The sequence below is a fragment of the Xyrauchen texanus genome, chromosome 36, assembly GCF_025860055.1.
Source record: "Xyrauchen texanus isolate HMW12.3.18 chromosome 36, RBS_HiC_50CHRs, whole genome shotgun sequence".
Lineage (NCBI taxonomy): Eukaryota > Metazoa > Chordata > Actinopteri > Cypriniformes > Catostomidae > Xyrauchen > Xyrauchen texanus.
The window spans coordinates 10,571,854-10,716,032 of NC_068311.1; the positions used below are offsets into that span (position 1 = coordinate 10,571,854).

At 37.7% G+C, this 144,179-nt stretch overlaps 3 protein-coding genes across 5 annotated transcripts in view; all 3 read right to left on the reverse strand.

Annotated features, from left to right (window-relative positions):
• Positions 1-297: 297 nt before the first annotated feature.
• brca2 (BRCA2 DNA repair associated) lies at positions 298-20,842 on the reverse strand. Its single transcript, XM_052106688.1, has 27 exons — positions 20,776-20,842; positions 20,456-20,543; positions 20,150-20,374; positions 18,702-18,774; positions 18,567-18,604; positions 18,392-18,420; positions 18,177-18,288; positions 18,036-18,091; positions 17,491-17,578; positions 16,636-17,373; positions 11,933-15,682; positions 11,507-11,608; positions 10,635-10,704; positions 10,153-10,547; positions 9,772-9,962; positions 9,488-9,675; positions 9,072-9,242; positions 7,270-7,612; positions 6,800-6,955; positions 6,382-6,529; positions 6,169-6,278; positions 4,644-4,848; positions 4,392-4,558; positions 2,610-2,748; positions 2,231-2,484; positions 2,001-2,132; positions 298-948 (listed from the first exon to the last, which is right to left on the reverse strand). The coding sequence occupies exons 2-27, from the start codon at positions 20,487-20,489 to the stop codon at positions 574-576; spliced, it is 8,289 nt and encodes a 2,762-aa protein (XP_051962648.1). The 5' UTR covers positions 20,490-20,543; positions 20,776-20,842; the 3' UTR covers positions 298-573.
• Positions 20,843-21,315: 473 nt separating this feature from the next.
• On the reverse strand, positions 21,316-109,822 carry frya (furry homolog a (Drosophila)). 2 transcript variants are annotated; one of them, XM_052106685.1, is made up of 63 exons: positions 109,458-109,822; positions 91,064-91,254; positions 86,853-86,906; positions 83,608-83,747; positions 82,821-82,911; positions 82,359-82,438; positions 82,187-82,267; positions 80,258-80,426; positions 79,962-80,054; positions 79,737-79,835; positions 79,541-79,642; positions 79,344-79,447; positions 77,624-77,732; positions 77,229-77,315; positions 76,977-77,148; positions 73,579-73,711; positions 73,240-73,347; positions 71,670-71,925; positions 71,403-71,576; positions 71,212-71,298; positions 70,148-70,407; positions 69,501-69,690; positions 69,253-69,377; positions 67,377-67,434; positions 66,885-66,976; positions 66,614-66,786; positions 63,351-63,511; positions 60,884-60,994; positions 56,572-56,726; positions 55,901-56,000; positions 55,619-55,790; positions 55,213-55,463; positions 54,976-55,122; positions 52,291-52,459; positions 51,930-52,020; positions 51,416-51,498; positions 50,648-50,798; positions 47,920-48,023; positions 47,125-47,310; positions 45,224-45,425; positions 44,883-44,945; positions 44,434-44,555; positions 43,483-43,670; positions 43,300-43,391; positions 42,588-43,174; positions 41,098-41,195; positions 40,816-40,986; positions 40,181-40,321; positions 39,144-39,323; positions 37,868-38,038; positions 37,313-37,387; positions 37,057-37,227; positions 35,576-35,779; positions 34,903-35,046; positions 34,324-34,490; positions 33,913-34,153; positions 33,350-33,499; positions 33,061-33,159; positions 32,282-32,365; positions 31,302-31,319; positions 30,909-31,019; positions 27,967-28,172; positions 21,316-23,040 (listed from the first exon to the last, which is right to left on the reverse strand). In XM_052106685.1, exons 1-63 carry the CDS (start codon positions 109,636-109,638, stop codon positions 22,782-22,784), a joined length of 9,234 nt encoding a protein of 3,077 aa, XP_051962645.1. In that variant the 5' UTR covers positions 109,639-109,822; the 3' UTR covers positions 21,316-22,781. The 2 variants fall into 2 exon arrangements, with proteins under 2 accessions (XP_051962645.1, XP_051962646.1); XM_052106686.1 differs by lacking the exons at positions 31,302-31,319; positions 44,883-44,945 and having other exon boundaries at positions 71,403-71,585; positions 109,458-109,820.
• Positions 109,823-126,898: 17,076 nt separating this feature from the next.
• Positions 126,899-144,179, reverse strand: part of rxfp2b (relaxin family peptide receptor 2b) — a 38,209-nt gene continuing 20,928 nt past the window's right edge. For both annotated transcript variants that reach the window (XM_052107448.1, XM_052107449.1), the window contains 11 exons: positions 142,487-142,558; positions 142,121-142,195; positions 139,698-139,769; positions 138,714-138,785; positions 138,550-138,621; positions 136,212-136,283; positions 135,764-135,835; positions 135,258-135,487; positions 130,931-131,341; positions 127,799-128,017; positions 126,899-127,547 (listed from right to left, as the gene is read on the reverse strand). In XM_052107448.1, the coding sequence (XP_051963408.1) occupies positions 127,318-127,547; positions 127,799-128,017; positions 130,931-131,341; positions 135,258-135,487; positions 135,764-135,835; positions 136,212-136,283; positions 138,550-138,621; positions 138,714-138,785; positions 139,698-139,769; positions 142,121-142,195; positions 142,487-142,558 (1,597 nt within the window). In that variant the 3' untranslated portion in view covers positions 126,899-127,317. The remainder of the gene's footprint in view (positions 127,548-127,798; positions 128,018-130,930; positions 131,342-135,257; positions 135,488-135,763; positions 135,836-136,211; positions 136,284-138,549; positions 138,622-138,713; positions 138,786-139,697; positions 139,770-142,120; positions 142,196-142,486; positions 142,559-144,179) is intronic.

Here is a 144,179-nt window from a genome sequence, read left to right on the forward strand (position 1 = left end):
CACCAATGCAGTTTCTGTGTTATAATACTCAATTTCTCAAATTCAACAAGGAACATAAAAAGGTTTGTTGTTAAAAACACTGGGACATTGTTAAATAGAAGAACTTCTTAAAACAATGGCTTGCACTGTCCATTTTAAACAAGACTTTTACATTTTCTCATGGCCCTAGATGTGGCTCAGGTCCCTCCTTCCGTTTTATCATCTGCCAAGAGTAAACAGGAATGTACCAAACAACTCGAAGTATTAATAAAATGTAAATATTTATTATATATAATAAACAGTATATCTATAGATTTTTTTACATCAATTTCTGAACTGTACTTATTTTACAGAAACTACAGCAGTACAATTAAGTACAAGTTTAAAATTATTGCCACAGTTAAAATTAAACCACTAGTATGTCATAGTATTTGTCATAAGAGAATCATTGTAAAGGTAACCACAGGGTAAGCACCATATGCTTACCATATTAACACAATCTGAACTTTTCATGAACCAATCTGTATGTATGATTCTCAATACCTTGAATGTTATTCATTCTCTTGTCTATGCTAGTGTTTCACAAAGTGGGCCTCACTTTTCCAACCAGCCTTCTCTTTGGCCATCCAGTAATGCCTGGGTGTCAATCATCACTAGCTCTTCATCAGGTACCCACTGTTCCTCTGCCGATGGGTGATGTGAGGCATGGGCTAGCTCCTTCCCTTTCTGATGAGGTATGGGAGTCACACATCTCCGTGGGGGATTGAAGGTCCTGTTAATGCATGGAGATGCTTTTGTTTTCAAAGGGGTGAGTGGTGGAGGGGAGGGGATGTGTGACAGGTAGTCCAGACATCGTTTTCTTTTCAAGCTTGTGAGATCTTTGCTTTCACTGTTGCTTGCAGATACATGTGGTCTCTTGTTTACTGGAGTGAAAGGTGAGAAAATACTGCCTTTCTGCTGAGGGGTTACCTGATAATTTCAACACAGTGCATGAAAAAGTTATGTTGTATGTAGTGAACATACAAAAGAGGTGTTAACATTTGCTAATAGACCATTAAGGTTAAAATAACTTGTATATAAAATACTATCATAAGCCCTATTCGGAAGGCAATTATTTTACATGGGGACATGAAGTAATTCAAGCATTTACAGGGGAAAGTCATTGATTTTTATTGCCATCCGAATCCGAAATGTCTGTGTTTTTTCCCACCTCACGTGAATTCCCGGCCAAATTACCTACTGTTTTTGACAGACACCAAGGTCATGTGTTAATTTAATTACCGTCCGAATCCACATCTCTGAGTTTATATTCCAAAAGGCATTTTGGAAATCCTTTTTGACCATGCTAAGTGCCGTACGTTTGCGCTGCACATGGCAACAGCTCTGGCGGTAATGGACAGTTATGAAATTTGGAGGATTATGCAACAGAAATGTTTTAAATCCACAATAATATGAATAACAGGCTATATGCAAGTTAGTAAATGTTAACAATAGTTACATAATAATAAAGGTTAAATTAAGTGCTTTGTGTGGACATCTGCATACAATAAAAGATTAAAACACTACACTTAGGGTTAGCATTTTCTGAAGAAAATGCGAGTGGTGCTTGCCCATACAAACTCGCCACCCATATGATAGTGTTGGGTTGGTTATTTGCTTTGCGGTTGACTGCTTAAGTGTTTCTAGGGCTTTGCAGGGGGCCAAAGTCAAAAGAAGTCTCTATGATATTCTGGTCCCAATATATGGCTTGGATTGCTCCTTCAATGCATGAATTTTTTCACCAGTTTTATTGTCTGCCTGGTGAAAATCACAGGACCTAAATATTTTAGAAAAATAAAAACCCACATCTCATTAACAGGCTGCATGATTTAATGTATCATTCATATCTGTAGCACAAACATTGTGGGACGACATACGTGCCGAAGTTTAATACTTAGGGTTAGGGATTTGAACAAACTTTAAACCAAAGTATGAACAATAAAATAAAACCATATTGTATAGCATAAAAAAGGAAAACTCACATTAACTCTGCAGTTCATTTTTGGAGTAGACTGTGCACATGGAGTTCTTGGAGACTGAAAAGGGCCCAAAACACCTGAAGGAACTAGATCGAAGACCTTCTCCTCTGCAATGCTGAAAAACTGCTCACAGGTCTATGTCCAAAACAACAACAAAAGACATCAGGAATCACTTACTCTGATATTACATGTGTATGTAAAAACAAAAGTTCAAGTCACTGCTAATTAATTACCAGTACAAAAGTCTTCAGATGGGCTATAGCTTCTTTTAGATGCAATTCCTTGGGGTTTATGGAGAAGAGTGCTTGTTCTCCTGCATAAAGACTTGGCACAAGCCCAGAGAATGGCCTCAACTGAAGGTTACTAAGAGCAACCAGGGCTCTAGGTTTTACCAGCTCTTCTACAGCTAACTGTTCCAAATTGCTGGAGGTTCTCACAGAGACCAGATCAAACTTCTCATCCACAAGGTACAGTACTGGAGAGCTCCCTGAGACGACATTCAAGCAGTCATAAATGGTTTACAACATTTAACTAAATTATCAAATCAGTAGTAGAAATATCTTTTACATATGATAACAGACATCTTATTTTAAATGAATGAATGAAACCAACCTTGTCTGTCCACTATGGAGACAATATATCCCACAATATCCACTTCTCCACAGGGCGAGCTAATTTGTGGATTTTGAAGTTCTCTGAAGCTGATGCATTCTCTTGCATGGAAATGCAGACCTAACCATTCTGGAGACACCTGGGCCAATCACATGTTTTATATATGAATATTTAATATGCTTGTAAGGAAAAAAGTAACAGTTATCCGCTTGTGGTGGACTAATTTAAATGGTCATATCATGAAAAAAAAAAAAAACTAATATTTAGGGATGCACCAAAATTAAAATTCTGGGCCGAAACCGAAAATCCAGGATGCACTTGGCCGAAAACCAAAACTTACTTTTTTTTTTACCTATTTAAGAAATAAAAAATATATTTTTTGTGTATAATTGTATTAAAATTATACTTTTTCATTAATTTCATGAATTTAATGAATCTGAATTGAAAAACTACAAACCAATAAAATAAATCACACTTTTATTGAAAGTAACACACCAATATTGGACAAAAAATATATTAAAACTATATTAAATATTATTCTTCATTCAGTTATGTAAAAATCTAATTTTACAGATTTTATTAACAATTATCCAAATAATGTAAAGTTTTAGAAAACTATTATATGCAAAACAACAGTCAAGTAATGAACTTAGCTAAAATCTTTCAAAAAGTTTAAATATGCAACAGTAATTTTAATTAAAACAAAAGGCAGAACACAGAATGGCAGAGGGCCTCTATTCCACTGATCTATATATAACTATAATATAAAATTATATATATAGATCAGTGCTCTATTCTGTTTATGTAAACGTATGTCTACTTTAAGTGAAAATTATTGTGCAAAACAGCAGTAATTGAACTAAATCCAACCTCAACTGTAAACGACAGATGTATCCTCAAGTGAAGAACAAGTGTAAAGTAATTGCTATACACATCAAATTGGACCGCTTTCTATTTAAGTACAAGTGACAGGTTTCTCTTCAAGAACAAAAGTTGCTAAACTTTCTGACAGTCTCTCCTGTCAGAAAGCTCATCAAGAACATGAGATGCTTCACTGAACAGTCTCTCACTCGCTGTGCTGGTGCTTGGGCAGATAAATACCTGTGCGCAATCCGCGCAAGCAAAGGAAAGCGGTCTTTGTTTATGCACCAGTAGTCAAGGGGATTGTCGCTTCTGGCGTAGTTCAGCTAGATACGTCTCAAGTTGTGTTGTAGCAGCGCTAGTTGTGGCACTGCTGTGGATCGGGGCGCTTTCCTGTAGAATCTCTTGCTGTACTCTGTATATATATATCTTGAAAGTTCTGCTGAACAAACACTGCAGATCGCAAATGTGATGTCCTTATCAGAAACTTTGAAGAATTTCCACACCGCTGACATGATCGGCCTTTGTTTGGTAGCGCCATGATAAGGGCTAGATCGATCCAGAGTGAAATCTGAGCACTGAGGGGCGGGGCGAGGAGGTATATATTTTCGGCCTTTTTTCTCTTTCGGCCGAAAACCGAAAGTGCCATTTTCGGCCGAAATTTCGGTGCATCCCTACTAATATTTATTGATAATTTGAAATAAGAGTTTGATGAACTAAGAAAACATACTTTATCTTGCTGAACTCAAAACTTCCAAAACATTTCAATCCTAAAAACTAGAACTAGCAATAGGAGATGAGAGAAAATTGAAATTATGCCGCAAAAAATTATAAGAGAACCTCAGGAAGAAAAAAATAAATAAAGTGATTTGATACGGACCCATTTAAAAGTTAACCCAAAGTTCCAAAACACTTGTTTACCTCAATGTCCTGGAAGAGTGTTTTCTTGGTGGCAGTGAGCTGAATGTGAGCAATGCCTGAGCGTTTCTTGCCCTCTGATGTGGCAAGATGATACGCCCTGTACCTGCGTCCCTCTCTAAGTAGACTATACAACTCTGCTGACGGCCGCCAGATATTCAGTGTGTAAACTAGGAAATGAAAAAATCATAGCTGGTTAAATATATATTTTTAAACATCTTACCAAAGAGTACAGATGATATCCAATCAGCTCACCATAGTCACTTTGCAGGTCCTCCTTGGCATCTGTAATGCTGAGCTTCCAAACAGGAGTGACGTCTCGATCTCGGCACCCTCCTTCAGTTTCCTGTGTCTCTGTCATGGACTTACGCACACGCTCCTGCAGTTCTTCCTGTCTCTTCTCCCCCAGACTCTGCCTGTACTTGCTCACAGCCTCCATCTGCCTCTTACTTAGATGAGTCTACTCAAACAGTGCAGGTGTGAAAAATTCATGTATTATTAACTCTTTCCCCGCCAAACACGGAATTTTCCGTGTTTTATGAAAAAACGCTTCCCCGCCAAACACGGAATTTTCCGGGTTTCCGTGTTTTAGGTGTTATACGGTAAGGAAGACCCCTGCGCATGTTTTGAAAGAGTACACAACTCTTTCATCAAAGAAACAGACTGCGATCGTCTCAAACATGAAGAGGTGGAGTATGAGAAGCTCAAAATATCAGACATAAACATGCCTTTTTCTCAGCTTTTTGTCTGAAATGTTGTTTTTTGACAAAACCTACCTCTGTTCAAGTCGCAATAAAAAAAGAACAAATGAAGATAAAATAAAATCGTTTTTTTTTGCCTAAATTCAGAGGCCCAGATCTTTATTTTGATATATAGCATCTTCATATATTCATGGAAGAAAATATTCTGCGGGCCATTAATTTTAGCGAAAATCGTCAAAAACCCTGGCGGTGGCTGGCAACTTTTTTTTTAAAACGCTGGCGGGGAAAGGGTTAATAGGAGCTAATTACAGTGGTACATACTGCGCTGAGCCAAGTTAGACAAAAAACAAACCATTTAAATGCTGTTTCCTGTTATGTCTTAAAGGGATAGTTCACCCACAAATTTTAGTTCTCTAATAATTTACTCACCCTCATGAAATCTCAGATGTATATGACTTTCTTCTGCTGAACAGAAACAAAGATTTTTAGAAAAATCTCTCTCTGTAGGTCTATACAATGCAAGTGAATGGTAAAAGTATCTATAAGGTCCAAAAAGCATATAAAGGCAGCATAAAACTAATCCAGACTCGAGTGGATAAATCCATATCTTCTACAGCACTATTATAGGTGTGGGTAAGAAACAGATCAATATTTAATTTCTTTTTTACTATAAATCTCCACTTTCAATTTCACATTCTTCTTTTGTTTTTGGCAATTTGCATTCGTTCTGCATATCGCCACCTACTGGTCGAATTTATAGTAAAACAGGACTGAAATAATGATCTGTTCTCACCCACATCCCTATCATATGGCTTCTGAAGACCACCGGAGTTGTGTGGACTACTTTTATGCTGCCTTATGTGCTTTTTGGAACTTCAAAGTTCTGGCCACCATTCACGTGCACTGTATGAGCCTACAGAGCTGAGTGAGATATTCTTCTAAAAACGTTATGTTCAGCAGAAGAAAGTCATACACACCTGGGATGGTACAAGGGTGAGTAAATGATGAGGGGATTTTTATTTTTGGGTGAAATATCGATTTAAATTATACAAAAATGTAAAAAATCCTAAAAGCTTCACCTCAACAGCTGGGTCACACTCCATTGCTTCATTCAGATCTTCCCCATCATGCAGAGCTTCAATATCATGTCGATTAAATGTCCTCCTTCTGCCTTGGCTTTTTTTCTTACCTTATATAAGGAAGAGGAGCACTCATCATATCCAAGCATCTAATGCAGTTTTAACTAAATATAATTTTTTTTTTTAATTATGAAGAAAATAATGAAATCATACCTTCCATCTCTTTATCAAACTGGGCCTGTATTTTGGAAATGATAAGCTCCATGGTTTTCTGCTTTGAGTTGCTGTGTTTTCTGGCCTCTCGATCTTCTGCACGATCATTGCGAAATATAAAGATGCCATTGGGCTTCTTCTCCATCCACTGTTTGATAAGAATGTTAGTCTAAGTTTGGCCAGGTAGCAAATTATGCACTTAGCTTTTACAGGTCAGTAGCTTTTATTGTTTGTGTGCAATTCTACTAATATGTTTGTGTTGTAATCAAAAAGCGACCACTTTCTAACAAAGCAAGACATACGCATAAACAATGTCAAATTAAAAGCAATAATTCTGCAGAATAAAAAAACTTGTGAATTGCTTTCTCACAATTCAGAAATGTGCAGATATAATCAAAGCGTATTAGATGTTGCAGACCTGAGTGGGGTAACTTCTCAACACCACAATGTCCACACAGCTCACTACACCTCCAGCAGCATACAGGGAGGAGAGCGGGAGCCTAAAAGGTCGAGGGTCACGACAGTACCCCAGCTTAGTGTCCCACCGAGCTCGTCTTGTACTGTTAGCTGAAATCTGAAATTTATAAATTATATTTCAACTTGATTGAAATTGTGAATGATCTCTTTGCATTATGGAGTGATGTAGCCTCATGGTTTAAACCACTTGTGGTTAAAAGGTTAAAGGATTTGACCACTACATTAAGTTGGTTAAATGACTAAATGTAGTGGTTAAACATCTGTATCAGTAAGCAAAATGTTGCAGATGTGAACTTAAGGGTCAACCTGTGAGCTATTACCATTGTGGCCTTGAGCAAAACACTTAACTTAAGGTTGGGTACAGAGGGATGGTCCCCGATGAGGCCTTTGTCCCAACATTAATAATCTCACCTTTAGCATCAGAAAATCGGGAGCTTCCAGAGGTGGACAGGCTTCTTGGGAACCAGTTAGCTCAGCTCCATTGATCCTGATCTTATCACCGATTCTGAGACGACCCTTTTGCAGCATTGCAGAAAGCGGAGGGTCCAACAGGCCTTTGATGGAGTACCAGCCATCCGTGAGCCAGATCACAGTAGACTCCACCTTTGCATCAGTGCTCTTGTCCTCAGCTTTTGCTAGACTAGTGTTAGCAATACCACATACACAGAGCACTATTGTCTTAGCTGGAGTGTCATCCCTCTCCATGATCCTCCTGAGAGCAGATCTCCTACTGTGGTCCACCTCCACATCATATCTGATTGCAAGTACCAAAAGAAACAGATGTGAATAAAACATTTATATAATAGGATCAGCTGCCTTAGAGCGAGAATGAGTGACGGTCATATATTTGGTCGTTTTCTAATTTAGGATCAGTTTTAACTGTGAAAGCTGCAGTGATCGAAAAGCATCCTGTAAGAGCTCTATGAGAAGGTGCTACTGTATAAATTATTGTGTCATCAGCATACAAATTTATATTTTTTTTCCCATGGAATTTATTCCATGACCCAAGTTATTTCTAAAAATAGAAAATAAGATGCGGGACACCTTTGTTTCCTGTAAGTGAGGCTGAAGAACAGTTTTCTACTGAAACACACTGAATACTTTCGGATAGATAATTCTTAAATTCAGAGCCATTTCACTAATGCCTATACAGCTAAGCCTCTGTAACACTTTGTGATCTACAGTCAAACGCTTCAGACAAATAAACAAATAGAGCTGCACATTGCTGTTTACTGTTTAAAGATTTGATGATATCATTAGTAAGTAGCATAATCTCTGCTATAGTACTATGGCCAGATCTAAAGCCTGACTGAAATAGTATGAATATTATTATCATCAGATAAAAAGTGTTTTAATTGGTCACTTACAAAAGATTCAACTACTTAGCCATAACAAACAGTCTAGAAATGGGACGGTAATTATTCACGTCAGCGGGGTCTCCACCCTTTAGTGAGTGAGAACCATAGCTGATTTCCAGATACTGGGTATGACGTTAGAGGAGAAGCTCAGATTAAAAACAGAAGCAATAGGCTCTGCAATAATATCTGCAACATTTTCTGAGAAATGTTTACAGTCTTGGCTCAATAGAGCTTTGTGAACTTGTGTGGTTAAGATAAGATAAAAGTGAACAGTTGAGTAGGGCAACATGGGACAGGCTCAAAGTTTCCTTTTGCAACATGTTCCCCTAAATTACTGGGATCAAAGATTGAACCAGCAGAAATAAAATGACTATTGAAGGTATCTGCAATTTTAGTTTTACCCTTGATTACACTCTGATTCACTGTTAGAAGATCAGGAAGACTGGTTGGCATAATTACACCAGAGAATGATTTGGCTTATTTCCAGAATTTAGTAAGATCAATCAAATATTAATTTATCATGGTAAAAATAGAAGTCACATTTTGAAATGTTTTATCAATTTTGTACATTCAATTCATAATATTCTAGAGTCCAATCCAAAGGGTTATTTGTTTTCTTTGCTTTGACCCAGGCCTTTATCTAATAAAAGAGGAAACAGAATCAATAAACCAATGGTTGTCTTTACCACTTATCCTAAATCTTCTAAAAGGGGCGTGTTTATCACATATAGCCGAGAAAATAGATTTAAAATAATCCCAAGCTACATCAACATCAGCCATTTGTGAAACAATGTCACCGTTATAAAAGTTGTGCAAAAAGACATGAGCTGTACAAAGTTGCTATAGGATCAATACCTGAATTTCAGCTGCAGAAGTACTTGCTCTGGAGTCATACACAGGCTACCCATCACATCTGGAAAAGCTCTTTCCATGGATGCCTGTTTCCACACAATCCATCGATAGTGGTTAAACACCCAGGCATCAGTGATCAGTTTGGGATCAACACCAGGGGTATCACACAACGCTCTACCAAAAAAAGAGGTACTTTATATTACAAAGACATTTTCAAAATAAATAATATCTTTATAAGGTGATCTATATATTAACAACAACCGTGGCAACTTAAGTCCATAGAACATTTAGCACGTTTACATAGAAAAATAATAATAATTATAATAATAATAATAAAGAAAAAGGAAAAAACAGTGCAGATGGATGCAAAATCAATGTTTGGTGTTTACGGACCCTAAACTCTCATACAGAATGTTTACCTGTAGAACTCATCTTTCCCCACAGTACCCTTACAGTCTGGAACCAAACAGCCTCCATCAGCCAGCTGGACAAAACCAGACTCCATAAAGACCTCACGGTTGAGGAACTGATTACAGTCAAATCTGAATGATTCAGCATTTTCACTGGTAATCTGAGCGACTTCATAATGAACACCATGTTGATACAGCTAACAAGGAGAAGTGAGAAAAAACAAGATTACCCATAGCATTGATAAAAGATAAATAATTACAGAAAGGTATAAAAAAAAAAAAAAAACTTTTACCTCCTCCAAAGTGTATTGACCTGGACATTTGTGTCCAACAGCATTTCTCAGACCTATTCTGGAGACACCAGAGGTCTTAGCAAGGTAAAGGCTGCCAGGCAGAGGACGAATATTCTGTCTTTTCTTCTTTTGAAGCCTCATGTCTTGCATATTCCTGGCTAGCTGCATGGTCTCCTGCCATGCCTCAGTGTCTATAAACATCCCAACACAAGAAAACAGGTCTCATTTTTGCAGTCATAGGCTCATTCACAACAATACTTACACTATATCTGTTGCCTTGTAAATAGTATATGCTCTTGACCCCGCCCCCCCAAAAACAAAAATATGAGGCAATATGTATACAAAGTTAACAAAATTAGAAGACAAATGTAAAATGGCTACCTCTTTCTTTAGAATCAAGGTTTTCCAAAGGTATGTTTTCCACCGAAATGGCTGCTTCAGGCTTAGAAACAACACTTAGGCTCTTCTCAGCACAATGCAGAGAAACGCTGTGGGCATTTGGGGTAGGTGTACTCAATCTTTTATCCAATGCTGTACTCTGGCCAAATGGAGTTTTAGATTCACATGCATGTTTGAGCAGGCTATTGCTATGACCAATATTGTCTTTGAATTCCTTTTTGAATGGTGGAATAAAATCAGTGAACGCTACAGAGACATCTTGACTTTTTGGTCTCTCAGTCTTCATAGTCTTTCTAATGGGGGTCACAAACACCCTTTCCTCAGGGTCTGACTGTCCAATGTTGTCAAGGTCATTCAACTTCTGGACCATATAATCCCTACAGATAGAAGATAATTTGTGAGAAATAAAAACCTCTTGTGAGAAGAGTTAACTGTAAGACAATGAAACACAATGTACCACCCACCGGTTTGGACAGGTGACATTAGGCTGGAGATGGACATTGTATTTGAAAATGCGCCTGTCTCTTAGAGTTCCTACAACAGATAATTTCAGGATATGTTTATAGTATTGTATAATCAAACTACGAAGCAAGTTTTGTCCATGGTTTATCACTTTTTCTGTCTTGATTTCTCATGTTCACAACTTAATTTTATCAAAATCAAAACATAAAAGTTCTTCTTGTGATCATGAATTTACTCGCAGACATTGTTTTTGTTTCTTAACAGAACAGTGACTTCTTAACTCATATGTGAAGCTTTTGAGCCTTCAATTGGTTAATGATTTATTTATAAACACTTTAACAAAAGATGAAAATGACCTAATAGTATTAACAATAAATTGTATTGCTTCAATATGTTGTTAGCCGCAGAGGCTTATTTGTTGCGCTTAATTTTTTTGAAAACCAGATGGCAGTAAGTTGAACCGTGTGCAGAAGCTTTGAGTAACAAACTCAGTTTCAATATGTTTGTAATGAAAGCCAAATTGCTTCAGAAAGCTTCATTCTCCCATCACTACTCCGTGGATAGCAGATGATGACAGGGAGATGCAGGTCTTGTGATTCACTAGATAAATCTGAGATAAAATCCATCAGCTTGACCTAGAGAAGCCTACTGTTGCGATAAACTGAAGATGAAGATGCTATGCCTGTGACATTATGAGGTGTGAAAAGATGTTTTCTCACGAGAATTGTAAGTCGAAATCACAAGACCACAAGAGAAATTAAGTCGTAATCACGAGAAAACAAGACAGAGAAGAAAGTAAATAAAGCAAGGACAAAACAAGCTTCCATATCAAACAGATGAACAGTGGATGTAGAATATTTATATGAGCTCTAACCATTAGGACAGCTTTTCATTGGGGAGAGACTCAAGGATTTTGCATATGAAGTCTGGTCAAACTCTGAGATAAGCTGTTGTTTAAAAGGAGGTTGACCTGAATCTAAACAGAAAAGAGCATAAAAACAATAGAAAATGTCTTGGTTGATACAGTTGCCCCATACAAATTATTAATTTATTTATAATTTGATGCCATATCAGCAGCAATATCTATATTCATGGACAAAATAACAGTATTTCAATTTAAACATTGTTTAAATAATTTCACAATTTTGTCTTAAAAACAATCAATATACAAAAATATACATATATAACAATAGTAATAATAACAATTTAATAGAATCCGTTTATCATATAATAGAAATTCTCAAAATATTACCCACACAATGAAAAACAGAACAATATTTTTTTAAACTTTAGACCGTACCTGCTATACTGTCGGCATCTAGCTGACATTTCCTCTTGTTATGGTCGAGAGACCCCAGTGTCCGTAGACCATGAAAAGATGAACTTTTTTTGCAGTAAGTGCCTTCTGAAGTCACCAACCCAGTTGGTTCATTCAAGTCATCATCTTCTATTAAAGCTTTAGTGCAAGCCATAGCCTCCTGCTCAAAATACTTCTGCTGAGTGACTGTGCAACTGCTAAAATCCAAAGAGTGCAAGTCTAATTGTGCAGGTATATCCTGAGGTGCTTTTGAAGGGTGACATTTTGAGGAATTAGTTTGATGTGGCTGGTTATCAGTGCCAGTAACTTGAGTATTACAATCTCTGAATATGTTAGAAGCTTCCTCAAGGGCAACCAGTGATACAGAAACAACTTTACCACTGGCTGTGCTGAAACCATAATTTTTCACATTTAGTTGATCACATTTTTGGTTTTCATCCCCAATGTTCTCACTCCTTGCAAAAGATCTCCCAGGTTCAGATGGGACTTTCTCTGATAAAAGTTCCTCAGATGCAAAACCCACATCTTCACAATCTGTAAAGAGACATCTTGCCCTTTGCAGTGCAGTAGCAGAGACGGCTACCTTCTTCCCACCTGCAGTACAGAAACCTTTGTGTTCACCTGATGAACTCGAAGATTTAGATGGGACCTTCTCTGACACTGGGCAACTCTTTCCATAGGAGCTTTCATGTTGTACACTTTGTAAATCTGAGCACATTTTAGGCTCATCACTGAAGGAGGTTTTATCATAACCTGCAACAGCAGTGCTGAAGCCTTTACAACTTTGGGGTTGAAGATCCTCAGACGCTAAACTGTCATCTTCACAATCTTTAAAGAGACTCCTTGCCCTTTGCAGAGCAGTAGCAGAGATGACAACCTTCTTCTCACCCGCTGTAGAGAATCCAACGCATTTTCCTGAGGAACTGGTATCTGTTTGGAAGTCCACATTCTGCTTTGTCTTTCTAGAACCATTGTTTTTTGTGAAACCATCAACTGACTCTGACAGAACATCCTTAGCTCTCTGGAGTGCTTCAGCTGAGACAGATACATTTTTACCACTAGCTGTACTGAAACCACAGTTGACATTAAGAGGAAGCAAAGAGGAGAATTCACTTTGAAAGTCTTTTTTACATTCTTTTACTTTCTGCTCACATCCTTCTTCCTGAGTGTGTTTCTTGTCCAAGGAAGGTTTTTCGCAGTCATAAACCAGGTTATCCTGACATGTTTTCATGCTGTAATAATTGCTTTCATTTACTATGTCACCATTTGCATGCAATGAGAAATCAGTAACACCATCATAGTCTTTGAAAACAGCATTTGCATCATTGATCACCTCTGCTGCAAATGTCACACTTCTACCACTTGGGGTCGTAAATCCATTTGTTATTTTGACATTTTCAATGTCCATTTTGGCATTACTCTCCCCCATTTTTGATGATTTCAAGTAGTCAATATTTTCATCACAGTCTTTGAATATGGCCTTTGCGTTTTTAAGTGCTTTGGCTGAAATGGAAACTCCCTTCCCACTGGCTGTCTGAAAGCCATGGCCATGCACTGACTGAGGCATATAACTTGTTGAGGGACAAATGTTTGTGAACACTCCTTTAGTGTCATTGTCAGATTTCTGTTCTTTAATGTTGTAGGAAGAAACATAGGGTAATTTGGGTGAGCCGGACAGTTTTTTTTCTATAGATGTTTCACTCAAAGAAACAGCTTTTGTTTTCTGAAGGCTTGATGTTGAAAAAGAGTTGTCATGCTTTCCAGAAGTGTGGAAAGCAAGTTCCAGAGTTTCTGGCTCCGCTAAGCTGTCAACATCAATAAAAAGTTTTCTTGCTTGCAGAAGGGCCTTTTCAGACACATTCAGCTTCTCTCCCTTAGCTGTACTAAAGCCAAAATTGCTATTTGAGTTAACACGGACAGCTGCTTTTCTATCCAAACTATTTCCTGTCACTAGGTTATTTATTTCAAAGTCTTTAAAAGCTGCATTCACATCTCCACAGCTGAAATTTTCATCTTGTCTTCCCTGAAGGTGGGTTTTATTTTCCTTGTCCATACTGTCAGAAGTACTGGCTAAAGGCTCCATTTCAGAATGCCCTCTGGATTGTTCTGGATTTAGCACCTCTGTATCTGCCTTGTTGTCTTTTCTGTTCACATCTATATCGTCCTCTTCAAAAAAGTGCCTTGCTTTGTTTAAACTCGTTTCAGAAATTATTATAGTGTTCCCTTTAGCGGTTTTAAAACCAAAACCATTTGTTTTTTCACTGAAACTGCACAATTCTACCAATGCATGTTTTAGGCCCTCACCCACATTGTCCTTAGCCGTTAACGAATGCACCATTTCATCTTGTGTTTCCATTGATATGGTACCTAATTTATCACCATCTAAAGTTTTTACTGGAGCATGTTCATGTTCATTGTTAGTATGAACAGAATTGTTTATCGAAGAAGCATCTGTATTGAATTGGTGCTTTCCTTTCCCAGCATCAGAGTTAAAACTATCATCAAAGTCAATACCATTAAGGAGATCAGAATCCCAATCTCTTTCAGAGTTGTGGTGGTTGTCTGAACCAAACTTTTTTAATTTTAACTGAGTGAATTCATACTGGCTATCCCCATCCTCCAAAAGATTGCACAATTCTGTAACATCAGCCTTTTGTGAAGCCGTCAAAGGGCAGTTCTCAACATCATCACGGCTGGATTCCGCTGTGTTGGGTTTGTGCTTGATGTTAATGTCTAACACAATCTGTCTTTCAGCACCTCTTTGGGATTCCAGTTTTTGATTAGTCCACTTCAATGAATCAGAGTCTCTCTCCAATTTCTCTTTCAAAAGAGTCCCAGCTTTCTGAAGGTCAACATCTGAAACTGTAATATTCCTCTCTGAACCAATTTTATCATCACATTCATTTGACTGTGGTGAAAAGCAGATTGAAATATTCTGTTTAATGCCCTTTGAACATAAGAGTCCTGGACTGGGCAGAACATTGCTATCACAAGTTCTTGATGCATGTTTAGGAAGGATGGACTGTCCTAAGGGTGAACTTGTTGTATTAGTGCTGTCTGAAATTGATTTGGAAACGGTTTCTTTTGTGTGGTTATGTTTTGGAGTGGTTTCATTTAAGGTGTTGAACAAACGGTCCCCTATATCCTCATCTAATGATGGTTTGGCACTCTTTATAGCCTCATGAGGAACAGTTATGATCTTGTTGTTTGCGCTTTTAAATTCAGAAAATATGTCCATGGTGCCTGTGCAAGATGCAGTCATCCCATCAAAACCTGAAAATGTGGTGGGACAACCACTGTCATGACTGATTTCAAAAGTTGTGAGTGCAACGGTTGACTTGTTTGGGGAGCTGACAGATACATCTGCAACCGCAGAGCTGTCATCGGGATTATCTTGAGAGTCCTGCTGGTAAATACCATCTTTATTCTTCTGGTCTAACTCAAACTCAGACTGACCTTGGCAGATTCTGAATGTGGATGAAATGGGGCCATTTTGGTCAGTTTGTACATGTGTGTCAGGCGGTCCCCCTCCAGACATTATTTCTTGTGTGAAATCCTCTGCAAACGCCTTGGAAAGTTGTGTCATATTCAGTCCTTGATCAATTTCGTGAGGATCTGCCGTGATCTGTTGAACAGCAGTGATTTGTCGCCATGTCTGATGATTGACCGTCTCTTCAGTGATTAATCTGGACTCATTAAGGCCACTGGATTTCTTGTCTTCAGGGGGTTTTCCTGATACAAATGAAAAACAAAACTCTGCTCAATTCAGAAATATACACACACATACATACATACATACATACAGTACAAACACACACGCATCCTGTACGGTGTGGATCCAAAGGCTGAGTCCATGTTGAAAATTTGGGAAAACCTCATTTTAATCTGGAAATAATATTATTATTTTAGCAAATAAATATTATAACGTAAAATTAATACGAAATATTCAAGATTCTGGATTATTTATAGTTTACTAATAATAGAACAAAATGTGTTACATTGACCATCCTTAGTTTGTACAAATGTTTACACTTATTTGCTACAATTTAGATATGCAAGATGCTCTTTGGAATTTTCATATCATGCTGGGATAACATGGACAATCAGGTTTTGCACAAACTTGTAGAGTCCATGCCACCTCAAGTGCAAGCTGTCACTAATACAAAGGGGAGACTTACCAAATACAAAGAAATCCTGAAAATGTATATTACTTTGTTTTGCAATTTAAAACAGTCTTAAAGTCAAGTCATGTTTATTGTGCTTTTCACAACACACGTCGTTTCAAAGTAGCTTTACAGAAAATCATGCATTAACGGAAAATTAAACTGTAATATCTATAAAGTCTTCGAGATTGTGTAATTTGATTATATATTATTGTAAACTGTGTATAAAAATAACTAACTAAATAATACTTGTATTTAGAACCCCAGTGAACAAGCTAAAGGCAATTTGCTTCAGAAGACATTAATTGATCGACTAGAGTGCTTATAAAAATCTTCGCTTTGGTTCTGCTGAAGAAATAAAGTCATACACATCTGGAATGGCTTAAAGGTAAGCCATCCCAGTTGGGTGAACTAACCCTTTAAATGAAGAGGAATGCAAAATATAAGCATTTTCACATGACTTTTGAATCCCATTGTGTATATACTGTATGTAGGAATAAGAATTTATTACAAGACTCTTACCTGTCAGTGTGTGCTCCAATTTGTTGTTAATTGTTGTAAATGTTTTCAACAATTCTGACCTCTGCACTTGATACACAAATCTCCTGGGTTTTCTAGCAAGCGTGAAAGCAGGCGATTTATCAAATAAAGACTTCTGACACAGAGATCCTTCTGCATGGGCATTTGGAAAAGACTTGACTCTTTCAACACTACTTGAAAAAATGTGGCTATTTTGTGAGGCGAAGTCTTTGAGAATATGCTGGTCCAAAAAAGTGCCACCATTCGTTTCATTGGATGCAACAGTTTTGTGATTGTTTATTAAAGGCAAGCCAGAGGAAAACCCTTCATTAAGGCTGGAGTCTGACAAACTTAGTGGGGTCCACTGCATGACATCTTTGTTTTCGATGGAGCTTTTTGCTTCTAAATCATCTGTATGAGTTTTATCTCCATTTAACATCTCTCCTGGCTCTGAAATTGGAACAGTTGATTTGAAATCTTTTGAAGAATCGTTTATTCTCCTTCTGTTCCTATCTTTGGATTTGACTCTCCGCAGAGCTGAAGTGCTATTGCTGAAGAAAATAGACAACACATCCTCAGCACCATCAAGAACATTCTGCACTGTGCTGCAGATATCCCCATCCTCTATAGCATTAGGCACAGACTGCTTCCATAGACCATTGATATCAGACGATGAATCTGGGGAGCAAATAGGCTTTCCTCCCTGGCCATCAGCCTGGACAGTCTCACTTGTGGATCTCACTGAAGAGAAAAGTAGAGAATTATCACTTTATTTTCTCATGGGGATTAAAGATGAGTGCATGCATTTAAAATTAACTATCAAATCACTGTGTTTCAAATATATATTGGCACACTTACCATCCTGTTTTACTGAAGATGCTCTCTCACATAACGTCCCACTACTTTCAGAGCCTTTTGAGAGGGATGGAAAAAGTTTCCGCACAAACTAGTGTACAAGAAAAGAGTGAAACAAGCCATGAGGCATCAGGCAATTTGGTAAAAAGAGACTCCGTAAGAGACTCTCATATTAAATGGATAGTTCACCCAAAAATGTAAATTTGGTCATCATTTACCCTTGTGTTGTTCCAAACCTGTATAACATTCTTTTGTCAGTGGAACACATAGGAAATGTTCGGAAGAACCTTTTACTTCCATTGTAGGGATAAAAGATGCAATTAAAGTGAATACTGACTGAGGCTAACATTCTGCCTAACTTCTCCTTTGTGATTAACTGAAGTAATATTTGTTTGGAACAACATGAATTAGAGAGTAAATTATTTCCAAAGCTTTATTTTTGGGTAAACTCTCCATTTAAGAATAAAAGTCCAAAGAGAAGCGGAATGAATAACATGTAGAATGCAAATGAACCTATATTATGTACAAAGCGTATGGTTTGTACTTACAATTGCTTCTTTGTCTTTAAGGCAACTTGCAGATGGAGCATGATCCTCTGTTTTAGCTAGGGGGATGAAAGAAAAGGGTATAAATCATACGAGCACTGAGTTTAAAGAGGCATGACATATCTACATTCATACAGTACATACGCAACATCACAGTGGGAGTCAAAGATGATGGTGTGTTAAAGGAACTGCTCCAGGATAGGTCCGGGTTCATCTGTGCCCCAAGGCTCTCAGATATTTGCTTTGCAGAACGTGCCTGCAAAAGGTCTGTTTATGTTTCATGTCTAAAATGGCATTTCAAATTAGGATTTGCAATAATATTCAGGTTAATTGTTCTTCAAAAGCACAGGCTGTCTTACCAAAGATGTTTTTGGTGTATCCAGAAGTCCTGTTATGTCACACATGGAAGTGGTTAAAGTTAAATACAATAAATTAAAAACACATTGAACATCAGGATATAATAACCATAATGCCGTAATTTTAAAAACAATTTTAAGAGAAAGACAAATTAAAGACAGCCTAAAATGTCCTTACCAAAGCAATCACCAGGTTGTCTACAGGATCTATCAAACCTTTGACATCAAAGGAAGGTGGAGACAGTAGCATTAAACTTGTGTTAGACTTTCAAGTAATGATCACTGTATATATGATCAGTTCAAACACACTTACCTGTCTTTGGCTGAACCAAACAGACAAGGGCTTGAATCTGTCCAGGGACAAGCTGATGAGACTCCATTAGTCACTTGGTGGGTGAAAAAAAACAAATATATATAACAGCAATAAAAAAAAAAATTAAAAAAAAGATTAAAAGTATCACTCCACTCATGCAATATTTTCTTCTAAAGCCATGTGATCACTTTGTGTAAAGAACAGACCTAAATTTACCTCATTATTTACTCTCAAGTCAAATCAAATCAGCAACAACTCATGTAAACATTGCCCAAATCAAATATGGTGACACATCAAGAACACCAAAACCTCATTGATTCTGGAATGTCTTGTGACCAAATGTCATGACAGAAGTGAACCGTTCCTTTAAATTGAAGGTTGTTTCTTACGAAAATGTATCATGAGTCCTTAACCCTCAATAAAAAAAAAAGTTAATCAGAGGTCCTTTGAGGACAAAAATGTCCACATCACAAAATAATAATATTATATATTAATATTATCTTCCACATTCAATTAGTTATATTTTTTTAACCAACACCAGTCCTGATCATAACTAACATCATTCTAAGGAAGTCATTCATTTTCAGGATTTTAACCCTTTAAATGCTAGTTTGTTTACATAATGCCACTGTTGTATTTTTACACACACACAAATTTCTCAATACACATACAAAACACACTCTGACATCACTACCAACACACCCACACAATTTTAGCTGCATCATTTATTCAATTGGCCTGCAGTGCTCTATAATACAGCAAACAGAATATAGGGGGGGAAAAGGATGTATTTGCTCCATATGCTAAACATGAGTAAAATTTTGCCATCTAGTGAAAAATATTAAGAATTTAAATTTTGAAGCCAGGGCTCTGGAACGAAAGTATAATATGATATAATTCATGATTTTATGCTTTAATGGCACTGGGATTAGATATTGCCATTTAAATGGGTTTCAATTGGGACATTTTTGTCCTGAAGGTCCTGAGTGTAACTATTTTGTTTACACTGTGTATATATATATATATATATATATATATATATATATATATATATATATATATATATATATATATATATATATTAAAGGAACTGAGGTTGAAATATCAAAATTCCCCCAAAAAATAAACACCTTTGGCAAAAGTTATGCTTTTGGCATTAACACAGCCAAAATGATCGAAAAAAACGAAAATGAAAAAGACAAAAATGTGGTCGCACAAGGGTTAAAGTCTTTTATAACACTTCTGGGTCATTTTTTAAGCATTAAAGTGAGTCACTATCAGCTGCCTTTGTATTGAAACCAGCAACGGGACATCCTTTAAAAACCCTTTCGTGTTCCACATTAAAAAGAAAGTCAAACTGGTTTGGAACAACGTGAAAGTGAATTTTAAAGGATGACAGAATTTTCATTTTTGGATGAACTATTCCTTTAAGACAAACACTTTACTACCTTGATAAGGGGAATCTTCATTATATATGGAATCAGGAGACTGTAGATGACGTTGCTTGAATATTTTTGGTGTAGAAAACAGTTGACTGGCCAGGGCAGATGTCTCTGGTCCTTTTGCAGTGTATTCCTCCTCATCTTCCTCTTTTGAAATGTCAAGACCTCCTTCATCTCTAGAAGCTTGTGCAGTCAACTCTTCAAACCAGTCTGGATAAAGTGGTCCAAGTTCTTCAACCACAAAGAGCCTTATTAGTTTCAATTATCGAAATACAGTCAGTCTATAACTTTTTATCAATCATGAGTGTCTACCTTTTTCAATCTGATCAAAGAAATCTTCAAACATATTGCCATGAGTGGTGTGAGTGTTAAACCTGAATCAGCCACTCAACCACTGGACCTACAGTACAGGTAAACAAAAAGAAGTCAGTATGACAATATCGTTTAAACTAAGCGTTACATCGCGCAATATGAAGTATAAGGTCTCTGACTTATATTATGAAGTTATAAAGTAAAAGTTCGTCTTAAATCTGGGTTTCGCTGAAAGTTGTATGTCAAAATATGAACTATTTTCTCTGCTATCATGACTAGCTAAAGCAGAAAAGCAAATCACATCAGACAAACTTGGTTACCGTAAATGAACGCGTCGTCACAGCTTAGGACCATATTTATCTTTTAAGAGGTCGATATTAATTGGAAAATTCTTCATTATATCAGTGTAAAGACATTGTATTCGCTTAATTATTCCACATCTGAGGTGATTCGCTTCTTCTACGCATGGCTGAAGCTGGTTACACATCCCGCCATCAGCGTTGTGTCGACTCGGAACAGCAGCGGTCTAGACCAATCAAAATGCATGCGTCTGTCCAGGGGGCGGGATTACGCGTGCGTAACAAAATAGCATAACTATTTATTATTAATTAACATAATTGAATTGTTTATTTGATAACACCGATTATATTTCAGAATAAATATATTTTTTTAAAGTTTTAATTCAAGCTGAGAACATGGGACAAGTATGAATATAATTTTTCTAATTTTAGAGTGCAAATGAATGTAATATTTTTTAAAGGACACAATATCATACTTCAGAAATCAATAGGAACAATGAGTTAGACTTTTTCAAAGTTTTTTAGTTTTTTATTATATCAAATTTAAGATGGAAATGGGTGTTCATATTGTTTGGACCATCATTTTTATTAAGTTTACATTGGTTTTTATATACAGCAATAATTTACAATTTGGGTAAAATTTATTTTGATCAATCACTGTTAATGCACATACTTTGTTATTATAGCTTTATACTATTAATGCTAACTATTATTTTACTTACAGGGTATACACATTTCATTATCAACATGCATCGTTTGTATGTTGCTGCTGTCTTTCCTTTGAAGTAACACCAGAGGGCGCACTAAAACACATCATGTATTCCTTGATAGCTCCACCTGATTCATTGTCAATTCAGGTTTCTTTTCGAGGAATGTGTTAATGTGGTCCACCAATAAATAAACAAACTAACATATACATTCTAAAACTATGTACACTCTGTCATTCTCAACACAGATCTGCAGAGGTCAAATGGTAGACTTATCCTACACATAGGTGAGCATTTATAAAAACAACACACAGTAACAACTATGCAGATATGTTTTATTAATATTAAGTATCAATTTATTGCATGCACACTTTCATACAGCAGACAGCAAAATAAACCATAAAAATAAAATCTTACAAGCATGGGCTACACTCCCACTACTATGTACAAATGTTTCTTTTAGATAAAATAATTTCTTAATCCATAAATATCTCTATTGCCACTTATGGTGCATACGTTTGCATCCTTGGCCATTTCAAGAGACAGAAAATTCCATCCTATAAAACTAAACCATTTAAAGCATGATCTTTCTTTTGAGAATATAAATCAATATTCTCTGAGCAACTAAACAGTAGAAAGGCATTAGTAAATTAAACAATCCTCATAAATAAGTGCTGGATGACCCATTCATGAATCCAGGTCTCTCTGACAGTAGCATTGCATCATGTTAGAGACATTCTGTGTGTACAGGTAAAAGCTGAGGCAAGGATGTGCTTTGTGAATGGTCTTATCTTTTTTTAACAATTAAAATACCTACTTAAATGAATGCTTTCAGCTGAGCCATAACAAAAAAAAATAAAAAATATTCTGTATAATTTTTCTGTTCAAGTAGCTGAGACCACTGAAATTTCAAAACATTCTCTTCAAAGAAGAAAAGTTTCACTTTGTGTTGGGCATTGCACATTTTCCCATAACATTAATAATGGTAGACATGGGCAGGAGGAGCCATTCATGGAGCTTTGGTTTATCTTTGATGCCTGCAGCAGTAGGGGCCTCCAATTCAGAGGCAGAGGGTGGCCCATACATGCACAGTAGTGCAAAAAAGCCAAGGCGTCTTTGTTTCAGCTAAACATCCTAAAATGTTTCATCCGTCTCCTGTTGTACTGCTCTAAGGGATTCGAGTAACATTCTGTAACCTCTTATGGAGAGCATAGGCAGGGAAGTAATGTGTGTGATGGGGAGAACGATGAAAGCTGCAGCATCTTCAGACAGGAGTGCTGGAAAGAAGGTCAGTGCCAGTGTGATCCCTCAAAGTTCAACTCAAAGGCTGATGCCAGTCACGCTGGAGTCCGGAAGAAAGGCTGTGATGGCTCGGTAGCCCTGCGCTTGACGTATCATGTCTCGGATCTCACAGTTGAGCTCAGTGAGTCGACTGCAGATCTCAGACATGTCTTGTTTAGAACCAACCAGGGCAAATGTGCCGGTCTGACCTAGAGTTTGGTGCCGGAAGTAGATGTTGAGAAGACTGTGGATCTCGTTCTCCGAGCTGCTGCCGAAGATGTCACTTGGCCACATTTTTCTGAAAAATTGGGATTAAGTGAAATGATTATCAATATTTAACATAATTAAAACACAAAGTTTGGCATACCTGCACTCACTGTCTATACCTTTGTAGGTTTGTACACCTAACATTGAAGTGCTTTTTAATAAAACAATAGGGTTTGAAGTGTATTATATTTTTTAATCTTTTAAGAAATACACAAGCATAAAGTTGAAAAAAACTTTAAGAAAAGGGCCAGGGCAAAAAGATAATTGGGGTTTGTGCAAAGTATTTTCCAATAAGTGAAAATATAATTTGATTATCAAATCAGCAAAAGAAAGAAAAAAAAAGAAAATATTTAAAATAAACAATTTATATATCAGGGTTAGAACTTAAGCGGGGCTAAGGACATAAATGCCACCAAAAGTGACAAAAATACCCCTGAAATTCAAAATGTGGGTGAAAAAAATGCCCCTGTGATTAATCTTTCTGTTTTTTTATTTATAACATCTGATAAATGTCTTTAAATTATATTATTAGACTAGTTATACACATTCTCACAAAAATATAATTAGATGTTGATTTAATATAGTATATTAAGGTAATATATTCTTAATCTAAATATTCAGATTAAGAATTTATGTTAATGAATTGATTAAATTGAAGTATTTGAATAAAAGTATAGCACAGTAAATGTTTATTTGTTTAGAAAAAAATGCCCTCATAAATGTAAAACTGCCCCTGAAAATCAAATCCATAGCAAAATTATATCAATGATTAAGTGCAATTAACTATAAAAAAAATCATGTGATTAATCACGATTACATTTTTTAATCGACTGAAAGCATTAACACATATATATTTATATATGTACTGCAGATACATATATATACACTCACCTAACGGATTATTAGGAACACCTGTTCAATTTCTCATTAATGCAATTATCTAATCAACCAATCACATGGCAGTTGCTTCAATGCATTTAGGGGTGTGGTCCTGGTCAAGACAATCTCCTGAACTCCAAACTGAATGTCAGAATGGGAAAGAAAGGTGATTTAAGCAATTTTGAGCGTGGCATGGTTGTTGGTGCCAGACGGGCCGGTCTGAGTATTTCACAATCTGCTCAGTTACTGGGATTTTCACGCACAACCATTTCTAGGGTTTACAAAGAATGGTGTGAAAAGGGAAAAACATCCAGTATGCGGCAGTCCTGTGGGCGAAAATGCCTTGTTGATGCTAGAGGTCAGAGGAGAATGGGCCGACTGATTCAAGCTGATAGAAGAGCAACTTTGCCTGAAATAACCACTCGTTACAACCGGGTATGCAGCAAAGCATTTGTGAAGCCACAACATGCACAACCTTGAGGCGGATGGGCTACAACAGCAGAAGACCCCACCGGGTACCACTCATCTCCACTACAAATAGGAAAAAGAGGCTACAATTTGCAAGAGCTCACCAAAATTGGACAGTTGAAGACTGGAAAAATGTTGCCTGGTCTGATGAGTCTCGATTTCTGTTGAGACATTCAGATGGTAGAGTCAGAATTTGGCGTAAACAGAATGAGAACATGGATCCATCATGCCTTGTTACCACTGTGCAGGCTGGTGGTGGTGGTGTAATGGTGTGGGGGATGTTTTCTTGGCACACTTTAGGCCCCTTAGTGCCAATTGGGCATCGTTTAAATGCCACGGCCTACCTGAGCATTGTTTCTGACCATGTCCATCCCTTTATGGCCACCATGTACCCATCCTCTGATGGCTACTTCCAGCAGGATAATGCACCATGTCACAAAGCTCGAATCATTTCAAATTGGTTTCTTGAACATGACAATGAGTTCACTGTACTAAAATGGCCCCCACAGTCACCAGATCTCAACCCAATAGAGCATCTTTGGGATGTGGTGGAACGGGAGCTTCGTGCCCTGGATGTGCATCCCAAAAATCTCCATCAACTGCAAGATGCTATCCTATCAATATGGGCCAACATTTCTAAAGAATGCTTTCAGCACCTTGTTGAATCAATGCCACGTAGAATTAAGGCAGTTCTGAAGGCGAAAGGGGGTCAAACACAGTATTATTATAGTGTTCCTAATAATCCTTTAGGTGAGTGTATATATATATATATATATATATATATATATATATATATCAGTACAAAGAATTACAAAGGTCTTAGTCACATCTTAAGATGGTTATTTATATAATCAGCTTTAATGTGTCAATAGGAAATATACATTTTAGACTCCCAAATATTACTTTTGCAAATAGAAAAGATTAGAACAGAAGAACAGGGAGCCCTGCAACAGATGTCATGGCCCCCACAAAGCCCTCCACTAAACATCAAGTCAGTCTGAGATTACATGAAGAGATGGAAGGAATTGAGACAGCCTAAATAGATAGAAGAACTGTGGCGAATTCTCCATGAAGCTTGGAGCATCGTTTCTGCCAACCACCCAATAAACTGTGTCCAGGTGTACCTAGGAGAATTGGTGTTGTTTTAAAGGCAAAGGTGGTCACACTGAATATTGATTTAGCTTTTTTATATTTACTGGACTTTGTATGACATTAATTGATAAATGAAAACTATTTATGGCATTATTTTTGAAGACATCATCGCTATGCAACATTTTTCACAAGTGCCAAAAACTTTTGCACAGTAATGTATATGTGTGTGTGTGTGTGTGTGTGTGTGTGTGTGTGTATGTGTGAGCGTGTATTTATCACTTTGTGGGGACCAAATGTCCCCATAAGGATAGTAAAACCCGAAATTTTTGACCTTGTGGGGACATTTTGTCGGTCCCCATGAGGAAAACAGCTTATAAATCATACAAAATTATGTTTTTTGAAAATGTAAAAATGCAGAATGTTTTCTGTGAGGGTTAGGTTTAGGGGTTGGGTTAGGTTTAGGGGATAGAATATAAAGTTTGTACAGTATAAAAACCATTATGTCTATGGAAAGTCCCCATAAAACATGGAAACACAACATGTGTGTGTGTGTGTGTGTGTGTGTGTGTGTGTTAGAGCTGTCAAAATGAACAAGCTAAAGCATCCGATTAATTAAACAAGTTGAACCCGGAATCATTACACTGATGCGCGCACACACAACAAACAGACACAACAGTGATTCAGTGTCAGTGATAAAGTATTTAATAATTACCACAGAAGCAAGCCATGTCTTATCTATCACCAAACCGCAGAATGAGATGTTTTTCTCTGTAAGCGTTTCTCAAGTGGAGTTAAAATCGGTGCTTGACTCTGGCGCTGACGCCTGATGTGAATCATAAACACAGCTTCACGACTGCTGTAAGTAAGTGGATAGCCACAGTCTGCTGGCTGATTAATATTGTGGAGGATGAGTTTAAGAGATTTAATGCCCATTGCAATGAATATGCAAACTATGTGGGGACTAGTTCTTTCAATTAGTCAAACTTCCACTTCGACTTTGGGAAACGTTTAATGTGACTTGAATTGGTGATATTTTAGTGTATTTCTATCTTTATACTGTGAAAAACTTTGTTTGGAAAATGTTAATAAATCATTTTATTGTTACATGTTGTTTTGTTTTCTTCCCTAAAAAGGAGATAAATGGATTTTGGAAGGAAAAGAGGTTTATTTAGAGTCAAATTTCAGCACTTTCAAAATCTGAGATTAATAGCAATAACCAACGAAAAATTATGTGATTAATCTCAATTAATATATATATATATTTATTTATTTATTTATTTATACACTGGCGGCCAAACGTTTGGAATAATGTACAGATTTAGCTGTTTCTGAAGGAAATTGGCACTTTAATTCATCAAAGTGTCATTCAACTGTTCACAAAGTATAGTCAGGACATTACTGATGTAAAAAACAGCACCATCACTATTTGAAAAAATCATTTTTGATCAAATCTAGATAGGCCCCATTTCCAGCAGCCATCACTCCAACAACTTTTCCTTGAGTTATCATAATAAATCACTATTTAACAAACACAGTTGAAAGCTATTTGCTTCATTAAATGAAGCTTAACATTGTCTTTGTGTTTGTTTCTGAGTTGCCACAGTATGCAATAGACTGGCATGTCTTAAGGTCAATATTAAGTCTAAAATGGCAAAAAAGAAACCGCTTTCTCTAGAAACTCGTCAGTCAATCATTGTTTTGAGGAATGAAGGCTATACAATGCTTGAAACTGCCCCCCAAAAACCGAAGATTTCATACAAAGGTCTTCAGTCTTCAAAGACAAAGGACAACTGGCTCTAACAAGGACAGAAAGAGATGTGGAAGGGCCAGATGTACAATTAAACAAGAGGATAAGTACATCAGAGTCTATAGTTTGAGAAACAGACGCCTTGCATGTCCTCAGCTGACAGCTTCATTGAATTCAACCAACTCAACACCAGTTTCATGTCCAACAGTAAAGAGAAGACTCAGGGGTGCACGCCTTATGGGAAGAATTGGGAAGAGAAAGCCACTTTTGAAACAGAAAATTAAAAAGAAAAGGTTAGAGTGGGCAAAGAAACGCAGACATTAGACTACAGGTAATTGGAAAAGAGTGTTATGGATCTATGAGGTTTTGTGGGATCAGCTAGACGGTAAGGTGCGTGAGAAGTTCCCGACAAGACACATCTATGGCAAGTGCTACAGGAAGTGTGGGGTAAAATGTCACCTGAGTATCTGGACAAACTGAGAGCTAGAATGCCAAGGATCTGCAAAGCTGTCATTGATGCACACGGAGGATTTTTTGATGAGAACTCTTTGAAGTAGTTTAAGAAGTTCTGAATTTTTTTTCAAATTGTAATAGTAATTGTTCATGTTATTAATGTCCTGACTATAAATTGTAATCAGTTGAATGTCACTTTGGTGAATAAAAGTACCAATTTCTTTTCATAAGAGCAAAATCTGTACATTATTCCAAACTTTTGGCCACCAGTATATATATATATATATATATATATATATTCCCTTGAGAAAATCTTACCTGCATTCCTGTATATAACAGATGGCTCTGGAGAACTCATTGTTTTTCAGGCTCTCTAGAATGGCCTGTACAGCAGCCTCAGAGGAGCAATAAGTGGATTCAGCTTTGGGATCTCTTCGCTCGGCTGGTAGCTCACTGGCCACTGAGGCTGCTGCTGCCCGCAGGTTACTCCTCAGCTCACTCAGCTCACTGGACATGTTCTGCAGCTGAAGAGCAAAACGTTAAATGTACCCATGGTACAGTGATAGCATCAGATGGTAATACCATGGTACTTTCATACAGTATATACATAATATTGAAAGATGACAATTTGTTTCACAGCATTAACATGGTACTACTGTAACATGTAGGTGCTGGACAGAATGACCCAGGAGCAGAGCTAACAGTTCCAAAAATATTTCCTAATAAAGCCAGTAATGCGCCACCATGCAGAGTAGTGAGTAGTGGAGTTTGTGCGAATCCTCCATAGAAGCTTGCCGATAAGAGAGATGTCTAGCGGACAATGTGAGCAACAGCAGAAGTGTAGATACCTGGCACACGGGCATAGAGCGGAATACTTTGTGGATTGCCAGGTTGAACTCAGCAAAGACTGGAAGGGAAAATACAACCCAAACAATGTGGGCAAACCAACAGAATGACAAGACAAGACCAGCTAGACAAGGAGAGCGAGGTTAGTACTCAACTTAGCATAATAATCTGGCAAAGAAATAGAGAAACATGAGGGCATATGAAGGGATTGCAATCAGGCTGGAACAGGTGTTGTTCGAAAAGCAATCAGTGGCATGATATGCGCCGCCCTGAGAACAATGAATGTTCCCATGGAAGCGCTGATGATGCAAGTCGAGCGCGCCAGTGAAACACGAGGGAGAGAAAATGACAAAACAAACCTGCGGGCTTGCCAGAACCATGACAGTAGCCCTTAGGGATGCCTCCTGGTGTTACCTTGCCAGAGGTTAAACTCATCTATGAGGGCGCAGTCCAGGATGTCCAGAGGTCCAACACCTCTCCTCAGGTCCATAGCCCTCCCATTCCACCAGGTACTTGAACCCTCTGCCCCTCCGCCTAACATCGATCAGTCTCCTGATCATGTGCCATCAATAAGACAGGGAGGAGGAGGGACGGGAGTGGCAGGATGTAACACAGAACGTAAAAGGGTTTGATTTTAGAAATGTGAAAAACCGGATGGATACGCTTGAGGTGAGGAAGTAGTTTGAGACGAACTGCCATCGGGTTAATGACCTTGGCAATGGGAAATGGTCCGATAAATCTTGGACCCAGGGGAGTCGGAGAGGGATGTCCTTAGAGGACAACCAAACCTTCTGCCCACACACATAAGTTGAGGCCTTAACCTTGTGTCGGTCCGCAGAACTCTTAACGTGACTGCCATTCCAAATGAGGGCTATTCTGGCAGCTTTCCAGGTGTGTCGGCACCTCTGCAAAAAGCGTGAACTGAAAGAACCTGGAAGTCGGGTTCTTGTGTGGGGAACAGAGGGGGCTGGTTACCGAGGCTGCACTGGAAGGGCAACAACCCCGTAGACGACAAGTGCAAGGAGTTATGGGCGGACTCGACCCAGAATAAATGATTGCTCCAAGAAGAATAATTATGGGAGGCCACACAATGCAAAGATCTCTCCAGCTCCTGATTTGCCCACTTGTTTGGGGATGAAACCCAGAGGACAAACTCACTGTAGCCCCCAGCTGTCGGCAGAACTCTGCCCAAAAACATGACACAAATTGGGGGTCTCTGTCAGAAACCTCACTGACCGGGAGGCCATGAATGTGGAAGACGTGACCCTTTAACCAGTGATGCCACTTGCCCAAGGCCAACCGGACAGCCAATAATTCTCTGTTGCTGATGCTGTAATTCCATTCAGCTGGGGTTAAGCGATACAAAAAAAGGCACACGGATGCATCTTTCCATCTGAGGGGGAGTGCTGGGACAGGACTGCTCCAACACCAACCTCACGATCTGATTTGCAGGATCAGGAGTAATTAGAATAGGTGCAGTAGAAAACCACTTTAATTTGGAAAAAGCATCCTCGGCTACCTAAGACCAATAAAAATCAGTGAGTGTGGAGGTGAGATCCATCAAAGGTGCGACAGAGCTAACTGTAATTCCTGATAAGCATCTGATAAAAATGTACGAACCCCAGAAACCTCTGCAAGGCCTTGCGAGAATCTGGGGTTGGCCAATCGGAAACAGCCTTTACCTTAGTCGGGTCCATGAGCACTCCCTCAGATGAAAAAATTAACACCAGAAACTGAACCGACTCTACATGAAAAGCACACTTCTCTGCCCTGACAAAAAGCAGAATCTCTAACAGTCACTGAAGCACCTGCCTGACGTGCTGCACATGGTCCTGGATATTCTGGGAGAACATTAGTATATCATCTAGATAAACAAACATTCTCTCTCTCTCTCGAACTGTTGTCACTGGCTGCCTTTATCCACCCTCCACCCCCAATCAGACTGATTGGGGACCGGGCATGCATTGTTCCAGCCTGGCCTGGCCCCGCCCTCATCCGCTCTACACCAAACAATGTGGGGAAACCAACAAATGACAAGACAGGACCAGCTAGACAAGGAGAGTGAGGTTTGTACTCAATTTAGAATAATAATCTGGCAAAGAAACAGAGAAACACAAGGGCATATGTAGGAAGTGCAATCAGGCTGGAACAGGCATTGCTAGACAAGCAATCAGTGGCATCATCTACACCACCCTGAGAACAATGAACGTTCCCATGGAAATGCCGGTCATGCCAATCGAGTGCGCCTGCGAAACACGAGGGAGAGAAAATGAAAAAACAAAACAAAACAAACCTGCAGGCTTTCCAGAACTGTGACAACTACAACATACTTCAAAGAATACCATGTTACTCACATGGTACTTTTTTGTTAGTGAATAATTTAAAACAACTTAATGAAACTGGTACCAACATACCTCTGGGACAACACTTATAGCATGAACCTGGCCAATCAGCTTACAGTAAGACTGAAAAAGCAGTAGAAGTTGAAAGTGGAGTTTGTAGAGTTTTTGACAAAGCTCCAATTGCTGTGAATAAACAAAAATACATAAAATGCATATCAAAGCCTCTGTTAAAAGATCTCTTAAGCATATTTCTTAGGACCATATGAAGTATTGCACTTGAATAATTACAACAGATATATCATGGTAACCAAAATCTGTTTAAAAATAATAAACATGGATACAAGCATTCAGATTTATCTTTCAAAAATGTGAGGTCTATGGAAAAAAAAAATCTAATTTGAGTATTTCATTTGAGTAACAAGGGAAAAGGAGGAGATGACGTTAAAAAGACTGTATTAAACTTACTGCAAGAGATTCCATTTGCTATAAAGCAGGCATTGTAAGACAAAAGGTGAGAAGTGAGAAGGAAGAGAAGTAATTTTGAATACAGTGTGGAAACATGCAGCTTAGTGGCACAGGCAAAATAATGCATGGCCAAAAAATGGCTCCATCTTTTTTTGGCATGCATGAGCAGAAAAAGTGAATGGACAACCAGAGAAAGAAAATTATCTCTGCCAAGCAACAGATCACAACATCACCTTCTTATTTTTATATTTGTACAAGGACTCTGCTGGATGACAATATATTAATTATGTGTGCAGCAAACCTTAACTGGGATTAAGACCTGTCTTCTTTGTGACATCAGGCATCTTAAAGACAAACCTGATTGATTTTAATTGTCAGTACCTTTTTCTATCGTGGTGTGCTTCTCCAGTCATAAATGACTGACAAAAAAGTGGTATGACAACATAATTAGATTTGTTATGTTGGAACCATAGCTGCCACTCATTCTGTCCCAATTTCATAATCGGGAGGAGACAAGGAAATTGATTTTGAAGGGTTGAAAGGATTTTGAAAGGAAAGTTTTCAGGGTTTCTTCAAAATTCTTTACTGCCCAGTAGAATAAAACCACCTCGTCAAACATAAGAATAGGAGGTGTTGTTGTGAAGAAATAGCTTGCTTTTGAAAAAGGCGGAGAGCAGAACGATAGGAAAGAGAATGTCACTCACAGAGCTATCACAGAACAATCGAGATGCAGAAAATATAAGAGATAGATTGAAATGGAATCTGAAACTAACTACGGTCAACTAATCTTACTGAGAACCTTATTAAATCATCACAAGGCAGAATGGTCATTACAGTGGCACTGATAATTAGACATTACAACCACACTTAAACTTTCAGACAATATCTATTATACTGTATAAGATAGTGACACGTGCAGTTTATGCATTTAGAATTTGGGTTACATCAATGTGCTATTGAAAAGGCCGAGGGTGTCATACCTTGTCCTCCGTTTCAGCAGGCTGGTAGGTGATCACTCCATCTCCAGCACATTTGGGGAAGCTGGCCTTGCAGTTACTCAGCCACTGGAAGAGGCATAAAATCACGAGTATTACTAAAAGTTCAACACTAATTAGAACTAGTCTAGACTAGACTAGTCTAATGTAACTTGACATATTCTTCTAAAAACCTTACAAAAGTCATACACATCTGGTATGGCATAAGAGTGAGTGTAAAGCAGTCAATGGAAAGGAGGAGGCGAGAACCGGCTTTTCAATATAAATAATAGTTTAATATAAAACTTAAACAGAAGACACAAACACACATGACGGACATGTCCATAAACTATCTCTCTCTCTATTTGGCTTCAATTTCTGTGGTTCCACGAGACTATTTAAGTTCAAATAGCTGCACTGTGTGTGGCAGGTACTACTGTATTTACACCTGAAGCAAATAGTCACTATAGTTTGTATAATGTGACTAAACTTATATTAAACATGCAATAAATCAGAAGATTGCTGAGCTCGTGATGAAATCGTTCAAACTAAGGTGAGAATTGCATGACTATGAGATTTTGATCATGCAAGCAAAACGTCGTTTAGGTGACATTTTGGTCATGAGACTGCCCTGGAACAGTTATTTCACCTAGACATTTTTGTAAGCCCATAAAAATATAAAAACAAGTTTTAATACAGTTTTAATAGAATAGAATAGATTAACAAATTAGCATCATGTTGTTAATCCAAATATTTTTTGTATAATAAAGCTTGAATTAACATACTGATATAACTGCTTCTTTTCTGTTGTTGTAAGTTTCCAGGTATTCCTGCAGCTCCAATACACTGAACTTCATCTTCTCTAATAGACCACAGGACACAATCTGAAACACATTTTTTAATTAAAAATGACATTTTGTAATACTGTGAGTATGTTACAAAAATAGGTGCCTAATATGGCAGGTTCACACATACACACAGGGCTAGAATTTAAATAAAATACTACGGCTAGTAACTTCATTTTTCATACTAGCAATATAATGGATGGCATTTATGAACAAATATGGAACTCACAGTGTCTACATCGACAAATAATGTGGGACATTCGGAGCACGATGTCAGCATCTGGGACGACCTTACAAACTTTGATCCAATCCCACGAAGGCCATTGCCAAGGTAACCAGCAGCATCACAGGTCAGGGTGCAGAACTTGGTCTGTATACTCTGGAGGTCAGAAACAACATGTCCTGTTTTTTCTGCACCAGCGACCAGCATTTGTTGACTTACAGTTACAGCTCTTTTTTTCTGAATTGTTACCAATTTTCAAATTAGCAGAACTTTCAAATTCAAAGCAAGATATTTAATGAGAAGTGTATGGAAATATTTCTAAACACATTTTAGAGACAAAAAGGACATTTTAGGGATGAAAGCCTAAAAAATGCCTTATGATAAATGTGTAGCAGGTGTGCTTTAAATGTAATAATTAAATGGTCCATCATATTCCTTACTTCTGGTTTTGTAATCAAAGATGGACTTATTTAAATTGCTTGAATTAAACCAAAACTACTTTTTCCCACCCTGTTATACCATTAAAAGAACAGTAACCAGTGGCAGCAGTCTCTACTTCTATGAATTACCTGGAAGAGTGAGGAGAAGACTTGGAAGGTGTAGACAGCACAGGAGCCATCAGAGTCGGCCACCAGCTGGTTGAGATGACTGCGCCAAGCCTCCTCTGCATCATCACACACCATTGGCTGGAAGGCGGCCAGTATGGCGGAGAAAAAGGGAGATGGTGGAGGGGAGGAATGGGAATCTAGCAAAAGCTCTTCTCTCTCCTCCTCTGGCTGTGCCACAGAGATGTGCTGGTCTCCAAACCCACTGGAGAAAATGAGGGATAGAATTATGTGGCATAGGAGGGAAAAAAGTGTTAAAGAGTCTCAAGAGAAACTTAAGATTCGTTTTTAGACTTTAGACTTTTCCTCAAATCAAATCTCTAAACTGAAACAGAACTGTATTTGTCAAAAGTATGACCCACAAAGGTGCAATACCTGGGTAAGCTGCTTGTCTCGCTGTCCATCAAGCTGCTATCTTCCCTTTGGGGTGTGTCCACTGTTACGATGTCAGAGGAAGTGAAAGAAGGTGGCAGCTCACAAATGTAGAGTGATATATCGTCTTCATTGATGCTGGCTTCATCTTCTTCAGCTGAATCCACAGCCTTGTTTTGGACAGAAAATAAAAACTTGGTAAGTCTATGGTATTAACAACCAATGAAAATGACTGTGGTAAGCCTCAAAGATGAAAAGCGGTAGAAGAGAAATGCTTAGCAAATAGCAATGCCGAGATTTGGGAGAGCAAGAATTATATGCCATTAGATGCCATTGGAATGAATTTTATTCTCCCATCTCTAAAAAGCATATAAACAGAAAAACAGTATCAGCCAACAACAGCACTAAATCTCAATAAAACTAAAATTAATCAATGCTTAAAACAGAGACAGGCAGATATAGCAAGCACAGAAACGTATTATTCTTTTTAAACCATGATAATGGAAAAAAGAACATAGGTGCGGTATGAGTAGGATTGTGTCTGCCCCCCAAAGATCAGGCCATTTTAAAGCTCTTATTCACCCTATGGTTTGAGGCCTCAGGTAGCGAGATTTCAAAGCTGGCTGTTGGGTGGGAAAGAGCGATTGTGTCAGCTTGAGTGTTGTCAAAGGAGACACGCGGAGAGTTCATTGGGTTTAATTCTTCAGTGGGAGACAGGCTGACATTCTGAAATAAGACAAAGAGTTCAAAATGTTTTTCAACTTTATGATACTTGGAACATTTGTTTAGGAACATTAGGGGTATTCTACTGTTTTTTGTGTGTGTAAGTACTATAAACAGACATCAATTTGATGATTGTACATTTAGAAAAAAAAAACATGAATTCAAAATTGATTTAAATTAGTTTCTTAATAAATTCCCTTGGTCTAATTGTGCTTGACAAAAACTAAATTAATATTTCAATAACTTTCTCTGCCTCTAAAATCGCTTTTTTTTCCTGCTGATATAATTAAGCCCAAGTGGCCAGTAAAAAATATTTTTAAACAGTAATATTTCAATATCCAATCATGGATAAAATCCATTCAAAAATACCACATATTAGGAGTAAGTCATTTGCGTTGTGAAAGCCAATTCATGCTGTCTTCACATATTTTCCATAACATTTTTGTCAAAGTGCTGACAAAACATTTAGAAGCCAACTTTAAACAGGGAAATTAAATGTTAAATAGTATATGACAACCAAAATTAACATTACTAATTGTGAAGCAGAGAGGATCTGGCTCGCTGTGAGGGACTCCTCCTCAGAGGACTCCTCAGAATCATCATGGACAATTGGACACAGACTTGGTGAACTGCCCGAGAGCTGGCTGTCCTCCTCCATTGGCAGGGGCTCAGTCTGGTCCAGACTGTCAATGGAACGCCTCCTCGCACCCCAGTTAAAACTGTCAACTGTCTCACCCTGTCAGAGAAAGAGAGAGTCTTTTCAATGGGTCTGTAGTTAAATATACACATCCACTGTGCAAAACAGACACAGTAACAGGCTGGGGCATGCTCAAGATATGGAGCTGCTCAGTCTGAGTTTGTATCTCAATATTTAAAGCATTTACACTATACTATACAAACTAAGACAGCCCTGAGTAGTGAAACATAAATATAGAAACCTATAGTATTATAAATTACTACTGTTCATGTACAGTAAATAATAAAGTGTCTGAAGGCCATTTCCTTTGGAAAAAGCTCTATATAATGCTGTACAGCCACATGCCATTACACAGACAGTCAAGAATCAACATCCACATTCCTTAACAAATCTAGTTCAACAGAGAATAATGCTTTCCATTGGCAAATGGCTTTAACACTGAACTGACGCAAAGACTTGGAAAAGGCTTGCTATTTCACCGCTGAATAGTTAGTTCACTATTTCTGTTTAGTTATAAGTTCAAAATAAAGTGGTAGAGGAGCAAATGAGTCTTTGATACTGATACTTTTGAGTGTCTCTGTGGCATTGCAGCTTCAGCGAATTTGGAGACTGACCTCAGTGCACTGACTGTTTCTCATGATTTCATAAGACAGTACAAACCAGGGGAAAGTACTTTTAAAAAAGTAAATATCTTTTTATCATCAAAATATCATCAAAAACAGCCCCCTTGGCTGTAAATTATTGTGGCTTTTAGTCAATCTCTCTTTTTAGATGCTGCCCAACAATACATTCTTGCAATACAGATGTTTACCAGTAACCAGAATGATAAAATAATGATAGTGAATTTAATCTGTCCACAGACATAAACTGCACATTAAAAGAACCTCTGTAGTGCCATTGTGTATTTGTACATGCATAAAACCAAAGTTAAGTGCTTAACTAGAATTATGAACATGCATCACTATGCACACAGTTGCAGTGCTTGCAATAAATATTATATAAACACTTCATAATCCTGCTCAACTCCACAGAGCACAACACTGGAGAATTCCTGGGCTTACCTGCATCTCCTTGATGGCACAGACATGGACAAGGAGAGGAAAGTGTATAACAAAGAGTTAATGACTGCTACAATGATATTGTGCTAAGAAGTGCAATCGCTTTTGTCCATTTTGTTTTTCCCATGCTGTAAGTATGGCTGACCAGATGTCCAGTTTACTGAAGTTAACACAAAGTTAAACTAACTGATATGGAAGTCAAATGAAAGGGGAAATCATGCCTTTTGTTTTCACAATTATAATCAAAATTTCACCTACCTCTCCATCTTCCAGTTCTACATCAAGGAAGTCAAAGTCCCTGAATACACGGAACTGCTGTTCAGAAGTGATGTCATCCATGTTTTCCGTGTCCCGTGTGCCGTCCTCAGAGGACACTAGACTGGGCTGGTGCTCAATCAGGTCCAGTTCTCCACAGGATGAGAAAATCACCTGCAGGGGATTTGAGGAGTCATTTACTGTGAATCCAGACACATTATCAAAAATTGAAGCCGTGGATAATGCATCTGTCACTTACAGATGGGTTTTTAGTGAGTCCAACTTCTTGCCCACACAAGGTCAATACATTTACCAGCTTCTCACGAGTCCTTTTCTACATGGGGGAAAAAAATGACACAAAGTTTGACACAAATATGTCAAATGTCTGAAGGTCATTTGACCAAAATGTTGTTATTTAATAATGATTTGCAAGCTAGGATAATGTATTTTTCAACAAAACAAAATACACAAAAAAAAACTAAACTAAATTAAATTAAACTAAGCAAAACTAAAAACAAACAAACAAGTAAAACAACAAAATCAAACAAATCTAAACTAAACAAACAAACAAAACATTTTAACTAAACTAAACGAAGAAAAGTAAAAGCAAAGCAAAACAAAAACAAAATCAAAACAAAAAATTTTAACAAATAAAAAAGATATTTGATGTAGTGGTCTGATTTTCTGGGGAGCAATAATTCATACATTTCTGATTACAGTATATGCAAATAATAGTTAATGCACCTTACCAAGGTGAGCCTATGATAAGAAACTGTTCAAAGATTAAAACAATGTGTGTGTGTGATTGGCTCACCTGTGAGGACTGTGGCCGTTTCCAGCTGACGGGCACCAGCACGTGGTTGTTTTGGCAAGAGCCTGAGGATGTGGAGGAGGTACTGCGTGTCACAGTGACCCCTTCTCCATTCTTCCCATCTTGTCTCAGAGAGCCGTGAATCTCGTCAAACCGCCGGCCAATCACTGGTGTCTACATCACACACAAAGTCATGCACCATTTAAACCCATAGATTTCATGTACCTCAACCAATGAGTCTATTCCAGTACACTCTCTTCCCTGATGTCAAGTTCAATTGTCTCTGCTTCAGATCCCCACATTCAACACTTGCTGGAAAAAGTGGAAGTCTTATTTTTAATGGTCCTTGTCCTGTGTATCTTGATAGCTGAGCTCTGGAAAAGGAAACTCCAATAAACCGAGCTAAGCAAAGCTTGAGGGAACCTCAGGATTTCCCTTATTGAATTCACATGCCCTTAATTCGCATGAAATCCTTAATGCTGGAAAGGTAACAAACATGTTTTCAGTTCTCTGTATCATTTTCCTTCACTCGCTCACTAGCTAGAGGCTACACATCCCAGAGGTATTTGACAGAGGGCAGAAAAGTCTGCTTTAAGACATGTATGGGCTGCCCTGCCCAGAACGCTAACTACTTTGAATGCAAAGCACCACAGCTGGCGTGACATCATTTCCTAGAATTCATGCACAACACAAATAGCTCCCTGTTTGGTTCCCACACTTTGATGAAACTGGGTCTTTCAAATCTCCCTCAGGTTTTAAACCGAAAACAAATTTGTTATTTCTAAAATCTTTAAGGATATCTTTACAAATAATATTGTAAACTTAAATGCTAGAAAGAAAAACATATATACATGACTCCACCTTAGAAAGTGTGGACAAGCTCAAAGAGCATGCCAATATCTGGTGGTTGGCTTTTTTAACATCACACATCAGTGCTCTTGCTTAAAGTACAATACCAGTCAAACATTTGATATATTCTGTATCATTAATATTTTCCACATTTCAGAATAAGAGTAAAGTCCTTACAATTCTTTACAAAAAATGTAGTTTTGTAAAGAATTCATAAGTAGGCACAATTTATATGCAAAATTAGAGGAAAGAATTTAAGCATTTAGATCAAAAGGTTTTTTAAGATAAACAGAAACAAATGTAATAAAAATCTGTCCAAATTTTGACTGGAATTGTATAATGACAGAAGACAGAAAGTAAGAGACAGACTAAGCAGGATCAAAGCAAACAAAAGCTGCCAAACGTTGTTAGAGTGTGTAGGATATATTACCTCTGAAATATCGAAGTGAAAGTCAAGGGTCTTTCCGGGCAGAGCTTTGGAGGGTGTATCCCACACATGCCTCACATCCACATTGGATGCGTTACTCTGTGGGGATGAAGGCGAAACCAGACTAGCAGAGCGGGAGACCACCAACTTTAATATGTTCAAGGCTTCCTTCCAATGTGCAGTCTAAAGTCGCACAAAAAAAAGCAGAATGAAGTTATTCCTCAAAGGTCACATTCAAAAACATGCTCAATTATCAGAGCATCACATACAGTCAGTCCATTTTAACAAGCAGTAGTCTTCTCTTCTTATAAACATTTGAGCCCAATGAGAGAAGCAGTAGTTCAGAGTGTCTCTGCTGTGAGGCCACACTGAAGGCCTCAGTAATGTGGACAGCAGCCAATAGGACTGACTGTTTATAGACTGCTGTTGGGTGTGCCTTTGGATTTATAGCCCTGGCACAAGGTTGTGTTTTTTCGTTCTTTTCCTTTTTTCCCCAACTGGAAAAGCAGTGGTATTACAAAAGATGTAAAACAGATTGATTTTATACAGCAGAAACTCTATGAAACTGCTATTTCAAGAAGAAAATTAGGTTGGATGAGATACAGGCTGGATAAAAGTGATCACTGATACTAATTTTAGAAATTCCCCCTCGTTTTTTCCCTGTCGGGAAAGTGAGCATTCTTTTCACTCCTTTTCACCCCGGGCCCCAGTGCGCTGTACACCCTGCACTGCCTGCACTGCAGTAACACCACTTATATGGATTACTGTTATGTTACTTTGGGTTGCTTTTTCATCATTTTTGGAGTTTGGCAGCTTTACTCCCCACTAAAAGTGTTCTGGGTATTCTGCTTAATATCTGCGTTTGTGGTCCTTGAAAGAACACAGGGGTTTCGACACGAGGGTTAGTAAACCATTCATTTATGAGTGAACATGGTGACATGGCATGAACGTGGATAAAACAAATTCCACCAGATACTGTAAATAAGGTAGTATTATAACTTTACATTCAACTTTATAATCATAAATTACAGTAGTCACACCTGAACAAACTTCTCTATGGTTGTTAGAACCTCCAAGTTGAAGGGTTTGGCTTGAATGCCACTCAATTCCATGTGACTCAGTAAACTGTAGATAATCTGGAGAAGAGTTTGTTGCATGCTTGGTAATCCTTTCTCCAACAACTGTGTACAAAACACAAAGTATTAGAGATAAAAGTTTCCTAAACATAAAGTTTGTGTATTGTGTATGCACTTTTTCCTAAAAGCTTATCAAAATAATATGGATGTTTTACAATTGCATTGTCAAGGTTTAGTTCACCTAAAATGTTTAATCTTTCATTATTTACTCACTATTGATGTCATTTCAAACCTGTTTGTCTTCCATGGAACATAAAAGGAGATGTTATGTAAAATGACAGCCTCTGTCACTATTCACTTTCATTTTATAGGGGAAAAAAGATGCAATAAAAGTGAATGGTGACTGAGGCTGTCAAACCCTAACATTTGCTAATATCTATCTCCTTTATTGTTCCATGAAAAAAGTAAAGTCAAACAAGTTTGAAACAACAGGTGAGTAAATAATTACGAAATTGTCACTTTTAGCTAGACTAGCCCTTTAATTCTGATATACAATAAAATAATCCACAAATGTTGGTCTGTCTGCCATTTCTGCCCACCTCTGTCATGTACGTAACCATGTTGAGTGTGCTTTCACTGAAGGCTTCATGCAGGTAGCGGCACACCACGTTTACCCAGGAGAAGCAGTCTCGGGTATAGGAGTGTGTTTTGTACAATGTCATCACATGAGCAAGGTTGGACAACTTGGAGTTCTTTTCTTCAAGGCAAACCTGCCAATCGAAATGTGTGATATTCAGATAAACGTGCTGAAGATATTCACCCATTGTTGAAGAGTGCAGATATAATAGTTGAAAGTTATGGTCAAAATAACCGATACAAACCTGGGAAATTCTCTCAGCTACATCCTTACAGAATTGGGTGGGTGAGTTAAAGTGGAGCACCAGGTGAGGGATGAGGCAGAGCACATTCAACGGGAAACCTGTAGGGGAACAGAGCAGATTTACTTTCCTAAACTCACTTAAAATATTGGGCATACCATGAAACTTTGATACATTAAATTATAATAGGATAAATCACCAGGTCACATTTCACCCCAAAAATCTCATGACAAAAATAAGAAAAGAAAAATTAGGCCTTTTTTAGGACCATTATAACTTTGGCAATGTGACAATTTTCATGAAAATCAAGCACATTTGCCCCAAAAAATAAAGATATCCATTAAAACAATTTACTTGTACCAGTTTTGAAATTATTTTTACCCATTATTCTCAATAGCATTTTTTAAGGCAGTACAAATACTACTATTGTGTATAAATGTTTTACAATTTAGCATGATTCGTTTTTTTGAGACATTTTTAAGCAACACAATAATAATTGCTTTAATGCAACTCTCATGAAAATAATGTCACAATGCAAAAAATCTTTCTTAAAGGAATAGTTCACCCAAACAAGATTTACATTTACCCAGATGTGTATGACTTTCTTTCTTCTGCTGAATACAAATATTTTTAGAAAAATGTCTCAGTTCTGTAGATCTTTGAAGGTCCAAAAAGCACATATATGCAGCATAAAAGTAATCCATATGACTCCGGTGGTTAAATGCATCTTCAGAAGCCATGTGACAGGTGTTGGTGAGAAACTGATCAATATTTAGGTCCCTTTTACTATAAATTCTCCTCCCTGTCCAGTAGGTGGCGATATACACCAAGAATGTGAATTGACAAATACAAAAGAAGAGGAATATGAAAGGGAAAGGGCAGATTTATAGTAAAAAGGGATTTAAATATGAATCTCTTCCTCACCCACACATATTATATAGTTTCTGAAGATATGGGTCAAACCACTGCAGTTATGTGAATTACTTTTATGCTGCATATGTGTTTGGACCTTTAAAGTTCAAGCCACCATTCACTAGCATTGAATGGACCAACAGAGCTGAGATATTTTTCTAAAAATCTTTGTTTGTGTTCAGCAGAAGAAAGAAAGTTATACACATCTGGGATGGTATGAGGTTGAGTAAAGGATGAGAGAATGTTCTTTTTTGGGTAAACTATCCCTTTAAAGAGACTATATTTTAAGCTAAATATATTTTAACATTTCTTCTTCATTTTTACTATTTTTCATTTTATTTACTATTATTTTATAAATAATAATAATACAAATTATAATTGTATTTTATTTAATTATGATTTTTGTTTTTATTCTTTGTTTTTTGTATTTTGGGGTGAAATATGACCCAGACATGTTATTGAAAGGTTACATAAGAATCACCCAATAAATGTATGAGCCAGGTTGCACAATTATATAAAAACAACACATTTAATTAGTGGCAAGAACATAGGAGTCTGTTATGGTGTAAAAAATATCCAACCTATAGCTTGTGAGGCGTCCACCACTGGTAGCCGTGATACAGATGTAAGCTGGCTGAAAAGCTCCAAGGTGAGTTCTGTGGTGTTGGAAGAGGTGAAGCCCTTTAACAGCAGCTGCTGAAGCCCCGTGAACTCCTTCCATTTGAGCTGGATCTGAATCTTCTCCAGCTTCTCTTTGTATTCCTGCTTATCCAAAGAAATGTGGCCTAGCAGCTTGCCTAACAACCTGAGGGACATCTGGTACTCAAACTCAAAGTCTGACTCCATAAGTGATACCGCCACCCAAAAGATGGTGGCCAGCAGGTTGCGAGGGTGGTTGCCATTGGATGGGTCAGTGGAGACCACGTTGTCAGTGGATAAAGAGGAAGACTGAGAACAGAGCTTGGAGAGATTGTTCTGATGAAGATGGTTGCAAGCATGGATGCGGTCTAGTGTGGCACTCCGGGGGACCTCAAAGGAACGGTCAGCCTCGCCAAAGCGCTTGGGTACGGAGTAGCTACGCTGGTGGCGGATTTGCTCAGAGGCTGTGCCTGATCCTGGGATCAAGTCCAGTTGACTAGTACACTTACGGTTTAGTGTTAACTTGCCACTGGATGAGAGATCAGGTGAAGATGCCATGAGAGAACACAAAATGATCACCAAGAAGGAGCAAAGCATCTTGGACTTTTAATGTTCAAGTTTAAAGACTCCATAATGTTTATGGAAAGAACTTACCTTAGTATGACAAAGAGGTCATTGTTCTTCAGGCACTCAGCCAGGTTATCCACTACGGACTCAACAGTGAGGAGAAGCTCCATCACGTAACCCTGAGGAGAGGATACATTCTGAGTCTCATCATATACAAGATGTTATTCAGAAATAGGCCATCATGCTCAATGCATCAGTGCCAAATCTCACCTGCACCTCCTCTCCATGCTCACCAACCACTTCCACCAAACGAGAAAGCAGGTCAGACACAGCCAGCGCTGAGAGAGGCTGCCGTAGGGCTCTGAAAACCTGGAAGGAGCGTCCAGCGTAATGCCTGGAGGAGCTGCACAGAGCCATTTGTAACGCCACTTCACTCAGCTGCTGCTCAAGACGAAGATCTAAACACATACGAAACTGACACTTTAAGAAAGACTCATAATAGTTTCTAACAAATTGTTGCAAGTTGCACTCTGTTAAAGGGATGGTTCACCCAAAAATGTAAATGCCATTCCAGATGTGTATGACTTTCTTCTGCTGAACACAAACTAAACATTTTAGAAGAATATTTCAGCTCTGTAGGTTTCATACAATGCAAATAAATGGTGGCCAAATTAAGGTCCAAAAAGCATATAAAGACAGCATAAAAGTGGTCCATATGACTCCAGTGGTTTAATCCATATCTTCAGAAGCCATAAGACAGGTGTGGGTGAGAAAAAGATATATATATTTGTGTCCTTTTTTACTATAAATCTCCCCTTTCACTTTCACATTCTTCTTCTTTTTTTTTTGCATTCTTTGTGCATATCAGCACCTACTGGGCTGGGAGGAGAAATTATAGTAAAAAAGGACTTAAATGTTGATCTTTCTCACCTACACATATCATATCGCTTCTGAAGATATGAATTTAACCACTGGAGTCATATGGATTAATTTTATGCTGCCTTTATATGCTTTTTGGAACTTCAAAGTTCTGGCCACCAATAACTTGCAATGTTTGGACATACAAAGCTGAGATATTATTCTAAAAATCTTTGTTCGTGTTCAGTAGAAGAATGAAAGTAATAAACATCTAGGATGGCAGCAAATTATTAAATAATTTTTATATTTGGGTGAACTATCCCTTTAAAATACCATGTGGTGTCCGTTTATGTCAGGGCTTGCCTGATTTTGACTCTTTGAACACAGACACAACATGTCGCAAGAAGTTGGTGAGGTGCTCAATGCTCTTTGAGTGTGGATTCTTAGGAGTGATGTCTTCATGGCTCCATAATGGTCCAAAAGGCCTAGACAAACCACCCAAATACATACATAAGATCATACAAATGACATACAGATTCATTGCATATTCAGAATAAACTCATAAACACACATTTATAGTAAAAGCTCCCTCCACCTTGACAGCAGTGTGATATGTTTGGTATTAACTTGCTTATTGCTTGTGGCCAAAACCTTTTTAGAACAAGTGATTGCATTGACCAATGTATACCACTAGATGGTGTATTAGATCACTGTGTGTCTGCAGCGTGAACCCGGAGACCCAACACCAGATTCCCTCTAAACACCACCACCGTGAGAACCGCTCTATTATAGACTGATGAAATGGAACATACAAGGCATCTGGAGTGATGCCAGATGCAAGATGTGTCATTTCCTGAATCAGTTCCTGAACAGCTCTGGAATATTCACATGAAATAACCTTACATTTTAGTTACAGTATAGTTAAAGAACTTAAGCTGCTTTCATTCATTTTCAAGTAACAAAGCAGCCTTTACACTTGCAAAAAAAAAATTATATATATTATAAATAAGAACAGTCCAACATAGTCTATTTTGCCCTGTTTAATAAATATTTAATGGCTTAACACCTCATAATTGTACTTTTATTTGGATTTCATATAACATTACAGTACATATATATTATATAATTAATGTAACTGTGTAGATCTGTGTACCTGGTAGTGAGAAACTCAATGAGTTTGCTGCTTTTCTCATCATCTTCAGTGCTGCTCTCCAATTGCTCCACCTCTTCCTGGGCAAGGTGAGGCAGGTTGGAGCTGCTGCCTCCAAGACTAAGACTCGAAGAGGTAGAGGATGAACTGAGGCCAGAATCTGGCACCGGAGATGCCTGGCCGTTCCGTAGAAAGTCTACACCACCTAAGCACAACAAATAGGGCATGTTAAGATGGTAAGGTTTGGGACAATCAAGCTCGAAATTAGATTTTTAGGTCACAATTTACATGAACTTCTTTAAGTACTATGTAATAACATTAAAATACATACAATACAGTGTACTAATTGTGTACATATTGTTTTGCTAAATTCTCACAAGATTCAAATTTGCTGCAACTGTGGTTGAGGTACAGCTAGGTTTAGGGACAGGGTTAGGGTTTAGATTAGGGTTAGGGTTTAGGGTTGGGGTATAGGATTAGGGGATTTTGCTAATGCAAAAGTAGCTTTCACAATGCTAGGGTGTTGTGGTTGGTTGCTAAAGTGTTCAGAGTGGGTTTTAGCACATTGAAAAGCCTACAGAGGATGCAAAAAACATAATTGTTGCATTCTCTAAAATATTTGGACAAGACAGACAAAAAGATAATAGGAGGTGATAACATTTCAAGATGGGTAAAATAAAGAACTTTAAAGAACAACATTTATACTATTATGAAAGGATCTTGTGAGTGGCATCTTATCTGCTTTAACAGATAAGATGCCACTCACATCTTAGCTTTAACATCAAACCAGTCTCCCATCTACCCCTTTTGAGCAAGAAGACAAAAATAGTGCAAAGGAATGCTCTAATCATGTTGATGCTTTGTGTACATATAATTGTTTTTGTACTACCAGAAGTTTTTCTTTTACAGATAAGACTCTCCCCCTCCACCCCAAAGCAGGATTTCAACATGAATGTACTTTCCTAAGCTATGTGCCAAAACCAAAGTCAATGAGTGTTCATGCATGGGCGGTGTGAACAACATGATCCATGAAAAGCTGCTAAATTTCACAAGATCATTGTAGCTTTACAGAAAATTGTCCTTTTGAAGGATGGGTTTCACAACATTGTATACAAGCAGAGCTTTAAAAAGTGTCAGAACATTAATATATACTCATAATTGATACTACAATTAATTTCTAGTTTTAATGTTTATAAAATTGTATTTCAGAGTTCATGCAGATTGGCAATAGTTCCAGAGTAATCACTTTTAGGGAATAATTACCAGATAATTCTGAAAAATCCTGATTCAAATATAACCCTTTAAATGTCAAAAGGCAATGTAAAAGACTAAGATTTCAGATTCTCAGTTTCAGTGGTGTGGCAATGTGTTGAAAAGATCTTGCCATTGTTGTCTATATTGCTTGACACATGCACAGAATACTGGATGATGCTAGGAAGTGTAACCGAGCTTGAAATAATGATCGCCAAGAAGACTGCTGATGTCAAGATTTATGGTGAAAAAGGAGTTATATTTTGGTCTGTTCTCACCCAAAATCAATTGGATCACTTCAGAAGACATGGATTAAACCACTGGAGGCATCTGGATTACTTTTACGCTGACTTTAAATGTGCTTTTTGAAACTTTACAATTTTGGTCACCATTCCCTTGCATTGTATGGACCTACAGAGTAAGATATTTTTCTAAAGATCTTCATTTGTGTTCAGCAGAAGAAGAAAAACATACACATCTGGGATGGCATGAGGGTGAGTACGTGATGAGAGAATTTACATTTTTGGGTGAACTATCCCTTTAAATACAATCTTAAATTCTGGAAAAATCTGCAGAGTTCTGTGGGTGCAGATTCTGTATAGGCCTTGTAATTAGTAAAAAAAACTATAACAAAAGAATGAGAAAAGCTCTACCTGTGTAGGAGAACTCCGGCAGGTAGCTGGGTTTGAAGGTCAGACTCTTGTTGCTGGTGGCATCTCTGGTGTTTAGCAGGACAGAGGCGATGAGGCTGAAATTGTTGTTGCAGGACAGTGTGATGAGAAGATGTAAGAGAAGCCTCTTACAGTGCTCAAACACCTCTGGACGGTAGTGGTCCATACCTAAATATAGACACATACCCAAAGTTAAAAGTCTATACATAAATATTTCAACCATTTACGTATGTGTGTTTAGAAAAGATATTGAGGGGGGCACATCCCACCCAATTTTCAGATTAGTGGTTGAGCATTATGGGTTATGGAATCTGGGATATTTTTAATTAAGTCCTCTCGTAACATTTTTGTGAGTCTGCCATCTCCTAAACTTGTTATTGTGTGGAATGGATTGAGTAATGTAGTCATATCCGCAGGGATTCAAATACTTCACATATTTCTAATAAAGATAAGGTCGGACCATCCAGAATGTTCAGGAGATAGTAGCTACAGTACTGTTACATACTTTCATGGACAATGTTCCTCTCGTATCAAGCCACATAGTTATTGTCATAAGACACAGTCATGCAATGGTTCAAATGTGAGGTGATTTGATTGAAAGAAGGATATAGCAGTAGCAAATCCATTTTGGCTAAAAATACCATGCACTATGTTAAAAGCAGCACTTTTTTATGAGTACACCTAACTCTATCTGTACAGCCTTAATCTGAGAGGGTGAAATCCCTGATAAAATGTCTCAACTTGTGATGAGAACACTGCGGATAGGTTTTCACTGACCCAGTAAACAGGCTTGAAGCAGCAGAGGGAGGTGTAGGGCCCAGTCCTCCTTCACACTGTGATCCACCACCAGCTCTGTCATGAAGATCACTGCGATGTTACACCTGTACCAGACAAAAAACACAAGACTGGTCTTTCGGGTGAGGTACATGATCATGAACAAAAAACATTAAAAACAGTAGTGACCTTTCCAAATGAACAGAACATATTCAGTTGTGACTGAGAAACAAAACTAGTTTTATCATTACTGTGAAAATATGGATTGTTTTCATTGTTCTAAACAAAGCTTTCTGAGTTGACTTTAAAAAGAACCTCTGCAACATATGAGTTATCACAGTTATCAGGTCAAAGAGATTGTGACAGCATTGCAGCTTCTGAGCATCTATTTTCATCTGCCTGATAATTGCAGTGTGACGTGCTTTAAGACTGTAGGATTACATAACATGAGGGACTGATAAGAACTGTGTCTTAAGAGATAAAATGTATAAGTTATAGTGCTTTAAAATGTAATTTTAAACATTTGAAGTCTAATCTAAATCTGAATAAATTGTTGTTACATAACATGGAATTATTTTTGTATCTTAAAGGGATAGTTCACCCAAAAATGAAAATTTTCACATCATCTACTCACACTAATGCCATCCCAGATGTGTCTGACTTTCATTCTTCTGCAGAACACAAACAAAGATTTTAGGTCTTTAGGTCCATACAATGCAAGTGAAAAGGTACCAAAATTTTGAAGCTCCAAAAGGACATAAAGGCAGCATTAAAGTAATCCATAAGACTCCAGTGGTTAAATCCATATCTTCAGAAGTGATACGATAAGTGTGGTTGAGAAACAGGTCAATACTTAACTCCTTTTTTACTATCAATCACCACTTTCACTTTCCTATTCTTTTGTTTTTGGGGATTCACATTATTCGTGAATATCGCCACATACTGGGAAGGGGGAGAATTAATTGTAAAAAAAAGGATGTAAATATTTATCTGTTTCTCACCTCCACCTATATCGCTTTTGAAGATATGGATTTAACCACTGGATGTGTTATCGCATTTGGCACCTATTCACTTGCATTGTAAGGAAATACAGAGCTGAAATATTCTTCTAAAAGCCCTTATTTGTGTTCAGCAGAAAAAGTCATAAACATCTGGGATGGCATGAGGGTGAGTAATTGATTAAAAACAAAATTATTCTGTCATAATTTCCTCAACATCATGCAGTTCCAGACCTAAATGACAGGGCCCAAACTGCCCCACTGATCACCTTTACCTGGCCCTCCGAATGATTTGAATAAAACCAACTCGCAGTCTGAAACACCATGTGCTCTCAGCACAAAACTCAGTGGTGAGTTTAACACAAGTGTGCCACACAAGCCCTCAAAAGTGATGCCAAAACGTCTCGATCGCCCCCGGTGACTGGTCCTGGTATAGGTCATAAACCCCGCCTCCCCATGTTATTCAATGGGACGTGAGACCAACTAAACAATTAAATTACACTTCACATATCTTTTTTCCAAAGATAGTTTCTGTCATGTACTGTAGTTTCTATCACGTTGAAGTAATTTCAAGTGTTTGTTTTCATAATAAGTTTGTTTTTAGTTAGTTATTTGATGCTATAAAAACGGTGCTGTGACATCATGATTGACAGCTGTGATTGACAGGTTCTCTGAGCGAAGTAGTCTCTGAAGCAACAACTTACTTTTTTTTGGGATCTTTGGAGGACTGAGGAGATTGGAGCTTTAAATGTCATATCTAAATTTCTATAATTAATTATTTCACACCGTCATAAGTCAAAAGTGCAGGGGCGTGTCCTTGCGATTGATTCAACGAGTGTGAGGGCGGGGTCTTGATTTCGCGGCTTTACTTCCTGCTCACTACTGCGTAGGTCTGGTCCCGAAATCGCAACTGCGCAGAATCAAGTCCCAAGATGTCAGCGCCATATTCGGACACTGGCGGCTTCAGTTCTCACCAATGGAAAAGAGCGAAGGTACGTCGTCCATCTTTTTTTACAGTCTATGGTTTAACAACATTCAGATACATGTATTTATGTAATCCCAATTGCTTGGCTTATCTACAGATGTAAATAAATTATCTTAGCAATCTCACAGTAGTGATGTTAACGCATACGCACATTTTAACAAGATTAGAACAATTTGAGAATGAGTAAATAATGTCAGAATTGTTTTTATTTTGGGTGAATTATCCCATTAATTACTGGTTTATCTTAACTTTTAAATGGCCACTGAAGTGATGTAAAGTACATTTTATGAAATTTGAACATTATGCAAAAAATCTGCCATAGGCTTTCATGAAAACACCTCTAACACATTCTGCATACAAAGGCAGATCTCAGCAAAGGAATTTTGAAGTACACTACATATTTAGTTATTCATTACTATTCATATTTATCTGCCACACTCTTCACTATTTTACATGACATTTCTTTCCCCTGAAGCCCACTTATAATGTCAGTCAACATCTTCCATGTTAAACAGTGTTTTTGCAGATTAGTTTCAAAATCTTTAAAGAAAAGGAGGGACAAGTTCAAATACATTTTTGTGGTAATCAGCATTATACTGCAAATGCTGTCGATTGAGCTTAACCTGAACTATTCCTTTAAGGAAGTCGGGCCTTCACAATGTGATTGTGATTCTGAACATCACAAAAAGGTATCACAATTCTTTTCAAATAACAAATTGTACGAATGAACTCCAGAAGCAGCCCTGACCTGTGCAAGGGTCCTCGTGGGGTGACCGTTTCAGGCAGATAGTCAACCAGCGGAGCCCAGCATCCTCCGTTAACCGGCATTGGAAGAGGAAGTGGCTGATTGGTCTCCAGCACGCTCATCAGCCACATGGCATATGGTGGGAGGGGCTCACCTGCACAATAACAGCAGTCACAACAATATGTCATTTCTTAGAAGTATGCGCTCTAACTTTAAGCATTTAATAAAACTGGAATCTAGCCTTTAAGCATGCATGGTATGTAGACAGACAAAAATGCTTAACTGTCATACAGTACATGCCTGATGCAATCAATCATTAAAATGCATGTACAAACCAAAAGTAAACCATTTAAACTATGCTGTATACTGTTGAAATGTATTATTTGAACAGTATGTAGAAAGCTCTCAGAAATATCTCAAATTCAAAGAAGACAAGGACTGTATAAGCTCTTTAAATGCTTTCAAGTCTGAGTCACAATTTAACTGCCATTGTACAGAAAAATGAAACAATGAAAGTGAATGGTGAGGAGGTTAGCATTCTCTCTTTTTGTGTTCCACGACGGAAATAAATTAATATGGGTTTGGGAAAACATGACGGTGAGTAAATATTTTTCAGAACAGGCAATGGGGGAACAAGACAATCAACTTCACTTTTACTCACAAGTTCCTATAGTGCATAGAGTAAATATAAATCAATCCTGAAAAGCATAAAAGTGCTTCGACTGCTCCATTGATCCTAAGGGACAATGTTGGGTTATAAACTTCACTCACTCTTCTCCTCATCATAGGAACCACCAGAACTGCTGCTGTATCGAGATTCCAGGCGGTTATGAGCTCGTAGGTTGTTGCTCACCCTTTGGGGGGCAGACAGAAAAAGTGCAGACATACCATTCAGCTTTTGTCTGAGGCATGTACTAAATATAACAGGATAACAACCATCCCATCTGAAATTGGGTTGGCGTGCCTAGTGGTTAAAGATCTGTGTTGATAACTAGAAGAATATTGGTTCAAACCTCACAAAGGCTGATTCATAATCTTCCAATAGTATAAAGTACTGTGTCCTTACAATGCCCTAGTTGTTAGTGTACTGTAAGTCACTTTGAATAAATTGTCTGCTAAATGACAAATTTGAATCAAAATGTTTGTTATGATTACAATAATTGCGGTGGGTGTAATGGCAAACTGTCATCAAATGTGATCAAGGAAGTCAAATGACATTTATAGAGAGTCATTATCAACAGCAAGACAAATACAGTATGTAAATTGTGTGGTTTGTGGGATATACCTGTCATCACACTCTTTTATAACTGCCGTTTCGTCTGAGTCAGGGATGCTTTCTTGGCCAGATATCACTGTTTTGCAACTGGAAGGCGCACCTTTAAAATGAATAATTATTATTGAATTAACTTTTAGTTTAGTTTAGGTTATTATATAGTATGTGACATGAAACACGAGCCTGCTGTATATGCAATATGTAAATAAAATTTTATAGTCTTTAGCATTTTGCATTACTCAATTTATTATACTTTGTTTGACATATATAAACACACATAATTCACCTTTTATATCGGAGAACATTATTAACAATAATTTTTGATTCAAAACACATTTTTCTAAGTGTTATTGTAATGGTTCAGTGTGCGTACCAGAGGTTGTGGTGGTAATATTGCTTGTGGCTGAGAAGTGGTAGAATGGAGGATTGTCACAGTGCACCACAACAGGGTTGACGGGGTCTGTCTGCTGAAGTTCATAGAGCAGCTCCTCCATTGTTTGAATGGTGTTGTTGCGGCAGAGGTAGATCACCACCTTCTTAATCTGTGTATGAACAGAACCCTTAGACCACTGCCAGATAATCAATCTACAATTGAATATTATTTGACTATATGACCTGATCTGAGTCAAAGAACAAGTAATAGACCAATATATTGGCCGTATCAATAAATCAGCCTATATTTGGCTGAGCACCCTTGGAAAAACATGAGATATTCCCTATTAATTTTCTTAATAGGCATTTAAAAATATATATTTAAGAAATATTATATTTCTTAAATATATATTTTTATATATTAATTAACAACATAAAAACATTTGATTTTATGCGAATGCATTTCAAAAATCAAAAAAGCGACTGGTAACGCGGAACTTCTCTGATTGGTGGATCTCACTTAGGGATCGGGGTTCAGAAGATCTAGACCCAGAGGGATTTTAATAGACACAATGTTTGTTTGGTCATTAGGGCATCCACGGGCAGAAACATATATCGGCACCTGACTGCTTGTCCAATTAATGTATTGGGTAGTGTTCCTTTTTGTCAATTCCAAATCTACTGAAAGCATTTTCAATCCACAGAGGACCATTTATTGCTCACAAGTTTCTCTTTCATATCTTATGGTACACTGAAAGAAGTTGTTCACCTAAAAATTTGAATTCTCTCGTCATTTACTCGCCATCCATTCATTTCTTCTGCAGAACACAAATAAAGATTTTTAGAAGAATATTTCAGCTCTGTAGGTCCATACAATGCCAGTGAATGGTGACCAGACCTTTCAAGCTCCAAAAACCACATAAAGGCAGCATAAAAGTAATCCATACCACTCCAGTGGTTTAATAGAAGTCTTCTAAAGCAATTAAATTTCTTTGGGTACGAAAAAAAGATCAATATTTCAATCCTTTTTACCTTAAATCTCCACATTCACTAAGTGAATGTGAAAGTGGAGATTTATAGTAAAAAAGGACTTAAATATTAAACTGTTTTTCACCCACACTTATATCATTTCAGAAGACATATTAAACCACTAGAGAGTCATATGGATTACTTTAATGATGCCTTCAAGTGATTTTTGAAGATTCCGGAGTTCTGGCAGTGGTGATTTCTCAGGGCCAGCAAAGCCTTCTCTGTTGGTGTAACATGCCTAATAAATTAATATTTTTTCATCCTTTCATTCTCATTCACCATTTTGTCAATGTATTTTCAATCGTTTTCCGGTCCTAATTCATATACAAACGAATAGCAAAAAACTAAAAGTTTATCCAATCAGAATTTATTCCTCGATGCTTACAAAGTGTGACAGCTGTTTCATAAATTGCATGCCCGAAGCCATGCTTCTTAGCCGAAGCAGTGCATGAGCCTGAGCTCCACCCTGTCATCCCTCAACAGTGCAGTGAATAGGCATCTTAAGTCAGATTGTCAGATTCATCAGCCAATCAAATTGATTGATTTTTTCTTGGTGGGTGTGGTCTTTAGGATATGTCCCAGTCCAGGCCTTCTAGCCTTGAATGACACAATCACACTTTAAGTGATGTACGTAATTTGATGGCGAATAGTGCGAGATGCTGACAAGTCAGCAGTCACTGCCACATCACCATTGAGAAAGATATCCTTTTGGATTTAAAATCCCACGATGTAAACAGGAAAGGAGGACTGATTTTCACTTCAAGCAAACCGGTAAGTGCTTTTTCCATTGTTATAGCAACATCAGGAGTAATTAGTGTAAATTAGGCTGCTTGAGCATTCAGTGTCGGTTCAAGTTTTGAAAAGTAACCGTGTACCCTTACAAAACAATTTATTGCAAGCAAAATTTTAATTGCAAATATTAGATATTACCTCCTTGGTTCTAGCTTTCATGTGTGGACGTGTTTTTAAAATGTAAATTTGTATTATTAGTTGACTGCTACATAACGTGTGATACAGTGTCTTATTCATTGTGAAACTGGGTTTTCTTAATGGCATGAATCGCGCTGAAGGCCTAGACTTAAAATGCATGGCCGCCACTGAGTTCTGGTCACCATTCACTTGAATTGAATGGACCTACAGATCTGAAATATTCTTCTAAATATCGTTGCTTGTGTTCTGTAGAAGAAAGAAAGAATACACACCTGGGATGGCATGAGGGTGAATAAATGATGAGGGAATTTTAATTTTTGGATTAACTGTCCCTTTAATGTGGTTCTAAATTATATTTCATGCCAGATTACTTGTCTTTTTCACAAGAGAAAAATTTGAGAAGCAGGAGACTAAGGCAAAATCACATTGCTGTCTAGGAGAAACAAATTTGATAATAAAGAGATCTCTCATTTTATTTTTTCAACTTTATAAATTAATTTTGTTTAAAATGTGTTACATTTTAGCAATTTTGTGTATAAGTCATTAGCTATTGTATTACATCTCAACTATTTGACCACCCTTTAGATAACAACATAGCTATTGGGTGTTAAAAAAATGTATTAGTTAGCCACTATTCATAACACTTTTATATAACAACTTAGCATATTAAAACATAAAACATGACTGGTTGTTTTATTGATATAATCTAATAAAAGTTTCCACTCACATGAGGCAGGAGAGAGGTGTCACTGCTGACTCCACATAAACTAATGAGGAACTGCAGTGTGGTACGCAGGTTATTACTCCAGCGGTCATTACTGACCAGAGCGTTCCAGGTGTTCTCCATTTCTGCACCTGGGACATCATCTCCATACTGATGCACAAAGACATAACACGATACATTATATTGATTTCCACCTCTTTATTCAGTTCTATAAAGAACTGCCATGATACATCTTCATACCTTTGCCGTCATGAAAATTAGGTTGTTTAGGACCAGGGAAGAGGCTTGGAGCGAGCCCCAACCTGTGCCTCGGAGCAGGTGAGGTGGTGAGGTGTTGTGAATGTAACTCTTCCTGTTGTTCACAGTGCTGATGGATTCCGTGGGCAGCAGGCCTCCGTCCACCAGCTCAATATTACTGAGCCAGGGGAGCAGGTAGGTCAGCATGACCTGATGCCCATTTGGATGCGTGGTGGGGAACCTCTGGCTCACCTCTAGAGAAAAAAAGAGAGAGCTTCTTTGACCTATACATCTCAATGAAATAAAAAATTTCACCTCTAAGACCAAATTTTGCTGGACACCCAAATCTACAGCTACAAGTGAAATAGTAACATTAACATGCAATCTCCGTCTCCCTCTATTTTTATACCTGAGAAGAGGGGCAGTGTGAGTTCTGGGTACATCCTGGCAAGCTGCTTGGAGAGCTGGGTTACTGAGAGACTGTAGAGAGGAGGAAGAGGCCCATGTGTGCCATGTAGAATACCACCACTTCTCTGTTCCAAAAGCCTCTTAGAATACACAGACAACTTGGCTTCCAGAATCTATTCAACCATATCAAACAGATTAAAACACAAACATTTAATCCATTTAATCGAGGATACTTTGTATTATTGCAACACTTTTTTTTGACAGAGAATGTTCTCCCTCTCACCTGCATTAATAGCATTGCAATCTCATAGATCTCCCTGTTTGTGTCAGATGCTTTGAAGAGAACAAGGTTCAGAAGAGTCACAATATCGCTGGAGTAGTTTCTGTGGAGGAAAAAATATTAAGTGCACCGGAGTCACTTACATATAAAATGTAAAAATATGTATTTTTGCTAAATGTGTGAATGATGGGATTTTGATGAACACGTTTAGTCTTTGTACTATATTTGTTAACAAATTAAGAAAGAATGCTGGCAAACAGCCAAAGCAACAGCAAAGAGTGTTTATCCAGTGTAGGAAATTTGGCAAGGAAAAACCCTTTGATGAAGCCTAATCAGATACAGTATAAAGTGGCTCTTTAATTAACAATTATAATATTGTAGCCAAGGTAATTGATTAATAAGCATTGACAAAATTTGTCAAGAATTTTAATTAATGTTATACAAGTTAGTTCCAGTCCTCTAATCTGATTGGAGAAGTGCCATTCCAAGATTGCTGATATTTAGTAATGCATATATTCAGTGCAACAGCACTCTTAATATGATGTAATATAATTTAATGCTGATATAAAAGACAATATTGTCTAGCTTTGAAAAATGTATGGTCAGCCAATATTTACATATGTAGTAAACTGGATAATTTAACATTTACTTTAGGTTTTCAGGTCTTAACTTACCTGTTACCACAGACAGTGGCGATGGCTTTGAAGCAACCAGAGGCCAGCTGGCAAGAACCAGTGTAACATCGGTCCACAGCCCAGTTGAACAGATTCACATGATCTGGGTTCAGTTCTAGCAGCAGAACCACCACCTCACAGCCAAGCTGATGAACCTACCGGATGACATTTGGTTATAATGGATTTGATTTTAAGGGACATTTTTACCTTTAGGAGGGCACTTTTTTCTAACTATATATTGTCAAATACATATATTTGTATTTGAGTGGAGTGGAGTGGGAGTGGTGGCGTAGTGGCTAAAGCACAGGACTGTTAATCAGAAGGTTGCAGGTTCTAACCCCACGGCCACCACCATTGTGTCCTTGAGTAAGACACTTAACTCCAGGTTGCTCCGGGGGGATTGTCCCTGTAATAATTGCACTGTAAGTCGCTTTGGATAAAAGCGTCTGCCAAATGCGTAAATGTATCAAATGTAAATGTATCATATTTAATCTATTCATTAAAACAAATGATCAAGATTGAGAATGTATTACCCTTTTACCCTTAAAATTAAATCAATTTCAACTCATAATTAATGACATAATATGTATGTCTAAATACAAAACAGAATATTATGAACTATAGCAGATGTTACAAAAAAAAAAAAAGAAAATGAAGAATTTATTATGAATATATTTTCTGCCCCCACATTTTGAATTTCTGGATTTTTTTTTCCCCCCAAAGCCCCCTTAACTTTTTACCCTGGTTCAGTGAAAACAAACTACTGAAGTGGTGGGACATTCAAAATCACCTTATCTGGTGGAGATAATATCAGGTTATGGTGGTCAAGCTGGTCAACTAGTCAAAGTTGTGCCTATGAATATGACAAAGATGGTGGGGACATGGCTGAGCTGGTTAAAGGGATAGTTCACCCAAAAATGAAAATTCTCTCATCATTTACCCACCCTTATGCTATCCCATTTTTTTTTTCTGCTAAATTCAAATGAAGATTTTTCGAAGAATATTTCAGCCTGTGGGTACATACAATGCAAGTGAATGGTGATCAGAACTCCAAAAGCTCCAAAAAGGAGATCAAGTCAGCATGAAAGTAAACCATAAGACTCAAGTGATTTAATCAATGTCTTCTGAAGTGATCTAGTTGGTTTTAGATAAGAACAGACCAAAATGTAAAAACATTTTTTTTACTGAACATACTGCCATTGCAGTCTCAAGGCACATTCATGATTTCAAGCTTGATTACTTTTCCAAGGGCTTGACACATGCGCATAGTGCTAGATGGTACATAAAGGAAGTGTAATCGAGCTTGAAATCAGGATCGCCAAGAAGACTGCTGTCAAGATGTGCAGTGAAAAGGAGTTACATTTTGGTCTGTTCTCAACCAAAATCAACCTGATCGGTTCAGAAGACATTGATTAAACCACTGGAGTCTTATGGATAACTTTTATGTTGACTTTATCTCCTTTTTGGAGCTTTTGGAGTTCTGGTAACCATTCACTTACATTGTATGAACCTACAGAGCTCAGATGTTCTTCTTCAAACCTTTGTGTTCAACAGAAGTAATTCGAATTTTTTTACATTTTTGGGTGAATTAACCCTTTAATCAAGATGTTCAACCATGTCAACATCAATTCCACCAGCTGGTAGTCCATCTGATCAACAACCTAAAACAGCTTGGACCAGCTAATAACCAGCTTTGACAAGCTAGACACTATGAAAATCTAGCTACCATCTGAAGCTGGTTTTAGATGGATTTTAAGCAGAGTTTCTAAAGTTAAAATAGTATAATTGCTGCATTGCTAAAACTAGTGAACAGATCTTCTCTAATTGTCAGTCAAATACACATTCTTTGCAGTTCTTATCCAACTGAAATTAACAGCTTAAACCATCATCAGCTGCTTTGCCTGTCTAAGCATATCAGACTGGTCTGGTTCACTGGTTTTAGAAGTTTTTAGCACTTTTAAGCTGGTCAGACTGGGCGGCAAGCTAGGAGACCAGCTTGTGCAGCATAAACTAGCTAAGACCAGCAAACCATCTTATGTTGGTTTAAGATGTTTTCTGCAGCTGGTAGTTGCAGTCATGGACTTCAAACAATTTACTAGGGCAGTGAAATATATATATATATATATATATTGCAAAATGGCTTAAGGACAAAAAAAGTCAAGGTATTGGAGTGGCTATCATAAAGTCCTGACCTCAATCCGACAGAAAATTTGTGAGGAGAACAGAAAAAGTGTGTGTGGCAAGGAGGCCTACAAACCTGACCCAGTTACACCAGTTCTGTCTGGAGGAATGAGCCAAAATTCCAGCAACTTATTGAGAGAAGCTTGTGGAAGGATACCCAAAACGTTTGACCCAAGTTAAACAATTTAAAGGCAATGCTGCCAAATACTAACAAAGTGTATGTAAACCTCTGACCCACTGGGAATGCGATGAAAGAAATAAAAGCTGAAATAAATAATTCTCTCTACTATTATTCTGACATTTCCCATTCTTAAAATAAAGTAGTGATCCTAACTGACCTAAGACAGGGAATGTTAGTACTGGTCCTCAAATCTGATTGGAAAAAGAGATGTTCCATGAGCACTGATGGTCTGACACATCAGCACTCGGACATTTCACTGTGTGTATCACTTTGCTTGTGTTTGTTGTCCTAAACTAAATTGTAAGAGCAGTGCATATGTGTTAAGAGCTAATGTAGGCTATGTGTCTGTTTTTACACCTATTTTCTTTTTGACATTACATATATTAGCCAGCAGGTGGTGGCAAAAGATAATTTTTGTGTGTAATATGAGCCAGTTGGTGACGTTAAGTGAATCTGTTAGTCATTGTTTACATAGAAAAGCGCTCCGTGATCACTCGTATTACTACTACATTACTAAAGCTAGGAAATAGTTTTAAATGGCTTTAAATGAACAACTTCAGCATTAAGGTTCCTCACAGCTGAGAGAAACAACAAACTGATTGATTACAGAACTCAAGAACTCTTACCGGAGTTTCCACATTGGATACATACTGTATAAAACGGCAGATGACATTGCGGTTTCTATAGGGAATGACTCTTGCGCACTGGCTACCGTGAATTAGAGAGGAATACCCTAGCTTGGACGGCTATTTTACCACTGAGAATGCTGACCTTCAGAAAGCTAACAGCATCTCTGCTTGGGTGTGGCAACAGGTGATTGCACACGCTCCGTCTCTCTCTCTCTCTCTCTCTCTCTCACACACACACACACACACACACACACACACACAAATCCATCAATGTTTATCCAATAACTTGTTAGACACAGCACAAGCTGTGATACTATTTCTGAAGTGACATTTTACAATTACTAACGAAGGCTTGGTTGCATCATTTGTTTTGAACCAGCAACGGCAGGTTCTGTTCAGATGTGTAAGAAAATGGTTCCATGCACAAATGTGTTTTTATGACTGTACTCAGTTTTTCCTAATTATTTTAAATTTACTTGTTCATTGAACTGTTGTATATAAGCAATATCACACTCGCAATCATGCTATTACCTTCGGCTATTAGCCGAATCACGACAGTGCTGATGTAGGGCCATATCGCACTCTTGCTCATGTGATATTGCTTAAATATATATATGTATGGGACATTGATGGATAACATTGATGGGGCAGTGGTTGCTCAGCAGTTAAGTGTTACTGACAAGAAGGTTGGGGGTTCAAGCCCCAGCACTGCCAAGATGCCACTGTTGGGCCCTTGAGCAAGGCCCTTGACCCTATCTGCTCCAGAGGTGCTGAATCATGGCTGACCCTGCACTCTGACACCATTGTGTCCTTGATTAAGGCACTTAACTCCGGGTTGCTCCGGGGGGATTGTCCCTGTAATAAGTGCACTGTAAGTCGCTTTGGATAAAAGCGTCTGCCAAATGCATAAATGTAAATGTAAATGTGTGACCAAAATAAAAGCTTCTGTTCTAACAAACAGTGATTCATGTGAGTTGTGCAACAGTTTGCATTGACATACAGTATTGTCATCTTTAAAAATATTTCAGGGCACTAAGTCAGAATTTCACTTTAAGATTAAATGTGCAGAACAATGCAAACTTTGAAAATGCTCATGCATAGCTGGGAAAGAGAGGGAGGAAAATCTGAGGGAGAGAAGTGGCGTACCTTATGAAAAGGTACGCAAAAATCCCTGAGCAAATTTGCACTAGGACAAAAGACACTTTGAGATTCGTTTAAAGGTGGATGTGTTGGTTTAGCACTATTAAAACCAAAGAAGCAAATGAAGACATTTGTGGATCATCTTGTTTCATAACAGTACTTTGAGTGTTTGGCCTCATACCCGCAGGTCCTGGCAGGCAAGGATGTTATCCAGCCACTTATAGAGGTAGCCATCAGGAGAGAGGCCTACATTGTCGAACACAGGGCCACAACAAAGCACAGTCGACATGGCCTATGAGAGGGAAAAAAAACATTTACATTTTCATGCAAAGCTCTTTTAACTTGGAATCTCCTGTTCTGAGGAATTCAGGTCCTATCGTGTGTCGTCCACTCTTCAAAGAAACAAAGAAGAGAGCTCATATCATGTTCTGTGCATATTGTGTATGTTATGAAGGGATAGTTCAGCCAAAAATCTAATTTTTGTTATTATTTACTCACCCTCATATTGTTCCAATCCAATATTACTTTCTTTCTACCATGGAAAATAATAGGAGAAATTTGGGAGAATTGGCTTTCAAGCTTTAAAAAACAAACAAATAAATAAAAGCACCATAAGGTATCAGAAAAGTGCCCTATTTGATTCGTACAGAATATTACAAATCTTCGCAAGCCATATGATAGCTTTGTGTGAGAAACAGACCAAAATGTATGCTGTTATTATCCGATAGTTCATGAGAGGAGCAAAGTCCTGTTCCCTATTGAATTGTTTTTTGGGTCTGATCTTTTTAATAAATCGGCTGATCTAGTTCACAAAACTGCTCTGAATGATTAATTCTTGACACAATGATTCTCTGCACTGGATTTGAAGATAAGGGAATAATGACTTTCATCTCGGTCTGTTCCTTACACAAAGCTATTGTATGATTTCAGAATACTTATTGCACAAGTTGTATAGACAACTTTTTTATAGTGCTTTTGAATCCTTTTTTGAAACTTGGAAGCCTCAATCATCATTTATTATAATCTGATGGAAAAAACAACAAGTATAATTTTTTTGAAATGCCTCCTTTAGTATTCCACAGAAAAATGTAAGTCAAATGGGTTTAGAATGACATGATGGTGCGTATATGACAAAATGTATATTTCTGTGTGAGCTAATCCTTCAATGACTCCAGGGTCCTGAAATTACACACCTTTTACAAACGCTACTACATTGTGTATGATCATCTTACAACAACCGCCTTTCCATTAATGGGAAGGGGTGTGTATGGCAACACAAGAAGATAAACATTTACACACAAACAAGAAGGTGAATGGGTTTAGAGGTGGGTGTAATTTTTCCAGAAATTCTAACCTCCAGTGTGAAAAAACCTGACATGAACTTTGTTTTTTCACATCATCAATCTGCACCAAGCTAACTTTATATATATGGGGTTCCCTCAGACAAAACAAAGCACACATGCACTGTCATCAGAGATGGACTCATTCATCACGTATTGAACACACATTTGTTTCTCTGGCATGTCTGTCCACATTGAGGTCGTGCACTGAAAATTACTACAACATTCCCTAAGCTTATTCTATAAGTAGACCTCGGGAGATAAAGTTAGTGCAGTATTTTTCAGAAGTCTGAATTAGCAACAGCAGCAACATCTAAAATTAGAGAGTGGGTTAAACATTGATGCGTACAGGTCTTTCCCAAGCTGATGTTTTCAAACACACACTTTCAGGTGTAGAATAGGATATACACATTGTCAATAACATGAATATGTTAAAGGGATAGTTCAACTAAAAATGTAAATTTTTTATAATTTGCTCACACTCATGCCATCCCAGATGTGTATGACTTTCTTTTGACAAAGTATGACTAAGTTTTTAGAAGAATATATCTCTGTTGGTCCATACAAAGCAAGCGAATGGTGGCCAGAAATCTAAAAGGTCCAAAAAGCAGATAAAAACAACATAAAAGTAATCCATATGACTCTAGTGGTTAAATCTATATCTTCAAAAGCAATATGATAGGTGTGGGTAAAAAACAGATACATTTTAAGTCCTTTTTTACTTTAAATCTCCAGTTTCACTTTCACTTTCAGATATGAAAGTAAAACTAAACAGGCACAATGTGACTTTCAGATATGAAAGTAAAACTGGAGATTTAAAGTAAAAAAGAACTTAAAAATGTATATGTTTTTTTGAAGATATGGATTTATCCACTAAAGTCTTTTATGCTGCTTTTATCTGATTTTTGGACCTTAAGATATCTGTCCTCCATTAATTTGCATTGAACGACCAAAATAGCTGACATATTCTTCTAAAAATCTTCATTTGTGTTCAGCAGAAAATGATGAGCAAATGATGACGAATTATGAATTTTTATTTGTGGGTGAACTATCCCTTTAACACCTTCATGAAGACTCCTTGAATGAGGACAGTTCCATAACATTTTAATAAAACTGAGATTTTATGCAATTCTGAGTAATAAAAACAAATGTGTATCTATATTTTAGTGGCTCATACATGAAAGAATAAATTATACAAGAATATAAAAATGACAGAAAATATATTATCACCCTTTCTTTATATACAAACAAAACTATTTATTATAGAGCTAACTTTTTTTAATATTGTAGAAATGTAGTATGTACTACCTTAAGGGCACAGTATTGGTATCTAGTAATCCGGTGGTTCCGGTCACTATAGCGATCCAAGGGAGTGAACATGATACTGAAGGGGCCAGCCCATTGGCTGAAGAGTATAAAGAGGTGGTGTCGAAGGCTTTGCTGAGGGAAGAGGAAACGCCGATGATGCACTAAGATACAAATACAAGAGAGGGGGGAGAAGAGAAAAACATTTATTAGATGTTAATATAATAAGGAAGACTTACTGAAAATTCATTGTTTAAATATAACCCCAAGTCCAAAAAAGTTGGGACAGTATGAAAAATGCTAATAATATAAAAAAGAAGTGATACGTAAATTATATTCACCCTTTGCTAAATTGAATGAACTACAACCACACATTATATGATGTTTTACCTAGTGAATTTCATTATTTGTTTTTTGAAAATGTACAGTAATTTCAAATCAGATGATTACAACGCACTCCAAAAAAGTTGAGATGTGGCAATTTAAAACTAATAACAATTTGACGAGTTGAAATAACAAAACGATGTGGAACAGGAATTGTTTAACAGGTGATGCAATTATGTCATTGTACTTTAAACTGTACAAGGAGGCTCCAAAAACAGTCTAGTTCATCAAGAGCAAGGATCAATCAAGACTTGTCAATTTGCCAACAGATGCTACATCAAATAATATGGCACTTTGAGAACAATGTTCCCCAAAGACAAATTGGAAGGATTTGGGGTATTTCTCCTTCTACATTGGACAATATAGTTAAAATATTCAAGGAACCTGGTCAGATCTTGGTGCATAAAAAGCAAGAAGAAAACCACTTCTGAATGCGCTAGATCTCTGATCCCTTAGACGTCACTGTCTTAAAAAACGGCATTCATCTGTAATGGATATCATGAACATGGGCTTGGGGTAACTTTAGTAAACCTTTGTTAGACAACACCAACAGTCACTAAAAAAATAAATTATAGTTGCACTTTTATCTGTTTTGAATGCTATTCTGATGCTAGTGTAACTTTGTAGAATGGCACTTTTCATACCTCTGTCTCCTTAAGATGATTCACTTATGATTTCCTCTTTTGTAAGTCACTTTGGATAAAAGCGTCTACCAAATGAATAAATGTAAATGTACAATGCAAAGCAGAAGCACTACATCAACACTGTTCAGAAGCACTACCGACTTATCTGGGCTTGGTCTCATCTTAGATTGAAAGTAGAACAGTGGAACTGTGGAATTGGTCTGGTCTGAAGAATCCACATTTCAAAGACTTTTTGAAAAACATATCTGTCATGTTATCCAGGCCAAAGAGGAAAAGAGTCATCTAAGCTGTTAATACCATCAGGATCAAAAGCCAGTGTCTGTATGGGCCTGGGGTGTGTCAGTGCCCATAGCATGGCTAACTCGCACATCTATGAGAACACCATGAATGCAGACAGATATGTAAACATTTTGGAGCAACATATACTGCCATCAGCACCATTTTTTCCAAGGACAACCCTGCATTTTCTAGCTGGACAACTTCAAAACACATACTGCCTGGATTACAAGTGCACGGTAGTGTAAGCAGAAAGTGTGGGTGCTAGATTGGCCTGCCTGCAGTACTGACCTGTCTCCAATTGAGAATGTGTGGTGCATTATGAAGCACACCATACGGCAACGAAGACCCCATACAATTGTGCAGCTGAAGACCTTAATAATGGATAAATGGGGGAAATTTCATTTTCTAAACATAACAAACTTGTGTCTTCAGTGCCCAAATGCATAATGAGTGTTATTAGAATGGTGATGTTTCACAGTGGTAAACACTCGACTGTCCAAACTTTTTTGGAGCATGTTGTAATCATCTGATTAGAAATAACTGTACATTATAAAACAAACAAATTAAATTCACAGGGTAAAGCATCATATAATGTGCAGTTGTAGTGCTTTCAATATAGCAAAGGGTGAACATATTTGATAAATCACTTATATTTGGTTTTAATAGCATTTTTCATACTGCCCAAAATTTCGGAATTGGAGTTGTACTTTAAATGTAAAGTGTGCAATTTCTGCACCATTAGCGTCACCAAAGTTGCAAAATCTTTGTCAGTTTTTAAACAGGCTTCCGCAACATTCCCCTTTGTGCCACTGGTCATTCAAAGAGATAGTCCACCCTCAAACCCATGCCATTGGTTGATCCATTGTCACATCATCATTACTCACCCTTATGTTGTTCCAAACCTGTTTGACTTTTTGACTGTTTGACAATGAAGGATGCTTCATTGAAACACAAAAAGGAGATGTTAGGCAGTATGCTATTTCCAGTCACCACACACTTCCACTGCATCTATTGTTTTCCATTCATGGACCTCCTTTTGTATTCCAAAGAAGAAATAAATTCATACAGGTTTAGAACAACATGAGGCTGAGTGAATGATGATAGAATGTTACATTTTGGGTGAACAATCCCTTTAAATGTAAAATATTTTAAAATAGTTCCTTACAAATTTGGAACATTTCTAACAGTTTTAGCTTTTTCAGGGAGAACAGAGCAATAATGGTCTTTTGTATGACTCATCATATGCCCATGAAGTGGCTCTTCATCTAATCTACATCTATTTTAGGCAGTTTCTTCACTGGGTAGAGTCTGAATCATGTTCGAAGTCAGGAGTCCTGTGACTGAATACACTGTCTCCAAGCAACAAATTCCATTTCCTCAACAAAGAAAATGTGGAATGCTTCCCAGAGCAAGATGCAACTTCGTGACAATCCGTATAATGTCTCGACTTTAAATAAGGGAAATAAATATTCAAAGCAAGTAGGATAACATTATGACTATTCATGATGACCAAACTTGCTGTTCTGTCTTTGGAGAATTGTAACGACTTATGAATGAGGAAAAATTACATAAAAGTGAGTCACTGTTTGACTGAAATTTGACCAGCCCATGATACATGAAAAATAAAGATATACACTGTAAAAATCACATACTTCTAAATAATGTAATCATAATCAAAAAAATGTCATGCATTTAAGCAAACATGAAATAAAGTCTATAGCCCATTTACATTTTTACGCTATCTGATGCAGCTCCAAGAGAAACTTGGAAACAAATGAACAACATGAACAAATGTATGGCGGAACATGACTTTATTCATCAGGAATTTATTGGATTGTAAAAATTGTGCATTGTAAACCAGAAATGAACCATGGGGCTAGGGGGAGGGATCGGTGACGTCAACGAAAAGGAAAATGTAACTTTGTTACATAAGTGAAATCTCTTGCGCTTTCTCTTTACCTGGGATGCACTGTATAAGGTTGGCCACCATGGCACTGAAGTGAGCTCGGATATCTTTGAGAATATCCATATCTTTGTCATTCTCAGCTTCCAGAAGCATCCGGGTCAGATCCACATACTCAAGAAAGAGAGCACCCAGGGCCAGAGTATCCCGTTCCAGTGCACCATTAGTGCTGAGAGACAGAGGGAGGTATTATTTCATGTTTTTAAGCCTGAGAGTTCATAATGAGAGGTGATAGAGGAACATAATCCATAATAATATCCTTTTCACCTGTCACTGATCACACCGGCATCTGCCAACAGCTCAAATATCCTGAGGAGCTGGAGTCTCAGCAGATCTCTTCTCTCTCTACGTTTTTTATTCTGGAGAATACATGAGAGACTTATTCTGAGAAAATAAATATACCACATCCTGATATCACATACAGTATGTTTAGACATACAAAAAAGTACAGTGGCTGTATCATGGTCCTCTGAAGGTATAAGAATTAAACCTGGATGGAATTCAAAGTACAAATACATGGTATTACCATGGTAATGCACAGGTACAAGAAACCGTATTATCATGATACATGTTACATGTCCAAAAAACATGGTACCCTCTCCAAAAAACATGGTAAAGGTACTTTGGTACACTTTTGTTAGTGTAAGATGTAGTGTTATTTAATTTATGAAACATTTATGTATCACTTGAGCAGATCATTTACAACCAAAGTCAAGGCACATTCCAACTGATCTACCAGTACTTTAAAATTGAACTGACCTCAGGTCTCCTTTCCAAAGCTTCCTTCATCAAAGGATGCAGTTCTTCAACCAGCTCTCTGTACAAGACCCATCAAATACAAATTCAATTAGACTGAAGAAGAATCAATACTGTGCTGCCACAGCTTATAGAGTAATAATTGCTATTCCCTTAAATACTTCTCTGATTCCAAGAAATATAAAAAAGGCAGACAAATGTATGTACTGTAATATGACTTCTGGTGATTGATTGTTCAAATTAATGGATGATCTCAAATCATACAACACAACCAAATCTAAAATTTACATTCCTGACTGTTACATCGCCACCAAGATGTATAAGAGGTAAGATTTTTTCATGTGTGCTCAGACTGAACTCCTTCATAAGTGTTTTAAATTTGGTGAAGGTATCTCATTGTGTTCAAGAGTTTTGACCTTTTAAGAAAGTGGCCACGCCCACTCGGTACAATTCTCATATTGTTGCAAAGGTACATGGAACGTTCTTACTTTTTTGCTAAGTATTGATATTGGAACTTCAGAGAATCTTTCTGCACTGGTTTAGTTCCGATCGGGTGAACTGCCTAGGACTAGTTCGGAAAAGTAGTTTTTTTTTAAATAATCTCAAGTATTTAATGAACATTTTTTTCACACCAATAGTACTTGAGGCAAAGTTGTTCAGAATGAGGAGATCTAAAATATGGTATGAATAAAGTGTTTATTTTTTAAACACAGCGGTATATACAACGATTTACACGCATGTAAAATGTGATAGCGTCTCCTGGTGGCCAATTTGTTTTTTTCACATTTTGCACAGACTTCTTGGGCCAAGAGACAATTAGGCCTACCAGGTTTAATTTTGATCGGCCTTATTTAGCCCTATATAAAAGCTGCTGAAAGCTGATTGGTCGATGGCAGACATGTTTTTCAATATAAGATCCATAGTTAGAGACATTTTTAGATTTTTAATTATTATAGCGCCACCAAGAGGTAGAGGTGCACAATTTTTTGTGTGTGTCCTCAATATGACTTCATACATTGTAATAATATCTCATTCCATTCAAGAGTTATAACAATTTAGTAAAGTTGGCCCCACCCACTATGTAAGTTTTGGCATACCGTTTGAAAAGAATAAACATTTCTAAATTCCTTTGATATCTTTTCATATTGGGACTCTGCTGCATCTTTCTGCACTGGTTTAGTTTCGACAAGTTAGACTAGTTAGAACAGTTAGTTTTTAATTTGGCGTGAAAACTAGGGGGCATTTTGTTTCTAGCCCGTACAGTCCAAGAGTTATGGCCCAAAATGTTTTATTTATTTTTATTCACTACAGCGCCAACTATGGGCCGATTCCATAAGTACAGCTAGCCAACCAGAGTACTACCATCCCTGAAAGTTTCAAGTCTCTAGGCCTTACGGTTTGGTCTGCAGTATAGGGCAGAATAATAATAAAAATCTTGACAAAAACAATAGGGTTTCTAGCCTTTCAGGCATGAACCTATAATAAAAATGGCTGGGCATTCAAATGGAGTCAGGACATTTATGACATCAAATACATACTGGGTGGATTTTGCTTTGCCTTATCAAAGATACGGAATTCAAAAGTATGATAAGCACACGGCTGAGGTATCACTGAAACATCAAAACACCAGAAATGTGCTGCTCGTGATATTTTATCTGAGACAATCTCGCTGTGCTGACATTTAAAACATCCAAATCACCAAGTGGAAAATGAAGTGGAAATTATTTCAACATTTGTATTATCTAATGGCACTAGGAAAATATGACATCTTGTGGGAGTTCCACCCATTTAAACAACCACAATGGTTTCAGTGTTTGCCACATGTGAGAAAATATTAAATGATCTTTAATTAAGCCTCTCTAAATATGCTAAATAGTACCTGAAAACAAGAGAATTTGTGCGGCCAAATCCAACCACCAATGATTCTGTGATCTCAATGCTCTCTGAACGCATTAAAGGGACCAACTGCTTTAGGAGCCAAGCGACAGATGGGGTTCCCAAAATCTAATATACCAAAAGTGAAAGAAATCAATTAGTGAATAAATCGATCAATAATTCAAATGACACACATTTCAAGTAAGTTAGAATAGATATGATATGGTGTTATCTGAAAGAAGCTCCACCCACCTTATTGTCATAGCTGCTGTTGTTATCTGTGCTGGGTGTGATGATCTCAGGGGTGGAGGCTCGGAGATGACCCGGACTCATGATGCTGGGTTTGGCCACCCCAAAACACAAAATCAGGTAGTTTCTCCAGAGAGACACATAGCTGTCTGCAGAACCAGCCAAGCTTGTCTTCTTAGCATTAGCTGGGTTGCTAAAAGATTAAAACACTTGACTGAAAACAATTGACTGTTTTCAAAAAAAGGTTTTCTGAACAGTCAGTTGTTAAAATGGGACAGCTGGGATGGACAACAAAATTTGACCTGTGTTGAGTGACCCTATATTATTATGAATGTATGAAAAAGAAGGGCAACCCAAAGAGGATTGTACAGGGTCAGCTATCATGGGCAGACCAACTTAGCTACCACTTAGTATAGCTAGAGTGGGAAGCCATTAAGAGCTTAAACTAAGGAAGATAGTTTGTGCTTAAAAACCTACTGCAATTTGAGTGCAAGTTAAAGCCTGGTCTACTTAGATTTCACATGATTACATAACATATAGGGCTGCAACTATAATTGCAGCTAACATAGTGACATATACACAGAGGAACTTCTCAATGAGAACCATTTAAAAGGTCAAAAGCTTCTTTAAATGTATTATCCACCCCTCACCTGGGTTCCAGTAAGGGCATGAGGAGCTGCAGGCGGGTAAAAGCATAGGGCCAGGCGTAGCTGAGCGCTGTGGGGCAGTGCTTGGGCAGGTACTCTTGTCTCAGAAGACTAAAGAGGCACAGAGCCCAGGGCTCCTTCAGAGACTGAGCCAAGATCCACACACAAGACGGGCTCCGCACGTCATAGTGGCTGCCGACCAGAGATCCGTTCCACTCCACCAGCCACTGCAGGTCTGCCGTCTGCCCAGCGGGGAGAGTCGCCTGCAGGGTAGAGGAATGAGGGGTCATGGGGAGAGATCATGAAGGCCGTTTCATCAAGGCAAAGATAGGAAACCCAATTGATAAAGGAGGAGTATCCAAAATACTTCTGAAGAATATTAATTTGTATTTGTGCCCATAAAATATAGATGGACATTTAAGACAGTTAAATTTGCATTAATGTCTTAGCATTAGATAAAAAAGAAAACACAAGGTTTCAAATGTGTTAACAATATGTATTGTTCAAAATGAAAGAGGTCATGTCATGTGGAACACATTTTCCTTAATATTTTGACATATACAGGAAGAAGTAATTCTACTATAAAAACATAATGTAAATTTCAGAACTCAAAACTTAATCCCCAATGCAATAAAGCATTTATTGACACCAAGCTGTGTTTTTGCCTCGATCTCTACTTATGGGTCTCGTTAATTCATGACCGCCTCTACAGCAACAACATCAACAGCTAATTTACATCATTGCACCCCTGGCCCCGCCCACTGATGCTCACTTTGCAAACAGAGAGAGAGCAGGACAGCAACACAAATTAAGATGTTTAGAAGAAGATAGAGCTCTGTCAGGTAGCTTGAGCTTCTTCTAAAAAGACAGTCATACACATCTGGGATGGTATCAGGGTATGTGAATAATGAGATAATTAAATTTTTTGGGTGAACTATTCCTTTAAATTCATGTGCTCAGAACAGAAAACACTTTGTAAAGTTACATAGTGTTTTCAGTGATATCTTCCAAGACTTCCTGAGCACATGTGAGTGAGACCGCAAAACATTGAACAGAGAGGCACTCACCGAGTCTGCCACTGCCACGCTGGCAAAGCTCTCGAGCACCACCGGACTCAGTTTGTCCAGAACATCTATCATGGGCCTCTCATCATCCTGTGTAAGGAATAAAGACAATAATTAACCATAAACTGAGTGTATATACAGTCAAATATGTTTGAATTGACTACTTCAGGCTGACTCTGGGAGACAGCTCTTACTTCAGTCTGTCCGATAGTGAGGAAGATTTGGCGGACCTCTCGCAGGATGGAGACAACTAGTTTGCGTGTGGTGGTCTGGCAGGAGCACAGCAGCACTAGACTGAGACCCTCAACAGCATGTAGAACTGCAAAGTGAGGGGTCTGTTCTGCAGGCAGCCTGGAGCCAGAGTTACTCTGTAACAACTCATTTAGAGAGATCGCTTTTGTGATTTTTCATCCATATAGGTAAAACACCCACACTAAAACAAGATTTTCTTTGCCCCTTACTTCAGTGGAGCAGATCTTCGATGTGTCCAGGCTCTTGCTGGTGCTTAGCAGGGCCAGTTTCCACTGGGTAAGTAACTGTAGCAGCAGTTTAAGTGAGGAGTCCAGCAGGGTCTGGTGTGTGTCCTGTACCTCACGTAGCAGGAAGCTGCAGTAACCCAGGAGAACTTCCTCTCGCCAGTCGGAAAAGTCCACCAGTAGACTCTGCAAAGAATTCTGAGCTATAAGGCGCAGTTCATCATCCATATGGATGGTTAACCTGTAAAAGACAACCAGACAGAATTAACAGGAAAGTGGTTTCCACAGTTGGCTTATACTGAAAAAAGTACATGATTATAGGTACAATAAACACAATGTAACTGGATTGAGGACTTGTGGGTATTTGCAGATTGCTTTTAGACAAAACAATCTATTTAATCACTAACCTCTGAAGGTAAACAGCCTGATCTATGAGATTTATATTGTGCAAAGTAAGCAAATATTTAATGGTAATGCTTTACAATAAGGTTCCATTCATTAACATTAGTTAATGCATTATTGTAGGTATCATGAACTAACAATGAACAATACATTTTTTACAGAATTTATTCATCTTTGTTAATGTTAACTAATTAAAATAAACATGTTCATAATTAGTTAATGTCAGAGTGCATTAACTAATGTAAACACATACAACTTTTATTTAATAAATGTTTTACTATATAGCATGTTGAAATTAACATGACCCAAGATTAATAAATGCTGTAAAAGTATTGTTCATTGTTAGTTCATGTTAACTAATATTGTTAATTAATGCTAACAAATAGAACCTTTTTTTAGGTGTTACTGAATTAATTTAACACATTTTATTGGCAAATTACACTTGTCCAAGACTCTTCTTCACTTTCATTATTGTAACTTAAAATTTTGAGTATTTTACAATTGAAGACTTTACATAATTGTACAACAGATAACCGATTAAGTGGAAAAGAGTAAATATCTGTTATGTTAGCGTAGTGGCTAAAGCACAGGGCTGTTAATCAGAAGGTCACAGGTTCTAACCCCACAGCTACCACCATTGTGTCCTTGAGTAAGACACTTAACTCCAGGTTGATCCGGGGATTGTCCCTGTAATAAGGGATGTATGTCGCTTTGGATAAAAGCGTCTGCCAAATGCATAAATGTAAATATTAGCATATAATTATAATATTAGAATAAATATATGAGAAGACATAAAAAGAGGATCACCAATGAACATTAAAAGAGGTTTTCTTTAATTTTACAATCGCTTACCCTGCAAGCATTTGTGCAGAATATCTTGAAAAACTTAGCAGTTCTAGAAGCGTTTGAATCGGACACTATGAATAAAAACAATTCCCCTTCTTAAAACATTTTTCCCAGACATATCAAAATAGTGCAGTGCACCAGGCCTTATAATCAATGTACTTTTAATTAAGTCTGATTAGACCAACCCTAACCGGGACATCTTATTCAAGCTGAGGGCTTGTAGAGATAATGTTACTGAAGCTTTCTGGAAATGCTTTCGACACACACCCATTCTCGCATCAGACATATACATCACACACACACTCACCGAGCCAAAAGGTCAATGAGTTCTGACTTGGACATGCCATCAGGAAGGATGCGTGGAATAGCAGCCATGCATGTCCTGAAGAGGTCAATTTTAGGCTTTCTCTCACCCCTGCCAATGTAGAGAGTTCACATTAGTTTGAACAGAAGTTAGTGCATGTGAAACATGTGTAGCTGGATAACTGAATCAGACAGATGTCCGCAGAGAGTCAGATACACCAGATGAGACAATATTGGATAAAGCTTCCAAAGTTTAAGCTACCAGTCGGTTTCAAATATGTATTATTTAAACATTAATTTAGCTATATATAAATCATCACATATCATGTAATGTGTCACATACGTGATCATATCCTCAGGTTCCTTATTCAGCATCTGTGCGTTACTCAGCATCATACAGCGGCCAACCTCCTTATCCAAATGTCTCAGGATGTTGTCTAAAGCTTTCCGCACTTGGGGGTAATAGAGGGACATTCCTGAGTGTACGAATGCAAAAAGACAATGAAAAACTTGAAAGCAAAGGTCCCATTTTCCAACAATCACTTCAGTTCTTTGAGAAGTTATGAAAAAAATATCTATTGACATCACCATTAATAAAGACTTTTTATTTTTTTGCCAAAGCTTGTATTCCTCTCAAGCTTTTTAACTTATTCTGTACATAAATGTTCAAATATTAATGAGAACAAGTGCCTATCAAATGTAAAAAGGGCCCCATACATTTCCAATTCTGCTCTCATATGTTTTAAAATGGAGAATTACTACAGCAACTACAGACATAACATGGGACCAAAACATGTTTGGGCATTTAAAGGAATAATCCAGGTTCAATACAAGTTTAGATCAATCGACAGCATTTGTGGCATAATGTTAAATACCATACTTGCTCCTCCTTTCCTTTAAAAATGAAAAAATCTGGTTACAGTGAAGCACTTACAGTATGTACAATGGAAGTGAATAGGGCCAATCAGTAAATGTTAAAATACTCACAGTTTTAAAAGTATAGCCACAAGACATAAACAATATGCACGTTAACATGATTTTAGGGTCATAAAATACTAACTAACCTTTTCTGTGTAAAGTTTTTTTTTTTTTACAAATTTTCTTTACAAAAGCAAATTTTACAGCTTCATTGCCATGACGATGTAATGTCAACACACCCTAAAACCTAAAATAATACATGAGTTTTGACAAGAATTAATGTAGGTGTTTTTATAAAATGATAAGCTTCACATTTCTGTTTTTAAACCCTCCAAATATTGGCTCCATTCACTTCCATTATAAGTGCCTCATTGCCTAGATTTGTGCTTTATTTAAAGAAAAGGAGGGACGAGTCAAAATTATTTTATGTGGTAATTAACATAATGCCACAAATGCTGTTGACTGAGCTTAACTTAAACTTAACCCAGAATATTCCTTTAAACCACACTTAATAATGTATGAATGTCATTGCATTGGTTACAAATATCAAGCTAAATGACATCTGAAAATAAATGATTCTAGACCTTTTCTCAGAACTAGCTTCACTTATCTTCACTACGAACATGTTCCACAAAGTATAAAAAACTAAATAATTACTTTTTGTCTTGATTTTTATCAGTACATCTATTGTTTTATCATTTAAATCCTAATAAACTTCTATTTGTGAAGTCTTTGGCTTAATAACTTTGTTCACGCTTCTCTTTAAAATAATCCTACTTGGTTTAACATGTTATCTAATGCAATGGCATTCTCACCTTTTACAGTAAGAGTGGCTTACGCGTCCAAATACCTACTGGAGCTACTGTAAAAATAAGTTTTCAGTTCCAGAAACATTCTTGAGGGCATTTTTAACTTTTTAAGATTGGATGGGATAGGTATTGTTTGAAAGATTAGAAGCTCTACATTCCAATTCATGCTGACATTATGAAAGTTTATGACCAAAACTAAACAAGTGCTTTGATATTTGCAGACATATCAGAAGTGTTCCATTTTGATAATTAACACACACACACACAAAAACCCATTGCACTGTACATATTATTGCAATCAGTAAAAACATCAAACTGATCAAATAGCTATGTGTTTTTGGAAAGATATCAAAGCCTATTTGTTTTACTTACAGACAAAAATATAGCGAACAATAGCTAAGTATACTCTATGTCTTTTACAATTATATTTGTGTTGCTTATTTGCTCTGTTTTCGCTTATAACTTCACGAAAAATAAACGGAACATATAATATCACTGACCATTACTTAGAGGAGGTGATTATATTTCAAACGAGCCCTCACACAAATTATCAGATGCATAAATCATTAGATAATCCACTTGAAGCAAAATGTTGCATATGGCCACCAGGAAATGGCACCGTGTAAATGACACATACTCAATGAGTCAAAAGGCACTCATTTTGTGAAATCTCATTACTGAAATCATGTCTCTGTGCTATGCAAACCTTTAGTCATTGTTGTGTTTATGTGTGTAAAATTTCCCCTTTTTGTCCCAATTTGGAATGCCTAATTCCCAATGTGCTCTAAGTCCTCGTGGTGCGTAGTGACTCGCCTCAATCCGGGTGGCAGAGGACGAATCTCAGCTGCCTCTGCGTATATATAGTGCATGTAGAGGCTTCATGCCATCCACTGCGGCATCCACACATATTATAGCGATCACGAGGAGGTTACCCCGTGTGACTCTACCCTCCCTAGCAACCTGGCCAATTTGGTTGCTTAGGAGACCCGGCTGGAGTCACTCAGCAGGCCCTGGGATTCAAACTTCGAACTCCAGGGGTGGTAGTCAGCGGCTGTGTTTCGTTTGGAAGGATACGTCTTCCGGAGGTCGCATTTGTCGGCCGCATACGTCATCGAGGCTGCCTTGGAGGATGCATGAGATGTATCCTTCTTGGGCATTCATAACCCACATTTCTTTGCTTCAATGGAAATGTCTAAAATAATTACGCCAATTTGCCTGTAAATATGATGTTCAAACGCAAGGAATGTTAATTGCCAAGTTGAAGTACCTTAGTAGATGGGTGCAGATTATATAATATGTATAATTATATTAATATATAATTAAAATAAAGTATTAGACTAAAAGTACACCTGTAAAATATATTTTCATTTCTCTTTATATCATTATAACTCTCCTAAAATGTACCTCATACATTCCCTTCCAGATGGACTTTGTTACCGTCTCACTCTAAGCACTCGCGCTTGTTAAAGAGTGGCATGCTGTCATAGCAATCATGTTACCTTCCGTTACCATGTCCTACGAAGGCTGTCTCGTTTAATCAAGGCTTGTTTAAAGGAGGACACTCAGTATATTGCAGCCTTCAAAGGACGCGTCCTACCTAGCATGCAGCCTTCCAAACGAGACACAGCCAGCATATTTAACGCTGAGCTGCCCCCCTTCCCCCCCATACTTATAAATGCTTTGTCGTATCAACACACAATTTTTCTCAGATACAGTACATGATTGGGAACAAAAAAAAAATATTTTTTTCATAGCCACCTTATTTACACACACAGATATATAATGTTAAATAAGAAAAAAGTAACTTTTAGCTCTTTTAAAAAAATTTTTTTTAGCACTTTCTTAGGCTGAGAGTTTCAGAATGTATCATAATCTATATCTATCTATATCATTTTTTCGTCATGTTATATGACTTTAATTTTGGGTATGCCACTTATACAGGATATCTTTAAAAAACAACTTCAGCATAAAGGGTTAAAAATGCTTCTAAAATATTCCCTTTTTTCTAACTTACCAATGACTTTTGCCTCCTCATCAGAGAGATGCTTACTCAGGTATGTCTTTTTGACCCGTAGCGTGTTCCCAGAAGGTAGCAAGGCTCCCGTGTTAGGCATGGGGGGTTCGCCATCTTTCTGCTGCAGCTTGTCGGCAATGACCAGGAATGCTCTAAGACCTATATTCATTCTCTAAAGATTGCAAATACATGACATCAGTAAGTGAGCTATACTGACATAAAGCTACTAAATCTATTTGATGAATACTTTACCTCTGGATTAAGACTAAGGGCTTTTGCTGGTTTCCCAACACACAATAGGTCAAAAATGACTTCTTTCATTGCAAAGTCAAGTCTTTCCTATATGAGAAAAGACAATGAGGAAGTGTGGTATTCAAAATGTAAATATTTTAACATACTGTACATGCTGCATCAGGAATACTGAAAACTTATTGTTGCAAATTATGCAGGAATTTGAACTGTTACTGCAGATTTATTTTGGTAACAACCATAAATTCGGTCCATAGACATACAGTATACACACAAGTTTTCACAACAAACAAGAGTTTAAAAGTTTAGTCTTGTATAATGGTTTAACAGCCAACAACAGATTTACAGTTGGGTTTTATTTTTAGACGTGACTGTCTGTCATTACATTGCAGACATACCTGTGCAATAAACTGGATAATTTTAATGAATATATTGAGAGGCATGTCTTTAGGAACCACGTTACGAGATCCTTTCGGGAACAGGGTCGTCACAATAGAGTTGAGGCGTCTGGGGGCGAGATTGCAGTTTTAACCAATAACAAGTAAAGAAGCAATAATTGACACATAAACAAAAAGAAGGTCAAAGCGTACCAACACAGACAACTTGTTATAATTAGCATTTCATAACAGTGGCAGATCTTAGCTTGCCCTATATATGAAATCACTTTTATTTTAAGATTAAATAGAGCTTGGTTGAAGTCAGACTTGACCTCTTTGGGCTTACTGGTGCCTTTCAGCTGTTGGTAAGCTGTTGGTTTCCTTTTAAATGTACAAAACACAAAACTGAGGTTATGTTCAAAATAGTATACTTCCATCCAACTCTTACTATTTCTGAAATATACATGATGTACATTTGCACAGTAAGCTACATTCTGCATGCATGAAATACCTTGAGGAAATACTGCATGGGAAAGATGTATCCTATGATGCAAATTCCAGTGTGACAAATTAACCATGATTGAAGTATGTCATTATATGTGTTAACATGATTTTAGTGGTATAAATTGCTTACTACTAACCTTATCTGTGTAAAGTTATAACCAAAACTGGGACAACAGGGTTTTGTTGTCATGACAACTAAGTTGTAATACATAACTTTAAACAGATAAAGTTCGTAAGCAATTCTATCACACTGAAATCATGTTAATATGTATAATGTTTATGACTTGTGGGTATACCTTTGAAACAATGTGTATTTTAGCATTTATGGACTGGCTCGGTTTGCTTCCATTTAAGTGCTTCATTTTATTTAAATAAATGAGAGACAAGTCTATCTTTTTTATCAATATGCCACAAATGCTGTTAATTGAGCTTAATTTGCATAGAACACAGAAAATTCCTTTAAAGATTATGTGGCAACAATTAAGCATACTACTAATTGAAATGTTTATCATTGCATAATGTGTACCGTTTTACATACTATTTAAAAAAAAAAAAAAAACAGGAAAGTGTATACGACGCAGTATGCAGTATGCTAATATTCCATTCCAAACAAAGCTTACTATTCAAAAAATATTACCACAACTTCCCCTTCTGGTGTTGAAATCCTCTATGGGCTTGAAAACCCTTTCCCAAACAACATCAACTACATGTTATGATAATCCTGATCAATCTATTATGGATTAGCTACATAAGAAATCAACACAGTTCAGTTCTGGCCCTGAAGCCCAAACATGGGTGTGTACTGTATATAGTTGAGTTTGCCAAGACTTCGATTCCCACTGGACCAACTTGGCATTCCAACACCCATCACCCATGACCACCAGTCTCCCTCCTTTCTACACCCATTTCTGGCAACACTCTCAGTAATTACCAAGCCTGAAACCCCTTCGCCTGAGGCACGGCGACTGTAATAGATTGCTTGTTTACTCGACTCCCAGCTACCACTGAGAAGGACTGAAGGGTGCGGTCAATGCACGGTTGATTGGAGTGAAAGCGATGGGAAGGGCAGGGTATAGATGCTTGTTTTAACTTTTCTTTACAGCCCTTCTAAACTCCACGAAGAAAGCTGGCATTCATTAGATGGCCTGTATTATATAAAATCAGTTTCTCCTCGGTCTGCTATCTTGACTCAGTATATAGCTCAACGCAAGTAGTTAAAGTTCAGGGACATGCTTACCCCTGTGTTGCAGTGTTGCTCTCGCATTTAATGCGGATCATGTAGACCCACAAGAGTCGGTAGAGGGACTCCAGTGCAACCCGTGCCATTTTTGGGTCCTTGCTCTGTAATGAGGAAGCATAGTTATATTGGCTATCCTGGTTGCACTTCTAGTTGGAAAATTTATTAAATATAGCAGAATGCTTTGAACCACATACCTTCAGATTGGAGAGGCAGTTGTTGAGGAAGATATGCCATCTGTTGAGGAAGAACTGTTTCTGGCTTACACACAGCAAACACGTCACCAAAGGGTACAAAGCCTAACATTCCAAAGACATTTGCACATACAGTAATGATCAAAATTTATTTTCTCAAACAGGTTGAAACACTATTCTATTTGAAAGCACAACTGACCAGAGAATGTTTTTTTCTAGATGAGAGATCCAAGGTGGAATCATACAAGCTCTCCACAAAGTTCCTTAGACAAGGAACGTTAACCTCATTCTTGACAGCCTACAGTAAAAGTATACAGGATGAACTGAACATTAAATAAATAATATTTTTTTCAGATGCTTTGGAGTGTATGTAAATAATACAACATTGTTGAGTATCGAGAGATTTTAATCAAATTTCTCTAACCGCTGCAACAGGAACTAGAATTTCCACAAAGAGCCCGGCCAAAGCGTGTTTGATGTCTTTGTCCTTCAATTCCAAGAAATACTGTGCACACTCCTGTGACAAAAAATAAACACAACATAGTTCAACACAGGGTTAGCTTTCACATTCAAGCTAAACCTTATTCTGAGTATGATTTCATTGAGAGTGTCTCCAAATTCAGTATAAATACATACTAATTAAATACAAAATAATCAAACTAGTGCTGTGATTTGTGAATGAAAGATGGTCTTAAGGTCTAAACATTTTTGGTTTATTACCTGCATGAACTGAAAGGAGGCTTCAAACTCTTCTACGGGATACATCTTCACTCTGAAGAACTTCACACCCATGATGAGGCTGATGGTGCTTTGAACGACGTAGGGGCTCTGCTCCTTCTGACGGAGCTCCTTTAGCTCACTCGTGAACCTCTTTTTTACAGCAGGAAATCTACAAAAAGAAACATACCAGTATACAGTATGACTGACAGATAAATGCAAAATACTATAAACAGAGTTCCAATATTTTATGATAAATTATATTTGTAATGACTTTTCCAACATCTTTTCTATTATTTTTGTAATAATTTGGGGTGGATTGTCAGGTGAGCCTGTTTTTGGAGCACAACATGTCAATCATAAATCTTTTTTTCACTGTCACCACACGTGAATTTTCCTTGAGTATTAAAACCCTGCTACCCTCTTTTGTTTTCACTGGTTAAAGTTAGTTTTTGATTTGTCAACCCCTGACTCTTTACAGATCAGACTTGCTTGACACTAGCGACAGCACAACATGAGAACGCATTCTTGCTTTCGAACACAGCTCGAAGGAGTGCATAATATATTGAATAATTGCTATTTGTGGGACTTTCTCAGCAAATATTCAATTCATATTCAGCATATCATGTAATTAATTTGATAAACAATTTTAAAGGAATAGTTCACCAAAAAATGTCATTCTCAAAGATTTCTCAACAGTCTCTGTGTCAGTTCTAGACTCTGTAAACAGCAAATAAAAATGTGTCCATGGTCGACGGTCAATGAAGCTTTCTTGTAGTTTCAGCTAAATATTATTTTTATGCCATTTTGTTCATTACATTTGACAGTTGAGGCTGCTATTTTACAGCTGTTGTTTTTCACATCCACATCTGCTCACTTTTAGTCTCAATAAAGCTAATTTGGTATCTTTGGAGTGCAGTGTTTTAGAAAGAGGGGACATGGCTAATCCAATGGCTCAGTTTATGGAAATTCTAGGATGGCTAAAATCGCTTACAGCCATTTAAATTGACTGACAGCCCTAGACTGAACAAATCTATTTAGTGAACAGATTCAAAAGATTCGACTCCCTGGGATGAATTAAAACTCCTACCACAAAACACTGTAAACTCACGACCCCAAAAGTTGAAAACCCTCGATTTACTCAATTAAACATTTTAGAGAAGAGCAGAAGTAGAACAATTATATTTCCATTACTTCTTAAGATTGTGCTAACTTCAATGTCTTTTCCAGGAAATCACAATTTTAAAATTCCTTGATATTTCCAGGTTTTCCATGACTTTGTGTAAACTGCCTTCTCAACAAAGTAAAATAAAAGTCAAAAATATAAATCACTAGACATTACTTTACACCAATACATGGGTAAAAGGGTGATATGATATGATATGAATGAATTTCCTGGAATATCAAAATGTAAGCGCAATAATTCTGTAAATGGTAGTGTTGTTTGGTAAGAGTGCATGCTGTGGGTGGAATTGTCAGCAATTTTGCCATTGCCCTCTAATAAATCAGATCCTAAGCTGCCAAATAAGACTATAAGAAGCCTGGTAATGTCTCTTGAACAAGCTCCTGCAGACAACAGTTTCCCAGCATGTCTAATATGGCGGAAAATAAAGCAGATGTACAGAAGCGAATTGTTCTGTGGCAACTGGAGTGGCACAGCTGCTTTAGAGAGCACGTCACACAGATTAGAGGAATGACGATAATGTATGAAGGATGCTAAACTTTCAGAGCATTCGAAAACTATGTGCCCTGCAGAAGATCAAATAAACAAGGACTAATTCCCAGTCCTAATATGGAGGAAAATGGTTTGATCTTAAAGTACTGGAAAACCTCTGCAGCAAGAAAGTTTATTTTCAATGATTGCATATCTCAGACTGTTGCTTTGTGCTAAACGACAATAACATTGTCATTGTTGGATTTATGGTTACTTACTTTGCTTGTGCTAAGACTCCTATTACTTCTGCATAGAGATCAGCTACTATGTGCACGTTGGCAGTGTTGGGACCATGGTACCTGGGCATAATGAAAAATGTGTTCATGTGAATGTATACACATACATTTGCATAAAATGGAGAAACTGAAGCCAATGAGAAAATTCACTCACCCTTCTTTGTATTTAAAGTGCTTAAAAGCTAAATGAATGACTTCATGGACCAAACCATCCATAACTGGGTGGAGGGGCATCTGTTCAAAAAGAATAAGACAAACATAATCATTATTTTATTGTTGGTCTTATTGCTACATATGAGCTATTATAAGGCACAAGGCTTTTGTTGATTAGATAATTATTTATATAATCTAAAGCTATAATTTAAGGAGAATTAAGACACAATTGTGATTGAATAGTTACTTAATCTATATTTATGGGTGCCGGTCAGGGCTGTAACCCCCATAGACATGTCCCAATCTAAGAATAATGGTCAGTCTATATAGCTTTTTCAATGACTGATTTTAAACTTTAACATTTGGTCCCCTCCAGTCTAAAATATTTGGTTATATACTTGCTGTATGTTTGACATCTAAACTTTGCTATCAGCAATCAGACTGTTTGTCAATGTAAAGTTACCTGTTTTAAAACCTCTATGAGTACTAATGAGAAGATGAAGTCTATTGCTAGATCTCTCCTCTCGAGCAGATAATCTTTCTGTTGCTCATCACTGGGAGGAGAGAGAGAGAAGAGAGAGAATGCAAACAGATTATGTAAGACATTTTGGACCCCACCCTCTCATATATTCACAGACTAAAATATAATTTATCAGTGACGAATTGGAGTATTGCACTCCAGCTACAGGAAGCAGTAGTCATAAGTAGTCAGAAGCATCTGAGTCACTCAACACCCAATTGAACCATGATGCAAGGGTCTTGTGCACGTTTGCCAAGGCATTGCTATGCAGTTGCTAAGGTGTGCTGATTGGTTTTTAGTATAAAACTAGCTACAACATTGCTAGTTTATTGCTAGGGTGTAATGGGTGGTTGATAGGTGATTGCTTTCTGGCTAAAGTTAAAAAAAGAGCCCAACACAATTATCTGTGATATTCTTGACCCTGGATTTGGCTCAGTTCTCTCCTTCAATGTAAGTCTATGGGATTTTTTTGCCTGTTATATTGTCTGTCACCTCTCCTTTACAAGCCGCTGGATTTGAGGTATTATTATTTCTGTAGCATAAAGTATACATTAGGGTTAGGTTAGGTTAGGGTTAGGTAAGGTTAGGGTTAGGGGTTTGCTCAAACCCCTATGTAGTATGTAGTAATAGAGATGCATACATTAGAAAGCAACTCCCAACACCAATTATGTACAGAATATATTAAGCTTAAAGGATCAAAATTATCTAAAAAAAGACAAACAGGACTCACTTTTTGGACTTTGAATTGGAACTTGGCCTGTACTCATGGGATTCATCATCAACACCATTTTGTCTTTTGTACCAGTCAAACAGGGTTCGCAAGATAGATGGTAGGCAATACTCAGCCAGAGAACTCATTGTGCTGATCAGCTGAAAGAAAAAGAGAGCATGTATTAATCTCTGAATAAACAAACAAAAATACATTCAGTGCACAGTACTTTATGTAGGTTGTGTCTTTCACTGTACAAATTCAATCACAGGGTTGAAATAAAGGGCAGTTTTGAGATGGCAGATGGAAAAGAGTGTGTGTTACGGTATTTTGAGAGCAAGGTAGACAAAGATTCAGGACTACCAGAGGTGAGAAAATGTCAGAGGAGGACATAATTATTCCTCGAGATGTGGGCATTATTTGAGTGTGAATGTGGTAAATAAAGGATATATCACCCAAAAATTTACATTTTGTCATTATTTATTCACCTTCATGTTGTTCCAAACCTGTATTATTATCTCAATGGTCGCTCTTTTCCAGAGTATTACAATAAATAAGGACAGAAGATTTTAAGTTTCAAAAAGGATGCAAAAGCACTGTTAAATTAGTCCATATGACTTGACTATGTTCCAAGTCTTCTGAAATAATAAAATAGTTATGTGTGAGGAACAGAACTCTTATTCACCAAAAATATGTCCAACATCTGCAGAAGTACCGTGATTTAATCATCTTTAGATTCTGATCTTTTCAATGAATCAGATGATCTGGTTTACAAAACCGGTCTGAATGATTCATTCACAAATTGTACATCGTTACATCTCTCAAGGTATGTGCCAAGGAAAACTAAGGCAGATGTAAAAGAAAATATAGTGCATGAGTCATATGGACCAATTTATGAAACTTTTAAGGTGCTTTTAAGTCTTTTTTTAAGCTTGAAAGCTCCAGTCTCCATTTAATGTAATTGCATGGAACTATTGACCAGTAGATTCTTAAAAATGTCTTGTGTTTCATGGAATAAATAAAGTCATTTGGAAATGGAACGAGATGATGGTGGTTAAATGATGCCAACTTTTCATTATGGTGAACTATTACTTTAAATTATATTTAGGAGTGTATGTGTGTTTAACGAGTATCTTTCAAATTTCCAAGATGCAGAGCAGGCGATAAAGAGAAGAGAGAGTTGGGTAATAAGTGCAGGAAGGAAAGGCGGTCCCTGGTGAGGACTCAATACACAGGAAAGGGAGGGGGAAAGGGCGGAGTTCAGGGGCTGAGGGTGAACACAGTGAGCCCTTCATTCCCTGAAGAAACCTGGGAGTAGAATCCTCTCTCAGTCAGACTGCTGAAAGCCCAGGGGATCTGGGTACAAACACAGCCCTGTGAGCTCTGAATGAGCCTGCTATTTACCTGCCTCCAACACACACACACACATATACATGGACATAGAAACAAACTTACAAACTTAGGGCAGGGAACACACACTCCACCCAAGCAAGCAATAAAAAGGCCTTTATTCTGAGCTGTAAAAGTATTTACTCAATGTTAAAAGCTATCTGAAATTAAATTATTGTTTTAAGGCCATTTGTACAGTATTTATGAAAACAGCACAGGTAGTGTATTTGTATTTATTCATTTAGCAGTCACTTTATGCAAAGCAACTTACAAATATATATGGGAAATGTATTTGTATGTGTACATTTATTATGTATTTTGTATATAATACACTCCATAACATTTGTGTAAGGGCAAGTGATGTCCTATACGCTGCACAAAATGTTTGTTGATCTGATGCAGCACATAATGTTTCATCTCCATTGTGGATTTCACATATCAATACACTCTAATCGAATCTATCAGAGATGCAAATGGCTCTGTGAAAGCCAGACATGCCAAAAACTACATCAAGCTTTTACTGAGGTCAATTTGCATGCTCTGAAGGCTAGAAAGATCTAGAAAATCTATTTTAATAATTCAAAAGTTAAGAAGCCAGAGAGCTAAAAAGGCTGCCTCCCGTCACTCCGCTGGGACATCTGTCCACTGGCTAGACGTACACTTGCGGCCAAAAGTTTGGAATAATGTACAGATTTTGCTCTTATGGAAAGATATTGGTACTTTTATTCACCAAAGTGGCATTCAACTGATCACAATGTATAGTCAGGACATTAATAACATAAAAAAATATCAATTTGAAAAACATTTCAGAACTTCTTAAACTACTTCAAAGAGTTCTCATCAAAACAAAATCCTCCACAAGCAACAATGACAGCTTTGCAGATCCTTGGCATTCTAGTTGTCAGTTTGTCCATATACTCAAGTGACATTTCACCCCATGCTTCCTGTAGCACTTGCCATAGATGTCTTGTCGGGAACTTTTCATGCACCTCTAGCTGATTCCACAAAAGCTCAATGGGGTTAAGACCCATAATACTCTTTTCCAATGATCTGTTGTCCAATGTCTGTGTTCCTTTGCCCACTCTAACCTTTTCAAAAGTGGCATTTTCTTTGTAATTCTTCCCATAAGGCCTGCACCCCTGTGTCTTGACTTTACTGTTGTACATGAATCTGGTGTTGAGCGGGTAGAATTCAATGAAGCTGTCAGCTGAGGACATGTGAGGCGTCTATTTCTCAAACTTGAGACGCTGATGTACTTATCCTCTTGTTTAGTTGTACATCTGGCCTTCCACATCTCTTTCTGTCCTTGTTAGAGCCAGTTGCCCTTTGTCTTTGAAGACTGTAGTGTACACAGTTGTATGAAATCTTCTGTTTTTTTGGGGGCAGTTTCAAGCAATGATTGACTGACGAGTTTCTAGAGAAAGCTGTTTCTTTTTTGCCATTTTATACTTAATATTGACCTTAAGGCATGCAGTCTATTGCATACTGTGGCAACTCAGAAACAAACACAAAGACAATGTTAAGCTTCATTTAATGAATCAAATAGCTTTCAGCTGTGTTTGATATAATGACAAGTGATTTTCTAGTGATTTTCTAGCGATTTATTATGATAACTCAAGGAAAATGTGTTGGAGTGATGGCTGCTGGAAATAGGACCTATCTAGATCTGATCAAAAATGACTTTTTTCAAATAGTGCTGGTGCTGTTTTTTAACATCAGTAATATCCTGACTATACTTTGTGATCAGTTGAATGCCACTTTGGTGAATTAAAGTACCAATTTCCTTCCGAAACAGAACAATCTGTACATTTATTTAAACTTTTGGCTGCCAGTGTAAGTGTGTGTGTTCCAGGGAGCAGCAAACAAAGAGTACTTACTTGGTCAAATTGTGTATCTTCACCTCTCTGAAGAGATTTTATCAGAGGTTTTTCCTGTAAAAACAATGAGAAGTTGTCAAATAATAGCTAGTGAAAAAATGTATGCTTTTAGTTTTTGCTTTAAAACATTTTGGCTAATCCTTAAAGGAGTCATGACATATGTTTTTTTATTATTTTATTGTGTTCCCTGAGGTTCACTTATAATATTAGTCAATTTAGTAAAAAAGAAAAACAGTAATTTATATTTAAAACATGATAATTTTCCAGCCTCATTCTGACCCTCTGTCAGAAACACTCGGTTTTGGTGCTGATTCTTTTTTAAGGCTTGATAGTAAATGCCCACTGTTATGATTAGAGAATTAGTTGTTTTGGCAGCTTGGTTTCAACAAATGCACTTTTTGCAGTGAGGAAGAAGTTTTGAGTTCTGAAACTTACACAATGTTTTTGTAGTACAATGACCTCTAATATGTAATTGTCTTGTGGCTTTGTTTTCATCTTTTAGCTATAGGTCATCTATATGCACTTATAAAACTTTCAAAATTATCTTTCGGCATATATTTGCATTTAAAATGGGGTGGATCCAAAGTTTTGCCTCAGACTAGAAAAAAGCAAGTAGTAAATCATGGTTCATGGCTGTGACGGGCATCATGCATTTTACCAGCTTCCTGCAGAGTTAAAAAACTTATTATAAAAAAGACTGACCTAAGCAACTATCACAGATTATACCTGCTGGTTACAGATCACAAGTTTGGTTAAAAACCGAACTGACCTTCATTCTGTGCTGATTTTCAATCAGGCCCCAGAATTCTGTTCTTAAAAGACAGTTCGAGTCAGTGCGAAAGAAGGCAGTGGGAATTTTGTGTATCATCTAAACACTGAGTGTGTTTATATTTAAAATGAAGAAAAAAACCCCACAAGAAACCATGTTTAAATTAAATTATTGGGTTTTTCTATCATTCTGAACTCAAAACATAAATAAAAACACTTGCACACATTGGTTAACCCAGTAAGCATGTATGACCTTACGAAGGAAAGTGGTTTAGCTGTTTACTTGACTACACACATGTTCTGCAAAAAACAGTAGGTGTAGAATAGTTTTAAAAAATAAAGACTTTTCAGACTTATCAACTATAATACAGTTAATAAATGATCCAGGTATTTCAATAAAAGTAACATTTTGTTATTTGGAGATAACGTCTGGGCTATTTAAGGAATATTCTGGGTTCAAAACAAGTTTAGCTCAATCGACAGCATTTGTGGCATAATGTTGATTACCACAAAAATAATTTAGACTCATAACTCCTTTTCTTTTTTCCCCTTTTTTTTCTCCCCCTTTCTGCCCAATTTGGAATGCCCAATTCCCAATGCGCTCTAAGTCCTTGTGGTGGCGTAGTGATTCGCCTCAATCCGGGTGGCGGAGGATGAATCTCATTTGCCTCCGCATCTGAGACCGTCAATCCGTGCATCTTATCACGTGGCTTGTAGAGCATTGGACTACCAGAGTCATATTGGGTTAACCCAATATGACTCTACCCTCCCTAGTAACCGGGCGAATTTGGTTGCATAGGAAACCTGGCTGGAGTCACTTAGCACACCCTGGATTCGAACTCGCGATTCCAGGGTTGTTAGTCAGCATCTTTACTCGCTGAGCTACCCAGGCCCTCCCTGTAACTCCTTAAAAAGAAAAGGAAAAATCGAGGTTACAGTGAGGCACTTAGTATGGAAGTGAATGGGGCAAATTTCTGGAGGAAATGTGAATCTTATAATTTTATAAATGCAATTACGATTTATTTTTCTTAAAAATTGTGTATTATTTAAGCTGTTATGGTGTTTAAAAGATCGTTTTTATAGTCATTTTAAGGTTTTAGGCTTTAGGACGTTACATTGTCATGGCAATTAAGTTGTATAACCGGATATAACTTTACTCAGAAAAGGTTATTAAGCGATTTTATTGCACTAAAATCATGTTATCATGCATTTTATTTATGTCTTGTGTTGATTATTTTTAACATGTACGGATTGGCCCCATTCATTTTTTTAGTAAATGCCACACTATAAAGAAAAGGAGGTCAAAATTAATTTTTGTGGTAATCAACCTTATACAACAAATGCTGTCAATTGATATTAACTTGTTTCGAACCCTGAATATTCCCCATGAATAAGTAAATAATGATATAGCTTTAATTTTTGGGCGGTCTATACCTTTATGGCTGTCTTCTCTGACTTTGGGCTAAGGCTATAGGGCTTTTAGACAGGGCTTGTCAGACATAATACTTCAGACCATATTAAATAGAATTTGAGCTCATTCAGTCAGCTGAATCACCCCTTTCGTCCTTGGTTAATAAATATTTCAGTTGCCTGAGTCATTTAAGGGAGAAACAGATGATGGGCCAGGCAAGGACAATGCATTATCCCTCTTGGAAGTCAGAGGATTTTATATGAGGTAGCCTCTAACCCCCTTATATTCTTGTAAAAACTTTGTATTTTTTTTAACTAGTGAATTAAATACATCCTAATTGGGTTTGTTTAATACAGTGGTTCTCAACTGGTGGGATTCAAGCCAAAAAAAAATAATTTCAGGGTCAAGGATGGCAGGGAAAATGCGATGTTGAATGCATATAATAAAATTCAACTAACCATATAATAGTGCCTAATTAGGACAGCAAAACATACAGACTTTTAAAATAGACCTTTTAAAGTTGTCATCATAAGTTGTTGTGCATCTAATTCAATGGTATTTTAAAGCAAATGTATCAGCACTTGGGTAGCCGAATTAGGCAGATGCCAGTGTGAACATGTGTATCATGCCCTCATCCCTAAAAACCCAAGAACAAACCTATCCAACATAAAATAAATTATGACCCAGACTACATTAAACACAGGTTCATTTGCAATGAAGATACACTTGGTTTGTGCAGAGAATTATTGGCTTAATAAATAATATTAATTAATTAATCCTTATTTAAGGATTTTAAAACCATCAACTGATAAACCGGCTGATAGTTTTTCAAATTGGTTTATAGAATGTAATCTTAATTCTTAAATCTAAAATTTTTATTCTTTCTTTATTATGGCAGGCAAAGACAAAGAGTCCAAAAGTAATAAAATCCAAAAAGATTTGGTATATAATGCAGGACTTTTAATTATAAACAAGCCGAAACACACTGGAGACTCTTATTTTTAAATGACTAAATGGTGAAAAAACTATCAACAGATTTTTGCTGATAACCGATAGTTACAAGAAGCAACTATCGGCACCGATTAAACTGTGAAACTGACATATCGTTCTAAATCTTTTGTGTGTGATTGACCCATAAAAAGCACAGTTGCATCTCAAAACAGCAAAAGGCACATAATATCCCGCAACAACCATGAATGGCTCTAATTACTGTTCAAACATCACACCTCAATCTAGCAAATATGACCCGTTATTCTCTCCACTTGTTCAGTGCTTGCTCCATGTTCTACAATTCTTTATTTTATATTTATAATTTTACAAACAATAAACTATACAACTGTAGTAGCACAATTGTGAGAAGGTCTTGGTAATATGATCTTGGAACTTCTAGGCAAAAACTAGAGGACAAAGGATGAGATCATCCTGATGGCAGACTGTTTTGAGGGACACAATATCCCTGTCCTGGGAGAGATGCTCTCTGATAATTAAAACTAGTCACCCTAGCAGGCATGAAACTAGCTCCTTGCTGTTAAACGCATATGCAGGTAAATTTGTCTGTTGTCTGGGAAATGCTACCAGAGAGAGTAAGTGTTCATGGTCCTTCGAGATAAACAATCTGTTTTGAAAAGGATTAAACTAGTTCAACACGTACTGAAATTAACCATGAAACCTGAGATAAATGCAAGAATTGCCTGCAAATTAGATCTGTGCCTGGCAGGTGTACATGTCATTTTATTGACAAGAACTGAGACATAAAGACAAATTCAGGTAAATAACTGCTGAACTCCATAGACAATTGGGCAGCAGGGACAAGACAAGGTACCAAGCTCAGTTCATTCGGATGACATATTTGTAAAGTAAGTTTCAAGATTGTAAGGAAGTGTAAACTTGCTAGTTTTATGAGCCAAATAGTGGCCAAATAGTCAACAGTCTCCACAACCCTCAGAGACATTTATGTACAAAACAGGTCTGTAACCCAACCCTTACTTCCCCACAATCATATTAGAAGAACATAACATAAAGTGTCACTCACCAGAGGCTCAGCCATGATGATGCGGATTTTGCGCTCTGATATGGTGGTAAAGTTTGCGAAGAGGCTCTTGAGCACATACTCGCCTGGCCGGCTCTCTGGGTCCACACTGATGGGCATCATGGTTGGTGGCCTCATCTCACCCTGCGAGCAGCACACTGGGGGGACAGGAGGCTTGCTGTACCCAGGTGAGGCTTTGGACAAAATAATAAAATATGAATGAGGTTATTAGTCTGAAAAGACAAAATAAATGGATGGGGTTTGTAGACAGTTTCCTAATGCGGTTCTATCCACTTTGGAATTTCCGAAAACATTTCCACTGTATGGCTTGACAGAGATTGCACACTAATCACCTGGGCCATAAATAAAACGTGCATAAAAAACGTAATACCCAGTTCTCCTCAACAGAAACCAAAACACATATTAGAAACAGTAGGCACAACTTTTAACTCTTATTAAAGTGGTAGTTCACCCAAAAATGTCATTTACTCTCCCTCATTTGTTCAACATCTGTATGACTTTCTATCTTCCATATAACACAAAATGAGTAAGGGATTACAGCCTCAATTACATTTTTACACAAATTGAATATGCTTAACATCTCATTTTGTGTTCCACGGAAGACTGCACTGCAACATTTACAGGAGTTACAGCACTGTACTGTAAGTAATGGTGGTTGGGTTGAAGAAGGGGCATGTGGCAGCAGTGTTAACAACTGTTGACAACAAATTTAGATCAAGTTTTAGACACAGTCTTTTCACTTCTTGACAAAAACAGCTTTCGTTCCACATGGCTTTCAGTGGGATTTATTTTGCTTTGAATAGAACGAAAAGACATTCCATACATAATCCCCTTTCACCCCCAAATATATTGAAAAGACAGTCCATATTATATCATCCCCTCTCACCCCCATATACAGTATATATATATATATATATATATATATATATACACTCACCTAAAGGATTATTAGGAACACCTGTTCAATTTCTCATTAATGCAATTATCTAATCAACCAATCACATGGCAGTTGCTTCAATGCATTTAGGGGTGTGGTCCTGGTCAAGACAATCTCCTGAACTCCAAACTGAATGTCAGAATGGGAAAGAAAGGTGATTTAAGCAATTTTGAGCGTGGCATGGTTGTTGGTGCCAGACGGGCCGGTCTGAATATTTCACAATCTGCTCAGTTACTGGGATTTTCATGCACAACCATTTCTAGGGTTTACAAAGAATGGTGTGAAAAGGGAAAAACATCCAGTATGCGGCAGTCCTGTGGGCGAAAATGCCTTGTTGATGCTAGAGGTCAGAGGAGAATGGGCCGACTGATTCAAGCTGATAGAAGAGCAACTTTGCCTGAAATAACCACTTATTACAACCGAGGTATGCAGCAAAGCATTTGTGAAGCCACAACACGCACAACCTTGAGGCGGATGGGCTGCAACAGCAGAAGACCCCACCGGGTACCACTCATCTCCACTACAAATAGGAAAAAAAGGCTACAATTTGCAAGAGCTCACCAAAATTGGACAGTTGAAGACTGGAAAAATGTTGCCTGGTCTGATGAGTCTCGATTTCTGTTGAGACATTCAGATGGTAGAGTCAGAATTTGGCGTAAACAGAATGAGAACATGGATCCATCATGCCTTGTTACCACTGTGCAGGCTGGTGGTGGTGGTGTAATGGTGTGGGGGATGTTTTCTTGGCACACTTTAGGCCCCTTAGTGCCAATTGGGCATCGTTTAAATGCCACGGCCTACCTGAGCATTGTTTCTGACCATGTCCATCCCTTTATGGCCACCATGTACCCATCCTCTGATGGCTACTTCCAGCAGGATAATGCACCATGTCACAAAGCTCGAATCATTTCAAATTGGTTTCTTGAACATGACAATGAATTCACTGTACTAAAATGGCCCCCACAGTCACCAGATCTCAACCCAATAGAGCATCTTTGGGATGTGGTGGAACGGGAGCTTCGTGCCCTGGATGTGTATCCCACAAATCTCCATCAACTGCAAGATGCTATCCTATCAATATGGGCCAACATTTCTAAAGAATGCTTTCAGCACCTTGTTGAATCAATGCCATGTAGAATTAAGGCAGTTCTGAAGGCTGAAAGGGGTCAAACACAGTATTAGTATGGTGTTCCTAATAATCCTTTAGGTGAGTGTATATATATATATATATATATATATATATATATAATTAGATATAAATCTAATTGTTTTGTTTATATATTTGTTATTATATTGACAGATTCTCACTCACTTCCATGGCCGTAGCAAGGTATTCTGGGACCCCTGACTGTATATTGATCAGGGCCCCTTTTCATTTTAACAATATAAAGTTTATAATTTGTTGTGGGGCCCTCCTGGACCTGTGGGCCCCTAGAATCATTACCACATTTCACCCCACTAGCTACGGCCCTGCTCACTTCTCTCTGTCTCTCTCTCCCTCCCTTTTGTAGCACATACCCTGCCCCTTGATGAAGTTGACCATACTGGTCTTGTTCCAGCACATGACTGTGATGTCCATAGTGGGGGTGCGGTATATGGGATCCAGTTTTCCAAATGTCACCTCACATGTCCTTATCAATCATTCCAGTGATGGCAAGACCTTATCCCATTCGCCACCTCACCCCATGCATGAGCAGTCCCAGCGGCTCAGTAGAAAGTCTGAAATTTAGGTGATAACAAATCTGCAAGTGTTTGTTTAGATTGCTCTACCGAAGTGTAGTTTGAGTGGCCACTGCTTTGAGACTGAAGGTCAGGCTGGAATTTTAGCTGGGGCCTTGTCAAGTGTGCAGGACTGACATGCTACAGTGGCATAGTTGAAGGGCTATATTTATCCCTGAGTACACACGATACATGCCGATCACTCTTTCACCACAAACCAACAGTATAAACATAATTCGATTGGCCAAAAAACATAGTTTAGTATGTTTAATAAGCCATTTCCCTCATGCATGGAATGCAACCTAGGCATGCAAACTCAATGAAAATGTTTTATACAAAAAGAAAATGCATAAACAACAAAACTAAGAACAAAAAGTTGTGTTCATTGTAAACAAAACTAACACAACTAAAATTATATGCATTTTAGTTGTCCAAGGGCTGAACTATTTGAACAAAAAAAATTAATTGTGATTATTTTGAAAAAAAAATTACGATTGCGATTTGAACTGCGATATGATAAACATAAAAAAAAACGTGTGATTCCTTTCAACCAAAATTATTACTGCCAACCAGAAGTTATCTGAAAAAAAAAAAAAAAGCATCACAATCAATTTGCATCATAACTTTTTGGAAACCCAGTCAAATTAAATTTGATATTATTGCAATAATAATAATGTTAAGTTAAGACATTTTTAAAGAAATATATTATTGCATAATAATAATTATCATTATTACTATAATCACTTATTATTATTATTTAATAGTAATTTATTTCTTTAATAACTTCTTAACTTACTAAGCAGTCCTGGTAAACCCTCAAGCTTTTATTTCAGTGGAAGCTTTTATTTTGAAAACTGAAGGGATGAAAGTTTATATTGTTTGAAGTTGGGTTGACAACAGCCTTTAAATGCAGATAAATGCTCTGATCTGCCTTGCTGTCAACACAAACCCACTCTCATGGGGTTATTTTAGATGTGTGTAGTAAATTGTAGTGGCCACACATCGAAGTATGTGAAATTACACAAATGTGCAATTAAAGTAAATCTGCTGCACTTAAAATAATGCTCAGTTCACGTTAGTATACCTAACTGATCTCAGAGCACATCTGTCACTCAGGACACCAGATAGATAGAGTTTGTGTGTATGGAGTACAGAACCACTCTGAAACCACATGTGTAATACAATGATCCCAAGACAGAAAGCACTACACAGTACAGACAAAACAGCTGTGCACATAGGCGCAGCACACTGGGCAGCACGTTGAGACCAAGCAGTTTGAAAATCGTACTGGGTCATATCGCATTTAGATTTTATTTCAGTTCATCGTTTAGCTCTAATCAGCCCTAAGTGCATTTTCCTCAAGTGGTCAACACAAAATCAAAACGTACCTATTATAAAGTACTCAATGTAATCGTGTAAACTTCTTGCAACACAAAACAATCGCGTTCAAATGAACAATGATGAGCGTGATTCAGACGTTGTCTTTTTGCTCTAAAATAAAATTTTTACTTAACTGATGTTTAGTTTAGGTTTGGAGTTTAGATTAGGGCACAGGGTTAATAAAATATGCATTCCTGTTGGCTGTACAACATAATTTACAACTAAAAACAACTCGCTTTACCTCTCACTTTTGGTGCCTCTCTGTAGAAATTTCACCTGCATGAAGTCTTATTTTTAAAAAGACCACTTTTTACTATACAATAAATACCTGATGGTTTAAAACTACGTCCACATTAATCCGGATAAATGTGAAAACGGCATTTTAATGTTTGAAATGCTCTCTGTCCACACTGCCTTTTCAATAATTTTACAAAAGTTGCTTGGCCAATTTGGTAACTAAGGAGACCTTGCTGGAGTCACTCAGCATGCCCTAGATTTGAACCCCTGACTCCAGCGGTGGTAATCAGCATCAATACTCGCTGAGCTACCCAGCCCCCCCAATGTTTTTATTTGTAATATCCTGTTTCAGGATATTTGTAATATTCGTAAATACATCCCATTACGAATGTAAAACTTTAACAAAAGCAACTTCATGTTCACTTACTGTTTTTTTGCCTCACACTATGAACCACCACCATTGTTGCCTTACTTTGCATTTACGATTGTGGCTGGCGGACAAGAAAACAGACAACAACAACAAATCACATTGACCTACATTGAAGGAGGAACCCAAGCCATATCTTGGAATTTGTGGGGCAGTAAGCAACCACCTATCAACCAGGGTCAAAAATGTATGTTGAGGAAAAAATGCTACTGAAAGTGACATAATATCGCCTGAAATGTACAATGTAGAGGCAAAACATTTATCTTTAATGAATTCCTTTTTTCACTTTGTAATATCTGACATATTTCCTATTATTTTATTCTAAGCCTAATAAATATTATCACAAAATAAGAGTTGATGCTGATTAAAATGTATCCAAATTACCCTAGCAACCACCTTTCAACACCCTAGCAATCAATCAGAATTCCCTAGGTACCAGAGGTGCAGTGGTAAAAAAAGAGGTGGGTAAACTATAAATTCTGGTGGACCACGACGTGGTCACCCGGTAAGGTGGGCCACTGCCTACCGGTGTATGTGTATCCTGATGACATCGCTATAGGCTATCATTTGATGGTACTACCAAGGGTATCACTGGTTGTTCCCTCATCATAGGTCACACAATCACTATTCAATTCATACATTAATCTAAGTTCTTGTTAAAGAGACCCAAGAAGGATTAATATGGTTGAAATCTATAAAGTTTACTAAATGACAAAACAGAGAGAACAAAAATATTTAAGAGAGATAGAGAGGCTTATATCCAGGGCTTCCAATGCAATGCACTTGTACATAATGATTAGGGATTTGGGATTATTTTCATAGTCGATTAATCTGTTGAATATTTTCTCGATTAATCAATTAGTTGTTTGGTCTATAATATGTCAGAACAATGTGGATCAGTGTTTCCCAAAAGCCCAGGAGGATGACGTCCTCAAATGTCTCGTTTTGTCCACAACTCAAAGATATTCAGTTTACTGTCACAGAGGAGAGAAGACACTAGAACATAATTCACATTTAACAAGCTGGAATCAAAGAATTTTTGCCCGCCACAATATCAACGCTGACCGCCACACATTGCTTTTCGATTTATTTTTTATTTTTTACTAAGCCTATTTAAAATCGTATTTGATTGCAGAGAGCCATAGCGCATTCGCGCAGCACTAGGCTACCTCTCGCTCGTCCCTCTCTCTCTCTCTCTCTCTCTCTCACCCGTACCTCTCGCGCTCTCTCTCCGTCATGGAACACCGCTGCATAAATCTGTCCAACACAGCACTGTCAGTTATTACTTATTAGCCAGCATGCAAGGAGCCTAGCTAATAAGGAGAGCTAAGTTATTGTTAGAATACAGCTGGATTTTTGAGGTCAGCACGCTGTATATAGCAGGTAGTAGTCAATATCAATGCACGCGCATGGGAAACACTGGCAGCAGCGCATTATGAAAGACTTCGTCTTAGGTTTAACAACCTATGAAACTAATAATGAACAATATGAAACTAAAACGACATAAGCTTAATTTAAAATGGCTTAGGAACTATCTATTTAGAGGTGGATAAACGCAATTTAGAGGTGGATAAACCCACTTTGGAGGTGGGTAAACGCTATTTCCGAATTTTGGGAGGTGCGTAAACGGCGTTTACGTGCGTTTAGCCTCCACTACATCCCTGCTAGGTACCACATAGCAACACCCTAACACCATGGCATCGCGTTTTGCATGGGAAAGCACTACTCACATTTGCTTCAGTGACTCTACTTTCTGACAGTAGTGGTAAACAGATCAGTTTGAGCTTCAGTGCCAGTCTTGGTGATTACGGCAGCCTGATTCTCTACATGTGGCTCTGCAAACAAGAGATCAGCTCAGACAGAGCATTACATCAGCGCTCAGTAGACGAGCCTCTGAGCAGCTTCCAACAGAGACAATACAAGACAAACTATAACGCCTCTCTCTTACACACATGGGACACATACTGTATAAACTCAAATGCAGACACAAAACAACACATGTATGAGTAAATGATAACAGAATTTTCATTTATGGGTGATCTCTTTAAGTGTCCAAGTACTTTTTAGGGCCAGTGTATTACAACTCTCCTTTTTCTCTGTTGTGTCCTCCCAACATTCCTCTTCTTCAGGGAGTGGACAGGGAGGATGGAAAAAATATACTTCTAACAAAATCCCCCTCTGATGTAAATAAAGCAGGCTTTTTACATCCATAGCCTCCAACTGTGTACAAAGGGCCTCCAGGGACAACTGCTATAACTGTAAATAAATGGGGACCTATCAAGCCCCGTCCATTTTCAGATAGTTATCAGGCTTTCAGCATAGAAAGCCCACTCATATCGCACTGCTCACTTTCACCAAGAGTCAAAAATATTAGTCTACAGCCAGTGAAACTCAAGAACATTGGTTTGAAGCACAAACAATTGCAAGCTCTGTCAAATTCATACCAAAGTCTTTCTTGGAATAAAAAGCAAAACAAAAATGACATCCAGAGGTCAAATATTGTATCTGCACTGACAAACATCCACACCTATGGTATACTATAACCCTGAATGACATAATGAGGTTATGTTACTACCAGAACACACTGCCCCATCTGTAGAGAGTTGGCTATCCAGTCACTTAGAGAAAGAACAGGAAGACATACAAAATTGATAGCTGAGATATGTATGAAAAAGGATATTTCAGAGGTGATGAATATGGTAGCTCAAAAACAAGGACATTTTTTTCTGTATTTAGTCATTATGCCTAAGGACACTCAGAGCTCTAAACCTCTGAGCCACTGCTAAAAATATATTTGGTACACTGTGCAAAGCACATTTGATTGAGTGATAAGATTGTTTCGGCCATTTATGATAAGAGAAAAGGTGAGAGAGTGAGAGATTATGATTTGGTCCAAAAACTGGGAATTAAACAGGCTGTGAAGTATAAAAAATATTTTGAATGTCATATCACTCTGGTTACTTGAAATAAGGAGATATTTGGTAATTCATAGAATAATAGAATTTGACTGTTCAGAATTGCATAATAGCATACTGCTCTCCCTATTTCTGTAGTACACACCGATCAGCCACAACATTAAAACCACCTGGCTAATATTGTGTAGATCCCTCTTGTACTGCCAAAACAGTGCTGACCTGTCAAGACATGAACTCCACTAGAGCTCCGAAGGTGTCCTGTGGTATCTGGCACCAAGACGTTAGCAGCAGATCCTTCAAGTCCTGTAAATTGCGAGGTGGGGCCTCCATGGATCTGACTTGTTGATCCAGCACATCCCATAGATGCTCAATCGGATTGAGATCTGGGGAATTTTGAGGCCAAGTCAACACCTTGAACTCTTTGTCATGTTACTCAAACCATTCCTGAACAATTTTTGCAATGTGGCAGGGCACATTATCCTGCTAAATGTCACCACTGCCATCAGGCAATACCGTTGCCATGAAGGGGTGTATGTGGTCTGCAGCAATCTTTAGTTAGGTGGAATGTGTCAAAGTAACATCCACATGAATGCCAGGACCCAAGATTTCCCAGCAGAACATTGCCCAGAGCATCACTCTGCCTACGCCGGCCTGTCTTCATCCCATGTGCATCCTGCTGCCATCTCTTTTCCAGGCAAATGATGCAGAAGCACCCAGCAGTCCACATGATGTAAAAGAAAATGTGATTTATCAGACCACGCCACCTTCATCCATTGCTCCATAGTACAGTTCTGATGCTCACGTTCCCATTGTAGGCATTTTTGGTGGTGGACAGGGCTCAGCATGAGCACAGCATGATCGGTCTGCGGCTACGCAGCACCATACGCAGCAAGCTGAGCTGTGTGTTCTGACACTTTCTATCATGGCCAGCATTCATTTTTTCAGCTATTTGTGCACAATAGCTCTTTTGTGGGCTCAGACCAGACAGGCTAGCCTTTCTTGGACCACTTTTGGTAGGTACTAACCACTGTATACCAGGAATACCCAACAAGACCTGCCGTTTTGGAGATGCTCTGACCCAGCTAGCCATCACAATTTGGTCCTTGTCAAAGTCACTCAGATCCTTAAGCTTGTCCATTTTTCCTGCTTCCAACACATGAAATTCAATAATAAAATTGAATTTGTTCACTTGCTGCCTAATACATACCACCCCTTGACCGGTGCCATTGTAACGATATAATCAATATTTATTCACTTCACCTGTCAGTGGTTTTAGTGTTGTGACGAATCAGTGTATAGTATCTTTACTGTGCAGTATGCACATTTTCTGTATTTATATATATATATATATATATATATATATATATATATATATATATATATATATATATATATATACTCAGATTACATTCCTTCTACAATCTTACCTATACTACTATTTGCCAAAATATGCATTATAAACATCTAAACAAAATATAAACATGTATAAACATCTCTTTTTGACAGCCAAGATGCAAGAGTAAAGACATTTATTCCATTCTAAATATAACCTATGTTGTTCATTTATCTTTAAATGTGTAATTTAACATTTTAACATTTATTTAAAGCCCAAAAAGTACAATTTATGCAACTTAATGTATATATATATATATATATATATATATATATATATATATACATAGATATCTAAAGAAAACACTTCCAGTTTATCATCACACAGCACAGATGTACAAGTTCTCTCACTGCCACTCCTTCTGCTGATTGGCTGAATGCTGACCATCCCTCACAGCTGATTGGTCAGTTAAGCTGGTGAGAACAGGCACCTGATGCGCACTGTTCTGGGGAGTATACTGTGTACTAGAACACTGGGACAGGGATTACAAAGCAGCATAGACAAAAATGTCTGTCACATCCACCAAGGCAATGCAAACAAATAGTTATGTTCAACAAGACATTATAGTATGCATCGACTTGCTTCTAACTTAATATACAGATCAAGTTTGTAACACGTTTCATTGATATCAAAGTTATAGCATGAAACTGAATGTAAACCTCTGATGTAAACAATGTAAAACAGAGATATTCCTCTCTCACCTATAACTGTACATACAGATAAATATGCCTGCAATGAAGTCAAATCATCCTTAAACCTTTTCCACACTCCTTTGACCTATTAAAATATTCAGCTGCCGGATCGGACCAAATTGAGCAATAACAAAACAGGACAACAACAATCGCATCACAAGGACTTTCATAAGCACGTGCACTCTAACAACACACTAGATCCCGCTCTGAGCACCAAAATACTCACTGTTGCTCCAGGACTTCAGAAGAGACTTAATGCTGATCTCAAAGAAACCCGAGTCCTGCTGGCTGGCCATGGCTGTAGTGAAGTCAGACAGATGGAAGGCAGTGATGCTGTGGTCCTGTATGTTTCCACCCCCTGCCTGCTGCAGTGGCCAGAGCAGGCAGGTGGAATCAGCTGCTGCTGGAGGGTGATGCAAAACAATGATGCTGTCGCCACAGACTGAGACAGAACAGTGCGTCACAGATCCGCTAAGCTCTTACCCCATCCTCTGCAAGTGTCCAACCCACTCTCTCTCTCTCTCTCTCTCTCTCTCTCTCTCTCTCTCTCTCTCTCTCTCTCTCTCTCTCTTTCTCTCTGTAAGCAAGTAGAAGAAATCCTCTTAGCCCTACTTGGTTAATTATAACCCTTGTTTGCTTGCATCTCAAGCCAGAGAGAGAGACACTAACTGACTAAGCTATCTGTCCTCCTTTGATGGTTTTGACAATAGCCAGGAAAAGGGGATCTGGTAAGATACAAGGCAAGTTACATTATTTGCTGAGTATCTTGGACCCAGAGAAAGAAACAGCACCAGCCGATGAGCCCAAACAGGGGTTTGGAGGGAACAGACATAACAAAAATGTATAGAATAAGCCACAATGCTAAATGCAAATGTACACTCACTGAGCACTTTATTAGGAACATTATGGTCCTAATAAAGTGCCAGACATGGTCATCTTCTATTGTAGCCCATCCACCTCAAGGTTCGACGTGTTATGCATTCTCAGATGCTCATGGGTGTAAAAAGAACTCCGAAATAATACTTAAGTGAAAGTATAGTATGGATACTGACTGAAAATTTGACTCAATTAAAAGTCCAAGTATCTAGCCAAAAACATACTTGAGTGAAAGTAAAAAATTATTCACATTAAATTGCACTTAAGTATTAAAAAAGTAAAAAGTAACTTTTTTCATAGCTAGAATGAAATCAAGTGAGGAGATTGTGTGAGAGAGGATGTTGTTAAATTTGGTTGGTTTGTGAAGTTGCCTTTTTACTGTCTTCGACGACTGTCATATTTCTCCACCAGTGACATTCGCAAGTTGGTCAAAGAATCATGTTACAATAACTACATTTTTGCAAAACAATTTTTATGTGGCCTGTTGTATGTAACAGCAATATCCTGGTGGAATGTACACTATAGGTGCTTAAACAACAACATTTATCCCATTTCACTCAAACGGCAGATGATCAGTTCATAAACACTTGATTTTCACCCTGCTCCTCACACAATCCTATCTTGTGATATATAAACATATTTACTATAGCGCATATAGCGACTCATTTTAACATTTGCATTACATATCCAGCTACATTTACAAGCTTATTCGAGCTTGATCAAATTGCGTGGTCACTCAACTGATAGAGCGTTGCACTTGTGATTGTAAATGACAGGGGTACAAGTCCAGAAGAGCGCGCAAGTCGACACATAAGCTGAAAGTGCCATAGAAGCACCATAAAATGACGTGGCTGTGTTTTTCATATTACTTTTGCTTTTTCTGACACTATCGGTTAGTTTAGGTCAGGGGAAGGGATGTCGGTTTTGTTAATTTAAACCTATAGAGAACATTAACTTTAAAAACCTAATCTGTTTGAGAGAACATTTCACTTTTAGAAGCACACATTGGACATTTCACTTCGGAACTGCCCGAGATATGTAATGAACCACATAATTTTATTTTGAATAAATGTTGCCATAGTCACACAGTGTTCACTGCATTGGAGAAGGCACTCACAAATTATGATGTCAGAGTACCCACCCTTGAACACAGAGAAAGATAAAAAAAAATAATTAAAATGAAGCTTTGAATTATTTTCTGAGGTTTGCTACCAAACTTTGCTGTTGAGCAGATGGAAGAATTCAATAAAATTCATAATTACTATTTACTCAGATTCCAATATTTTTATTATCATTATCATTGCTGGTTTTACCATTATAATTAATAGTTGCCTAACAACAACAGCAGCAATAATAATTCAGCAAATAGGGAGCAGAAATGTATAAATATGATTTAAATATGAAGGCAACTGAAGAAATAAAAGACATGTACGCAAACGATTTTTGTTTTATTTCAGTATATATATTTGCAATGTGAATGATTATTTTTTACTTCATAAATGGCCAATCTGTAGAAGTAGCAGGTGTTTAGAATAAAATTTAAGACAAAAACATTCTGTGTTGTTTTGAATGAATACATCACATTCAGTCGGGTGGTCATACGGTCTAGTCACATAAATATTTAACATATCCAAAGCTCAAATCAGATCCGAAATTCCGCCTCTCCAGATGGTCGGAGCTCCACACAGCCGCTGTGGGACACCGCATTTATAATGACTGACCTCTGTGCAGTGAAAAGGCAGCTTCAGTCCAGTAAGATGAAAGAAAACGAACTGCAAAAACGTAATGAGTACTTTTCAAGTTTAAATAAAATTGTAAGGAGTAAAAAATACTATTTTTTCATTGGAAATGTAATTAAGTAAAAGTACAAGTATTCTGTTTAAATTGCACTCGAGTAAAGTACAAATCCCCAAAAATAATACTTCAGTATATTACTTAAGTATTAATATACACCCCTGGAGATGCTATTCTGCTCACTACAATTGTACAGAGTGGTTATCTGAATTACCGTAGCTTTTCTGTCAGCTCGAACCAATATTGCCATTCTCTGTTGACCTCTCTCATCAACAAGGCATTTTTGTCTGCAGAGCAGCCACTAACTGGATGTTTTTTTGTTTGAGACTGTTGTGTGTGAAAATTCCAGGAGATCAGCAGTTACAGAAATACTCAAACCAGCCCATCTGGCACCAACAATCATGCCACGGTCGAAAACACTGAGAGCACATGTGTTCCCCATTCTGATGGTTGATGTGAACATTATCTGAAGGTCCTGACCCATATCTGCAAAATGTTATGCATTGCATTGTAGGGTTGTGCCGATGGACGATATCATCGTCCATCGTGATGGCTGACCAACATCACGATGTAGAGCCACCATCGTGATGCCACGTCCCCTTTTGCGAGTCTTGCTAGTGTGACTCACTAATCCTAGTCTCTTCTATAGTTAACTTAAAAACTTTGCAGGGATTGCTCTGTAAATTAAATTGAGAATATAACTAATGCATATATGCTATTTTAAATACTGTAGTATATGCCAGAGACGTGACGTGTTAGTCTGTGAAAATACCGTGTCAGGCAGGCTACACAAATATTGATCTTGACATTGTTAGCTTCTTGTCTTTTTTTACATGTCTTACACTGTACATTTAGATTAAAATATTTTATGTTGTAGGCTACAAGAAAATAGCCTTTATTAATTAATTATTAGTAGTTGTAGTGTCTCAGAAAATCTTGCTCATTGTCACATAGCTCTTGTATACACTGAAGCGGCAGTTTAAGATAAACCCAGACCAGCGAACGTCAAATAACTTTTGTCTGGTTAATACTTTTAAAGAACAATTTCCTTGGCCATAAATCCATAATGTCAAATCAAATGAAAGAAACAAGGTAAATATGATTAACACACATTTATTAAAACATAGAAGAACAACAAATAAAGAACTAGAAAACGGGAACAACACTCAGATCGAAACTCGGCATTAACATTTCACTTATAATTAGCAGCACAATTAACTTCAGCACAGGCTACAAAATAAATTATGTTATTGAAATATTGTAAAGTGGTCATATGAACTACACAAATGAACATTTAAAAAATAATATGCAAAATCGAATAGCTCCGCAACGGATGGCGAAAAATGCGTAAAGAAGTCTAATATCTTTCACCATAGACCATGTTTAAATTTCGATGTTTCTGGCCAGAAATACCAACATATTCACTTTATCTGGTTTTACTAAGCTGCGGATTGGAGTAACTACACTACCCGCTGTGCTGAAGACCCGCTCTGATGGAGTACTGGTAGCACATATGCACAGATATTTCCGTGCTAATCTTGCCATGAACGGAAACCTTTTGTCATTCGTTTTCCACCAAGTCAGCGGGTCCTCTTCCCCATCAATGGCCATTTCCTGCAGGTACATGGTCATTTCTGTCTCGACCTTTTGCTCATCAGTGAGCGTGGCTGTGGCTGCTCTCTTCGCAAGAAGGCTGCCCAAAGACGACTTTTTTTTCTTAGGCGCAATATAGGCCAATTAAAAAGCACGGATGAGTACTAATTTGTTGGGCTAGTAAAATAACGAAATTATAGTTTTTCAGTAGAAAAAAAATATCTATGTAAAGAGATATACTAAAATAAAAAGTGCTTAAAAGTGCACAACTCTTCTTAAGTGGAAGAAATATTTTTCCCCCTTACGTGCAACCTATTGGAAAGCGCGGATGAGTCAGTTGGGATAGTAAAATAACGAAATTATAGTTTTTAAGTGGAAAATAGTATTTATGTAAAGAGATATATTAAAATAAAAAGTGCACAACTCTTCTTAAGTGAAAGCTAAAAAAAAATGCTTCACGTGTCGTGCAACCTACTGATAAAGCGCCGACGAGTCATTAGTTGGGTTATTAAAATAACGAAATTATAATTTTTCATATCATTTTTGAAAAATTACCCCCCCCCCTCCCCCCAACGATATCATCGTCCATCGCGATGTTTTACTGTCAACATCGTCAACTGCCAATTTAGGGGACATCGCCCAAACCTATTGTATTGCCACACAATAGGTAGGTGTACAGGTGTTCCTAATAAAGTGTTCAGTGTGTGTATACATATATATATATATATATATATATATATATATATATATATATATATATATATATATATATATACAGTATTTAGCTAAATAAAAAGGCTTGTTAATCATATATAGTTAGGACAGCAAAATAAAAAGGCTTGGCAACTTATAAAAGGGAGGAGAAAATGCCTGTTTTATCTTTTGTTGTTGATGTTAAAGTCTGTGCATACTATGAAACTCAATTGTATTTTTGCACCAATTCATCTCTCACAATAGCCAAATAAGGCAGATGGACAGGTTGCGTTACATGCCCTCACCTTCATCCTATTGTTAGGCCTATACAGTTCATAGTTCATAGTCAGAATTATTACAATAGTACTAGTATAGTTCATGAATACCTTTTCATTTTACAATAAACTGCTTTGGAGTGTGATAGATTGCAAGCTCGTAATGCAAATTATAATGTAAAATCTGGGCCCTGAAGCAAAACCTGTTGAGGCAACACTGAAACCAATAGTATAAAAATTATGCTTTGCAGACCTTTGCCTGTTGGTTGTAGTCAGCAGACATCCAGCATCCTCTGACTCTTCACTTTTAAATTAAGTGTAGATTTTGGCTTGAACATAGCCATTCAACACAACTTGCAGTCAATTAAAAGGTAAAGAGAAAGTCAGTTAATTTTTTTGCTGAGGGACAAAGTAACAATTTCTTTCAAAAGTCCAATGCTCACAAAATGTCAGACAAGGTCATCAACACAGCGCAAACAACAGGCCAATCAATTCAGAGGTAAACAAGCTCAGTTGGGACATTTGTTGTAAGCTCAAAACAGTCTCCTCCACAAAATCCACTGTATGAAATATCAGCACAGTGGCGAAGAACAAGTGGAACGGGTGATGATGAATGGATGTTTAGACAAAAAGCCACAGACAGCTCAAGCATTCCTTTTTACAGAAAAACACAATTCAAATGACCTAAAAAGACATTTTATTATTTAGACAAGTAGATTATTCTAAATAGATTTGTTAAAATTAAGCCAAGGGATTGGTCAGATCTTACTGAGAACTACCTGCCAAAATGTTTTAATGCATTTAAAAATATACAGAGATCAAACAAAATTGTACATTTTCAGTGCCTGTTCAAAACTTGCCACCACAATGCTAAGGTGTTCTGGGTGGTTGACAGGACATTGCTTTGCGGTTGCCAGGCTGTTCTAGGGGGTTGTTTATTGGAACCCATCTTTAAGTTTCTATGATATTGTGGCTCCTAGATATAACTCAGGACCCCTTCAGTATAAGTCTATGGTATGTTTTGGCCTTAACAAGCTAAATGAATGATAATAAAGGAATATTCCGGCTCAATCAGCAGCATTTTGTGGCATAAGGTTGATTACCTTAAAAAATCATTTAGACACCCCTCCTTTTCTTCGAGGTTACAGTGAGGCACTTACAATGGAAGTGAATGGAGCCAATTATTGGAGGGTTTGAATGCAAAAAAGTAAAGCTTATAATTTTTATATAAGCACTTACATTTATTTTTCTTTTAAAACAAGTCAGGGGACAAGTCGGGACAAGTCAAAATATTTTTTGTGGTAACCAACATTATGCCACAAATGCTGTCGATTGAGCTTAACTGTATTGAACCCTGTGGTTATGAAGTGAGGCCGGAAAGATAATTGGTGAATAAGATCCACCTGTGTGCCACAACATTCTCACGTTCCATTGAGGGGTGGCGGGTGTATTTAAAGAGAGGAAACAGCGGCAGATAAGAGAGAGAGAGAAGCACAAAGCCGATTGTGTGTAGTGTTGAGTTGAGAAGCCAACAGAGTTTATGTGTAGTGAAGCTGAAAAGCATAACATTGTGTGGAGCAGTGTGTTACTGTATTGTGTGCTACTGAAAAGTGAAATAATAAATGTCTATGTGTTTTGTCAAGCCAGCTCCAGCTTCCTCCTTTCCATGAACTGTTACACTGGTGCCGAAACCCGGGTAAGAGGAAGGATGCGCCATCAAGGAGTCCTTGCTGCTGACTGAGGATTGCAACACTGAGGGAGTGCTCGAGCCTGTCTCTCTCTCCTCTCTCTGCTTTCTCCTCACTCTCTCTCTACCCCCCCCCCTCCTCATCCTTTTCCCATTCCAAGGCAAGTGCGGGTTGGACCCGGAGACCATCCTGACGTGTCAACGTTCCCTTCCTAGAAATGTGTGTGTATTTACCACCATTTTTGTTTTGGTAATCAAGATAATGCCACAAATGCTGTCAATTCATTTTAACTTGTATTGAACCCTGTGGCGAGCAGGGCGGGCCGCGATGCGTCTGAGCAGAGCGAGGCTAGGAAGATAAGTATGATAACTCAGCAAACTAAATAATAAAATTTACTTTACAGGCCATAAGTTCCAGGTCCACACTTTGAGATATTTTTTTAACCATTTAGTCTGAAGTCATGAGTGGGTGTGTGAGCAGGTTGTTCAGCAGGTTGAGTCCCATTAAGAGCCTATTAAAAGCATTTTCAAGCTCTGATGAAGAGATGGAATGCAAGGCATGTCTGACAGATGCAGGCGTCATTGTGGATATCACCAGCTCTGCACTCCTCTTTTCTCTCTCTCTGTGCTGGTTTCCCCTCTCTCCACCCTCTGGAAACTCTCACTCCCCTTTCACTCTTACCTTATCCTCCCTTACAAACTCTTTCAAGGAGCTACACTGAGACAAATACACAGAGCTCAAATAACTTTTTCAATGCTTGAATCTCTCTTCAATCTTTAACTGTCTGTCTTTCCTGTAATTAACATCCAGCTGCTTAAGAAAACATTCTAACAAACAGGATTGAATTCAAAATTCATAGAATTTGAAAGTTGAATTTAAATTCAACTTTAAAATTAAATATAAACATGTAAATAAAAAGAATGTTTGAGGATTTAACATTTCAAACAAAGAAACAATTTAATGTAAAATATTAAAGAGTAAAAGTTTTAAACTAATTATGTTAGTAATATTTAAGATTCAGCACTATTTCTCGGTTATTAAAGCACAAAATAAGTGTTGATAAGACATTCATAAGCTTAACTCCATTACTCCATAACTCCGGGTCAGCTTTTCTTGCTTTGATTAAAGCACACAAGACACTAATTTAAACATTCTTAAATTATGCTAGGATAAAAATTGATAAACTAATGGTCATTATGCAAAATGGGGATTTACCAAATTCTGAGAATTTTAAATTCTTGATTCTGATAATGTAATTTGTGATTATTTTATACAACTAGAAGCATTTAGACTAGTGGTCCCAGACATTTGGACCTTACTGTCTGTCAAATCAAACCATTAAATCAGATCATGTGAGATTAACCAAGACAGTCTTGTCTATCCAGCAATGCATCTTAACTGAGTTACGACTTGGCAGACATTGGAGAACATCGCAAAACTCAAATAAACTAGCTTTTTTCAAGTTCAACAACACCTGAATCCTCCTTAAGATTTAAAAATGCCAGTTTTCAACTGCATGCACCTCTATTGATTCAAGAGCAACTCTGATAAACTGATAGCAAACAGTCTATTTTTAAGAACACAGTGCCACATTTTTGAGGTAACCCATAAATATCTTAAGACAGTGAGACATTTAGCACATGGAGTTGCACATTAAGTTTTCTTATCACCCTTGCAATGTGCCCTCTCAATTTAGCTCCAATCTGTAATTTCTTTAACGTACAGTGACAACAACAAAAAAAACAATTACCACCTACATGCCAGAATAGTGGGTCTTTTCCTGGACCGAATCTTCTTGAACTTCCCGCGAAAGTTGTCGCTCAGCATCATGTCTTCATGTAAGCTGGCTATGCTTACCAGCAAAACCCTGTCAAGCACCTTTGGACCATTCTCGAGAGGAAACGGCAGTTCCTTGCAGCCAGGATCACTGTACGACATCCTCAGCTGGCTAGCCACCAAATACCTGTCAGGCTTTCCTCTGTGGTTTCATTTAACTTGTGATTTTTATTTTGCTTGTTTTCTCATTCTTTCTTTGCTTCTTACAGTGTCTTTATCCAAGGCTGTTTCTATGAGTGTGCATGTGCGTGGTGTGGAGAGATGCAGCCCGACAGGAACCCGGCTCTGCACTGCCAGTGTGTATTTACCCTCCTCGCTTGTCAAAGCAGTTCAGCCAGTTACAGTACAACGCATGAATACAGGCAGGTGTAGGATTACTGTGCCGCCCCCATGACAGAAAAAAGAGGAAAAGGAATAGACCGAGAAATAGAAAGAGAAGAAAGGGACTGTGAGAGTCAGGCGGTGTATTAGTATTAGCAAGTCACAGGAAATGCTCCAGAGGATAGCTCACGCAAACTCCCCTATTCGAGCAGTTACCACAAACAAGTTGTTTCCGCCAGATCAGTGTTTCCGAGTCATTTAGTCCACAGCAATCGTCCTGTGGTAGTCCTGAGGGTGGGACTGCCCAAAGATAACCCTGTAGGATGTGATTCGATTGTCTTACTACAAGGCATATTAGAAAGGTTCTACAGATGTGAGGCATCCCTGAACTCTGCTTGGATGTAGGATTCACTTGGGTCTAGTTTTTAATAAAGAAGGGTCAGATGTTGACAGTTCTTGTTTAGTCACTAAGTGAACTACAGAGAGCCACACTCATAAGCTTGAACACATGCACACACTAGGAGAGTATGTAATGGGAATAGTTGCATCATGGGCATAAACTCAAAGAGACTTAGAGAAGCCCCTGTAAAAATTCTGTTCTCACCTTCTGACGCTCATTTGTGCACTAAAATAGAAACACAAATGGTCCACACACGTAAGTGAAGGGATTTTTTCCAGTGTTACCTACACGAGAAATACAAACACACACTGTGTGGACTTAAAGCGTTTTCTGTTTTACAAGTATGCCTGTTTAGCCAGCACTGAAGAATAGATATACTGTGTGCCACAAGAAAAAATATAATTATTACCGTTTTTCCCCTAATCTGGTTTAGTTACACCCAGCCTGTGTAGCTTGTAACTAATGAAGTTCCTAAAGTAAGTTCAGGAGGAGCAAGTCCATCTAATCTTTCAATTAACTGCCAGAGTATATAAGCAGCTGTTTACCTCTCTTCGGTCTCAGCTGTTTCCAGCATCCATCCACCTCCCCAGCTCCACCTATACCCTAGGCATCTTGCCCCACTTAATCATCTCCTATTAATAGGGGGATACTCCAGAGCTCGAGTTGAAGCTGCTTCATCGAGCCCCTCCTCCGTGGACAGCAAACCAAATAAGTTTAACCTTAATAGCTTAAAGATTATATGGGCAAACAAACTCGTGAATGCTGTTTACTGCAATACATTTGATTTATTTATTTATTTTTCAATTTTTTCAAAATTAAAGCCATAAAATAGCTTAAAGGGAACACTTTCAACCAGCTTGACTTCCTCATGGAAACCCACAATTGAATTAGGCAGAATAAAATGGGACACTGTAAATCAAATTACAGATATGAAATAAGGGTCAGTTTTTTGGGAAAATATTTATTTGAAACACATTTGAAAGCGAGGTGGATTTTGTTTTGGTCATTTTAACTTAATCCACTGAAAAATAAGATATAACACTAACAAAAAAAAAGTCTTTCTAACAAGTCAGTCCACTGTCGGCCATTTTTGGAATGCTGCTGGGAGGCTATTTCCAGTCATGAAAGTGCAGCTCCTATCTACTTGAATGGGGGAACACTGAAATCTCAAAAACTGTTTGCCAAGCTTACATTTAAATGGCATATTTAAAATCAGCAGTAAAATCAAACAACACTGGTATCATGAATTGTGCTTCTTTACCTCAGATTACACTGAAAAATGCCATTTTAATGGCTTGTTTTGCTAATGCGCATTCTCAAGTTGATTTACAGGTGATATCTGAATCTAAAAGGTGATTGGCTCATTTACCTAAGGCATGTACTTCCTTTCTACATCCATTGACCATTGACCATTGGGCATGAACTTCTTGGTTGGACATTCTAATTTCTCCCATTCATTTTAATAGAAGTGGCCGTTTCTGCTAAACAGTCTCTGGTTTAACTTGATACAGCGAACTAAAAACTACGTTTCTGATAAGATGCAACCGAGACGCTCCAAAAGCTTCCGTCTGACGCAGATGTACATGGACACATCCTTAAACAAACCCTTATAATAAATGTCAGACTGATTGACGCAAAATGCAAAATTAACTATATGCCAATGATAGGCTTATATGGTTCAATAATATGGAAATAAACAATATATTGCATTCTAAAGCCACTTTTTGTATTCCCTTTTTTAATGCTTTACTTGTGTGCTAAAATAATGTTATGGATTTAAATTATCTGTATTATTTTTTATAATATATCTTTTATTTATAACTTATATATAACTATATATAATTATTTAATAATTACATATTAATATAATATATTTATATATAATTGATATACTATAGAAATTTGAATATATATATATATATATATATATTTTTACATTAAAATTCAACAGTTCAAGGAATATGAACTAAAATGAACAAACAATAAAAAAAATTTTTTTTAGAAATTAACATTAACCTTAACATTTAAGATTAACAAATGCTGTAAAAAACGTTCATTATTGTTAGTTCAAGATACATAATGTATTACCTAATGTTAACGAATTGAGCCTAATTATGAAATATTACCAATATGTCTATGGGTTTCAAATGCCTCTCTTATAGCCAAGCTTTCAATTTAGCATGAATGAGCATATCAATATACATCTGCTTTGTAAGAAAATATTTGCAGCTTTATTTATTATCAAATGTTAAACTTTGTCAAGTTTAGATATTTCAGATTTGATACAAACCAAAATATACATCTCTCTAGGCAAAGTGACTTTTTTCATTAGTTGCTTTAATTAGAAAATGTGTAAAGAGCACAAATGTACTAAAACCTACTAGAAATAATTACTTGATGTGTTTTAGTAAAACTAAAACACATCAAGTCACATAAATGTAAAATACTGTAGATTTTTGGAAAGGCCTGTTGCGCAAGAAATAAATGTTGCAACTGCGCCCCCTAGAGTTTAAAAGTGCATAATGTAAGTGTAAAAAGGTCTGGTACGACTTGCAACAAACTGGATTGTTTCAAGAATACAATTCAATAAATGGCCACAGATGAACCTGATACTACTATATGCTCCATAAAATAGATTTTATCAATTAAAAATGAATTAATATGCTAAATAATAATCTAGTTAAAAGTGTCTTGTGACAAATTCACCTATCACAGAGCATGCTAAGAATTTGTTTTAACTCGGTTCAATGCCAAAAACTGTTTCACAAGCTTTTGAAATGCAGAGCAGATCTCTGTGGACTGTGAGAAGGCAACAGTCTGGCAAAAAGAAGTCAACACCTCTGGGCAGTGGGAGAATTCACCAAGCTGTTGCCATGGCAAGGGACATTTGAATTTGCATGCACAGGGAAGGCCTGGTGAATAATTGATGAACGCCTATTATTAGAATAAACTAATTTAAAGTTAATTGTACTCAGGTGAGAATTATCTGTAAATTCTAGTGAAACGAAGGGAGCGAATATAAGTAATAGCGACAAGCCTCTGCCACAGTGCAAATAATCAACCTGACACACTCAGCTGGATAGTGTGTGTACTTTGTCTCTTACTGACTCTCTTTACATGTTATTTTTCAATCATTGCACTCAAAGTATGCCCAAACACTACAGGAGAGCAAGTCTGCAAATTAAGTTTAAAGCAGTAATAGATGATGAAAACAACCATTTTTTATTAACCACATCGGCCCATCAATACATCTAACATACAAAGGATTTTAAATTTGAACTAGCATCTTAGGGCAACCAATAATGTAATATCTGGGTATGATGAGAACATTGTATCATGTAACTCAAAGTAAAGGGCCCTTTCACCTGATCTCAGGTGTGTCCAGCCAAAGTGCTTCAGCTGCCATCTGGAGAGCCCAAGACTCCAACCACATTGGGAAGCAGCTATTGCTCCACAATGCAAACACAAACACATGAAAAGCTAGACAGAATTAAGAATATGCAGACACCCCCACTATAAGTTTAACACATGTTTTTAAATCATAAGTTAGTGAGAGATATATACTGTAGTGTCCCAAAAGTATTAGCACACTTACGCCACACTTAAAAATGTATTTCAAGAGATATTAAGTAACAAAATATCAAACCAGGTGGCATTTATATTTTAAAGATCGCACAAGCACACTTTTCAAGCAACACATTTCACAAAAAAAAGCATGTCCCCTTTACAAAAAGCTTCACTTTGATGCTGCGCTGCTACGGGGAACAACTCTACCTGTGAACCGAGCTGAAATAGTGTGTGTAACACGTCAATGAACATTGACTGGGATTTATAGCCTCGGTTGATGTAATCATTAGATGCACCTGTGGCCAGGCTATAAATGGATACGTCACCAGGTGTCGTCAGAAACTCTTTTTTCAGAGCGATTCTGTTTCTGTGTGTTTCACAAACCCTGTCAAAACTTTCTTTCCTCTGTTAGAAGTTAGAATCAGTTAGGCAGTGTGCAGTGAACGTTGTTCTTTTTGTTCTCTTTTTTTCTTCTCTCTTCTGTTTAGAAAATATTATATATATATATTTCTAAAAAAAAAAAGAAAAAAATTGAGAATGACTGAAAGCCGCAAACGGTGCGTGTTCCCCTCTTCTTGCTCTATAGCTGAAGAGGACACACATCAGTTTTTGCTCTGTTTGTTTGGGGGTAAGAGCACGCTGCTCTCACGTTGCAGCAGGGCGGGTGCAAGCACTGCGATTTGCTTTAACAGGCAGAGTGCTTCGTGCTCGCCTCGCTTGCTTCCGGGAGTCAAAAAAAATATATATAAAGATCGTTCGTGGGGCTCTTGCATGGATTTGGCTGAGGAGCAAGAGACGGGTTGATCCCTTTCTCTCACACTCTCCCCAAACCCAGCTGGTCCTTCACATGATCTCAAAGCGCGTTCCGACGCTTCTTCAGATCATGAGGAGGATCGCGATTCTCTTCCCGCCTCCGAGCTTTCCGACCGCGATAAAAAAAAATCTACGGAGGAATTGCTCGATGTTGTTACTCAAGCGGTTGCCAGATTGGACTGGCCACGTGAAAAAGAGACACCAAACCCTCCAAATTAGGGGATAGATTTTATCTTCCAGTCTAAGGAAGGGAACGCCTCATGAGTCCCTTCCCTTCTTTGATAACCTCCGTGAAGAGCTTTTTCGCTCATGGAGGAACCCCTAAAAAAAATTAAAAATAAATAAATAAATAAAATATATATATATATTTTCTTCCCATGTTCACATACCCTCGACGTCATTATATTTGACCATCGTGGGTGCTGAGGCACGGGGGTATTCAGTGATGCCGCCGGTCGAAGAGACGCTATGGGCTATCTCTCGCCGGGCTCGGCATCGTCACTTTAGAAGCCCTCTCTCCCCTCAAAGCCTTGTAGGACAACCTCCACTTTAGTGGGAAGGGCTTATCAAGCAGCAGGTCAGGCTGGTGCTGCTCTGCACACCATGCTGTTTGACAGGCATACCAGAATGACCTCCCGGACGACCTGAGTGTGGGTTCTGCGCTTGACGAGCAAGCCTCAGACCCACCTCAGTCCTGTCTGAACGGAGGCTCAAAAGCAAAGCGTGGCGAGTCGTGCTCCTCCTCCCAGGGATTGGGGACAGTCTCGCCTCCCTCGCCAGCCCCCGAAGCAAGACCTCAGGGCCATCATTTCTAGTAAGAGAAAACCCTGATGGTCTTGCGCCTAGATTAGGGCATAGCTCCACTCGGGACGGGGCACGTGCTTCACTTCACCCCTCCCGGTACCCCCTCGAAGCCCCTCCATTCCCGCCACCTCTTGGTGTTTCGGGTTGCAGAGGCTTCCGTCAAAATTGGGTGTTTTCACTGTTCCTGCATTTTATTCAGGACGCGAAACACCCGACAACCCCTCAACAGGAAGTGTTCAAATATAATACCCATCTCAGAGATCCTAGCAGCGTGGAAACTTCTGCCGGATATATTCTTTTCTGTGGGTCTTATAAGGGCGTCAGGATTTAATGCACTCGCCGCTTTTCCGTGTTTCAACGGCGTGTTCTCACTACCGTAAACCGGATTTCTTTTTTTGTAAAAACTAAAAAAACTCAATCTCCTGGTTAAAGGGGCCATGGTATGTGTTCACCTTCCAGAGAGAGAGTTAGGTTATTACACTAAATACTTCCCGTTTCCCATGGAGGGTGAGGGGTGGCATCTGGCTTAGATCTTAAAGCTTGAACTACCCATGGGTGTTCAAGTCCAAGATGATGCCTGTCAAGACGGTCGTGTCTCAAGTCCTACAACTCGTTTGGCTGGTCACCATCGATCTTATGACACACTTCTATACTTCATTTAGAAGTTCTGCCACAACATGGAAAGTTCCTGAGGTTCAATTCCGGGGGTGAAGTCTTCCAGGGTCAGGTTCTTTCACTCAGCCTAGCCCTTTTTACCCACACATTCACAATGCATGATGTAGCGCTGGCTCCTTACGACTCCGGGGCATCTGCATTCTGAATTATGTAGACGACTGGCTGATCCTAGTGCAGTTCCAGGAACTGGCAGTTCAGCACAGGGACATCGTCTTAGCTCATCTGTTTCTCTGGGGTTGAGGCTCAACGCCAAGAAAAGCGTCCTCTTTCCCACTCAGAACACTGTCTATCGGGGCATCGTATGGAGTTCAATCACAATGCGGGCACAACTGTCTCCCGCTAGCATTGAGTCCATTCAGATCACCCTGAGCAAAGTCAGGCTAGGTCAAGGTTGCACTGTTATCAGTATCAACGATTTCCAGGTCTCAGGGCGAACGCATCCACGGTGATCCCTCTGGACCTTCTGCTCATGAGACCGTTTTTGTTGTGGCCAAAAGCCAGGGGATTTCTTCCAAGGGCCAAAACCCCTAGACTAAATAGGGTTACGCGCCTCAGGCTTCGTTCCCTTTCTATGTGGTTCAGACCCCGGTTTTCCGCCTTGGGTCCCACTCTAGGTGCATCTTGTTGTCGCAGGCTGCTAACGACAGACGCCTCCCTGATGGGCGGGGTAGCGGCCTTAAGTGGTCAGTCCAGCTTAAGGGGATAGGAGGGTCGTCAGCTCGGTTGTCACAGTCACTGTCTCGGGTTGATGGCTGTATTTCTGGCCCTGAAATACCTCCTCCTGAGGCTGCCATGTCTTGGTGCGGGTGGACAATACAGCGGTAGCCTCTTACATAAATCATCAAGGAGACCCACGTTCTTGTCAGCTGTATTTCTGACACGTTGGGTTCTCCTTAGGGCCCAGGGCAAGCTCCTGTCACTCAGGTCAGTTATATCCCTGGATGCCCGTAATATGGGAGCAGATTTACGGTCCAGACAGAAAATACCAACGGGGGAGTTAAGAACTCCACCCTAAGGTAGTAGTTGCCCAGAGTTCGCCAGCAAGGGTTTTTTGCCTCTAACTGATAGCACCGCGCTGGCCGAACAGGGCTTGGTTCTCGGAGCTAATCTCTTCCCTCGACAGCTTGCCTTGGGCGATTCCGAAGAGGAAGGATCTTCTATCTCAAGCACAGGGCAATATTTCATCCCTGCCCCAAATTGTGGAATCTTTCATGTTTGGCCCCTAAGGGTACCAACTGAAGGACACAGGGCTCTCTCCTGAGGTTATCGAGACCTTTTTAAATGCCAGGCTTTTTCCACTTGGAACAAGTTTGGGTGAGATCTTAGGGCAGAAGAGGACCTCTTCGCCTCTATGAATAGCGCAATGTCTCCTCTACTTCTCCCTGAAATCACCCAGCCCCCTTGGGTCTGGACGTTAAGACACATACATGACCCAGAACGCGTCTGTATGCATTTCTTTCCCGGTTTCTCTGCTCCCGGAGTCTTGGCGATGTTCACCAGCAAGGGTCATGCCTTCTATTAATGGCTGCGCTGGCCGAACAGGATATGTTTCTCGGAGCTAATTCCTCTCCTCGACGGCTCGCCTTGGGCGATTCCGAACAGGGAGGACCTTCTCATCCTTGGCCCGAATTGTGAAACCTTTCATGTCTGGCCCCTAAGGGTACCAAATGAGGTTCACAGGGTTTTCTCTTGAGATTATCGAGACCATTTCAAGTGCTAGGGCTCCCTCCACTTGGAACTGATCTAGGTAGATTTTACAGGGCAGAAGAGGACCTCTTCGCCTCTGTTGATAGCGCAATGTCTCCTCTACTTCTCCCCGAGTCGCCCAGTCCCCGTCCCCCCCCCCTCCGGAGGGGCTGAACGTAGTAACGCAAATGCGCCTGCATGCGTTTCCTTCTACTAAAGTTCTTATTACAGAACCAGCTAACTGCCAGTTTGCTTCAGTTCTGGATTTTCTGTAGAAAGAACTGTCAGCGGGCACTTGCCTCGCCACTGCCAGGTTCTATGTGGCCATTGCGGTTTGCCACGGCTTGGTGGGTGGGGTGCCCTCAAAGTGGCATCCTCATTATTGCCCGGGCCTACGAGGCGTGTTGCGATAGGGTTATCTTCACACACATTCATCGAACTTTATGGGTTAGATGCTTTGCTACTCCGGGCTCTTTTGACCTTGAGTTGACATCTCAGCTCATGCCTGAACAAGTTTGTGATGCGGCAGGCTGGTCCTCTCCGCTCACATTCATCAGTTGTTATGACAAGATTTTGTTCCGATAGAGTTATCTTCACACACATTCATCGAACTTTATGGGTTAGATGCTTTGCTACTCCGGGCTCTTATGCCCTTGAGTCGACATCTCAGCTCATGCCTGAACAAGTTTGTGATGCGGCAGGCTGGTCCTCTCCGCACACATTCATCAAAATTGAATGGTTTAGATGTTTATGCTACTCCGGGCCCTTATGCCCTTGAGTCGACATCTCAAGCTCATGTCTGAGACCTCTCACATTTTTGTGAGTACACTGCACAACCGTAGGGGTCCGGACAGCCCCAAGTGCGGCGGCGTGGGTATTGCGTTCCCCGTAGCGCTTAGCAGCGCAGCATCAAAGTGAAGCTTTTTGTAAAGGGAACGTCTCGGGTTACATGTGTAACCCTTGTTCCCTGAAAAAAGCGGAACGAGATGCAGCGCTGCTTTGCCGCACTGGGACGTCCCAGGACTGCTCTTCAAAAAGAAGTATCTGACGACACCTGGTGACGTATCCATTTATAGCCTGGCCACAGGTGCATCTAATGATTACATCAACCGAGGCTATAAATTCCAGTCAATGTTCATTGACGTGTTACACACACTATTTCAGCTCGGTTCACAGTTAGAGTTGTTCCCCGTAGTGCTTAGCAGCGCAGCATCTCGTTCCGCTTTTTTCAGGGAACAAGGGTTACACATGTAACCCGAGACGTTATACTGTATATAATAATAAAAATGAAGACAAATTTAGTTGAACATGCCCATAAAGTAGTTAACGTGATAAACTACCTGCGGTTACTCTGCTAGGTCACCTGCATAAACTTGAGGGGAAATTACTTTATAATTCAACTAAAAATTTACTTTGGATCAGTTGGTTAAAGGTAATTGCCAAAATGGGAAAGAAGAGTGAAGTTAGTTCTGAGAAAATAAATAATTTGTTTGAAGATCCCACTTTGTAATATTGTTGTATGTATCGTGGCAGATCCTTTCAGATAAATTACTTTTATTCCTTCACACACTTTTCATTCTGTTCCTCTCACAATGCTATCTTATGACATTTAAACTTTTACTATAGCGCATGACTTGTAAGGCAATACATATAAACGCTTACATTACATAACCAACTATATTTACAATTAATTTGTATGGAACACTCAGAAAAAGATTTTTTTGCTCCTTGTTGAATTGAGTTATTTAAAATGAGCTAATGAAGCACAATTCTTAGATATTTTGTTACAATTTAATTTAATTGTGTAAATTTGTAAAATGGATGGTCACTTAATCCATTTGCGTTGGAGGAATTTAAATAATTTTTATTGGCCATAACCAGATATATGTGATGTCAGGTTCCCAGAATGCACCCCGACATGAGTAAAAACTGCAAATGAATCTCTTACAGGTCTATTCAATCGCTTTGGCTCAATTCTCGAATGAGAATAATCTTTTTCAAAACAATAAGTTCAAATCTCTGAACAATTAGTTTCTTGTTCACACCAGATTTGAATTCATTAAAGCAAATTGCACATGTTTTGACACATGTGTAAAAGTGAATTTGCACAATAACTAAATGCACATGTCTTGCTGATCAAAACTGATGAGTTGATTATTAGTGAAATTGTCATACTCTTCACAACTTCTAAACATTCTTTCATCGTGTAAGCCATTGCATGCAAAATGATCCATTCAATTATCAAAATCTGTCAGACATTCATGTATATTCCATAAATACTGTATCTATGACATGGAATGTTTGTAATGTCTGCTAAGAAGATGGGAACTTGTAGTGTTACATACTGTGACGAGGTACAATTTATTGTTTTTTACAGAACTACCACAGGTTTTTCCATTATTTTTCCATTTTTTTGCATGGATGTCATTTTATGGCAATTTTCTGTTCACTATATATGACTTTACATGTAAGAAATTTTTACAAAATTGACTCATAAATGTGAATTTTCCGTTGTTTACATGTAACACATAGCTACAAAAATTTATTTACTGTCTACATACAAATGTGCATATTATTTTTCTGTGTACTACAGTAAGGTACAGTACTGACTTTTCCCAGTAAACTTTTACTTACTGTTAAAATTGGTATCTAAAAAGCTCAGTGTGACACACAAAACTATTGTGACAATAGCATTCAGCTAGACAAAACTGACATTCTTGTATAGTACAGTAAGCAGTCAGTGTCAACAAAAAAGTAGAACAAAAATTAAATTTGTATATAACAAACATTTCCAGGGTTGACTGCCATGGTGAAAAAACATCTAACCATTTTGACCAGTACAGCTCACACGATGACAAATTTTTTTTTCATTTTGGTGGCATTGACCAATTTACTGACAAACTAACTAGGTTTTGAAGCATGAATTAAATGTTTTGTGTGAGTTACTACATTTTGCAGACATGCAATAGAGTTGTGATGTCCCATAAAACAGTTGTGAGTTTAGAGAATGTTAAGACTGTTTCAAAAAATGAGCCAAAGCGATTGAGAAAAACTGTAATATTTGTTTTTGTTTTTTGCAGAATTAGCACTAGTGGTGTTGTGTTTGTTGTTCCTATGGATTTTGTGTCTTCTGAGTGCATCTGTTTCCATGACTGTTGAGTGTCACTGTCATTATGGTTTGAGTGTTGTTTGTTAATTACCACATGCCTGGTTCGAAAGCTTGACTTAAAACTCATTGGCATGATGTCATCCTCTATTGCTGAGACTACAAGCTTACGGCTTTTAGAACGTCCAACAAAATATGTTTGACCAAAAAAATAAAATAAAAAAAATTTATTAAATTAATTGAAAATTTTTATTTTTTGAATGTGGCTCAACTGATAGTGTTACACTTGCAACCCGAAGGACTGAGTTCAAAGAGTACATGAGTTGACACGTGATCCAAAAGTGTCAATATGTTGTGGTTGCTTCAGCAGTTGCACTTTTCTTTTCACATTTGACTATTGATTAGATTAAGTTTAAGGTTTGGGGTAGGGAGGTGTGTTTTATTGATTTAAAGCAATAAAATGATAGAGCACTAAACTTAAAGGGATAGTTCACCCAAGAGTTCTCTCATATTTTACTCACCCTCTTGCCATCCCAGATGTGTGTGACTTTCTTCTGCAGAACACAAACAAAGATTTTTGAAGAATGTTTCAGCTCTGTATGTCAATACAATGCAAGTGAATGGTGATCAGACCTTTCAAGATCTAAAAATCCCATATAATACACCATCAAATAATCCATATGACTCCAGTAGTTAAATCCATATCTTCAGAAATGATATGATAGATGTGGGTGAGAAACAGATCAATATTTGAATCCTTTCTTTAGTATAAATCTCCACTTCTGGAAGTGAGAGTGAAAGTGGAGATTTACAGTAAAAAAAGGATTGAAATATTGATCTGTATCTCACCCAAATTGATTCCATCGCTTCAGATGACATACTGCCTTTATGTGATTTTTGGAGCTTAAAATGTCTGGTCACCATTCACTTGCATTATATGGACCTACAGAGCTGAAATATTATTTTAAAATCTTAATTTCAGTTCAGCAGAAAAAGAAAGTCATATACATCGGGCATGGCATGAGGGTGAGTAAATGATGAGAGAATTTTCATTTTTGGGTGAACAATAAACCTTTAAAAACCTCATCTGTTTGGGAGGACATTTAACTTGCTTTTAGCACCACACAGTTGACATTTCACCTCGGAACTGCCGCAGTACATATAAGGAACAACATAATGTAATTTTGCAAAAATGTAGCCACAGTCATGTAATTTTCATGAGATAAGGCTGGTTCTAATGAATTGGAATTCATATATTCTGTCTGTTCAAATACTTTTTGGGGCCTCTTTAGATGATTCCATTTTCAAGTCCTTGCTCAGAAATATATGCTTTGTGCCTGCAATGGTGATGACTGCAGTTTGGCAATGAACATAGCATTGCCAGTGTTGAGGCTGGTGTTTGCTGCATGAAAGTTCCGGTTTTATCCGCTCCACTGATAATGGGGTCTTTCAGGGCACTTGGGTCCTCACCCTGCACCTGTCCCTCAGACTGCATGCCTGTCAGCAAATAGAGGTGGGGCTAACATCTAACATCCAATCACTCTGCTTTGAAACAGATAACAGGAGGACCTAACAACTCCTCACCCAATGGCATCGCAGATAAACGATGCCAATGACACCGGCAGAACCGCTTGTATCCAGTTACAGCCAGGTGATTCTGTTCTTTTTTGAGTCCAGCATCGATACGCACAACAAGTGCTCATTGTTCCATCTTCAAGATGGGAAGAGGAAATCAGCTGTTGGCTCAGGTTTGACACTCACAAAAGGTGTCCTCTGTCTCAAGTGACACTAGAGGACTTTTTTGAATGTTCCTGTGTCTTAGCCAGTTTCTGATCATCAGTGTGCATGCCACGTCATCATTGAACTGCATAAAAACAGATCTCCAGGCTAATTAGAGATATTCACTGGAGATTTAAGTTGAAACGCAGGAGAAATATGTGTTGGCGGATGAACATGAGGAACATTGAAAAATAGAGGAAGCACATGAGTATGTAAATTATACCAGATCATAAACTCCTGCCCACCTACTCACATATTTATAGTACTGTACTAAAACCAGCACGGTTGTCTGAGAAACAAGCAGGAACAAGATGTTCTACTGATCAAAGAGATCCATGGGAATGTCCTGTCACAATGTACAAGATTATGTCTATGCCATTATAAAATAAACACAACTTGAATTACAACAAATCATTTAAATTGAGCGTAAATTGAATTGTGTGTCTGTCTGTGGGAGAGAGAGAGCGGTAAGGCTCATCACCTGGGTTGTCATCATCTCTAACACATGTTTCTTGTTGTAGTGATGGTGGAGGGAGATATAAAAAGGTGCATGAGGCATCAGAGTAACAGAGAGAGACCAGAGAGAGAGACCTTACAGGGAGAGTAGAGGCCGCGGTTAATTCCCACCTCAACTATACACTGATTTTGGGAACAAACTGGCCTGATTTTAAGAATTTATTAAGGAAAATATGTGTAGATAGGTCCTGTAAAACGTTGTCTCAGTGTGTGACGTGCGATGCTATGGCTAGAGAGGCAGTGCCAGGGCTGTCTATGTCTTCTCCACATCAGAGTCATTGATGGTCAACAGCTTCAGCCGGGCGTTGCACTCACATACTCATATTTTTAGATTATTAAAGATCGGCTGTATCGAGTGATGCAGGACACTCAAACAAAAGAAAATACAACCCAATAATCTCCCAAGTGAAGATTCCAAAATAAATCATCACTGATCAAGGCACTACCTTTATGTCACGAACACTACGTGAACTATACGAATTGTTAGGTATTAAATCGATTTGCACCAGTGTTTGTCACCCACAAACAGATGGGTTGGTGGAACAATTTAATAAAACCTTAAAATATATGATTCGTAAGTTCGTACACGAGGAAGCTAAGAATTGGGATAAGTGGCTCGAACCCCTGTTATCTGCAGTGCGAAAAGTCTTGCAAGTCTCCACAGGGTTTTCCCCATTCGGGCTGCTGTGCTTCAGCTACGTGGCATGCTCGATGAGACCTGTGTGTGCTCGATAGAAGCCTTTACTCGTTTGTGTGTGTGACTACTTGGCCACTGAGTGCCTTATTGTTTATGTTTTATGAACAACGCTGAAGAGTATTAAAAATACTCACATTGACAGTTTGCTGCCTGCTAACTCCTTCATTGCTTACACAAGGAACCATCTCCATCAACACTGTTAGTTCTGCCAGATTCTGTTTCCTATTCTAAAACAATTATTATAATTATACTGAAAAGCAGACAGGAACTTTGCAGTTATTCCCCCGTTATTTCAACCACATGCAACTACACTAAAACACCTAAATGCATCGTCCTACAGTACATGTTAGTAAGGAACTGCATTCAAGATTTTTCTAGATCAGCAGCAAATTGTTGCAGAAACATTTCGAAAACTGATTATGACAAAACTTTACTTCAACTTGTCTATTTTATTTTTGTTAAAATCTGGGTTATAGTGAGGCACTTGTAATGGAAGTGAATGGGGCCAATCCGTAAAGCTAAAATACTCACAGTTTTTTAAGTATAGCCACAATACGAAAGCAATATATTTGTTAACATGATTTTAGTATGATAAAATGGCATACTAACCTTTTCTGTGTAAAGTTAATTCCAATTTGACAACACTGTTACCATGGCGACGTAATGCAGAAGAATTAATATAAGTGCTTTTATAAAATTATACGCTTCACAATTGGTCCCATTTTTTTTTGTGTGTGTGTTTTGTTTTTAAGAGAAGATAAAATAAATTGTTTGTGGTAATCAACACTATGCCACAAATGCCGTTGATTGATCTTAACTTGTATTGAACCTGGAATATTCCTTAAGATATGTTTTCACAAGGCTAATCTTGTCACAATAGTATAAAACAAACATTTGTTTAAAGTTTACTGGCATTAAATTGAACATTATTGTTTTACACCATATGATTTGGCAGTCCTTCTATCGGCATTGATATAAGCCTAAATAAATGACTTATTTTGTCAAACTCTGTATTTATTTACATTTACATTTATGCATTTGGCAGACGCTTTTATCCAAAGCGACTTACAGTGCACTTATTACAGGAACAATCCACCTGGAGCAACCTGGAGTTAAGTGCCTTGCTCAAGGACACAATGGTGGTGGCTGTGGGGCTTGAACCAGCATCCTTCTGATTACCAGATTACCAGTTATGTGCTTAGACCACTACACCACCACCTATACCAATATTATACATACCTATATTTACCAGGTATGTATCAAAGCCTGTTCATACTTCGATTAATATCCCTCCATTCATGTCTATTCCCTAACTAGAGGTAGCCCAATATTGAAATATATACTTAAGGGAGACAACTGAAGTAGTTTTAAGACATTGTATTTGTATAAACTAGGCCAGTCAAAACACCTGCATAACGGTTTGGGTAATTATAGTGTAGTGAAAGTTATATAACATACTAATTATAGCCCATTCATGCACATTTTCTGATATTGTACAGTTGAATTTACCATAAAAATGGTTAATATACAGATGACAGTCTGAAAGGGTCTAGCGTTTTGATGTTTAATGAAACCTAGTTTGTCATGCGCAACATGTTTCAGCCTCATCACATCACGACGCATCATTTCTCGCGACCAAAATTAGCCTTCGTCCAAGTACAGATCATTTCTTAGAGCGGGATTCAGGAAATGTTAAAGGATATGGTTAAAGTTATGAATATTTCATACAAAGTGTGGACTTACAGGGGTAACAAATTAATTCGCTTCAAATTACGATGGCTAAAATAAGCAAATAAACCTACCTGTGAGAGGACGACTTTTCTCGACTATTCCGCCATAAAAGTTGATGCTTAGCGGTGAATTCTCACACTTGCCTTGAGGTATGCGCAGCCTCTGCCTTGTTTCAACTGTCAATCAACACAGCAGCGTGAAGAATCAAACTCCTCCTACTGAATTAATCGCCTCCCACTAACAGCGTCTTGAAACAGTAGCCCACGTTTGATGCGTCAAAGTGCCCTCACAAAATTACCATGGTAACAGTAATTTCAACCAATATACCAGTTATATGTATTTGTACTACTGTAAGATCAAAAATGAATATGGGATATTTGCATCAAACAGACTTAGAAACATTTTGTCATGTATTTTATATTTATTAATGATATTATTTATTGCAAAAATATATTATTAACACATTTATATATTTATTAATACAAAACATTTGGGAGTCTTATTTATTTCTGTATGTGTATGTATACAGTATGTGTATATGTAAATATGTACGTATATGTGTATATATTGTTAGATTTCTTTTAATAAATATTATCTGTAATTTGGGCAGCTCTTGGCCATCTATCTCTATATAGTTCATATGATTTGTGATCTATATGCTCTTTTTATAAAAAAAAAAAGAAAAAAAAAAGATAAAAATACTGATCACAAAAAATATATAACAATTATATATATTTGTAATCAAACATTATAAAAGTATATCAAATTAATTTTAATATATTTATTTTATAATGTATAACAATTTTATTGTTTAATATTAATTTGTAAAATAAATTTTGTGCGGTAGAGCTGAATGTGTGTCTTAATCATCTTTATAATCACTGTAATTTAAATAATTTATTATGACTGGTAAAAGGGCTATGAGGAATGTCACATGACTAAATGAATTAAGGATATCATTAACTCTAGCTGAATTGTACATACTTGCTATTGTAACAATAAAACGAGTATAAAGAGTTTAGAGTGTATGTGCACTACAATATTAAAATACTTTAATCTAGTAAACACAGGATAACAAATAATAAACAATAACGAATATGTTTGTGACACTTCCATGTTAAATAAAAATGCAAAGACAACATAAAACTTTCTTGGGTATTTTTTATCTTTTTGCAGAGAGCTAAATGACACATCAGACACAAATAAATACACTACAAAATGATGATACAAAAATGATACATCATTTATAAATATTTTTCCACTGTTGATGGATGTTGCACAGTTTAAAAGCCTACCGACTCTCTGGCACATCTCACAAAACAGATCAGTTTATACCCAAAAACCTACTGACAAGTGAGGTAGTAGGAGATCTTCAGGAGATTTTCATTTCGTGGACAATGAACTCCCAAGAGTTCAAACACAGTGAATGGATATCTTGCTTTTTATGGTAAATTTGAACACTTTCTTGCATTATTGTCCAACCATAACAGCTCCAAGTGTTTTATCAAGCATAGGACTACAATGTAAAGCATTGTAGTCCTATGCATACGTAGTCCATGATCCTGTGGTAATGCTTGTCCACCTCTAGTCCACCTCTAAGGACATTTTTGTGACACTGTAGATCCACTACAGACAAAGTTCAAAATCCAGCATATGCAAATGGACATCTTCATCTACAACTGGTGTCTATGTCTGATTGTGGGTGCGGTGGTAGTAGGAGGACCTTGAGGGGTCCATGTAAATAACAGAGCTTGTGAGACTCTTGCGGTCCTGTTTGAGTCTTGGTTGTCTCTGCCAATGGCACCATAGAAGTTTCACCTGTTCTCTGAATAAGCTGGTCGTCAGCGTGTAAAGGATGGGATTCAAGGCACTGTTGATTGGGAGGATGAAGATCACCAACCATGATGTGATGGTTCCTGAGGGAGAAGATAAGAGAGGACATTTCTCTTAGTAAAATACATAGTGTTTTATTTCAATTTACATTTATAGTATAAATTGGATAAGATCCAAAAGATCTATTCAAAGTGAACACAGCACTCACAGCCAGTCAAGTCATATTTTGACAGCAAAAAAGTAATTTATATTTATTTGTAAAATAATATAATTTAAATATATTATACAACAATGGCAACACTAACCTCCACGACACATTATTATGCATTCTAACCTGGTATCTCCACTTCCAGCAGAGAGAGGATTTTGACCAGGAATATGGGAATCCAGCAGAGGGCATCAGAGAACACGATGAAGAAAAAGCGGTGGGCCATGGCCACATCCTTGTGCAGCCGTCCACGCAGCTCTGTGGCATTGATGCCAGTCTTATAGATGGAATAAAACATGCTGGAGTAGGAGATGACAATGATGAGGAAGGCCACCAGGTTAAGTCCTACACAAGCATAAACACAAAACTCTAATTGAACCACAGCATAAAGTGCAATGTAAACAGGGTCAAGGCCTTCACTGTACTGTGATTGTGTGACTCCTTAACTGTGATGACCATTCTACTTAATGTGTAGGATACCTTTCATCAGTGTAATAAGGTTGCTGCCATGAATGAGTGATATCAGCAGGAAGTTGCCAAACAAACAAGAAAGATATTTTTATAGGCCTGACATTTTTTTGTCCACTTATACGTTAATCAAGGTTTCATGTGCCAAAAATGTAGACATATTTGTTTTTGGATTACCATAACTTGAACCCACATAAGACAAATAGACTTTAACATGCTGTTTTTGCAGAACATACATTTAGACTTTCATGTAAATGACCTATGTTGTGATTGGCTAACCTCAATGCATGTGAAATGAGTACTGTAATATTCTTTACTTAATAGCTTGTGGGTTTACAAAGCCGACTATTTCTGGTGTTAAGGAATGATAGTATCCGTGACTGGGAAGGCTTAAAAGTTGCTGAATAGAGAATAGGAGTCGGTGTGTATATGTTTCTGGTGTTGTGACGAAATCTGACTCCCCACCCGATTCATACTCCCCGTTACATGATTGGTCCCTATCCCTAAAACGTACCTCTATCCCCACCCTTATCCCTAACCCTAACCATAGTATTGGTCCCTATCCCTAAACATAACCATACTAGCGAGTCAAAAATCGGCACGACACCGGCCATTCTTATGGTTGTGACATAAACATTCATGAAGATTTCTAAATGAGCCATTGTGTATCTTTGTTTTTGTAGTAAATGCTAAACAACCCTTCACAGTGCCCATGGTGTAGTCCAATATCCAAGGGAATGGCTCTAATGAGCCGGTTCTTTTGAATCTACTGTGTGACTAGAGTAGTGTGCGGTTCCTTTTCTAAGTTTTATCTATAGCGCGAAACACACAATGCAACCAGTGTAGTCCGATTTCCTAATGAATTACTCTTATGAGCTGGTTATTTTTAGAGAATCAATCACACGTTATTCAGTGAAGGTCTCGAACTAAATGAACCAAAAACTGTTAGTGTGTTATGTGATGTTATACTTAAAGGTGCACTCAGTAATTTTTTTTACATTGAAAGTTTATCTCCTAAAGACATGAATTGTAATTTTGCATTATATTTAGGAAATCATGACCACTCACATTAAAATAAAGACTCAAGCCAAAGCTGTTTTATTCTACATGGAGATGGTCCACACATGGGGGCTGCCATGTTTGATTCACATGACCAGCCGAATACTCCCTTACTCACTTATTGATTCAAATAGTCATGGCTGACTGTGAATACTAAATATCCACAGTGGCATCTGAAAATGAAAACTACTGATTTTAAATGATGCTGCATCCAATCCACTAGGTGTCAGTGTAACTCCAAGATGACACAAAGACAAAGTGCACATTTAAAAGTTAGAAATGTAAAAAGGTCGCAGCTTAGATTCAATTTAATGGTCTTTTTGGACTTGGGAGGGAGTTTTGAGCTCTAAAAGTTTGACTATCTCTATTCTCTTCAAGGTACATGGAAACCTTTTATAAAAAAGTGAGGAAAATCTGTGATATGACCATGAGCGGTGCTACAGGTGGGCTACCAGGGCTTAAGCCACAAATGTAACAATATATTTTAAAATTAAGTAAAGATACCTGTCTTACTACAGTATCGATTACACCAAATACAGACTCAATTCAGTACACATGTGCTGTGTTGTTGGCAGATGCTTCCCAGCACACGTTCGCGCATGCAAGAAAAGCACTCACAACACGCAATTGCAGATATGTATCTGGTCAACATTCTAGTCATGGTGAGAGTCTGTGTTGAGTTGGTCCATCCATATACAGTAAGTACCAAATATGTATATATATATACAGGCGTACTCCCAAGAGTCCCAAGAGTTCAAACACAGTGACTGGATATCTTGCTTTTTATGGTAAATTTGAACAATTTTGCATTAATGTCCAACCATAACAGCTCCAAGTGTTTTATCAAGCATAGGACTACAATGTAAAGCACCATAAAGTCTTCAAAATAACCAAATGTATACATAGTCCATGATCCTGTGGTAATGCCATTACAGAATACAGGCTGTTACAGAAATACTCTAACCAGCCCGCCTGGCACCAACAATCATGCCATGGTCGGAATCTTTGAGATCAAATTTGTTTCCTGTTCTGATGGTTGATGTGAACATGAATTAACCCATATCTGCATGATTTTATGCAATGCAATGCTGCTACAGGATTGGCTACATGATTAAGTAGGTGTACAGGTGCTCCTAATAAAGTGCTAATTGAGTGTATACAGATGTGCTCAAGGAATTTGCGAACTTTAAGTCACGAACTAGGACATTTGCATTTTTTGTAAAACTCTTTTAACAAGACACAATGCCATGAAACTCACAAACATTGACAAATGTAGCAACTACATTTTCCTTATAAATACCTACTTTAGCCTATGTACAGGCTGCCATCTTCTAAACTATCATAAAGCATCCATACACAATGTGCATCAAACTACGGAAAGCCGAAAGGGACAATATTGTGTGTTTTTTTTACATTCAAGTTTTTTAAGCACCCAGTTTTCTGACCTTCATGAGTATCTGAAACTAAGGCAAATTTTTGTAGAAACTTTTAGTTTAAGTTCCAGTATTATTTAAAGATTTACTTTATAAACTACATCTCACAGAAATAACATTTAAATGTTTGTTATAAAGTGCATTATTTTACGATATTTCTTCAAAGGATGGCCTCATATGTATCCTCAGAGGTCTGGGCTAAGTCCAGAATATCCACTGACCCTAGAACCACCCCTGGATATGACCTCTTTAACATTCGTTAACTACATCAATTTCACCATTGGCAAAACAAACTCACCAAGAAAAATTCCAGTTGAATATCCTTTCGCAATGGGCTTTTCCATGCGCTCTGAGTGAAGGGGGAAACACACGCCGTTGTGTCCATAGTAATTGCCAAACATATCCTCATTGAATAGTGGCACAGCAGCTATACAGATTCCCAGGAGCCATATAGAGGTCAGGACAGCAAAAGTTTGACCCTTGCTTGGTCGTAGGTGACTGAATGGAAAAACAATGACCACAAATTTCTCCATCGTCAAGTAGGTGAGCAACATGACAGAAACTTCGGAGGACAGCATAGCCATGAAGCCAATGGTACGACACTCTAGGCTCTCCATCCACAGCTTGGCGTTCTTGTTATACTCGCCACGGAACTTCACATCAAAGACCCCCACAAAAAAAAGATAGACCCCCATCAGGCAATCTGCACCTGTGAACAAATGGAGCATTTTTGTTAATGACTCCTCTTTGGTTAATACTCATCGGATGACAAAAGCTGAACTCATTAATGAGTAAGTAGCTTGCTAAAAACCCTGATTAACAATTGGGTAAGTTTTTTGCAGCAAATATATCGATTTGTGAAAATGCCCCTATTTTGCTTTAACAAATTTTATTATCAGCTCCCCTGCTATTTTCAGGAGCACCCTCAACAATTTTTATCTAGAACCAGGCCTGATTATAACATTTAAAAAAAAAAAAAACGCCAGATAGCCACTTATTATAGCACACATAAACGAAATGGAAACTCCTGCTCAAGAATTGGAGATTCCATATCTGTCACTCACTCGACATTGTGTCGATGAGTTGGCACTAGGGGTCTACTCATACCAGTAGGGGTATACTGTAAGTGAATAAAAGTATTCATTCAAAGTATTCATTTGATGGAAATAGTCCTGACTGAACCAATGATTTTTGTCCTCTAATCCCTATCCCAAACTGATTTTAATAGGAAAATAACTTTTGTGTAGAACGTTAGAAAGGAAACACTGGGTTTGGAACGAGATTAGGAAAGCATGTTACAGGGTAATGACATACATCATTTGTATTGCATAAATAAATATAAAGAGAGTAACCACATTTGTTTAGACGATTCATTTCTTAAAATAAAATATTGGGTAGGAGGCTAACTAAAATTTTATGCCTTTATTGTATCGATTTGAAATTATTTTTGTTGATTGGTTGGTCTTTATGGGAAAAAAGTCATACTGTAACTTTTTGTACAAGCCAAGTTGTATGGTATCTTAGGATTTCACCATCCCATACAAATCATTACGAGTTGTGTTGCAAAAAAGTAATTTTCAAAAGACAAATCTCCCACATAATACAAGAAAATACTAACAGTTCAGAAATCAATTCTTACAAAACAGGTGCATAACCAAAGCATGTGTGGTAATGACATTGCATGGTAAATTGGACATCTTTCCTATCTTTATTTGTGGCACCAACCCAGGAATGCCAACATTTGGGGAAGATGCCGAGGACTTGCAAGGAAGAGCTAGAATTGATTACTTGAAGTGATTGTAATAGAGAGTGAATCCTGTGTGTAGAGAATTGCGAGAGGGTTACAGATTTCCTGTCCAGTCATGACAGCTTGTCAGCGTTTGGACACTCTGGTTAAAGGGGACAGACAGTTAGTGAACCTGAGTGAACAGGGTTTTTTAACATCTCAGCCAGTGCTTACTGCATGAAATAACACTGTCAACTGATCTCACATATACACTCCCTGTATGATTACTGAAAGTATAAGAAAAAGAGAGTTCTTAAGAGAGACAGCTACATAACCAAAATGTACCCTCACGTTTTTATAAGGAAATGGAAATACATAATATGTGTATATCTATCATTATATAATATTCCTCTATGTAATGGACAGGACAAAATGGGTGCAGGAACAGATATAATTGAAGGGCTTGGTGCCCTTGAAAATGGTTTCTTCCAGAAGTGCCAGCTGCTTCATCCTGCGCCATAACAGTACTCTGTCAAATATAGTGAATGAAACCTACTAAAACAGATGTACACTTGCGGCCAAATGTTTGGAAAAATGTACAGATTTTGTTCTTATGGAAAGAAATTGGTACTTTTATTCACCAAATTGGCATTCAACTGATCACAATGTATAGTCAGGACATTAATAATTGAAAAATTACTATGACAATTTGATTTTTTTTTTTCCAGAATTTCTTAAACTACTTCAAACGAGTTCTCATTAAAAAAATCCTCCATGTGCAGCTTTGCAGATCCTTGGCATTCTAGCTGTCAGTTTGTCAAGATACTCAGGTGACATTTCACCCCACACTTCCTGTAGCACTTACCATAGATGTTGTCGGGCCCCTCTTCATGCACCTTACAGTCTAGCTGATCCCACAAAAGCTCAATGGGGTTAAGATCCATAACACTCTTTTCCAGTTATCTGCTGTCCAATGTGTCTGTTTCTTTGCCCATTATAACCTTTTCTTTTTGTTTTCGGTTTCAAAAGTGGCTTTTTCTTTTGAAATTCTTCCCATAAGGCTGCACACCTGAGTCTTCTCTTTACTGTTGCACATGAATCTGGTGTTGAGCGGGTAGAATTCAATGAAGCTGTCAGCTGAGGACATGTGAGGCATCTATTTCTCAAACTATAGACTCTGATGTACTTATCCTCTTGTTTAGATGTACATCTGGCCTTCCACATCTCTTTCTGTCTTTGTTAGAGCCAGTTGTCCTTTGTCTTTGAAGACTGTATTGTACAACTTTGTATGCACTCTTCAGTTTTTTAGCAATTTATAGCCTTCATTCCTCAAAACAAAGATTGACTGACGAGTTTCTATAGAAATCTGTTTCTTTTATGCCATTTTTAACCTAATATTGACCTTAAGACTATTCTAGTTAGTTTATTGCGTACTCTAGCAACTCAAAAACAAATACAAAGACAATGTTAAGCTTCATTTAATGAACCAAATAGCTTTCAGCAGTGTTTGATATAATGGCAAGTAATTTTCTAGTACCAAATTAGAGGTGTTGGAGTGATGGCTGCTGGAAATGGGGCCTGTCTAGATTTGATTAAAAATGACTTTTTCAAATAGTGATGGTGCTGTTTTTTACATCAGTAATATCCTGACTATACTTTGTGATCCGCTGAATGCCACTTTGGTGAATTAAAGTACCAATTTACTTCAGAATCAGCAACATTTTTACATTTATCTAAACTTTTGGCTGCCAGTGTATGTCCTTTCTGTCATCATTGGATAGTGCCTCCTTCAAAATATGTTTCTCTGACTGTAGAACATATATATAGTACTAGGTTTGCATTTGCTGAAGAAAATTATCTGCAAGGACAATTTACTATGCAAATATTGCAATGATGTCACCACCTTTTGTTAGATTTTGAAATATATTTTATTGATGGAGGTCAAGTGAGATTTTCAAACTTAAACAGATAATTCACCCAAAAATTTAAATTCTCTCACCCTCGTGCCATCCCAGATGTGTATGACTTTCTTTCTTCTGCTGAACACAAACAAAGATTTTTAGAAGAATATTTCAGCTCTGTAGGTCCTCACAATGAATGGGTAACACAATTTTGAAGGTCCAAAAAGCGCATAAAGGCAGCATAAAAGTAATCCATTGGACTCCAGTGAGTTAATCCATATCATCAGAAGCAATAAGTGTGGATGAAAAAAAGCTCAATATTTAAGTCATTTTTTACTATAAATTATCCTCCCTGCCCAGTAGGTGGTGATTTGCACAAAGAATGCAAATTGCCAGAAAACAAAAGAAGAAGAATTTGAAAGTGGAAATTGGGTGGACTTAAAAAAGGTCTTAAATATCGATCAGTTTCTCACCCACACTTATTATATCACTTCAGAAAACTTAATTTAATCAGAGTCTTATGGATTACTTTTATGCTGCCTATATGTGCTTTAGGACCTTAAAAATTTTGGAACACATTCACTTACATTGTGAGGACCTACAGAGTGGAAATATTCTTCTAAAAATCTTTGTTTGTGTTCAGAAGAAGAAAGAAAGTCATACACATCTGGGATGGCATGAGGGTGAGTAAATGATGAGATCATTTTTATTTTGGGGTGAACTGTCCCTTTAAATCTTGGTTAATGGTTTAAAGTTTTAATAAAAAAAATACAAATAACATAGCATATCTAAGTTGTAAATTATCTACAAATAGTTTTTTGCATATATTAAATGACAGTTTTCTGATTAGAGTTAGGGGTTTAAAACAAATCCCAACCAGCATGTTTGAGGAATATCAATATACTGTAGTTTTGCCTTGCAAGCACTGTAATAAAAGGTGAGTTTAATAATAAACCAATGTGGGTGGCATAGGTCAAATGTATACCTCTGGTACTCACAGCATAAAACCTTGATGCAGAGAGCATGCAGGTTGTTCTCAGCCCGCAGGACCGTCCGCATCCCGATGACAAACAGGTTGCCAAAGCAGGTGATGAAAGCCATGACCCACACAGACACACGAAGGACTACATTAGCCAACAGATCCTCAAGAGACGAGAGCCCGTCTGAGTTTGGTTTACACTTTCGCACATGTGGGGCGTAAGAGCAGTACTGGAACTTCTTGAAATATCTGAGAGAAAATTAATTATACTTTTAAATTTATTAAAAAAATGTACTTTCTTGAAATAACTGTTGTTATGCTGAGATGATGAGGAAAAGGCCATGATTTTGAGAAAACAAAAGTGAAAAATAAAAATCTTGGTGCTTTGTGAAATGATGATGAAACAAATTTATAGTGTGTATAGAAAAATTCTGAATATAGGAAAAACAAATATAAATACCAATACCACACAAATACATGCATATATTTGTTCACATTATAAGATAAGTAGAATCAGATATCTACATGTAGGACAGGTTATCCATGGGCCGGAACATGCGTGTCTGGATGTTGGGGATCTCCACTCCCTCCAGGCCACTGCAAAAATGTAGTTTTAGAATTCAATCCATTTTATCCAGAGCCTTTGGTTATTCTGCTGATAAACCCTGTCTTGGTTTAGTCTCTGTACTCAAGTTCTGAACCTCACTGGATACTGGAATTTCCAATTCTGTCACTGTTTTTTTTTTTTTACTTTTTCTTTTCTTTTCAATCTGCTGTCAGGCTTAAAATATGCCACAAACACGAATTTGATTAATACGTGAGACTTGTGCTTTGCTTGTTTCTAAGAGGGACATCTGAAAACAAACATTTTTGTGTGATCACTAAAGCATATTGGATTTATATAATTTTTGTTGAAAATCTTCCAAAGAGCACTCAAAGGTAAAGTTTTGTAATTTCACTGTAAATTACTTACAGTGACTGGAGATGAATAAGGTGGTCAAATTGGCCTGGATGGATTTGGTCCAATGGGTTTTTGGATAGATTCCTACAAATGAGAACATACACAGTAGGACATTTCAAGGTGTAGTACTATACAAAAGCAACTTTTCGGTCTAAAGGGAGTCATATATAACTTAAAAATCTAATTTTAAAAATAGAAAGAGTTTGATGCACTGTGTTAACTGACCGTGATAACTACCAATGTGTTTACCAATGTTTTTAAAAAATATTACAATGTACAGAAACCTATGTTTATATGAGAATTGAAATCAGATTTTTCACTGCTTTTAACGTCAAAATGTAAACCGGTATGAAAATGAAAATTCTCTCATCATTTACTCACCCTCATGCCATCCCAGATGTGTATGACTTATTTTATTCTGCTGAACATGAACATTTTTATCTCTGAGGTCCATGCAATACAAGTGAAGTCTTTTTTTAACTATCAATCTCCATGTGACGAGGAAGAGGGCGTGGCCGGGCCATGCACGGCTGGCGCTGAATCAGCTGATCAGTGGCAGAGCGAGATAAAGGGGAGCCGGAGACGCCAGTTCGAGTGAGAGAAAGAGACACACACGGCCGTGCTGCATGTTTTTTTTGTTTTGTTTTTCTCCGCAATTCCCAATGTGCTCTAGGTACTCATGGTGGCGTAGTGACCCGTCTCAACCCAGGTGGCGGAGGACGAATCTCAGTTGCCTCCATGTCTGAGACCATCAATCCACGCATCTTATCACGTGGCATATCATGAGCGAGAACCACATTATAGCGACCACGAGGAGATTAACCCAATGTGACTCTACTCTCTCTAGCAACCGGGCCAATTTGGTTGCTTTGGAGACCTGGCTGTTGTCACTCAGCACGCCCTGGATTAGAACTCATGACTCCAGGGGTGGTTGTCAGTTTCTTTATTCGCTGAGGTACCCAGGCCCCCCCGCTGCATATGTATATGTTAGTTTTATGTTGAGTTTTACCTTTAAATGTTTATGTTGACTTTACAGCCTGGGGATGGAGGGAGAGAAGTGGTTCCGTTCGCCAGGGGCCGGAGTACCTGCTGCCATCCACCAGGGGAGGAGCGAGCTGGCATCTGCCAAAGGGCGGAGGAGCGATTGAGGACTAGTGACAGCACGTCCGGGAGCCGGCGAGCAAGTTCTTCTCTCTCTCTCTCTCTGTGTCTCCACTCACCCTTTTCCTCTACTTACGCCTCCCCTCGTCTCTCCCACAGGTTCACATGAGGCGGGGTGGAGCACTGGCCAGAAGAGGAGCGTCCTCCATAGATGGGGAGTGGGGGACACACTCCGTGTTGCATGTGTGCGCAAGTGTGTCTGTGTTTGTTTGACACTAAAACTTTATGTTTACTGTTCAGCCTGTTTCCACCTTATCCTTGCTATCCTTTAACTGTTACACTCTACTTTTTTGTGCATATCGCCACCTACTGGGCAGGGAGAAGAATTTATAGTAAATATTCTTGATCTGTTTCTCACTCACACCTATTATATATTGCTTCTGAAAATATGGATTTACTCAAGTCGTATGGAATACTTTTATGCTGCACATGTGGGCTTTTTGGACCTTCAAAGTTCTAGCTACCGTATTGACCTACAGAGCTGAGATATTCTTCTAAAAATCTTTGTTTGTGTTCAGCAGAAGAAAGAAAGTCATACACATCTAGGATGACATGAGGGTGAGTAAATGATGAGTAAATCAACAGCACCTATTGTGCTCAGCAAATTGCCAAGACATTGCAAAAGTATTGCAAAGTAATATTGTCATGTGACAGCAATGTAACATCCTCCGGTTTGAAGCATTTATCATTGCATAACTTATAGGATCGTGTTTCAGAACTTTAAGAGACAGTACCTATACTGCCCATTCTGAACATACAGTAGGCTATTATTCCTAAAAACCAGAGGAAGAAAATACTATTATTCCAGATGATGTACTAACAATATGAGTAAAAGGGTGTTATTGAAGGATGGGGCAACGGCAACTATTTTGGACCAAACAAAATGGAACATTTTTGAAAATTGTCATGAAAAACTTTGAAAATAGAATTAAAATTAAAAATAAATTATGACTGGTGTTGGTGGAAGCAGCCTTGACTAACATTATAGGTGGACCTAATAAAAAAAAAAGACTATATACTATATGTATATGTATATATATATATATATATATATATATATATATATATATATATATATATATATATATATATATATCACCCCTTTAAAATATGTTTGTATATGCATTGAAGCTTCATCTTCCAAATCGTTCTAAAAATAATAGATGTTTAACTGACAGCAAATACTCACAGAATTTGCAAAGAAGACAAATCCCTGAATATTCTGATTGGAAGCTCCTTTATCAAATTACTGGACAGGTCCCTGCAAAAAGTGATAAGGACATGTCAAATATTAAAATGCTTCTTTTTTTTCTCATCCTTGCATACACTCATCCACAGCAATGTTTCACTCACAGATCTCCCAGCATGCGCAGGCATTGGAAGGTGTTCTCCGGCAAACTCTTGAGTAGATTCGCTCTCAGTGATCTAGAGAACAGAAGAAGACAGAAGATCATCAAGCCTCATCTAGATGACCCTTGATGGGGCTTTGTGATTTGAAACATTGCCAACTCAGCTCTGTGTAATTGTTTCTGTTGTCAAAACTGGCCATCATCAGCTACAGCTCGAAAATAAAGATACTAGACACCACAGCCCTCAACTTTCAGGTGTAAAGAGAAAGAAAACAAGGAGGTACTTCAGGCAGATACAGTAGTCCCAAAGACACTTATAAGCCATACTTAAAAATGTATGAATGTCATTGCATTAGATTACAAATTGTTTACATTTTGTACCTTTCTGTAGGTATGAAATGAAGAAACAATGAAACTGCTGCTATGTACTTGTACGAAAAGTTTTTGCCATGCATTATCAGGATGTCAAACTTTTAGTGGAACATGTGCATAGTTAATGTGATGAACTAAACTCATCTACAACTCACTTCATTATGGACATCCACTAAAATCGCATTGTTATTTGGAAAAGTTGTAAGAAAGATCTAGAATAATTTGTTTGCAGATGCCACTTGGTGTGATATTTTGTTATCTAATGCAATGACATGCAGACATTTTTAAGAGTGAATTACATTTGCAAATATTTTTTGGAGTCTAAATTTGCTGAGTTATAACAGCATATGGTATGACTTAATAGGTAGATATGACAGACAGACAGACAGACAGACAGACAGACAGACAGATAGACAGACAGACAGATAGATAGATAGATAGATAGATAGATAGATAGATAGATAGATAGATAGATAGATAGATAGATAGATAGACAGATAGACAGATAGACAGATAGATAGATAGATAGATTGATTGATTTGTATCTCTATTTATGACTATTTGCTCCACACTTCCCTTGAGCTCTTCAAGAACACTGTATTTTGTTAATACTCACAGTACAGTAAGATGTTCACAAGTGAGTAAGGTGGATAAGCCCAGTGTCTTTATGTGGTTCCCCTCAATGTCCCTTTAAGAGAGTATTTCAGAAAGCATATCGATGAGGAACATTGATAATGCAAAAACCTGTCAATTTAAAGTAAATAAAATATAAATACATTAATGACATATTGACCTGTACATATTACATACAGTACATGATATTAAGAAGTAATGACAGCTGAAGGCCTGAAAGGATTTAGTTTCACACAGATAAACACATGGACACATTTGCTGTTGGTTTTGGCTGTCAATAATGGACACCATGGCCAACGAGAGCATAATGAAAGTCCTAAAAGTAATACAAATATATATTATGTACGAGTCTTTGATTAAGCTTCATTATATTAAAATGTATTTTCTTTTATTGTCTTTAAATTATTTAAGGGAAGCAGGGCTGGACTGATAATCTGGCATACCGGGCATTTTTCCGATGGGCCGACGCACTTTTGGGTCGATCAGGGGCTGACTGGCCATCGGGAGAACCGAGCGGGCCGGTGTTTCGGCCGCGCAACGTTCCCAATGGGCCGCAATAACTTAAAACGAGCCGCCACATTATGCAGAATGAACCACAAAACGGCGCCGTGATATACAGAACAACCCCCCAAACAACAAGGCCAGTTGCCATGTAAAATCCCGGGCCGATTTCTCTTCCCATTCCAGCCCTGAAGGGAAGGTCATTTTGATTAGATAATTAAATTAGGTATCATTAGTGACTTCAATATCTGTTTTTGTTTACCTGTCAATTCTCTAAATTAGCACTGTGCAATTTTACTGCTCAGCATTATTTTTAAAAGTCCATTTTGGTCATTTAAAAGTCCATTTTAAATGAACTTAAATTGTTTTAAACATGACTAACTTTTACCCATGAAACCCATCAGTAATTCTTCGCAAAAAAACGTAAAATTCTGAGCATTGCACAATATTTAACGAAACGGGGGTAATCTAAATACATAAATAACTTATGCAATATAATATGAAAAACAATAATTGACATAAAATAATATTCATATGAAAGAGTGAAGAGAGTGGTGGATATTGGTTAATCATTTTGAGATGTCTGTTTCCCACATAATACATGCTACTAATTTATTTAATATGGTTCACTGCAGGGTCAACCCCCTTCATAACGCATGCACAGCTCATGTTTCATCTGCTTTTTTTGTTTGCAGTCTCACGCTCAAACACTTTGTTGTTTTTAGCACTACTAGTGCCAAAATGAATTTCAGCTCAAAAGATATTTCATATACACCACTACTGTTGACTATCTAGCACTATATAATTTGTTTGGACTTTGTGTCATTATTTGACCCACATTTGGTCATAACATGATGTGACGTCTGGTACAACTGCACTACAGGCAGCTCACTTGTCTAATCAGGCACAAGCACATCAAGAAACTCAAAAAAGTTATGACAAATTAAAGTTTGGATTAATTAGTGAATGATGGACAATGTTCTAAATTATGTGCGACCTGTGACTAAGTTATTTGTTATGAGTGGTTCATCAACAAACCAATAATAAAACATTATGTTAGTCATTCATTTGTTAGTCTTACACTTAGAATAGTAAAAATAAATTCACTTAAAATCACTTTAAAAAGTACATTTAATATTTTATTTTACAGTATAGTGCATCAAAAGTTTTAAGAAGTAGATCTTAAGGGCCTGAGTAGCTCAGCGATTATTGTCTACCACCCCTGGAGTGGCAAGCTCGAATCCAGGGTGTGCTGAGTGACTCTAGCCAGGTCTCCTAATGAACCAAACTGGCCTGGTTGTTAGGGAGGGTAGAGTCACATTGGGGTAACCTCCTCGTGGTCACTATAATGTGGTTCTCGCTCTCGGTGGGGCGCGTGGTGAGTTGTGCGTGGATGCCACGGCTAATAGCGTGAGCCTCCCCACACGCTTCGTCTCCACGGTAACACGCTCAACAAGCCACGTGATAAGATGCACGGATTGATTCGTCCTCTGCCACCCGGATTGAGGCGACTCATTAAGTCACCACGAGGACTTAGAGTGCATTGGGAATTGGGCATTCCAAATTTGGCAGGAAAAAAAAAGAAAAAATCCTGAAAAAGATCCTGAAAATAATGTATATAAATTGGAAGTAAATATGTTTTTTCAATGACATATTCTTAATTTTAGGTTTTACATTGTCTCCCCAATTTAAAAATGTTTGCTTACATCTTTGATGTATGTTATTCATGGAAATGTCTTGTCTCAAAGACATGATTGTATTTAACTGGCTGTCTTGTTGTGTTTAAGTAGGCAAAATGTTTTCCTCTGTCAATTTCTGTAAACTTAAAAGGCTTTTGTCAAGCAGGATCATGCAAATACCTGAGTTGTGATAGTTACACAGAGTAAAAGAAAAGTGGATACTTACAGCCAGCTGAGTAAGGGCATATGGGCACAGAGTCTGGCAGAGGGGAGATGTTCCAGAGTGGTATTCACCATTGACCTACAATAAACAGACCATTTGGAGTCACAGTTTAAGAAACATTAGATTCAGTCAGCACACACCTTTTCCAGATATTAAACTAAAATGCTTAGAATAATGAAAAAAGAAAAGTGTATATTTTTTAAGCCATATTATTTTTGACTGAACAGACATAGAGATGGATATATAAATTGTAATAATTCTGAAGAACAGCACACTTTGCATGCAAATAATGGTATTTTTTTTTAAAAAAAAAGCATGAAATGTAGTGCATCACTTCATAATGGAAAATGTACAAATAGAGACACTTACAGGAAAAAGAGGGAACTCAGGCCAGTAAATGTGTTTGCTGTAATTGTTGCAATGGGATTCCCATCCAAAATTCTAAATAAGATTAAACAAGAACAATTCAAATCCTGCAAAAAATGGCAATGACAACCCACCCTGCCAAACTTGAGTGATTTTTTCTGCCTTTCCATAACTCACTTTGATAACATCTGGTTTAAATGATGCTGTCATGTTATACTATTTTAACTCTTGTATCATGTTCCGGTCAAAACTGACCGATTAACTTTTTTTTCCCCAATAACCTGACATTTATGAAATTATTTTCATAAAATTTAATTGGATTTATTTAACTTTGTTACACCTGTGGTGTTCCCGGTCTAAAGTGACCGGCCACTGGAAATATTAAGAGTTGAGGAGCATCCAAATCCTTTAGATGATCACACACACACGCACACACACGATGGTTGCAGCTATCCTTATGAGGACTTTCCATAGACATAATGATTTTTATACTGTACGAACTATAGATTCTATCCCCTGACCCTAACCCTACCCCTAAACCTAACCTTAACCCTCACAGTTGTTTTAGTTTTTTTACAATTTCACAATTTTTACAATTTCAAAAAAACATAGTTTAGTATGTTTTTTTAGTGACTAGAATTATGATGACACTAGTTGGTTTTGAAATGTTTTTGAAATGTCCTCAAAAACAACATTTATATCATAATACCCTTGTAATTACCAGTTTTTAACCTAAAATGTTTTTCTTGTAAACCACCCAAACCCACTCAAACACACACGCACGCACACACGCACACCCACACACACGTACACACACACACACATGCACACACGCATGCACGCACACACACACACACACAGCCCTTTTGTACATCGCCTTTCCATGTACTTTGAGGAATATTTCAAGATCTACTTATATTATGTTGTGTTTGGGCTTGTTTGAATCAGGATAGTCTGCTGCAAGTTAAGATATGTCATTGTCTATGTTGTTATGTATGTTTCAGGAAGTAATAAGGAAAAACATGACAAAAAGACCCTATTTATCATATTTATGTGTGTCAGTGAAAATTTCATATACTAATGCTCAATGCAGTTTGGCCTCTGAGTGAAACAAATATGCTCATTGCATTTTACAAATTTAGACCTTCCCAATGATATATAACACGTGGCTATCTAGTCTTTTATATAATTTTTCCCTACTCTGAATATAAAATTAGCAAATTATGAAAACAAAACAGTTCTAATATGTCAGAAAATTATTTAAGAATTGGTAGGATCAGCTACATGCGTTGTAAATTCTAAGCTTTAAAAGAACACCTATTTTGTTCAGATGGTTATTAATTAAAAAAAAGTATAAAGTGGTTATTAATTTATAACAGAATTAATGCTACTATCAATAAAATATATATATATTTAAATATGTTCAAATAAGAAGTACAAAACTTGTCATAGTTACTAAAAAAAACTTGAAAATATTTTTAATGTACCGATGCATTACAAATTGATTAAAATGTTTCTTGTTCAAAAGCAAGATTAAATATGAACGTTGTGTTTAAGCTAAATATTCAAAATAAAATTATTTGTGTCTTGATTATCCTAACTTGGTTAAAAATGGACCAACTACCACTAATTTAGAAATGCAGTTTTAATGCATATAACATTATCACATTTTATGAAACAATTTGTATAATTTGCC

What these genes read in the sequence shown, in the direction of transcription:
- brca2 (XM_052106688.1), bottom strand. Translation starts at nt 20,489, where the DNA reads ATGTTTGAAGATTTCTTTGATCAGATTGAAAAAG. An exon ending in GGACCTGCAAAGTGACTATG is followed by an intron (nt 4,559 to 4,643) that starts GTGAGCTGATTG and finishes TTCATTTCCTAG; the next exon opens with TTTACACACTGAATATCTGG. An exon ending in CTCCATAGTGGACAGACAAG is followed by an intron (nt 2,485 to 2,609) that starts GTTGGTTTCATT and finishes ATGTCGTCTCAG; the next exon opens with GGAGCTCTCCAGTACTGTAC.
- frya (XM_052106685.1), bottom strand. Translation starts at nt 109,638, where the DNA reads ATGTCGTACAGTGATCCTGGCTGCAAGGAACTGCCGTTTCCTCTCGAG. An exon ending in TTCTAGTTCCTGTTGCAGCG is followed by an intron (nt 79,836 to 79,961) that starts GTTAGAGAAATT and finishes CTTTTACTGTAG; the next exon opens with GCTGTCAAGAATGAGGTTAA. An exon ending in CTTTGGAAAGGAGACCTGAG is followed by an intron (nt 66,977 to 67,376) that starts GTCAGTTCAATT and finishes TGTATTCTCCAG; the next exon opens with AATAAAAAACGTAGAGAGAG.